Raw genomic sequence first — 110692 nt, 5'->3', positions numbered from 1 at the left:
GGCGGCCGGGGCCGGGGGGGGCCTTGTTGCCCACGGCAACGGCCCTGGGGGCCGGGGGCAGAGCGTGAGGGGCGGGCGGGGGGCAGCGTTGCGAAGCCAGGCGTGCGCTGAACAGGCGCAGCACCAGTACCCCCTCCTGGCCCTCCGGCCCCGGGCGCGGGGGCCCGGCGTTCGGGCGGGTTGGCAGGGCGCCCGGGCCCGGGCGGCCGGGGCCGGGGGGGGCCTTGTTGCCCACGGCAACGGCCCTGGGGGCCGGGGGCAGAGAGTGAGGGGCGGGCGGGGGGCAGCGTTGCGAAGCCAGGCGTGCGCTGAACAGGCGCAGCACCAGTACCCCCTCCTGGCCCTCCGGCCCCGGGCGCGGGGGCCCGGCGTTCGGGCGGGTTGGCAGGGCGCCCGGGCCCGGGCGGCCGGGGCCGGGGGGGGCCTTGTTGCCCACGGCAACGGCCCTGGGGGCCGGGGGCAGAGAGTGAGGGGCGGGCGGGGGGCAGCGTTGCGAAGCCAGGCGTGCGCTGAACAGGCGCAGCACCAGTACCCCCTCCTGGCCCTCCGGCCCCGGGCGCGGGGGCCCGGCGTTCGGGCGGGTTGGCAGGGCGCCCGGGCCCGGGCGGCCGGGGCCGGGGGGGGCCTTGTTGCCCACGGCAACGGCCCTGGGGGCCGGGGGCAGAGAGTGAGGGGCGGGCGGGGGGCAGCGTTGCGAAGCCAGGCGTGCGCTGAACAGGCGCAGCACCAGTACCCCCTCCTGGCCCTCCGGCCCCGGGCGCGGGGGCCCGGCGTTCGGGCGGGTTGGCAGGGCGCCCGGGCCCGGGCGGCCGGGGCCGGGGGGGGCCTTGTTGCCCACGGCAACGGCCCTGGGGGCCGGGGGCAGAGAGTGAGGGGCGGGCGGGGGGCAGCGTTGCGAAGCCAGGCGTGCGCTGAACAGGCGCAGCACCAGTACCCCCTCCTGGCCCTCCGGCCCCGGGCGCGGGGGCCCGGCGTTCGGGCGGGTTGGCAGGGCGCCCGGGCCCGGGCGGCCGGGGCCGGGGGGGGCCTTGTTGCCCACGGCAACGGCCCTGGGGGCCGGGGGCAGAGAGTGAGGGGCGGGCGGGGGGCAGCGTTGCGAAGCCAGGCGTGCGCTGAACAGGCGCAGCACCAGTACCCCCTCCTGGCCCTCCGGCCCCGGGCGCGGGGGCCCGGCGTTCGGGCGGGTTGGCAGGGCGCCCGGGCCCGGGCGGCCGGGGCCGGGGGGGGCCTTGTTGCCCACGGCAACGGCCCTGGGGGCCGGGGGCAGAGAGTGAGGGGCGGGCGGGGGGCAGCGTTGCGAAGCCAGGCGTGCGCTGAACAGGCGCAGCACCAGTACCCCCTCCTGGCCCTCCGGCCCCGGGCGCGGGGGCCCGGCGTTCGGGCGGGTTGGCAGGGCGCCCGGGCCCGGGCGGCCGGGGCCGGGGGGGGCCTTGTTGCCCACGGCAACGGCCCTGGGGGCCGGGGGCAGAGAGTGAGGGGCGGGCGGGGGGCAGCGTTGCGAAGCCAGGCGTGCGCTGAACAGGCGCAGCACCAGTACCCCCTCCTGGCCCTCCGGCCCCGGGCGCGGGGGCCCGGCGTTCGGGCGGGTTGGCAGGGCGCCCGGGCCCGGGCGGCCGGGGCCGGGGGGGGCCTTGTTGCCCACGGCAACGGCCCTGGGGGCCGGGGGCAGAGAGTGAGGGGCGGGCGGGGGGCAGCGTTGCGAAGCCAGGCGTGCGCTGAACAGGCGCAGCACCAGTACCCCCTCCTGGCCCTCCGGCCCCGGGCGCGGGGGCCCGGCGTTCGGGCGGGTTGGCAGGGCGCCCGGGCCCGGGCGGCCGGGGCCGGGGGGGGCCTTGTTGCCCACGGCAACGGCCCTGGGGGCCGGGGGCAGAGAGTGAGGGGCGGGCGGGGGGCAGCGTTGCGAAGCCAGGCGTGCGCTGAACAGGCGCAGCACCAGTACCCCCTCCTGGCCCTCCGGCCCCGGGCGCGGGGGCCCGGCGTTCGGGCGGGTTGGCAGGGCGCCCGGGCCCGGGCGGCCGGGGCCGGGGGGGGGCCTTGTTGCCCACGGCAACGGCCCTGGGGGCCGGGGGCAGAGAGTGAGGGGCGGGCGGGGGGCAGCGTTGCGAAGCCAGGCGTGCGCTGAACAGGCGCAGCACCAGTACCCCCTCCTGGCCCTCCGGCCCCGGGCGCGGGGGCCCGGCGTTCGGGCGGGTTGGCAGGGCGCCCGGGCCCGGGCGGCCGGGGCCGGGGGGGGCCTTGTTGCCCACGGCAACGGCCCTGGGGGCCGGGGGCAGAGAGTGAGGGGCGGGCGGGGGGCAGCGTTGCGAAGCCAGGCGTGCGCTGAACAGGCGCAGCACCAGTACCCCCTCCTGGCCCTCCGGCCCCGGGCGCGGGGGCCCGGCGTTCGGGCGGGTTGGCAGGGCGCCCGGGCCCGGGCGGCCGGGGCCGGGGGGGGCCTTGTTGCCCACGGCAACGGCCCTGGGGGCCGGGGGCAGAGAGTGAGGGGCGGGCGGGGGGCAGCGTTGCGAAGCCAGGCGTGCGCTGAACAGGCGCAGCACCAGTACCCCCTCCTGGCCCTCCGGCCCCGGGCGCGGGGGCCCGGCGTTCGGGCGGGTGGGCAGGGCGCCCGGGCCCGGGCGGCCGGGGCCGGGGGGGGCCTTGTTGCCCACGGCAACGGCCCTGGGGGCCGGGGGCAGAGAGTGAGGGGCGGGCGGGGGGCAGCGTTGCGAAGCCAGGCGTGCGCTGAACAGGCGCAGCACCAGTACCCCCTCCTGGCCCTCCGGCCCCGGGCGCGGGGGCCCGGCGTTCGGGCGGGTTGGCAGGGCGCCCGGGCCCGGGCGGCCGGGGCCGGGGGGGGCCTTGTTGCCCACGGCAACGGCCCTGGGGGCCGGGGGCAGAGAGTGAGGGGCGGGCGGGGGGCAGCGTTGCGAAGCCAGGCGTGCGCTGAACAGGCGCAGCACCAGTACCCCCTCCTGGCCCTCCGGCCCCGGGCGCGGGGGCCCGGCGTTCGGGCGGGTTGGCAGGGCGCCCGGGCCCGGGCGGCCGGGGCCGGGGGGGGCCTTGTTGCCCACGGCAACGGCCCTGGGGGCCGGGGGCAGAGAGTGAGGGGCGGGCGGGGGCAGCGTTGCGAAGCCAGGCGTGCGCTGAACAGGCGCAGCACCAGTACCCCCTCCTGGCCCTCCGGCCCCGGGCGCGGGGGCCCGGCGTTCGGGCGGGTTGGCAGGGCGCCCGGGCCCGGGCGGCCGGGGCCGGGGGGGGCCTTGTTGCCCACGGCAACGGCCCTGGGGCCGGGGGCAGAGAGTGAGGGGCGGGCGGGGGGCAGCGTTGCGAAGCCAGGCGTGCGCTGAACAGGCGCAGCACCAGTACCCCCTCCTGGCCCTCCGGCCCCGGGCGCGGGGGCCCGGCGTTCGGGCGGGTTGGCAGGGCGCCCGGGCCCGGGCGGCCGGGGCCGGGGGGGGCCTTGTTGCCCACGGCAACGGCCCTGGGGGCCGGGGGCAGAGAGTGAGGGGCGGGCGGGGGGCAGCGTTGCGAAGCCAGGCGTGCGCTGAACAGGCGCAGCACCAGTACCCCCTCCTGGCCCTCCGGCCCCGGGCGCGGGGGCCCGGCGTTCGGGCGGGTTGGCAGGGCGCCCGGGCCCGGGCGGCCGGGGCCGGGGGGGGCCTTGTTGCCCACGGCAACGGCCCTGGGGGCCGGGGGCAGAGAGTGAGGGGCGGGCGGGGGGCAGCGTTGCGAAGCCAGGCGTGCGCTGAACAGGCGCAGCACCAGTACCCCCTCCTGGCCCTCCGGCCCCGGGCGCGGGGGCCCGGCGTTCGGGCGGGTTGGCAGGGCGCCCGGGCCCGGGCGGCCGGGGCCGGGGGGGGCCTTGTTGCCCACGGCAACGGCCCTGGGGGCCGGGGGCAGAGAGTGAGGGGCGGGCGGGGGGCAGCGTTGCGAAGCCAGGCGTGCGCTGAACAGGCGCAGCACCAGTACCCCCTCCTGGCCCTCCGGCCCCGGGCGCGGGGGGGCCCGGCGTTCGGGCGGGTTGGCAGGGCGCCCGGGCCCGGGCGGCCGGGGCCGGGGGGGGCCTTGTTGCCCACGGCAACGGCCCTGGGGGCCGGGGGCAGAGAGTGAGGGGCGGGCGGGGGGCAGCGTTGCGAAGCCAGGCGTGCGCTGAACAGGCGCAGCACCAGTACCCCCTCCTGGCCCTCCGGCCCCGGGCGCGGGGGCCCGGCGTTCGGGCGGGTTGGCAGGGCGCCCGGGCCCGGGCGGCCGGGGCCGGGGGGGGCCTTGTTGCCCACGGCAACGGCCCTGGGGGCCGGGGGCAGAGAGTGAGGGGCGGGGCGGGGGGCAGCGTTGCGAAGCCAGGCGTGCGCTGAACAGGCGCAGCACCAGTACCCCCTCCTGGCCCTCCGGCCCCGGGCGCGGGGGCCCGGCGTTCGGGCGGGTTGGCAGGGCGCCCGGGCCCGGGCGGCCGGGGCCGGGGGGGGCCTTGTTGCCCACGGCAACGGCCCTGGGGGCCGGGGGCAGAGAGTGAGGGGCGGGCGGGGGGGAGCGTTGCGAAGCCAGGCGTGCGCTGAACAGGCGCAGCACCAGTACCCCCTCCTGGCCCTCCGGCCCCGGGCGCGGGGCCCGGCGTTCGGGCGGGTTGGCAGGGCGCCCGGGCCCGGGCGGCCGGGGCCGGGGGGGGCCTTGTTGCCCACGGCAACAGGCCCTGGGGGCCGGGGGCAGAGAGTGAGGGGCGGGCGGGGGGCAGCGTTGCGAAGCCAGGCGTGCGCTGAACAGGCGCAGCACCAGTACCCCCTCCTGGCCCTCCGGCCCCGGGCGCGGGGGCCCGGCGTTCGGGCGGGTTGGCAGGGCGCCCAGGCCCGGGCGGCCGGGGCCGGGGGGGGCCTTGTTGCCCACGGCAACGGCCCTGGGGGCCGGGGGCAGAGAGTGAGGGGCGGGCGGGGGGGCAGCGTTGCGAAGCCAGGCGTGCGCTGAACAGGCGCAGCACCAGTACCCCCTCCTGGCCCTCCGGCCCCGAGGCGCGGGGGCCCGGCGTTCGGGCGGGTTGGCAGGGCGCCCGGGCCCGGGCGCCGGGGCCGGGGGGGGCCTTGTTGCCCACGGCAACGGCCCTGGGGGCCGGGGGCAGAGAGTGAGGGGCGGGCGGGGGGCAGCGTTGCGAAGCCAGGCGTGCGCTGAACAGGCGCAGCACCAGTACCCCCTCCTGGCCCTCCGGCCCCGGGCGCGGGGGCCCGGCGTTCGGGCGGGTTGGCAGGGCGCCCGGGCCCGGGCGGCCGGGGCCGGGGGGGGCCTTGTTGCCCACGGCAACGGCCCTGGGGGCCGGGGGCAGAGAGTGAGGGGCGGGCGGGGGGCAGCGTTGCGAAGCCAGGCGTGCGCTGAACAGGCGCAGCACCAGTACCCCCTCCTGGCCCTCCGGCCCCGGGCGCGGGGGCCCGGCGTTCGGGCGGGTTGGCAGGGCGCCCGGGCCCGGGCGGCCGGGGCCGGGGGGGGCCTTGTTGCCCACGGCAACGGCCCTGGGGGCCGGGGGCAGAGAGTGAGGGGCGGGCGGGGGCAGCGTTGCGAAGCCAGGCGTGCGCTGAACAGGCGCAGCACCAGTACCCCCTCCTGGCCCTCCGGCCCCGGGCGCGGGGGCCCGGCGTTCGGGCGGGTTGGCAGGGCGCCCGGGCGCCCGGGTCCGGGGGGGGCCTTGTTGCCCACGGCAACGGCCCTGGGGGCCGGGGGCAGAGAGTGAGGGGCGGGCGGGGGGCAGCGTTGCGAAGCCAGGCGTGCGCTGAACAGGCGCAGCACCAGTACCCCCTCCTGGCCCTCCGGCCCCGGGCGCGGGGGCCCGGCGTTCGGGCGGGTTGGCAGGGCGCCCGGGCCCGGGCGGCCGGGGCCGGGGGGGGCCTTGTTGCCCACGGCAACGGCCCTGGGGGCCGGGGGCAGAGAGTGAGGGGCGGGCGGGGGGGCAGCGTTGCGAAGCCAGGCGTGCGCTGAACAGGCGCAGCACCAGTACCCCCTCCTGGCCCTCCGGCCCCGGGCGCGGGGGCCCGGCGTTCGGGCGGGTTGGCAGGGCGCCCGGGCCCGGGCGCCCGGGGCCGGGGGGGGCCTTGTTGCCCACGGCAACGGCCCTGGGGGCCGGGGGCAGAGAGTGAGGGGCGGGCGGGGGGCAGCGTTGCGAAGCCAGGCGTGCGCTGAACAGGCGCAGCACCAGTACCCCCTCCTGGCCCTCCGGCCCCGGGCGCGGGGGCCCGGCGTTCGGGCGGGTTGGCAGGGCGCCCGGGCCCGGGCGGCCGGGGCCGGGGGGGGGCCTTGTTGCCCACGGCAACGGCCCTGGGGGCCGGGGGCAGAGAGTGAGGGGCGGGCGGGGGGCAGCGTTGCGAAGCCAGGCGTGCGCTGAACAGGCGCAGCACCAGTACCCCCTCCTGGCCCTCCGGCCCCGGGCGCGGGGGCCCGGCGTTCGGGCGGGTTGGCAGGGCGCCCGGGCCCGGGCGGCCGGGGCCGGGGGGGGCCTTGTTGCCCACGGCAACGGCCCTGGGGGCCGAGGGGCAGAGAGTGAGGGGCGGGCGGGGGGCAGCGTTGCGAAGCCAGGCGTGCGCTGAACAGGCAGCAGCACCAGTACCCCCTCCTGGCCCTCCGGCCCCGGGCGCGGGGGCCCGGCGTTCGGGCGGGTTGGCAGGGCGCCCGGGCCCGGGCGGCCCGGGGCCGGGGGGGGCCTTGTTGCCCACGGCAACGGCCCTGGGGGCCGGGGGCAGAGAGTGAGGGGCGGGCGGGGGGCAGCGTTGCGAAGCCAGGCGTGCGCTGAACAGGCGCAGCACCAGTACCCCCTCCTGGCCCTCCGGCCCCGGGCGCGGGGGGCCCGGCGTTCGGGCGGGTTGGCAGGGCGCCCGGGCCCGGGCGGCCGGGGCCGGGGGGGGCCTTGTTGCCCACGGCAACGGCCCTGGGGGCCGGGGGCAGAGAGTGAGGGGCGGGCGGGGGGCAGCGTTGCGAAGCCAGGCGTGCGCTGAACAGGCGCAGCACCAGTACCCCCTCCTGGCCCTCCGGCCCCGGGCGCGGGGGCCCGGCGTTCGGGCGGGTTGGCAGGGCGCCCGGGCCCGGGCGGCCGGGGCCGGGGGGGGCCTTGTTGCCCACGGCAACGGCCCTGGGGGCCGGGGGCAGAGAGTGAGGGGCGGGCGGGGGGCAGCGTTGCGAAGCCAGGCGTGCGCTGAACAGGCGCAGCACCAGTACCCCCTCCTGGCCCTCCGGCCCCGGGGGCCCGGCGTTCGGGCGGGTTGGCAGGGCGCCCGGGCCCGGGCGGCCGGGGCCGGGGGGGGCCTTGTTGCCCACGGCAACGGCCCGGGGGGCCGGGGGCAGAGAGTGAGGGGCGGGCGGGGGGCAGCGTTGCGAAGCCAGGCGTGCGCTGAACAGGCGCAGCACCAGTACCCCCTCCTGGCCCTCCGGCCCCGGGCGCGGGGGCCCGGCGTTCGGGCGGGTTGGCAGGGCGCCCGGGCCCGGGCGGCCGGGGCCGGGGGGGGCCTTGTTGCCCACGGCAACGGCCCTGGGGCCGGGGGCAGAGAGTGAGGGGCGGGCGGGGGGCAGCGTTGCGAAGCCAGGCGTGCGCTGAACAGGCGCAGCACCAGTACCCCCTCCTGGCCCTCCGGCCCCGGGCGCGGGGGCCCGGCGTTCGGGCGGGTTGGCTGGGCGCCCGGGCCCGGGCGGCCGGGGCCGGGGGGGGCCTTGTTGCCCACGGCAACGGCCCTGGGGGCCGGGGGCAGAGAGTGAGGGGCGGGCGGGGGGCAGCGTTGCGAAGCCAGGCGTGCGCTGAACAGGCGCAGCACCAGTACCCCCTCCTGGCCCTCCGGCCCCGGGCGCGGGGGCCCGGCGTTCGGGCGGGTTGGCAGGGCGCCCGGGCCCGGGCGGCCGGGGCCGGGGGGGGCCTTGTTGCCCACGGCAACGGCCCTGGGGGCCGGGGGCAGAGAGTGAGGGGCGGGCGGGGGGCAGCGTTGCGAAGCCAGGCGTGCGCTGAACAGGCGCAGCACCAGTACCCCCTCCTGGCCCTCCGGCCCCGGGCGCGGGGGCCCGGCGTTCGGGCGGGTTGGCAGGGCGCCCGGGCCCGGGCGGCCGGGGCCGGGGGGGGGCCTTGTTGCCCACGGCAACGGCCCTGGGGGCCGGGGGCAGAGAGTGAGGGGCGGGCGGGGGGCAGCGTTGCGAAGCCAGGCGTGCGCTGAACAGGCGCAGCACCAGTACCCCCTCCTGGCCCTCCGGCCCCGGGCGCGGGGGCCCGGCGTTCGGGCGGGTTGGCAGGGCGCCCGGGCCAGGGCGGCCGGGGCCGGGGGGGGCCTTGTTGCCCACGGCAACGGCCCTGGGGGCCGGGGGCAGAGAGTGAGGGGCGGGCGGGGGGCAGCGTTGCGAAGCCAGGCGTGCGCTGAACAGGCGCAGCACCAGTACCCCCTCCTGGCCCTCCGGCCCCGGGCGCGGGGGCCCGGCGTTCGGGCGGGTTGGCAGGGCGCCCGGGCCCGGGCGGCCGGGGCCGGGGGGGGCCTTGTTGCCCACGGCAACGGCCCTGGGGGCCGGGGGCAGAGAGTGAGGGGCGGGCGGGGGGCAGCGTTGCGAAGCCAGGCGTGCGCTGAACAGGCGCAGCACCAGTACCCCCTCCTGGCCCTCCGGCCCCGGGCGCGGGGGCCCGGCGTTCGGGCGGGTTGGCAGGGCGCCCGGGCCCGGGCGGCCGGGGCCGGGGGGGGCCTTGTTGCCCACGGCAACGGCCCTGGGGGCCGGGGGCAGAGAGTGAGGGGCGGGCGGGGGGCAGCGTTGCGAAGCCAGGCGTGCGCTGAACAGGCGCAGCACCAGTACCCCCTCCTGGCCCTCCGGCCCCGGGCGCGGGGGCCCGGCGTTCGGGCGGGTTGGCAGGGCGCCCGGGCCCGGGCCGCCGGGGCCGGGGGGGGCCTTGTTGCCCACGGCAACGGCCCTGGGGGCCGGGGGCAGAGAGTGAGGGGCGGGCGGGGGGCAGCGTTGCGAAGCCAGGCGTGCGCTGAACAGGCGCAGCACCAGTACCCCCTCCTGGCCCTCCGGCCCCGGGCGCGGGGGCCCGGCGTTCGGGCGGGTTGGCAGGGCGCCCGGGCCCGGGCGGCCGGGGCCGGGGGGGGGCCTTGTTGCCCACGGCAACGGCCCTGGGGGCCGGGGGGCAGAGAGTGAGGGGGGGGCGGGGGGCAGCGTTGCGAAGCCAGGCGTGCGCTGAACAGGGGCAGCACCAGTACCCCCTCCTGGCCCTCCGGCCCCGGGCGCGGGGGCCCGGCGTTCGGGCGGGTTGGCAGGGCGCCCGGGCCCGGGCGGCCGGGGCCGGGGGGGGCCTTGTTGCCCACGGCAACGGCCCTGGGGGCCGGGGGCAGAGAGTGAGGGGCGGGCGGGGGGCAGCGTTGCGAAGCCAGGCGTGCGCTGAACAGGCGCAGCACCAGTACCCCCTCCTGGCCCTCCGGCCCCGGGCGCGGGGGCCCGGCGTTCGGGCGGGTTGGCAGGGCGCCCGGGCCCGGGCGGCCGGGGCCGGGGGGGGCCTTGTTGCCCACGGCAACGGCCCTGGGGGCCGGGGCAGAGAGTGAGGGGCGGGCGGGGGGCAGCGTTGCGAAGCCAGGCGTGCGCTGAACAGGCGCAGCACCAGTACCCCCTCCTGGCCCTCCGGCCCCGGGCGCGGGGGCCCGGCGTTCGGGCGGGTTGGCAGGGCGCCCGGGCCCGGGCGGCCGGGGCCGGGGGGGGCCTTGTTGCCCACGGCAACGGCCCTGGGGGCCGGGGGCAGAGAGTGAGGGGCGGGCGGGGGGCAGCGTTGCGAAGCCAGGCGTGCGCTGAACAGGCGCAGCACCAGTACCCCCTCCTGGCCCTCCGGCCCCGGGCGCGGGGGCCCGGCGTTCGGGCGGGTTGGCAGGGCGCCCGGGCCCGGGCGGCCGGGGCCGGGGGGGGCCTTGTTGCCCACGGCAACGGCCCTGGGGGCCGGGGGCAGAGAGTGAGGGGCGGGCGGGGGGCAGCGTTGCGAAGCCAGGCGTGCGCTGAACAGGCGCAGCACCAGTACCCCCTCCTGGCCCTCCGGCCCCGGGCGCGGGGGCCCGGCGTTCGGGCGGGTTGGCAGGGCGCCCGGGCCCGGGTGGCCGGGGCCGGGGGGGGCCTTGTTGCCCACGGCAACGGCCCTGGGGGCCGGGGGCAGAGAGTGAGGGGCGGGCGGGGGGCAGCCTTGCGAAGCCAGGCGTGCGCTGAACAGGCGCAGCACCAGTACCCCCTCCTGGCCCTCCGGCCCCGGGCGCGGGGGCCCGGCGTTCGGGCGGGTTGGCAGGGCGCCCGGGCCCGGGCCGCCGGGGCCGGGGGGGGCCTTGTTGCCCACGGCAACGGCCCTGGGGGCCGGGGGCAGAGAGTGAGGGGCGGGCAGGGGGGCAGCGTTGCGAAGCCAGGCAGTGCGCTGAACAGGCGCAGCACCAGTACCCCCTCCTGGCCCTCCGGCCCCGGGCGCGGGGGCCCGGCGTTCGGGCGGGTTGGCAGGGCGCCCGGGCCCGGGCGGCCGGGGCCGGGGGGGGCCTTGTTGCCCACGGCAACGGCCCTGGGGGCCAGGGGGCAGAGAGTGAGGGGCGGGCGGGGGGCAGCGTTGCGAAGCCAGGCGTGCGCTGAACAGGCGCAGCACCAGTACCCCCTCCTGGCCCTCCGGCCCCGGGCGCGGGGGCCCGGCGTTCGGGCGGGTTGGCAGGGCGCCCGGGCCCGGGCGGCCCGGGGCCGGGGGGGGCCTTGTTGCCCACGGCAACGGCCCTGGGGGCCGGGGGCAGAGAGTGAGGGGCGGGCGGGGGGCAGCGTTGCGAAGCCAGGCGTGCGCTGAACAGGCGCAGCACCAGTACCCCCTCCTGGCCCTCCGGCCCCGGGCGCGGGGGCCCGGCGTTCGGGCGGGTTGGCAGGGCGCCCGGGCCCGGGCGGCCGGGGCCGGGGGGGGCCTTGTTGCCCACGGCAACGGCCCTGGGGGCCGGGGGCAGAGAGTGAGGGGCGGGCGGGGGGCAGCGTTGCGAAGCCAGGCGTGCGCTGAACAGGCGCAGCACCAGTACCCCCTCCTGGCCCTCCGGCCCCGGGCGCGGGGGCCCGGCGTTCGGGCGGGTTGGCAGGGCGCCCGGGCCCGGGCGGCCGAGGACGGGGGGGGGCCTTGTTGCCCACGGCAACGGCCCTGGGGGCCGGGGGCAGAGAGTGAGGGGCGGGCGGGGGGCAGCCTTGCGAAGCCAGGCGTGCGCTGAACAGGCGCAGCACCAGTACCCCCTCCTGGCCCTCCGGCCCCGGGCGCGGGGGCCCGGCGTTCGGGCGGGTTGGCCCGGCTCCCGGGCCCGGGCGGCCGGGGCCGGGGGGGGCCTTGTTGTCCACGGCAACGGCCCTGGGGGCCGGGGGCAGAGAGTGAGGGGCGGGCGGGGGGCAGCGTTGCGAAGCCAGGCGTGCGCTAAACAGGCGCAGCACCAGTACCCCCTCCTGGCCCTCCGGCCCCAGGCGCGGGGGCCCGGCGTTCGGGCGGGTTGGCAGGGCGCCCGGGCCCGGGCGGCCGGGGCCGGGGGGGGCCTTGTTGCCCACGGCAACGGCCCTGGGGGCCGGGGGCAGAGAGTGAGGGGCGGGCGGGGGGCAGCGTTGCGAAGCCAGGCGTGCGCTGAACAGGCGCAGCACCAGTACCCCCTCCTGGCCCTCCGGCCCCGGGCGCGGGGGCCCGGCGTTCGGGCGGGTTGGCAGGGCGCCCGGGCCCGGGCGGCCGGGGCCGGGGGGGGCCTTGTTGCCCACGGCAACGGCCCTGGGGGCCGGGGGCAGAGAGTGAGGGGCGGGCGGGGGGCAGCGTTGCGAAGCCAGGCGTGCGCTGAACAGGCGCAGCACCAGTACCCCCTCCTGGCCCTCCGGCCCCGGGCGCGGGGGCCCGGCGTTCGGACGGGTTGGCAGGGCGCCCGGGCCCGGGCGGCCGGGGCCGGGGGGGGCCTTGTTGCCCACGGCAACGGCCCTGGGGGCCGGGGGCAGAGAGTGAGGGGCGGGCGGGGGGCAGCGTTGCGAAGCCAGGCGTGCGCTGAACAGGCGCAGCACCAGTACCCCCTCCTGGCCCTCCGGCCCCGGGCGCGGGGGCCCGGCGTTCGGGCGGGTTGGCCGGCGCCCGGGCCCGGAAGGCCGGGACCGGGGGGGGCCTTGTTGCCCACGGCAACGGCCCTGGGGGCCGGTAGCAGAGAGTGAGGGGCGGGCGGGGGGCAGCGTTGCGAAGCCAGGCGTGCGCTGAACAGGCGCAGCACCAGTACCCCCTCCTGGCCCTCCGGCCCCGGGCGCGGGGGCCCGGCGTTCGGGCGGGTTGGCAGGGCGCCCGGGCCCGGGCGGCCGGGGCCGGGGGGGGCCTTTTTGCCCACGGCAACGGCCCTGGGGGCCGGGGGCAGAGAGTGAGGGGCGGGCGGGGTGCAGCGTTGCGAAGCCAGGCGTGCGCTGAACAGGCGCAGCACCAGTACCCCCTCCTGGCCCTCCGGCCCCGGGTGCGGGGGCCCGGCGTTCGGGCGGGTTGGCAGGGCGCCCGGGCCCGGGCGGCCGGGGCCGGGGGGGGCCTTGTTGCCCACGGCAACGGCCCTGGGGGCCGGGGGCAGAGAGTGAGGGGCGGGCGGGGGGCAGCGTTGCGAAGCCAGGCGTGCGCTGAACAGGCGCAGCACCAGTACCCCCTCCTGGCCCTCCGGCCCCGGGCGCGGGGGCCCGGCGTTCGGGCGGGTTGGCAGGGCGCCCGGGCCCGGGCGGCCGGGGCCGGGGGGGGGCTTGTTGCCCACGGCAACGGCCCTGGGGGCCGGGGGCAGGAGAGTGAGGGGCGGGCGGGGGGCAGCGTTGCGAAGCCAGGCATGCGCTGAACAGGCGCAGCACGAGTACCCCCTCCTGGCCCTCCGGCCCCGGGCGCGGGGGCCCGGCGTTCGGGCGGGTTGGCAGGGCGCCCGGGCCCGGGCGGCCGGGGCCGGGGGGGGCCTTGTTGCCCACGGCAACGGCCCTGGGGGCCGGGGGCAGAGAGTGAGGTGCGGGCGGGGGGCAGCGTTGCGAAGCCAGGCGTGCGCTGAACAGGCGCAGCACCAGTACCCCCTCCTGGCCCTCCGGCCCCGGGCGCGGGGGCCCGGCGTTCGGGCGGGTTGGCAGGGCGCCCGGGCCCGGGCGGCAGGGGCCGGGGGGGGCCTTGTTGCTCTTCTCAAGATTAAATAGGAAGGGGGAGGCAAGTTCAGAGGTTGCATGGCTCATTGCACTATTGCAGAAAGTGCCCCTGCAGTTCTTGTACACTAATGAAAGCGGAATAGGAAAATTTTGCTAAGTAGCTACTATGAGAACAGAGACAAATTGCAGTAAAACCACAATATGAGTGCTTTGAGTCCTTACATGCACCTCAAAAAGCCACAGAGTTTACATTAGATCAAGGATTTTGCTTGCATCCTGCTAAACAATAAAATCATGAGAGCCACTGCACTTTATCACCAGATCTGCAAGTGTCACACTGAGGGATTCGGTGCCTGTCTTCTGCTGCACCAAGAGGGAAGCAGAGCTGCTGAATAAATCAATTCAGACATGCGAGGGGAGGTAATTCAAGCACACAAGTCCCATCTGAGGCTCTACTGGATGGGCAGTTAGATTTGCATCTGGGCAGTGATGGTGATTACTTCCAAATTTGGAGCATCTCTGCTATGGAGACAGGCTGAGAGAGCTGGGGTTGTTCAGCCTGGAGAAGAGAAGGCTCTGGGGAGACATTAGGGCACTTTCCAGTGATTAAAGGGACCTACAAGAAATCTGGAGAGGAGCTTTTTACAGGGGCAGGTAGGACTAGGATGAGGGGGAATAGTTTTAAACTGGCAGAGGGGAGATTTAGGTTAAATATTTGGAAGAAGTTCTTCCCTGTGAGGGTGCTGAGGCACTGGCACAGGTTGCCCAGAGAAGCTGTGGCTGCCCCATCCCTGGCAGTGTTCAAGGCCAGGCTGGACTGGGCTTGGAGCAACCTGGTCTAGTGGAAAGCATCCCTGCCCATGGCAGAGGTTGGAACTGGATGAGCTTTAAGGTCCCTTCTGACCCAAACCATTTTGTGATTCTATAAAATTTCACAGCATTCAAGTGCCAGGAGACCAAAGGGAGCTCAGTGAGACCAGCTCACCCCCTTCTTATGTATATTACCCAGGTCACAAGAGACTAATGAGCACCACACTGCAACCACTCTTTGCTCTGGGCTGATGTACAGCACAGCAGGGGGGTGGAAGAAACAGCCCATGGCCAGGCAAGAAGAGATGTGACCCCACGTGAGACCTGAGGGTCCAAGTAGCCCTCTCACCTCTCTCTCATGAGCCCTTAGTGACATGGTTTAGACAAGATGAGCATCTTGCCCTGTGGCAGGTGAGCCTGCATCCCAGGAAGTCATAGCTGCAGCACCCTCACCCACCAGGCAGGGCATCAAGGACACCTGAGGTTTTATCTTACCTGTGCATGAGGATATCAGTGTGATCCACAAGGGTGCCTGCATGTCATCCCTTAGGGCTGAGAGAAAAAAGGCCACACAGTAAAATAAAGGCAGGTGTGTCATGGCAGCGTTTATATGCTCCATTGCCTGCCAAACTGAAAAGCAGCAATATTCCCAGTGTAGCAAAGCTCAGCTTTCAATGCTCTCTTCCAAGTTAAAATCTTTAAGGAAGCAAATTCTGTAATGTTGAGGACATCTGTGATGCTAAACCCACACCAAAATGTAAATAAAAAGTAGCAAAAGCCAGATTTGCCTTGTTATCTGTCCTTCCTAAAGCACTGCTTATTAGTGCCATAACTAGCTGGCTGGAGCATCCTTAGAATTGAACAAAAACCTGGAGGAAAAGGAGCGGATTATGTTATGTCATACAAGAAATACTTATTCTTTGCAGCTAAGATAACACAAACACGGAGGCTAATACGGCCAACAAAAACTGCCCATAGCATGTACTCTCATTTCTCTGTAGCCCAGTCACCCTGTCAGCTTAATTAAAGCGCAAATTAAAACACTCCACAACCCAGAAAGATTGGGTTTTTAAAGGGAAACTCCAAAAACTAGATGAAAACTTTTCCTTCCTTGCAGTGCGGATGCAATGTGGGCTCTTTCTCATTCACTATTGGGTTTGGTTTGTGCCTCAGAGAAAGAAGGTTAAAGCATGTTCAGTCCTACCACCTGCACTTTGCAATGGCAAGGACAGACTAGGGCCAGATGGCCATCAGCTCCCCATGCCTGGCTAGGAAAGGGTTCTCAGGGACTTCATTTTCCTCAGCAGCACTGAATGTCTCTCGCAAACTGTAGGGGGATGAAGAAGAGGAAAACCTTCATTTGAGCATAATTGAAAATACTGTTTTTAGTCGCTTACACGCCCTCTCCAAATAGCTTGCCTTTTTTCCCCTCCGCCCCGCTTAATGTAATCACCCGTTCTGTCGGCTTCAGAAATTCCCTGTACAGACAGTGACATCTAGTGAAGGAAAACCGAACTTGTGCAGAGACAGGGCTGCACCTGTGAGAGCCGAGACCGGGATCTGGAAACGCTGGAAGGGAGATCACCAAGGGTCACTTGCAAACAAGGCTGAATTACAGCCCAGCCGAAACTCATTTATTCACCTAGCAACAAAACTTGCGTGCTTGCATTTCACTTGCCTGGGAAAAATACTGTAATTGAAAGCAAGGCTGAGTTCACAGGACATTTCTGATTGCTGGAAGGGCTGCCAAGTGCTGGCTGGAGCCCACTAATGCATGGAAGGAGGCGATGAGAGATCCCATCCTTATAATTATACCTGCAACAGGTACCTCTGCAGCTGCTGCGGTGCCAGAACACTTGGTGGCAACTCTGGCCTTTGCACCCTGGACAATGTAATGAAACCCTGTAATTGCAATTACTGGAGCTATTTTTGCAGGGGAAGAAGCCTGAGTAACTTGATCAGCTGTTGTGGAGTGACAAGAACCTGAGTGCTCCTCATTGCTGCTATTAAAAAGCGCTGTCCCTCTCCACCCTGCAGCCACACCGGTCTTCCTGAGCACTCACCTTGAGCCCTGGCGTGCAAAGAGCTCTTAATGAGCTCCATGTCTCTTCTCACATTGGAAGAAGTATTTCTCCAGCAGCAGAGGTGCATACATTCAGGACTAAGCAGAGCAGTTCAACTGTGAGCTGAGTAACAGGCAACACTGCTCAGAGGGACTTGGAGCAGCAGTTCAAGTGCTCAGCACTATAACTAGCCTGAACATTGTGAATGGCTCTGCCCTACCTCCTCCGTGAGGATGTCTCCCCTGAGCCTGACAACCTAGTGATGGAAGCAAGAAACAGATCCTATCTCCACCGCAGTTCCCCTCTACAGCAGTAAAGATCCAGGGGAGGAGACAGCAGGCTCCCAAAGCTGGAGGGAAGGCTGGGGTGCGGATAGCATGCTGACTGCCTGCCTCCGAGCCCACTGCCTTCAAACCGCGGCCAAGGTGGCAACCACGGAAAGGGAAATAGAAAACAGTTGGAAAATTCCTCTGTTCAAATGCCAGGTTTGTCAGGAACACAAGGAGGTGCTCTTACACATCCTATAATCTCGTAACATTCGGGAATGAAAGGCACTGAATTTGCAGCCATGGAAGAAAGACACTGGATGTGTGAGGGGTGACTGCAAGAGGACTCAACTCTGAAAAGGAGACAGGTCAAAGGAGAAAGAAAACAGCTCAGGGGCAGGAATGGCAGCGCTCTTGTGGCAGTGCCAAATAAAGCAGAAGATAGCACATCGATCATGAGAGGAATCAATGAGACGTGCCTTGCTATCTCTGATGTCTGTGCAAACAGTCCAGTGAGCACCACTGAGGGTCACCGGTGCCGAGAGGTGCTGCTGGCACCTCTCTGATTTGAGAAGAAGCCCATCCACTTTCCAAGGTGAGCCTGGGATTCCTACACCAGTTGAAGGCAGCCCCAAGCACACTCAGGAGGGGCTGATCTGGGGGCAGCCCTGTGCTTGTCTCAGAGCAACGCAGCAGCAGAACAGTCATTGGAAAATGCATCAAATAGACTACAGCAAACCCTATTGGAAAAACAAATACCCCAGGGTCCCAGCACCCTCCTCCCCACCACCCAGACCCCCAGGGTCCCAGTACCCTCCTCCCCACCGCCCAGACCCCCAGGGTCCCAGCACCCTCCACCCAAGCTAAGGCAATGTCATCTCTCCCTGCAAGCAGCCTCAGCAGAGCACTACCACATCATCAGAGCAAAGACATGCAGCACACAGCACTAATGCTGCCGACACTGATTTAGTGATATTACAAAAAAGAAGTGCTATTTCCAAAAATCATCATCTCATTTGTGATTAACATATAGTGCTGGGGGGATGTTATTAAAAATAAGCTGCTTTAGAGTTCACCATTTATCTCAGCGGAAGGCACTGAATGGCTTGGACACAACATGCTGGAAAAGGTACAGTGCTTATTAATCAAACTGTTTTGGAAGGGCCCCTGTTCTACCATACACCTGCATGTGCAGCTATGGAATCAGCCCAGCTGTGCTGAGCTCCCCAAGCCGGCTCAGACCCCAACACCACACAATTAAAACAACACAGAGCTCATGTCACATGCCAAAAGCTACAAAGCCTCATCCCCATGACCTGAAGCCACCAGACACATGAGCTTGTTTTCCACCCTTTAAAACAGCCTCAGGCTATGTTTATTTTTCAGTGAAACCTCCATGTTTTCCAGGCAAGGAAATGTGTGCAGAGCCTGACCAAGTTTCCGCAAGCAGGGCGAGCTCTGCCCTTTGCCCAACACCTCATCTAGAGATGCAGTGGCATTTCATTTATGCTGCTTATCTCAGAAACCAGAAACAGAGCTGGCCTTCATGTTCACTCCCAGCCATTTAAATTCAGATGATAGCAGAGGTGGTAAGGTTTCCTTCAAGAGGAGAGAGGCCATTGCAGCTTAGAGTGGTACAGCCGTGCTGTTCCATGAGCACAGTCAAATGGTAATTTCCTACTTTTACCATAAAAGTCAGTGCTGCAATTGCAGGAGGTTTGGGGACAATGTGAAATCAGCTGTGCCTACCACCAGCAGCCAGGTAGGGGTTTGGTCAGCAGCAGCGAAGTGGGCGTTTTGTCCTTGGTATGTCTGCCCTGTACTGTACAAAGAATAAGTGCTGCCAGGAGCGCTAAGCCTTGACCTCAGGCCAGGATGATGCCCTCCAACAGTGCCCCAGAACCCCTGAGCTGGAAAGATCAGTCCTTCGTATCGTTAGACTTTGGATCTTGAATGGCACTGCAGGAGGGATGCTCAGTGTGGTCACGGATGGCAGGACAGGCAGCCTACCCCCTCCAGAATACGTGTTCAAGCCCCACTGGAGTCACTAATGATCAACCACCATGGCTTCGCTGCACTCACAAGTGCCTTTTTCCATGCACAGATTTGCTCTGTGCTGCCTCACTGCAGCACTAGGTCACCCTCCACTCCTCCCTCCCAGGAGCTTCAGTGCCCAGGGCTTGCTGTCCATCCCAAGGCGGACTTGCTGCTGTCTGGGACATGGCTCAGTGGAGGGGAAATAGATTTAGCCTCAAACAAGGTTCTGTTTTCTCGAGATGAAGGAGTTTTCACAGGGCAGCCTCTGCTCCCACACAAAGGACAAGTTGTTCAAAACTGCCTCTTGCCTGTCCAACAGGCAGAAATCCTGAAATCAACCCAAAGCCTCAGGGGATTTTGGTTTGTGGGTTTTTTTCAATACCACATTCTTGGATCTATTTCATGCTCTCACCTTGTCAGATGCTGAGTGCATCATCATGTCACATTGAGAAGCCAAGGATGCAGTGTCACACAAACACACAGAATCACAGAATCCCAAGGGTTGGAAGGGACCTCGAAAGATCATCTAGTCCAACCCCCCTGCAAGAGCAGGGTAACCTAGAGTACATCACACAGGAACTTGTCCAGGCGGGCCTTGAATATCTCCAATGTAGGAGACTCCACAACCCCCTGGGCAACCTGTTCCAGTGCTCTGTCACTCTTACAGTAAAGTTCTTCCTGATGTTAACGTGGAACCTCCTATGCTCCAGGTCATGGGCAACTCACCAACACTTCCATCGAGTGAGCAGTCAAGAGATAATGAGCCCAATATCATTTCAGACTCCATTTGCCACCTCCAAGCACTTCTGTGGCTTCAGCCAGCTCCATAAGCCACACACTGCCCACTCTGGGCTTCACCCCAGGAGCAATAAGGCAGTACTTCTGGGAAAAGCAAGGCCCATAGTAACTCTCAGGAAAAAGATGTCTCTGCTGCCATCTTTTTCATTTCCTTATCATAAGTAGGTGATCTGTCTCAACTAGTGACTGCTCGAGCTTCAAGTTACAGCTGTGCTACCCACTCTAAACCTCCTTCCTCTCACCCCACAGCCTGCAGAAGAGAAGGCTCCAGGGAGACCTCAGAGCAGCTTCCTGTGCCTAAAGGGGTACAAGAAATCTGTAGGGACAGGACAAGGGGAATGGCTTTAAACCGACAGGGGGGAAATTTAGATTCGCTATTAGGAAGTTCTTCCCTGTGAGGGTGGTGAGGCCCTGGCACAGGTTGCCCAGAGAAGCTGTGGATGCCCCATCCCTGGCAGTGTTCAAGGCCAGGTTGGACAGGGCTTTGGGCAACCTGGTCTAGTGGAAGGTGTCTCTTCCCATGGCAGGGGTTGGAACTGGATGAGCTTTAAGGTCCCTTCCAATCCAAACCATTCTCTGATTCTATGATGAACTCTGAAAGCCCAACTATTCTCTGAGGAAAACAGCAGTCTCACCCAAACTCCAACATGTGCCTGCAGAAAGCACAGTACCTTTCTACACCTCATGAGGCTGCCATGCAGGGACAAAACCTATTCATCATTAAATCTATGTCTGCTGCATTACCAGCAGACAATTCACAGAGAGATTTTATTGAGTATGTTCAACATTTCTGCAGGGGTGAAAAATCAGTGCTAGGCACAGCCCAGACACACTTGCCATGACTTGCTCACACTGCCTGGGCAGAGCATCCCTTCCGGCACACAGCTGCTGAGAGGAGACAGCCCAGCTGGCTGCTTGGGAAGCCACCAGCCACCAATGCATCCCTGCCTTCACAGCTGGGGATCAGCAAAACCTCCAGGTTTGCCAATGCACCTCCCCAGACCAGGGCAGCAGGGCCAGGGGCTGCTCAGCCACATGCAAAGCAGTGCTAGGGTGACTGCAGAGAGTGCGCAAAGAACAAAACTCTGCCTGATGCCCAACAGGGAGCCCCTGCTCTGGTGTGTCCAGCAGTGCCAAGGGCTTCCGTGACTGGACTTCAGGCTTCCCTGCTCCAGCAAAGCCCCTGGATGAGGAGACCCTGGGTGCCTGCAGGGCAATGGGCAAAGCGCTGGGTTACGAAAGCCATCCGGGGTCATGCCAGTACACAGGGTCTTGCACAACCAGCAGGGCCGGTGACAGAAGGCAGGGCTGGACACCAGCCAGGGCTGAATGGGTGCCAGCAGTGGGAGCTGCCTCCAGCCCTGTCTCCAGGGCAGCCCAACCACCACAACCTAGGGGAAAGTCCACCCTGGGCTTAGCTGCTGGCTCCACTGCTCCAGCCCCTCTTCCATTACAAATTGATTGGCTAGAAAGTGAGTGGCAAATTTACTTACTGAGAAACCAAGGTACCATGAAACCAGGGCAGTCAAGCGTGACAAACAGAGAAACAGTCGTATTTGTTTCCCAAGATGAATGTTAACGCAGATGTACCTGAGGAGTGCAGTGCCCAGACAAGGATCCTCAGCATCTCCATGTCAAAGACAACAGTTCTCTATCAGTACCCATCACTTGCTTTTCAAGAGGAGCCCAGACAACATCAATGTAACTTCCAAAACACCATCACTCAGATATGAACACTCTGGTACTTTGATTTATAACTGTTTAGGGCAGGCAGAGAGCAGTATTGCACCCTTATCACTGGAAAACAGCCGAGGCTGCTCAAATGAAGCTCAGGGGCTTAGACAGCCAGGGGTTGAGATGGTGAGGACCCAGGTGGTCTCCATTACACTTCATTTCTCAGTCTCAAGCCTGCTAATGAGCAACACAATCTGTGCAAACAACACACATACTGAGATACCCAGTACCTAGGCTAGTTTCAGAACATGCTGCAGTCAGGAAGTAGAGATGCTCACCTGTAAAGCCAGGCAGATATTCTCCACCCCAGACCACAGCTGCCCAGTGCACAGAGCAAGAGCACAGGAAGCTTCTTTACCACCCCTTAGCAATGCCAGGATGAGGTTCCGTAACAGAACAATTCAAAGCTAAAAGGAGCAGAGCTAAAGCTCTCCGGAATGGCCCTTCTCACTTTGCCCCTCTCCTCCCAGCTCAAGCCCGTCACCCCCACAGGACAGAATTTCAGCCCCTATTTGGAGATTGTTTTCTTGGTGCAGAAATCAAGAACATCATTTTGCAATCACTGAAAGGGGGAAGAAAAGTGGATCCCAGCCAGACCTCCCTGAAACAGGGAATAGGAGGAGAGAGTAGGAAGAGAGTCTTCTGTACAGCCTCTTCCCAAAAAGTGTGCTTCCTCCAACACAATGAAAGTCACTAAACCAATCTGAGGACATGCTCCTCCCAAGAGATCCATTTGCACCTTGAAGGGGAAGGAAAAATGATACTCACACAAAGAAGATTCTCTTCATCTCAGCCTAAAACACCCTCATCCCCAAGGCATTCCCTGTGAAGGAAGCTGAATCTTCCACCCCTTAGAGCACATAGCAAAGAGCAGAATTTGCAGAACACCTTTGAATGGGCAGTAGGGAGAAACACAGCACCAGCTGCAATCAGTGCTAATGGGCAGCCCCTGTTCCACTCCTCCTGCCCCTAAGTAGCAGCATGCCAGGAAGTAAATCAGCATAAGGAGCTCCACTGATCTGGGCTCTCGAAAAGCATCAATCAGTGCTATGCAAGCCCCAAGCTCTACTATGGTGCTCATTCTACATACCTCCCATTTGCTTTATGCTCTCAGTAGAGGCACATGAACCATTCCTGCCCACTAAGGGCTCCAGTACCTGCCGGCAGGTCAGGGGGACCCAGCAGCCCTGCCAGCCCTCGCAGAGCCTGGCCTTTCTAGAGCCCTCTGGAAATCATGGCACTATCTGGCAGCTTGTTCAGAGGCTACCACCAAAATGCTGGTGGTCACATGAACATCATAAATGGACAATGTGCCCATTTCTGTCAGAAGACACACTAATGGTTGCATGGAAGCATTTTCCCTCATGTGCCAAGTGGAAATGAACTATCCTCCTCTTCCTCAGATGCAGGCAAGCATGGCAACAAAAGTGTCTGCAGTGGCTATAAGGGGAGATATTCACACAGCAGCTCCCTTCAACATCATCAGCATTATAAAAGGAAATTAAAATGGCTATGCCCTGAGAAGCTGTGCAGCAGGTCTTCAGAACATAAATAAGTATTCCAGAAGTTATGAAGTGTCAGAAGTAGATTCAGAGAGTTACTGAGCAATTCCAGTCAAAGGCTGGCTGACATGGGTAGAAGTCCTGGAAAATATGATTCAACAGGCAGAAACCTCTTAAGCAAATGCCTGCTTCTAAATACAAAGTACTCTATTTAATCACCCACGCTGTAGCGTGTATCTGAGATGAAGTGACATGCGTGCTTATTTAACGAGATGCCAGAAGTGTCAATATCATTCCCTCTCTCCTCCTTAGCTGTGTGGAAGACTTCACCATCTGCTGCTCAAACTTATTGCTACTCATTTCTCAGTGCGACAGATACTAGGTTAAAGTGGCAAAGCTCCACTTTCTGAGCCACTTTATGCACTGAAACACTTGAGAAATCAGAGCTGATTGCTTTGGAAAGCTATCTCAGCTATCTATGGCAATGCTGCCTACTTTAAACATCCATCCTATGCACTGCTGTCACCTCAGATGAACTTGTTTCAGGGCAGCTTCCCTCAAACCCACAGAGATCCTCACATAAGCCAGCATCCTGGCTCCCAGCTTTTTCCTAGGTGCCCCAAACCAAGGTGAGGCACAGATGGGAGAGCCGCTGAGCACTTCCAGCCCTGCTGCTTGGGGACAGCCAATGCTGCAGAGCAGGGTGATGGTAGGGAGACAAAGGGATCCTGGAGATGTGTCAAGGCAAAGGGGCATCCCAAGATTGCAATACATCCCATACGAAAGCAGCCAGCAGCCACCACCCCAGGCAATGGCTTTGCTTATGGCAGGAATAAGAAGGTGCTGGAATGCATGTGCACTGTGCAGTTATAAACCTCTGTGCTGCACAGAGGCAAACTGCCAGGTTTTTTCCTATTAATCCACTACAGTATACCAGTGATTACAGTCCATCCCCCCTGGATCACAGACTTCTTTCAGATGATGCTTTTTCAAACTGAAAATGCTGGCAGTGTGAAGGCGGCAGTTTCAAAGACAACAAAAGCGCTTTCCCGACATAGGGATGACTGGTCAGAAGGAGCTGAATGAACAACGAGGTGGAAGGATCATTATTCTCAGCTCATTGTTAACTCCAAGGAAGTTGTGTTTGTGAGATCACCGGGTTTACTCCATGCTACAAGAATATTAGTCATATGTGTACTTTTTAATTAGTAACTTAGTTCCGCTGGGCTTGGGATTTCCACAGCACTGGAAGAGGACTAAGAGTCTGTCCATTAATCAGGATGTTTGAAACATCAGCATCTCCAGGGTAAGAACAGGTCAGAAAGTTAACAAAAAGGTACTTCTCTCAGTCTGTGCAGACTCCAGCCTGAACCCATTCTCTCCCTTTGATGCTGTTCTCAGCTAACTGGAAACAGCCAGATGTGCACGGGATGACTGAGATTGCTTTACAAAGAAACTTCTCTCTTCTGAGTCACTTGTAGCTAAAATTAACTGCATCTTATGTTTATTTTCAGAAGGATTTTAATTCCATGGCAGGCTATAAGGACTTTTGAATCATCCTGAGAGAGGCCAAGTAAGCACTGATTCATACCTCGGACCGAAACTACCATTCTTCCCAAATCCCAGGGACAAAGTGTTAGGTGTGGAAAACAGCTTCATGCAGCATCAGTACGTCCTGTTTCTGTCAAAAACACCTTCATTACTGTCACGCTGGCTTGGTCACACACAGTTTAGGAAAGCCAACACCCAAAACAGCAGCGAAAAGCATGTTCAGAACAGTAGGCGAGCAGGAAACCTCTCCTTCCTCCTCCTTCCCAAAGGTCACATGAGGAGGCAGCTTGGCCTAAACCCAGCTACTCATCAGAGTAATAAACTGAATAATACACATATCATACCTCCCAGTCATTAGGTACTTAACAACCGCTGAGCTCTCTGGGCAGCGAGCAGCCTCCTGAAACTCCTGTTAGCGCAGGAGGTTTGGGGCAAACAGTTCTCCTGTGGGGCAGGAGAAGCAGCATGAAGAGCCATCAGGCTAAGATGTACCTGAATGTCAGCAGTCACCTGAAAGGAGCTGAGGACATGGAGCTCAGAGACAGGCCCAGCTGCCTCATCTCCTTAGCAGGACCACAAAGTCAACCAGCAGCTTCACCATCACCAAGTGTGTCATCTGTCAGCCGTGTTGTGTCAGACAATACACCAAAAACTGGATTACCTATCCCTAACGCCTGCTAGAAATGGCAGGGCTATTAGGCTAGCTCATGGATTACCTGGATCACCAACCATTCCCTCCTTCCAGAAGCTTCTGGTCTTCTAAAAAGGGGTTTGAAAAGAAGCTGATTACAGATGACTACACGTAACAGGCATGGAAATAAACTCTCAAGTCATGAGTCTGCCCTTCTGCTAAGGGTGCCCAGACTTGAGAGCAGACAAGCCCAGTCAGGCACCAAGTCTGGTCAGCAAGGAACCAGGGCCCACAGCTCTGCATGGCAATCAAGCCTCTGTCTCTACCGTGCAGCTTTAACGCTGACTCAACATTGTCAAAGTCACGTTTCCGTGGGAGCTCTCGCCGAAGGAGCCACAATACAACTGTGGGTCTGGGGGAGCATCCTTCCTTCTCCCATTCCCCCTCCCCTCTTCCCTCCCTCCTTCACTCCTTTCCCTCTCTCTTCCCTTTCCTTTCCTCCCTCTCCCCTCGTGGTTCCGCACGTGCGGACTTGCGCTGCGGGCGAGGCCGCCCGGCGCCGCTCCCGCGTGACGCACGGCCGCACGTCACTGCTCTCCCCGCGCTCCCACACGTGCGGAGCCCCTCGCTCCTGGGCCCAGGGCCGAGCCAGCCCCAACACCCCCGACGGGGGGGACGGGACAGGAGGAAGGAGCGGGAAGGGGAGAGCCCACGGGACACCGACCCCCGCGCCGTGACGTCCGTGGGAACCGCACGCTCCCCTCTCTGACGTCACAGCGGAAAACCGCCGCTGGGCGATACCACTCCAAGCCGAGGGCGGGGGTGCGAGTAGGGAGTGCATACACTGTGCTCGGCCCTCCCGGCGCAGGGCTCCACGCCCGCGGCAGCGGAAGGCGCGGAGCGGCCGCAGGACATGCCACCTCGCAGTCCCAGCAGGGGGAGCTCTGTGCGGGCGGCGGCGGAACCTGTGCTGTGTCCATCCTCCATCCCCCCCTATGCGGATGGTAGGTGCCGGATGTACCGGGGGCGCGGGGCGCCACCACTGCCGCCTCTATAAGCGCCGCCGCGGGGCGGGCGCGGAGCTGCTGTTCGACTCGTCCCGTCCGGTCCCGCTCCGCTCCGCCCGCCCCCCCCCCGTCGGGAGCATGTACCAGGGCCCTGCGCGCTGCCTGTGCTCGGCGCTGCCCGCCCTCTCCTGCGCACCCGTCGCGGCTGCCTCTGCCGCTCTGCTGCCGCCGCGGCCCCGCGCCCCCCCGCCGCCCCTCGGCCCCGCCGCCCCGCGGGCAGCAGCGGCAGTAGCAGCGGCGGGAGGCCCGTCCGCTCCGGGGGCGCCTCCCCGCACAGGTGGGTACCAGGGGAGGGGCAGCTCCGGGACGTGGCTGCGGGAATCGAGGGGGGGTTCCAGTGGGAGCGCTCTCCGGTAACCAGCCTCGGAACCCGGGCTGCTGTGGCCGGGACGGTAACGCCTGGGTTACATTGCTGTGCATGCGATACCCTGAACCCTCAACCGGGCCTGCAGTGCTAAGGCAGCAGCCGTGGTTTGCGCTCATACGCAGGAGTGAGTGCCATCGGTGATAAGCTGACAGGCGCTGCTGCGCAGCCCAGAAACGAGGGGTTCAGCAAGGGCTAGGTGCCTAAATGCAGCTGTCTGCGTGGGGTGAACCCAGGTACGCGCTGGGGGACTCGCTTGGTGTCCCAATGCCTTTAACCTGCTGTCAGAGGTGTGTTGTTGACTGAGCTGCTCCCTCCTCTTCCAGTGTTGCACTTTGTGTAGGATATACTTATAGTGGGGTTATTTTCTACTAGAGACAGTAGGAAAAGCCTCAGGCAGGCAAAGGCAGTGATGCTAAATCATCAGGCTCCTGCTTGCCTGTACCGTTAAATGATTACGTCCCGTTTTTCATTCCCAAAATGAGCCCTGGAAAGTGTTCAAAGTCCCATGTGTCCTTGGGTGCATGCTCTGCGTGGAGTCCATGTGAGGACAGCACCTTGGCACGGACTGCGCTCCCTCCCTCTGCCCCTCCTCTGTGCCCGCTGACCTGTGCTGAGGCTTGGAGCAAGCGGTGACGCACCCGCCGGGCTTCTGCTGCTCACATTCAGCCTGAAGCCGCGTCTCTTGATGAGCAGCTTGCTTCTGACCATGGCTGAAAGCACCCGGAGCAGAGGCTCCCAGTGGAAGATGGGGCAGTGACCAGCTTTGCTCCGTCTGCTGCTTTCCAGTAGGAGAGGGGAGATGTCCCTGTGCCAAGGACTGATTCTGTGTATTACTCAGGGCAGAATTTGAGGCTCCCTCCTTCTATTTCTGGTGTTGCCTTGTTGAGTAAGCAGCACCTCCCTTGCTGTGGTGAGCTCTCTGAATCCTTGTATGAGGGTTCACACTCCACTGTGCGTAAGACTGGCGTAGGTGCCAAAATCAGGACTTGAACTCTTAGCAGCAGCAATTTCAGCTTTGAATGTGGGTGGCCCAGGGCTGCAATTCCATGGCTGTCCCAAACAAGGCTGTATATGTAGCATGATACCCTGTAGCATACGATGTGTCACATGGGGACAGCATCTGCCAAGTTTCTCCTTGGAACTGAGGTTCCAGTGAGGGCATCTCTGGCTGCCTCAGTGGTGGAGGCTGATGTAACCGCAGACCAGGCTGCAGGTGTGGAGGAGCCATTCAATGGGCAGTGAAATGCCTGTGGTGAACAAGGTGGGGGCTCTTGGCCAGCAGAGGTGCTGGGAGGTAGGAGATGAAAGGAAGGGATACCAGAGTGCTGTTCACCTTACCAAACAAGTAAGGGTCCTGGCTGTCATACCCCTCTGCGAGTGTTTGGTCTACCTGTGCACTGCAGTCCTCATCTTTGAGGCAAAGCACTGAAGTCCATGATCCTAGAGGCTCATCTCATCTGTGCTATTATTGCTGGATGAACAAACCTTGTTCTTCTGAAGCTTAATGAATGGTTTAGATTCTTTCTCTGCCCTTGCTGTGATGTGGTACCACCCTTGCTGAGAGGCAAGCCTTTTTATTTTAAGCACCTTGAATAGTAATTGCTGAGCTGGTGCTCCCCATTACAACACTGAACCAAGAGAACTGTCTCCATGCTCACCACCTACTACTAAAGTGCAAGCTCAGGAGTCCACTTGTTCCTCTGCGTACACCAGCACAATGGTGTCACAGCGCTGGCAGCACTGTACCAGCAAGTTACAGGTCATTTAACTGGAGCTGTAAGGATCTCAATGGTGACCTTGTACTTGCCTCACTGCTGTGGACATGGTAAGCATTACAAAAACAGCAAATGGATTTTGTGTTTGGAGTTTCAATGTTCAGGTTGCTGCTCTGGCCCCTGTTCTGCAAAACAGTTCAGCCAGTGCTGTGGTGGCTCCAGCACTCTGGGAACAAAGGATTTGAGCAGTTCATCAGTTGTCCTAAGCTGGCATCTTCTCACATGAGTCCCCCTTCAGCCAAGGACTTCCAAGCCACCTACAACTGGCCTGAAAGTGTTCCATTTACAGACCAGGGCCTCTTTCACCCACCCTTCCCTGGGCTCTCAAAAGAAGACAGAAGATCCTTTTCCTTCCAGAGACATGACTGACTTTAAAAGCTGTTGGATCTGTGCTGCAGCTGGGCCATAGCACATCCCATGCAGATTAGGTTATTCCTGACTCTCCCCAAAGAGCTGGATACCAGAGGGATGATGAGATTTAGACAGTACTTTGTTTGCAGCGTAGCAAGTGCATGACTGAACTTAGACTTCATCCTGCTGTAAGAGATGTAGGCTGCTCAGAGCTTTAGGGCAGACTTTGGGCTCAGGTACATTACTCCTAGATTTCCCTTTCAAGATCCTCCCTCTAATTCAGGCTAAGCAGTGAGCTGCCAAATCTCTTGCTAATGGCTTTTTGCAGCAGAATAAGTCCCTGTTATTCCTTTGGAGAGCTCTGCATGAGCCGTATTCATCAGTGGCATGGCAGGGGCTGTGCAGAAGCTACTGCCTTCATGTGGGTTTCCCTCTTGGCACAGTGCTAGCCAGGCACTGGGAAGAAAGGCAGGGGTGTGTATTTGTGGGTAGAGCGGCACATGGTGTAAGGTTTCTGGCTGTACTGAGCTGCTGAGGGCATCCCTGAGCTGTAGCAGAAAGCACCATGTACAGCTTTCCAGTAGTACACACCAGTACAGCTTTCCAGCTGCAGCACTTCGCTATGGGTTGTGCCTACCCCAAAAATAGGCGAGAAGCTCCCTTTGGAGCTTTCATTAAAAGCTCCATTGATTTCTTTGGGTTTCTGCATGGCTGCCTGGCAGCTCTGGTAGCGTGTGATCTGGACCCTTCTGTAGCCAGCACAGAGCATGCTTTTGTTCCTGCTCCCTATCCCCTCATGGCCTATCAGCGCCCTGCTTAGGGATTTCATGTTTGGGCCTCATTCCCTCACTATTAAATGGCATTTCTTCTACTTCAGCAGTACTTGGCTTCTTGACAAGAATTGTAAACTGAGAAAGGCTGCAGAAACTGAAATGCTTTCAGCACAGTTCCCCAAGAAGGACATTCATGTTTGTCAGCCCAAGCTCACATCTCAGTGTGAGGAGCTTCCTGTACTGTAAAAGGATGGAGATGGGGAGATACGTCCTACATGCAGTTTAAATTCCCAATTTACAACTTTTCTTAGACCTGTTCAGAGGCACTGTTCCACTGGCTTACACATACAAAACTTGTATTAAAACAAGTATTTTTAGTGTCTTTAAAAGTACCCATTTTCCTAAAGACAAGGACACGAGGCTTCTGCTGGGGTCTTTCTTTTCTCTTTTGTTCTTAAGTGTGTTTAATGAACTGTCAAGGCTTCCATCTTCCTGCCTTCCCTCTAGCCAGGTCTGTCATTATCATATGTCTGTCACCAGCTCTTATGATTGCTAATGCTGCAGTTCACACTAGCAAAGGTTGAGCATGCAAGTGTGTTGGGTAGCACTTCACATCTGCCATGAGATGACAAGCCTTTTCTGCTTCTAGATAACTGAAAGGTACAAATAAGCTTGCTTAAACACTGCTGTGGGGCAACAGCCGTGCAACACCGAACTTCTTTTGCTCAAGATTACTTTTGCAAAGTACATGCACAGTAAATAAGTCGAGACAACGATGAAGCTCTGCCACTGGTGCCTCTTGTGCAAGTGCTGCTCTTCCTGCCTGTGTTTGAAGGGAAACCAAGTGTCCAGCAGGTTACTTGGGCAAGAGCACCGGGAATGGAAAAGAGCAGACAGCCTCCTTCCAAGTGCTCTCCATGTGCTGTGGTAGGAGTGGCACTTCAGAGCAAAGCCCTCCTCCTGAGGAAGGGTTGGAAGAGATCTTGGAGTGTGCTTGGCCATGCCAAGGACTTGAGGCAGGGATGTGTAAGAATGTCATGGACTCTGAATTGCTCCACAGCTACCCTGTGCTCTTGACACCAATAGTCTCCTGCATGCTTGCAGGAAGCAAGCCTCAGGGCATTTACTGCTGCACTGTGCTGCTTGTGCTCTTGTGAACTGGGAAAAGGAGGTCTTTTATAGCACAGTAGTCATGAGGGCTGCTGTCTCTGCTGCTGAGCCCTCCTAAGAGAAGAGGGCTGCAGCCACCTTCTGTGCATAAAGCAAAGGGCAAAACAGAGTGGGACACAGCCTCTGTGGCATTTGTGACCCAGTGTGGGATAGGGGGTCTCCCTGCAGGAGACATGGGCTCAGAAGCTAGGTGCATTAACAGGGATTGCTGGGGACAGCTGCTTACTTGCAGTGCAAAGATGAGTACTGAAGATGGCCAAAGGAGACATAGGGAGGGCTGCAGGACTGCAGGGTGTGCTGGAAGCTGCTGAGCTGGGGCACAATGTGAAGGACTAAGGAGCTGAAGGGAGAAAGGAGGGTGAGGTTGTAGGGCAGCAAAGGGGAGCTGGAGCAAGCCCCTTCATTCCACATCCAAAGGTCTAAGCCAGCAGAAGCATCTGGCTCATTGAAATGTTTGTTGCTGCTTTTGGGGCAAGTGAAGCTGTGTTCAGAGGTTCCTGTTAAATACTAACCTGAGGGAATGAGTCACTGTGCTTGCTGCTCCTCAGGAAGGAAGCCAAGAAGCATCCCAAATAGGCACAGGATCCTGGGGTGTGTCTCCATTAGAGACATGCTGCACATGAAACAAGGAGCAAGCAGTATTTGTCTACCTGCTGGGCTCTCTCCTCTGGGGGGAGGAAAAAAGTACACTCTATTCTGCTGCCTACAACACACGCAGAAGTGAATCTTAGCCCTGCTGTTCTGGATTAAAGACTCCTTCCCTTAGAAGACACCTGCACGATGTCTTAAATCAGATCATTTGCAGGCTGCAGAAGTTAGGAGCCCCTCGTAATAAGCAAAATCCAGTGAAACTCTGGACAGAATCTTATCTCTGCATCCTTCTTATTTTATGTCAGATTCAGGCTCTTGCAAAAGCCACACATTGTTAACAAGATTACCTACAGGGTACCTAAGTGGTGAGGAGAATCACAGTGGACATCTGTAACACCATTTTTCCCCTTCTAGTGTGTTCCATGGGAAACAGCACCAGCCAGCTCTACAGCGCACTCACCAAGACGTTGAGCAGCAGCGCCGTGTCCCAGCACCAGGACTGCCTGGAGCAGCCGGACTCTGCACGCCTGGATCCTATAGACCCCAAGGACCTGCTGCAGGAATGTCAGATGGTTCTGCAGAAACGGCCACCCCGCTTTCAGAGGAACTTTGTGGACCTGAAGAACACTGTCAGTAACCACCGTCCCATTCGGGTCATGCAGTGGAACATCCTTGCCCAAGGTAGGAGATGCCTCTAAGCTCAAGCTGTGACCTTGAAACCAAATGCAGCAATGAAAGCCTTTAAATGCAGATGTGTCTGTGTGGTTAGGCATGACTGGGACTGGCAAAGCAAAGGGTGAGGTGAGCAATGTGAGGCTGAGGGCTGGAGAGGCATTTTCAGCACTTGGAATAGTGGCTTGCCTTCCATTCTATAGGAAAGGAGAAAAGGTCTCTCCTTGCAAATGTGATGCCAAAGGTAGCCCTGGATGCCTGTCTAAACCTAACACAGTACAGTCAAAAAGCTATGACCCATCACTCTTAGTTGGTAATCTCTAGAAAAGACTCATCCTTCCCTGAGTTTTATTATGTGTAAAGCATCTCTGTAGTGTTCTAATTGATTTATTGGTAAACTATTCAGGGATTCAGATCTGTTACAGGAATTCTTAATTCTTCAAAATAATTTTAACTGATTTTTTTTCCCTCAGACCCCTGAAATCCAAACTGTAAATTGACTTATACAACAGCCTCATCTTAAAATGTTTTGGGGTGGGAGATCCCCCATCTAGAGCTTGCCTTAATATTCTGCTGTTAAGTCAGTCCTATCCCACTGCCTTTTGTCCTTAGTTTAAGGTGTGGCAGCCATATGTGGAAGCACTTACCACAGAGTAGTGACTGTTGGGAAGGCAGGGAAGGAGTCTTTAACTTGTATCTGTAAAGGGAACTTAGCTTTCTTTTGGAGAGACTTCAGTGTTTTGTGAAGGGGTTCTCAAACCCACTGGCATCCTTAAAGTCAGCAGCTCCTCCTGAGAAACCCATCACCCGCATATAGAGGGATGTACACATGTTTTACAGAGAAAGCAAAGCCTTGTGCCACTTCCCTTTATAACCTCTTACACCATGACAGACTGACTGGTCTTGTACAGGGCTGCAAGCGGCTACTGCCTGCTGCAGGATGGGAGCTGGCTCCTGAGAGCAGAGCCTTACCTCTGCAAAACCTGGAGTAACACAGCCCATTTTAGCTATTGGTAACTGTTTATTTTTCTCTTGCTTTCCCTGCTAATTCCAGCTCTTGGTGAAGGCAAAGACAACTTTGTTCAGTGCCCCATGGAAGCTCTGAAATGGGAAGAGAGGAAGTGCCTCATCCTGGAGGAAATCCTTGCATACAAGCCAGACATCTTGTGCCTGCAAGAAGTTGACCACTACTTTGACACCTTTGAGCCGCTCCTCAGCCGACTGGGCTACCAGTGTACTTTCTTCCCCAAGCCGTGGTCCCCGTGCCTGGATGTGGAGCAGAACAACGGGCCGGATGGCTGTGCCTTGTTCTTCGTCAAAGACCGCTTTGAGCTCATCAACAGTGTTAACATCCGGCTAACCGCCATGAAGCTGAAAACCAACCAAGTGGCCATAGCTCAGACGCTGAAGTGCAACGAAACTGGAAGACTGTTCTGCATTGCCGTCACTCACCTCAAAGCTCGTACGGGTTGGGAGAGGTTTCGATCTGCGCAGGGCTGCGATCTTCTCCAGAACCTGAAGAGCATCACCCAAGGTGCAAAGATCCCTCTGATCATCTGTGGAGACTTCAATGCAGAGCCAACTGAGGAGGTCTACAAAGAGTTTTCCAACTCCAGCCTCAACCTAAACAGTGCGTACAAGCTGCTGAGCCCCGATGGGCAGTCAGAGCCCCCTTACACCACCTGGAAGATCCGGCCATCAGGGGAGTGCCGGCACACACTGGATTATATCTGGTATTCCCAGCATGCCTTGATTGTGAACTCGGCCCTGGGCTTGCTGACTGAAGAGCAAATAGGGCCCAATAGGCTGCCATCATTCAATTACCCTTCTGATCACCTATCTCTGGTGTGTGACTTTAGTTTTAATCAAGACCCCGACAGACTGCTGTAATGTGTTGGAATGCCACCTGGTATTGCAGTGTCTTAACTCACCACTGTTTTATTTTAGAGAAGACTTCTGAAGCTGGAAGCTATTGAAGGATGATGAAATACTGTTGACAAAACATTATTTCAGGCACTTGTTTGGAGTCACATCTGCCTTTCAGTGCTTGTGAATCTGGATCCTCCAAGGGAGGAAGAAAGGAGTCTGTGTTCTCTTTGTGTTCTTGCCATGTCAGGGTTTGAAAACTAGAAGGCAAATGAGCTTTACCCTTTCACTAACCCTGTGTTTAAGGATTTAATCCTCTAATGAATGTGGAGGCCTTAGTATTTAAATCAAAACACTTGTGTTTGTAAAACAACTTGCCCTGGCAGCATGCAGATTTTATTTATTTCATGTTTAGCTTGTGCAAGTACCAAAGGGAACGAGGCTTCACTACTCAGTGAGATTCTCTTAAATCTTTTTCTGGTCCAATTAATGCAGTTTACACATGAACAAATTTAAGCTCACACTAGTGTTGTCCTCATTTTTACATGACTTGAGATGACGATTTCATTACAAGTGAATGGATAATAGCACAGTGTGAGGAAAGCCCCCTCCAGAAAGAGCAGGCGAAGAAATAAGCAGCTAAGTATGTCACGTAGTAGTATCCTATGAATGTGCATGTGTCCATTGCACACATCCAGCCTTGTAGGTATGTATACACAGTGACCCTGACCTCTGTCCCTTCTGTGCCTCCTTCCAGAGGATGCATCTAACCAGGAGTATTTCCTCCTCTGCTTCAAATCCAACTTTTCTAAGTGGTTCAATCTTACTGTTTCAGTGAAGGGCCAATCTTTGTGTTGACTTTCTTTTATTTATCTTCAGAATCTAAAGCTACACTGGAACCTGTCAGAAGATAAAGTTTATTTATTGAGAAGTGTGTGATCCTGCATCTGACTTGAAATCATACAACAACAGTGCTCAGGAGCCTCTTTCCGTGGCCCAGGGGAGCTCTAGCCAAGCACCTAGGCTACAGTAGAGCTGTGTTAGTATAATAACTCTTGTGCATGGAGTGGTGCTCATTAGCATGACATTGGTATTGCACATATGGGTTGTAAATATGCCACTATGCTGGAAAATGAGGTAGGGAGAGAGGATGAGAAAGAGACAACTGTTGGAGTTGACTGACATGTAGATAGTTGAGAAACATGAGGCAGAACAAATAAAGCTGTATTTCCATGTCAAGTAAGGCCCATAGTAACTCTTAAATGTTCCAGGTGTTTATTAATAAAAGCCTTTGGCAAAAATCATGCCTCTGCTGCTGTATTTTTCATTTCCCTGTCATAAGCAGGTGACTGCTCAAGCTTCAGGTGAGTGGCCATGCTACCCATGGTCCTTTTCCCCTGACCCTGCAGTCCTAATCTTACAAGTTGGCACAGCTGCTTTGTTTCCATGGTAAGTGCTCTTTCTCAGACTTGAAATGCCCAGGTTCCACAGCGCACTTGTAGGAAGGGAGTTACCTTTAGCCATGCTAAGCTGCTCTCTATTCTAGCTAAAGATGAAGCCTAGATTCTGTTACTGTAAACACTACTCTTTCCAACAGCTGTGTGGAGCTACAAGCTGGCCAGTACTGCAGAGCAGGGTACAGGTATTCCTTCCTGAGGGCTGATAAGCATGCCTAGCAGAGCTGGCTCTTTCCAACAGGCTGCTGCATTTATCATTTTCTTCTAAAACATCATTTGAAGAGCAAGAAATGCCACAGGTATGTGCTTTACACAGCCTGTGAACTGCTGGGCCAGTGTTGCTGGTTAAGTTAAATAGAGGGTCTGGCAACAGGAAGTCCCAAATTCCCATATAAATGCCCCCCCTTTCAGGCAAATGAAGTGCTGTGTTGCACAGCCATAACACTGCATGTGTTCCTGACTCTTGCAGGATGGTGGCTATATGTTTCTAAGCAGAGGATCTGAGGCCTCTCTTACCAGCCTGGAATGCAGGACTCCTCAAGTAAGTGTGGGTTTGAAATTCCCTGGACAAAAAGGATTTTACACCTAAGGAGCCTGTTTTGCCTGGTCAATGCTTCTATCAGGCAGAAGGGGTGACTCCTTTGGGGGAGATTCTGAACCAGAGATGGAACACTCCTAATGCAGATTTTTAAGTATCCCTGCCATAGACATTCCATACCGGTTAGACTGAGACGGCTTCCTTCTCACAGTGCTGGCTGCCCTCAGTTGCAATCTGAGTGGGTGAGATGCAGTGCTGCTTCTCCTTTGCAGTTATCTTCTTGTAGGATCTTCCCTCAAATGGTCTTGCAAGGAGGAGAAAAAGTACAATTGCCTGTTAACAGAGGTATCTAGCTGGCGGTAGCCAAACTCATCTAAAAACCAGCACCCCAATGTGGACCTATAAGATGATACATTTTACAAGTCAAATCCTTGCTCATCCACCACAGTCACACCAGAAGCTGGAGTTTCCATTCACATCCTTTTGGCAGTTTCTAGAAGCAGCTACATGTGAGGTAGAAAGCTGTGACTTGAGAGCAAGGGTGATACTGTGCTCAGATCTGTATGTGGGGGGAAAAAGCCCAACAACCAAACACCACAGCCCAAAGCCAAACAAACCCACCAACCAAAGAACTCCCACACCACCAAAAAGCCCAGAATCTCCCTTTTACTTTTGCAGGAGCAGCTCTGTTTTCCAAGGCCTGCCAAGGGTGTCCATCAGTGTGCCACCGTTCCCCTCCTGCCAGGGCACAGAGCTGCAGCACCGATTACAGCAGGCTTTGTTTAACAGCAGGAGCTAAACTCCCACAGCTACCAAACTGCCACCATCACTCTCACAGGGGGATGGTGTTTGGTATCTAGTTGGTTCTTAAGCCATTTTACTCAGCCCCTTGCTTTCAGTGCTAACTCTCTTAGCAAAGAAACCAAGCTTTGGAGAAACAGCATGATCTGTGTGATATTGCCATCACTGCAGAGCTCTCCTGAAGTGCAAAAGGCTGGGATTCTTGTTTCACCCTGCACACGTGACAGTAGATGTTCACTGCTGCATGTCCTTAAAGGGTAATTTTGAAGGCAAGGGGAGGGTGGAATAACTGTGAAAAAGCTGGGGGCTCTCCCCTTCACAAGGTATCATACTGATCCCTGCTATAGCCCAACGGTGAACCCTTTCTGCTGCATTTTAATAAGAGGTAGACAAGACACAGAAATTAGCTGGTAACTGCCCAGTCAGCTTCACCCTTTTATTCCAGTCCTTGCTGTAAAATACATTTTGGTGACAGCCTGTACTGGAAAACTGAAGTGAAATACTGCTCCTGCTGTGTTTTATGCAGGAAGAGGCTGGCTTACAGCACTAATGCTTTTTGCCTGCTATAATTATCAGTACACTAAATATTCTTAATAGGAAGCAGGAAAGTTTCTAATTCTTTTCCTATGTGGCAGCATGACTCTTACAGTAAAAATGTCCTCGGAGCTCTTCTTGTGGCTGTCTGCCTTATAAGCACACCAAGGCTAAAAAAGTCTCAACAGATCCCTTGCTTAATCTTGAATAAAAGCTGCATGAGCTTTAGCAGTGACAGTTTTCCCTTACCCTCAGTTAGCTGAAGGAAGAAATGACCCACTTACTTGCTGAAAGGCAGAAGCTGTCGCCAGCTTATTAAAGCTCCATCTCTCCTGGAGAACAATTAGATGAGAAGCAGATAGCATCACTTGGATCTTCTTCACTTAATAAGCTTAACACCTGCTATTTGAACAGTGTCTACGAGGCAGAAACTGAGTTTAGCTTGTTCTGGCTGTGACAGCCATCATGCATAACAGACCCCTGCTGTAGGTGTCACAGTGAGCTAGAACTGAGGCTTCAGGCACCTGTCCATTTTCCCATCAGCTCCTGCCTGCCCCTGGCTTACTGATCCTTGATCTGCTCAGATGTAATTCCCAGAAGTACTAGAGTTGAGAAAATCAATTAGCAAAAGATCCCAGGAGCTCAGCCTTGTCAGCAACACACTTTACGCAGACCACCTGAGCTGTGTCAAGGCACAGAACCCTTTGCTAAGCAAGACAGACTTTGGTCCAAGAGAGAGTAACAAAACCAGTAGTCTCCAGGATGGGATTCCCCTTTCAACTTTTCATGCCACAACCCAGAAATGTTTATATTCAGGTCTATCCTGAGTTGCAACTCGCAGTTAAGATTTTTTTGTGGATTACAGTGTTACCCTATCCTATAACTTACAATAGTAGCTATTTGAAACATAAAAATGTTTGTATCTGTAAAATCAGTGATACTATGTCTGAATGCCTTCTGCCTTAAGTGTGCTCACTTCTCAACAGTTACATTGCACCTGCACATCTAGAAAAGTTACTACTTGCCAGGGATGAATTAAGTCTGCGCTTTTCTAAATGAGCCACCAGCTTCAGGTGTAAAAGCCAGTCCCACTTTCACACATGCACAAAATAACAGGTTTTTCAACAGGCTTGCATGAGTCTAGGAGTATAGCTAGGTACTAGCTTAAAATGTTTAGTGTGCCTTTGTCTATTTCAGATTTCAAACCTGACCAAAGTTCCCTTTTCCCAAGGTCACATCCTTCAACACCACAAGCAAAACCATTTTTTGTCCACATCATAATTAATTATGTCAGCATAGAGCAGCATGTTGAACAGCAAGCTTGCACAGACCCTGATAAAGATCAAAGACTCAAGTTACACGTGGGAATCTTGCCCCTCAGCCACTTAGCTGCCCAGGAAGAGGCTGCCTCCTGTAAGAAGCACGGCTTGATACCTTGATCACATACCACCTCCAAAGAACAACTGGATCTCAGGACAACTCAGAGGAACCACATGCACACAAAGCAATGCTGAAGAGCCGTGCTTAAGTAGATACACTGAAATCACTGACACTACCAGCTAAATTAAAAAGGTGGAGAGAACAAAGACATACATGGAAAGGCTAACAAAAAGTGTCTTCACTGTTCGAAGCCTTGTTAAGTACCTTCTCCATTTGAGTTACAGCACATCCTTATGCAGATTGAGATCCTCACAGCACTTAACAAACTTCTGACAAATGTTCCTAGCAGTTGGTAGCATGCATGCCACTCACCGGGTGGCCAGGGGAGAGAGCCACAGGACCATCACCAGCCCAGTGGCAAGATGCAGCACCACGGCTGCAAGCTGCTTATTGCACCAGTAGCAGAGACATGCGCCTTCATTCCTTCTCATTTTTGCCATTACACGATGAAGTCTTGGCTTTAACTTCAGAGGACATCAGCTGGAGATCATCTATTTCCAGGAAGACAGTTTGTCCTCATTTGACTTCCAGTGTATCTAAATTGGGTGTCAGCAAGGACTCAACTACAAATACTTCAGATAGACATTTCATGCTCTGAGATACAGCACCTCTCTTTCATGTAGATCAAATAACAGCCATTTAGAAAAGGGTTTCTTACAGAAGACTTAAAAATGTAGGTTTAAAAATGCTATTACTTCTCTGATTTTTCCCACCTGTGTTTCTTCACGCTGCTCCATTTCCCTTTGCCCAGAACATTAGAGCCTCTCAGAGTACCAAATTAGTCAACCCACTTCCCTTTCTGTCCTCTTTCATGGCAACATAAATCCTCTTCCTTCTTCTACATTACCTCCTGTGAGGCCTTTGTCCTCTATCCCAGGCCAAGAACACAGCTTACCTGTAAGAACCTCCGCTTCTTTGTGTTAACTGCTGGTGGACAGTTTGCTGCCTTCTACACCACACTTTGTTACCTGCTTCAGTTTGTTCATTCATTCTCAAGCTCTGCTTCCCTGCTTAAAGTACGAAAAAGGACTTTCGAAGTTCCCCACATGCTGGCCTGGCTGTACAGTGCTATTTCCACATTTCATACCAGTTGAAGGGAAGAATGGGGCTTACTGCTAGAACTGTAGAGGTAACTCATTTTTCAGTATTAGAAGCTAAAGGGAAAAAAATAAACTCCAATATAAGTACCTAATTATAAGTAATTATATTTACTCCAATAATACTCCAATATAAGTAATTAATTAATCTGGTCCCCTTTATCATCACTGAAGACTTCCATTCCAGATTGCTGTTGAAATTGCTCCTCCAGGCAGGAATTACATAGGTGGTCAAATTTCATTACCCAAGATTCTGCTCGTAACACTTTCCAGGGCATCTCACTAGGAGCTGAGAGTGCCACAGAGCACCTGGCTATCCACAAACGCATGTGCTGCTTTCTCTGGTAACTGTTGTAATGCCAGTGAGGTCCCCATGAAAATAGGGCAAACTACCCTACATCTATTTTAAGCCAAACTCTTGTACATGGACTGCAACTACAGAGCAATTTGTGTACTGTGTGCTCTCACCTGAGGTTTACCCTGCAGTAATGTATCGTGACACCTGTGACAACAGCACAACTATAAATGGAAAACCTATTTAGATAGTTACTTCATTCAGAGAAAAAAAAATCTACCTAGTCATGTATTTGTGCTGAAGCCAAAAGTTGGAAATGTCAATGGCAACATAGAAAGGACTACCAGTAAAACTCAGTATTTCTCTTTTCTCACAGTTTCTACCTACCAGTACTTCCAGCTTGCCTCTATAAGATGATGACAAAGATTAGTACACTAATTAGTACTAATTAGTAGCCTAGTCCTCTTATTTCTACCTGTTCTTTGCAATGCAGCCTTAGGAAATCAAGGTGTGGATGGAGGAACAGGTAGTTCACAGAGCTCCAGAATTTACTGATTTGAGTCTCCGAGTCACTTAAGCAAACCATCTTCTTTGCAATAAAACAATTTGGGAGCACACACAAAGTTGAGTTTTAATGCAAAGTTGTTAGCTGGAGGGCAGTAACTTCTTAAGCTACTCAAGTTATTCCACAAGCACTCGTATGATTAGCCACAATGTAAGAACACCATGTATGCCTACAATCCTGAATAGGCATTAGAGAACTAGACCCCTGTCAGAAGTTACCTCACCAACTGCTGCAAGCTTCACAGGTATTTCAAGGAAAAATACTTCAGTGTACTGTGTGAGTTGGTCAGCCATTCGCAGTACAGGAGTAGTGAGGAGCTCCAAACTTCCACACTACATCAGCTATCTTATGCTGAATGCCTGGAAGATTCCAAATAAGCAGAGAAGGTGTTTAATAGTTTGAAAGGAAAGAGTAAAAAACAAAAAGCAGACCAAACACCATTAAATTTCATTTCTATATTTCAGTAAAACCTACTTGAATACACTTTGAAACAAGAGTACAACAAAATAGAATATACTTCAAATGTTGAATATACAAACTATTATAGTTCATTCTGAACACTGGTACTTCCCTCTTAACTTCAACTAAAAAAAATTTACAGGTTGAGAACTACCTGACAAAAGCTCATGCTGGGCGTGACCTTTCAAGTGACAGGGTAGAGCTGAAACTGAAATGTATGCACGGATGTCAAGGCTAAGTGAGAGACACACAGGTATGTTCCAGCAGAAGGCGGAAAGCCTGCTGCCATTTTGTCCACAATTAAGAAATTTAGACAGACTTTTAACTACCATACAAAATATGTTACATGTAATTCTATAACAATACTGTGCTAGGTACAAGATTTTTCAAAAATTTGTTTTAATAAAAAAGCTTTACACAAACAAGCCATTAGCTTATTTCAAGAAAGATAACTGAAAATCAGTCTAAGGCTTTCATTTTGAATCTGCTTAAGCTGTATGATACAAAAACAAAAATCCCTCTAGGTCTCCGTCTTCATTTAGAAGCTCTTTAATCTTCTCCTTTATTTCACATTCTACAATACCTAGGAGCAGAGTTTTTCACATAGCACCAGTTGAGTACTGCGGGCACACAGTAGTAATTGCTGGTATGCATAGAACATGCATCAAATTTTGCAACAATGAGACTTTCCTCTCCCCCTGAAAACTAAAAGCCAAGGCAAACCTCTCACACAGCTCTCTTTTTAGTGTTCCAGGTCTTAGTGTAACTTGGTAACGAGTAACGTAGTGAACTGTTTGGTCCCTTTTCAGTTCCTCTCTCTTTCCTTCTCTGCAGGTTCAGCTGTTTCCCAACTGGAAGAGGCAGTTTTTGTCAGCATTAAAAATGTGGTTTTATTCCCACTGAAACACGGGAAAATAATTTTTTTTTGCAGTAAGTCTTCAACATATGCATGTTTATTAACATTTCAAAACTCTCCTTTTCAACTTCGTGATTGTATCACTTCCCCCCCCTCCCCAGTTATGTCAGTATATTCAAAACCGTAACAGTCTACAAGTCCATGCTGGAAGCAGCCAATTCTTCATTTCTCGCACGTCATGATTCCTTCTCTTTTCATTGTTACGGGAAGAGCAATAGCTGAGGGCGTGCTAACTACTACTACATGGGTTACAGTCTTGCTTCCATCTGCCGGCTTCTCTTCTTTTACCAGCTGCAGTGTTTTCACTTCACGATCCTGTTTTAAAGCCGCTGTGTCTGATTTGACTTCTGGACTTTTTATAACTGCACTTATCACCCTGGGAGGAGTCTGGCCAGATGCCTGCTGAGCAGGCACCGATAGTCTCATTACTGGTGTCCCATGAGCTATAGACACCGGGGTTAGTGCTCTAACAGCCAACGGGGTTCCCAAGATGTTAATACTTCCTGACCCAGAGAGGCCCGTTTTTGTTTGTAACTGACACTGCGTCAGTTGCGTGGCAGGGATCGTAATGATTTTGGCAGGCTGCATTGTGATTTTGTCTCCGTTCTCAGCAGAGGTTGGCATCACAGTAGGGATTGTCTGGATTACTACCTTTGGAGTTGTTGCTGTTGTTGGACTTGTGTTGGTTATTAACGGTGACCCTGCATTTACCGGCTGCACTGCCACGGTGGAGATTTTCTGTCCCAGAGAGGTCATTACAACAGGCACTTGCATTGCCACACGTACAGTCCTGCAAAATAAAGACAGATGGTTGTTTTTAGGCTGAAACATGGCGCACTTTCAGAGATGACAACAGGGACAGACAAATCTGGGACTTATGGATTTTTAATGGTAAAAGCGAACGAACAAGAAACACCCAAACCTTTTGCACATCTAACAACAGGACTCTGGAAATTCAGCAGCATTCATCTCTCCCTCCCTCTGTATATATAATATTAAAATGTGTAAGGGTAAGCATATTAAGAGTTGGCTCTGATCACATAAACCAAACTTTCATAGTATTCTATCATGCTACACTGCTACTTACAAATCAGAAATTATTTCCAACATTCAAAACATAGAACAAAAAACCTACAAGACAGCTTTCTAGCCAAAAAAATGCTTGTCCTTACCAAATGACAAGCCCAAGCCACATTAATACAAACCTTGGAGCTGTCGTTGCTGGGACAGTAGTAGTGGTGGTTGAGGGACGAGATGATGATGTATCATGCGTTGGTGAGGCAATATTCACAACTCTGGTGACTGCTTTTTCTGTTCTGGTACAGCTTAATGGAGAGGAATTTTTTCCTCCACGTGCAGAGGTTGCTGCTTTTAGAAGGTTTTCTGCAGATAAAGACACTCTTTCCAATGACTTTTCATCTGTAGGCATTGGTAAATCCTCATTGCAGGACTCACTTTTGTCATCATCTATGACAACTATATTTTTTGGCATCTCCTTAAACTGATATACAAGCCTCTGACCCTCAACTTTCGCAAGGATTCCTCTTTGATAGTAGTATCTGGAAGAAAAGTATAATAAAGTAGTAACAAACATAGTGACAGATGTTGAAGAAAACGCCATTCTGTGCTCAGAGGAAAATCTGAAGTAGCCACAGCAAAATGTACAAAGTGAGAAAATACAGAGAGAAGGTGGCAAGAGCATCTGAAGCATCTAGCTGAAAATCAAGTAAAATCTGACCTTTTATATATATACTTCAGGAACTAAACTGAACATTAACTGATAACATAAAGAGCAATAGGAACTGCAAGACACTGAGGCTTTTTAAACAGCCAAGTCAGCAAGAGGCCAAAGCTTTTGAAATCTTGAAACTATCTGCCTACATTTCTATAGGCAAAATTAAGAATCAGATTTAAAATTACAGTAGGAAACATAAAGCTTAAGAGTTTTTACCTCAGAGCTCTTCCCATAGTCTCATAGTTCATGTCAGGTTTGTTTTTGTGTTTTCCCCACAGCTTGGAAACAGCTTTTGAGTCCACAAGTTTAAAGATTCCCTTCTCCCGCTGAGTCCATTTAATGTATCGAGGACAAGTATTTTTGTCCTGAAGAAGGTCCAGAAGAAACTCCCATAAGTACGTTGTATTTCCTATAACCAGAAAGCATTTAAATATTAGAAACCCACTTTTTAAGATAACAAAGTCCTCCATATGTAGGTAACTCTGAATGACCTGCATTACAAGCAAACGTTACAGAGAGGATCTTATGTAACGCAACCTGCACACACTCCTTCATCCTGTTTCATAAAGCTTCCATAAATATTTACATTCTGAAAGGAGCCAATCCAAGTGATCTACTACACAGTGCAGGAGCCTGTTAATCCTGCACCCCTCCTCAGGTCTTGAAAAGAAGTGTGGGACAGTGTTCCAAGTCGCTACAAGCTTCATCTGTAAGAAGAGTTCAGGATGTTATATCCTCCTGTACTTCAGTATCAGAAAATGCACTGATATTTCCATTCCCTCTTAAAGCAAAAATAAGAAGAAAATCATAGCATCACAGCTGTGTGGCAAACACAAAATTGTGTGGCAGCCACAACTTCTCTGAGCAACCTGTGTCTCTCCAGTGCCTCACCACCCTCATAGTGAAAGGCTTCCTTTTATCTTATCTAAATCTACCTTGTTTCAGTTTAAAGCCATTCCCCTTTGTCCTGTCACTACACGCCCCTGTAAAAAGCCCCTCTACAGATTCCCTGTAGGTCCCTTTAGGCACTGGAAGCTGCTCTAAGGTCTCCCTGAAACTTTCTCTTCTCCAGGCTAAACAAGCCCAACTCTCTCAACCTATCTTTGTAAGACAGGTTATTACTACCTATCTTAGTACAGAGTAGGTTTTGCACAATGAAAGGAATTTCTTGTGGCCAGACAGTTATTACAGCCACCAGCTACTTGAGAATGTTAGCTGCCATCTCAAAATAGAAGGATCAATGGCCAGAAACTACAGGAATGGTACGAGGTGCTGTGTCTATCAACAAACTGTCACATTGGTACCAGCATCCATGTGGAGAAGCTCAAAGGCAGTTTTGCTCCTCCCAACTGCATACACTTTCTACAAGAGTATTTGTGCAAAAGAAATACTATGTACAGAGAAACCATGCCTGAACTGCCAATCCACTATGTGAGGACAAAAAATACTATCTGTCTTTAAGACAAAATACTAAGAAATGTCCAGTTCCTCCTGTATAATAAATTGAAGGCACAATTAAATCATATTTACATCTGCCTCACTTTACACCAAAAAAGATACCAAGTCTGCCAACATTAAGAAAAAACATGTATTTTATGCCATGTGTAGTGTAAAATATGGAATTAAATACCCTGTGAAAACAATAGACAAAAGTAGATCACTATGAGGAACCACAGAAATAAAAAAACAACACAAAGCAGGACCATCTCCCACTTAATAAGACAAACAGCTATAGAATGAAATCAGTACAGACAAAAACTAGAAGACATAGAAAGATGGGCCTCCTTTCTCCAAGTTATTTGTGCAGTAAACTAAGAACCGGGACATAGTACTATTCAGATAATGGAAATCCATAATAGTAAAATTAAAATTAAAAAAGCTAAGAAAGCTTTTAGAACACCAAAAAAAAAACCAAACAAAACCTCAAAACAAAAAAATCCCATCCAAGATGTATTTTTCAGTAAAGCAGATGCAGTATCTGCAATCTCCCTTGAGGTTGACTGCTACACCCAAATCCAAAGACAGCAATCACGGCCACTGAAGGGATGTTTAATTACTGTTGTGCTGGTTTTCATTGGCTAACATCTGCACAATGTCAGCCTCTTTCTTTCTTGCCCTACTGACAAATGTGACAGCTCAGGAGCTGTATCCCAGATAAGCAATTACGTAAACAGCAGAGATCTTGCTTTCAAACAAAACCGAAAGTAATAGTGGAGCTGACCATTGCACACTCAGCTAGAATGCTGCCACTGAAAGTCACTGAACTTTCCTTCTTCTACTTAGAGCAACATCCCCAAATGACTTTCAGTGAGGCAACTGTTACAGAGATCCACATTTTTCACCTATAACCAGGGGAAGAGTGATACACTGTATGCCACTTCAAAGGTAACCTGTGAGCAAATGCTCTAGTCCATCTCCCTGCTAGGTGAATAGCAGGGCTTGAAGTCCAAGAAAGTACAGTTTTTGTCAGGAGAAACATTAGCCAAATATGACTCTCCTGCATAAATTCCTCACTCTATCAGTGAAGTAGCATATCACCATTTGTTCTTCCCTTTAAGCCAAACCAAATTGTTTAGTCAAGCCACATATTCCCACTGAAGTTTGTGAACTAAGAAAACTTACTTTCAACCACCACCATTACAAATGCCCATAAGCTACTTCTTCTACTTGAGAACAAGCCTTTCAGCAGTAGCTTAACAAATTATGTGTCTAGCAGTGAGTTAACACAAAAGACAGCAACGTCAATAAACAAGAAGCAAAGCAAATGAAAAATCAAAGTGTATCACAGGGTACTTCTAGAGCAGTTCCACACATCCTTGTGTGAGACCCTGACCAATCTGAAGACATCAAATAAAATTAAAACTCTAATGAAGTCAGTATAAAGTCATCCACCAAAATTTTAAAGATCTGTGTATTATTTCCTGGGACAGATATAATACATATACACTGCATAATCTTAAAGACTCAGTAAATGGAAAGACATACCTTTGCCTTCTCGAGGTTTCTTCTTTATACCGAGATCTGGAGACCCATCAGGTATTTGTTGGGTCTTCGGTTTACGGCCAGCTGCACATAAACATGGGAGGGAAAAAAAGTATTAATCATCCATAGAATAAAAGTATTTTACAGTTTGTCTTTGCTGAAAGAATAGCTTGTGCATTTTTTTCCACTGCCATTTCCTTGCTACAGGTATGGATAAACTTAAAATTCTTCGATTATTACAACTACTGCTCATCCAGTTTAGCTCATCATTTCATTGCTTGTTTCAGAAGCAGATTGAGCTCAATTTCAGACAAGTTAATGGCAGGTGAGGCAAGCACCACATGCATGAAGTAAAACTTTGTAGTGTCTGGTTTTCCCTGAAATGTCTTATTTCTTCTTCTGCTGTGTTTTCTGCATCCTAGCATGGGTGTTGACCAAAGCATCGGTCTTCCTAACAAATTTTACTATTTAGACAGTAAGCATTCATTTCCACCTTGCACCTGTCCATTAAAAGCTATAGACAAAAGCTTTCACTCAACACAAGTGGTGCTGCACACGACTTGCATATGGCAGGCAGGGCATTAAGACACCTCCAACCAGCACCCACAGCCTCAGGATGCAGGACAGCTCAAGGCGCTGCTGGCAGCCTACCTGTGCCGCAACCTCAGCTGCCCACTGTGAGCTGGCAGGGCTCCCACACATCTCCTCCTACTCTCTGCCTGTGCCTCCAAGGAGGCTCCAGAGAGAAGGACTCTGTTAGCAGCAGGCTTAGAGCTGCCTACCTGCCCCTGCCATAGAAATCCTCTCCCAGCAAGACCTGTGGCTTCCTCATCATTTCACACTTCTGCTGACCTTTTCACTCAAGGTAAACAGGCAGGGAAGAGGATCTTGCCCCACGGCGGCAGCAGGCTGTAAACATTCCATGCTTCTACCTTCACTTGAAGGCAAGCAGAAACAATTAAAGCTCCTGCCTCAGGCACAACAGCATTAATTTTTCTGATGAACAACACTCTTTATTAAATCCTGAATTTCAACAGGCATTCATTATGCAGACCAAAATTATGGCTCTGTAACTAGGGCTGAATAACCTCAGTCAGTTAAGAGCAGGGATTTGTAATAGGAAAAAATATTTACAAAATAACCTTCATAAAATTTCCAAAGCTCCTGAGCACAGCCCTGTAACACAATGTACCCAGGAACACCCATTCAAACAGGCAGTTGAAAATACATAGTTTAAATCCAGTGTATGACTACAGATTAAATCCACAGAAAAGCTTTAATCATCATTTTCTGGCTTATGTAATTTACCGTAGAGTTACAGTTATGCATGTTTTTAGTAGATCTAAAATTCATAGATCTTGTATTTATATCACTTTATCACTACACTGCATTTTCCTCTAAATTATAAGTAAATATTTCATCTTAGCATGCCTGAAAGCTCTAATACAACAACATTTCTTCAGTTATATGAATTGTACTGATGCCTGTAAGAAAACTGCTAGACCAGAGAGAAACCTCACCAGGTACCAACCTCTCACTGGTAACTGTGAACTCCAACACTGTTCTCAATAGTTTCTCCTTCAAGACATGCCAATCAGACAAAGAAAATACTTCTCTCTCACAAGGAAGATCTTGTACTGATTTTGTAAACTAATTTATGGTTTTGTAGCTTAGCATTTCCCCTGCTGTTTCACTGCAAGAATCCTGAGTCTACCCACTCCCCAGATATTTCTGTATTTCAGACACCAATGGTTACCCACACAAATCCTCTTTGAATCCTTCTTTACTCTTCCTCCACTTTGTAAACTGTGCTTAAAGAAGACAACAAGGAAATCATATTTTCCTTTATGGCTTGGCTCTTGCCTTTTTTTTTGTTGTTGGAGACTCGTTTTCTAAGAACCCACATTTCAGCCTCTAGTCAGTCTGATACTATGAGCAGAGAAATCAGATCATCTAACCCATCTCCACCAGTATCAATCACACCGTCTGCAGCAGTGCACATGATAAATGAATTCTGAGATTGCTCCTACAAAGAGCTGTGCATACCTTTTTTCTTTTTCATCGGTTCATGGATATCAGGAGAAGTTGGAACAGAAGATGCATCCATCGGTTCAGATTCCTCCGCCGGTACCTCCACTACTGCTTCTGCGATCACATCAGGTCTCATGGCTGCATGGATGAATTCTGGGTTTGACATACAAAGAGACACAAAAGTTTTCACTATGAGCAAAGGAAGGAAGGGCAGGGGGGGAAGTATCTGATGAAGTTTCTACCTGATTAATTTAGTGTATCTTCCATGAATTATTTTAATCAAAGAATATGCAGTAGTATAGCAAAACTCTGCTCCAACAACTTGTCACCTAGAAAATCAACCCAATTCCCTAAAATATGCATGCTTGCCAGTATTGTTAGGCATAGAACAAGTATCACACCAATATTTCAGAACTCAACTTTAAATGAAACAAATTAAAGCTTAACCTTTGATCCTTACTCTGATCTCCATTTCTTATTTTGCAGCTTTTAGGTTTCAGTTTAACCACTGCTTCATCCAACATATACTAAGTTGCCTCAGAAGGAACATCAAGTTAAAGTAATCATCAAATTAAGTTTTGTGGGTTCTAACTGGTAATACCTTGCAGCACAGTGTATTCAGATATTCTTTGTAAAACAGAAACACAGATAAAAATATCTTTCCCTTAATATAACTGTTTATTTTAGCAATTTAAAGTGTCAAATTCACAGAAGAACAGAATGATAAGGTTAGAAGTGACCTCTGAAGGGCACCTGGTCCAGCCCCTGCTTAACGAGAGCCACATAGAAGTGACTGTGCAGGACAGTGTCCAGATGGCTTTTGAGTATCTCCAAGGATGAAGACTCCACAACTGCTCTGGGAGGCCTGTGCCAGGGCTTGGTCACCTGCACAGTGAAAAAGTATCTCCTGATGTTCAGATGGAAAAGTTCATTTTAAATGTGTAACTACTCTTAGATCCTTACCCAACCTTTCTCAGATAAATAATTTCATCTGTAAGTATGCTTGTTACAGGTAGAGAAATCCTGTAAAAACTCAAACAAATCAGTAGTTTTGCAATAAGAAAAGTATATAAAAGAAAAATAAGAGAAAAGTGTTTTAAGCAGCAATCCTCCACAGAAGCAGCTTTCCCAATTTGCTTGTTCTCCTAATTAGTGGAGGAAGAAAAGGCTCACAGAGCAGAAACTGAGGCTCACATACCAGGACTCCTGGAATCTCTCAGGCAGGTAGGAGACTCCATATGAAGCAAGGCCTCTGCAGCTTCAATTGTCTTATCCCTGCAATGCACATTACTTCCATGAACCGATGCCTCCACTACAGAAGAATAAAAATTGAGAACAATTAGTTACAAAAATTGCTTAGTGCTGTACAACTGCAATATTCAGCCTTAAGCATGACAATCCCAAAACTGTCAGGTGTCTTCGCACCTTTTGTATCTTCCTGTCAACAGAAATGTGTAGGGAAGACACAAGACAAGCAGAACCAACACTGTTACTTGTCACAAATAGATTTCTGGTTCACAGCCATGCTCCTCCACTCTACAAGGTGATCACGAGCTTACAGAAGCAGACTTCTAGGATCTGTCTTCTGCCTTTAAGCTAACCACAACAAACCAGACAGTAGTGAGGATGGTTACAAACTGACACAGCAGAGCAGGGAACTAGTACCATCTCCAACTATTATCCCATTAAAATCTAAAGGTCACCTCTCTTCCTATTTTCTATTTGGATAAATACATATATATATAAAAAAATACAAGATTATATAAACATTATATATACATAGATAAAAATACAAGATTGGTTTGCAAAACATACATCCAGTTTCATTTTCTGACATTTAAATTCTATGAGAGTTGGGTTTAGCAGGCTTGCTTACTAAAAAACAAAACACAAAGCATAAACAGTATGCAGGGGCTGAGGTTTTTGTAAGCAATAAGGAGGAAGGTGAAATGATCTCTTTTTTCCAAGTTCAGAAAGTCTACAAAAGCTGCACATTAAAGTAACTTGAAGAGATTGCATTTTAAAGTTTGATACAGCACAGACTGCAGCAGCAACACTAGGAAACCCCCCACTTATGAATTAAACCCAGGGTCCTGCTCACGGCCCAGTCCATGTTGCTCACCCTCGCAAAGGTTTTTAGAGGCGGTGGTGGTGGTGGTGGCAGCACCTGTTGCCCATGACCCTCTCTCTCGCAGAGGTACGCCAGCACTCTCCCCGTGCCCTTTCCATGTATGGCAATCTGCTCAAAGCCCAACTGCTCCGGCAGCACAGGAAATCTATCTTTAGCACAGGCAGGGTCACCTATCTCCAGCGTCAGAGAGCTAAAGAGGATTTGGTAATCATGCTCGACAAGAACTTCAGGGCACCTATCCTGTTACTGAGGATGTCTAAGGAGCAACTTGATGTTTATTTAGATAAAGCAAGGAAAACGCTACTAGTATTGCTTCTGACTTAAGAAACAGATTAATGCCGGCACACATGGGGGAAAGCCTTCCAGCATACCTAAACACAAGGATCACGCACTAAACATATAAACCAGAAGCTGCAAGTGAATGAAATCTGGAAGTATCACAAATGGAAAATTCTGGAGGACTGAAACATCTGGCTGACCCAGGCCGGATGCCCACCCACTAGCTGGCTGCGGGGATTCCCACTGCAGCTCTCTGCAGCAATGGTATTTAGGGGGCTTTATCTTTTGGAACATAAGATGCCTGATAAAGCTGACATTCCACCACCACTTGCTTCACCCCAGGCTGGGAAAAACAAAAACTAAGCATATAGGAAGCTCAGGCTAAAGGAAAGGGTCTGTATGCACACTCTGTCCCTTGGATAACCAGTGACAATCAACAGTTTTGCACTTTGCATCCTTGCCCCAGCTGCAGGTCCTGGGTGCTCCCCATGCCTGGGGAAGCTGCTGTTTCTTTTCCAAGCAGTTTGGAGGTGTCCCAAGTCAGAGGCTGAATGCCTGCACTGAAACTGAGTGGCCCTGCAGGAAGCTCTCCACCTAAACATTCTTCTTTCTGCAGAAAAGCTTCAGTTCCTCAGAAATTGATGACTTAAAAGTTTCCCTGCATCTACTAGATAAAACCTTCCCTGATCATTAGAATACAGGAACAATATTCAGAGAGTCACTATAAAGTACAGAATCATAGAATGGTTTGGGTTGGAAGAGACCTTAAGGATCACCTAGTTTCAACCCCCCCTCCCATGGGCAGGGACACCTCCCACTAGGACCAGGCAGCTCAAAACCCCATCCAACCTGGCCTTCAACTCTTCCAGAGGTAAGGAACGCTGCCAGGCATGGGGAATCTATCAATTCTACACCAATACTGAAAATTGAAACCGGAAAGTCCAAATCAACATTTAATATATTATTTTAGAGAAAAAGATTTAAAGCAGGTCAGCAAAGCCTTCCCACCAACTCCCCTGCAGCAAAGAGCTGTACCATTTTCACTTCTGTTTCTGCTGGTTAACAGTTTTGGGGACAACTAGCTAGCTAGGTTCTGTGCAGGTATCAGGTTCAGTTTATAAAGCAATTCTATAACGAAACTCAAACAATTGCCAAATTTCAGTTGCAAGAAAGTACTGAAGTAGAATATTGAAGTTGTCATCCCCTAAATGCTTAAAAGCATTCAAAGTTTATGTGTGTATCCAAAGTATTTCCTATAGGGAACAGTTTAGATGCTGCACCACATGTAAGAAGTACTGAACAAAGAGCAGGAACAACACAAAAATGATAGCCAAGAGCCATGTTTATACTTTTACAGTACTCTGGCATTCTGCTGAGGGGCTAGAGTGCAGGGAAAGGAGATTAATCCCCCCAGCCCCAGCATTAGGGACTAAGGCTGCAAAACGCTATCAGCAAAGCAGAGGGACAAAGGAGCTATCCAACCTCCGCCCTAAGCAACCCTTCCATTTCCAATAAAACTAGCATCATCTACTCTTCAAAAGCCTCTGGCATTTGGAAATACACACTTCACAAACATCTTTCCAACATGACTTACCTAGAACTCCACTAAAATAGTCATATAAAAAGCTTAAGGCAAAAAATAGTAACACTTCTGGCTTCGACTGCAACAAAACATATGCTGTCTGTCTATCACGACAGTTAACAAACTAACCTAACATTGCCAAAAAGACATCTATTAAAATACTTACTAAAATAAGCACTATTACCAAGCTTGACGTCTTATCAGCTAGCTCCATTCTCCACGGTTTTAGCCTGAGAAGTATTCTTCTACCAAGTGTGCATTAGTTTTCAGTTGTGCTTGGGCAACGTTACTGCACCAATACATGTGGGAAAGTGTAAATCTGCATCTCAGCACTAATTTGTACTTAAAATGTCTTTCTGAAAGGCTAAACAATGCCTAATGGAAGACATGTCTTCTGTTAGACTATAAAAGCGTCATAGTGCTCAGGCAGGAGAGGTGATACTGATGAAAAATACAGCTAGACAAGATACCCCAAAAGATGACGTGGGGGAACAGGTTCCCTCAGAGAAGGGATACGACAAAGGAAAACCAGGCAACTGTTCTTGCAGGTAGCTATATCCAATGTCACCAACTAAACACCACTTGTATCACAGTTGGTACCACTTCTCACAATAAAGAGGAGGGGAAAGCAAACCAAAGACTAGGAGTCTGCAGTAAAAAAAATGCCAATTTCAGTTGGAAGCCATCACAACAGAAAATCACTGGCGGTTATTTACTACGCAGAACCTTCCAGGCTCCTATAGCTTGTGCCATGCACACACACCTCATCACAGCAACCCTAATCTTCTCTCAGTACATTCAAGCTTGTGACGCACAAGAGTGGTATGGCAGCGGGAGAAAAATCTCTAACCAAAGAATGATGTGTATCACCCATTTCTTTAAAAATGCCCTATTCATAGATTTTCCACTGTATTCATACTATTAACTAAGGTACCACTATGCACATATACAAGACTCCCAAAGCTACAATAGCCTGCATTGCTTGAGTAACCAACTTAAGACATAGCTCTGTCACCTTATATACTCATTTCAAGAGGAATGTCACTTGCCCAAATGAAGCAAAATACACAGATGGAAGTAAATTTTCCAGACTTTAGTAACTGAGTAACATGAGAAGTGACGTTTACCAAACCAGAATGCATTATAGCTACCACTACAAATTTCTCTTTCATTCTTTTAAATCAAATCTCATCCTACTGCTTTTATGAAGAAATCTAACTCCTCGGCACTTTATTTTAAAATAATTCCTTAAAAAAGTTTCTGGTCTGTTTTCTGAGGGAAAAAAAAAAAGTCCTCTTAGAAGAGAAAGTTATTTTGATTTTTAAAACATAAACAGTTAACTAGGCTATTTGATATCTATCTTCACTGTTGACCTAATGTCTTCTAGCTCCACTCTCTAAACAACTAGCATGTACAGTAGATGATTCAAGGCTCTCAACAGCTGTTACAAAATACCAAACTTGGTAATTAAGTCTGACAGGGCTGTACTTTTAGCTTTACAGAAGAGAATACTGGCAACATACCCATTTTGTAACAAAGCCCCCAGTTTTAACGTAAAACAAGAGCAACAAAGTGAATTAAAGCAAGTGATGAGAGGGAAAATAATGGACTGAAATTTTTAAAACTGTACTTTCTGAAACTGTGATACAGCTCTTTATCTGAAAATCTATCAATGTCTGCAGTTACAAGGTCAACACTTAACTGCAGCACCTGATTTACAATAGCTTATCCTTTAATACTATCAGGCAACTAGAGGAACACTTTAATGGAGAATTCAGAATTCCAAGCATGGAACTCAGTCAAGAGAGACTACACACATACTCTAACAGACCTCATTAAAGTTTATTGGTGTTCACATGCTTGTTTTATCTCAGCATTTAAAAGACCACAGTAAATAGCAGTGTAAGGCAGTAACAGCACCTAAGCCACCTTTTAATTAAAAACAGTTGAATTGCCTGTACAGGTAACACCCAGAAATCTTTCTGTATGCAACACGTGACTGGAAAAGAAAGCGTTTTCAGTTTACTGCTTGTTTTATGGCAGGCATTTGTTCAGAAACTGAAGAACAACTCCTTAGGTTTTCCGGCATTTCCTTAAAGCTCTGTTCCTTTAGAAGGCTTCCAGCTGCTCACAATTTAAGGATGATAAGGATGATGTGATCCACTGCACACTGGCAAGCAATAATGAAGACAAGGGCGAGCATCTCAAAACACTTGTTTTGCTGTGAACCGTGTGATACCAGCCCAAAATTAAGAGAAATATTAGCTACAAAGCCAAAACACACCTTTACAAAGTCATTTCGGAGCTGCTCTTTCAACCAGCAATTAAGATAACCTTAAGCAGTAATAATTTTGGTCCAGCTTTCTTCCCACAGTTAACAAATGCTCTGAAGTTTTGTCAACACCAAGGCCAGCAGCCACAGAAAAAGGCAAGGCATAATTACTACAATCCCTTAGGATACAGGATTCCTCTCTTAAATCCACGTGATACCATCTACATACATACATAAGTAAACAGACACGGTATCCTGACAGTATGACAACGGGAATGCTAGATGTGCGTAGGTATCTGTATCCCCCACTGCAATGCAAATATAAAGGAAAAAAAAAGGATAATTAAGTTGGCTGGGCTAAGGACAGCAGAAAGAGCAATACAAAGGTCACTGGTTATTTACCTAAGGGTTGGCTTACAAGCAATGTATTTACTGTGACTTAAGAAGCTGTTGGCACAATAACCAACTACTTAAACATTCTTTATTAATCAAAAGCAAGAGAGAAATAAGTGGAATCTCCTGAAGCAGCAAGCCCTGTAGGAATCGGAGCTCTGTTCTGCTGGCAAGGAGAAGCTATCTCTTTTGCCACACACTTGCAGCATGGCTCCGCTGTTTCTGCTTTGCATCAAAACAGTCCTCTACTGCTTTGTCATGGGAGTCTTTTGGGCAATTCTGGGGTTTGTTCTTCCCCTCCCATCGAGCCCTGTTTTTTTTCCATTTTGAAGATCAGGTAACTTGCCCTGCTTTTTTAAAAGGGTACCTTAGCAGATAAGTAAATGGCAGAGCCTAATGACCTTTAGCACATGTTTATGCTTGTACTGTGATATCAGCGGCAAGCCAGTATGAAGGTACACTCCTGACCAGCTTGTGCCTAGGCACTAACTGCACAACTCATTACCTGTACTACTATTCTCTGTACTGCAGTGCACAAACTTCCAATGACTACTTTAAAAAGTGAAGCTCCATGATGTAAAGACAATAATATCAGAGCTGGTCTGACTTCCATGGAGAACTGAAGATCTGACATTGTATTTGCGTTTCTGAGCAGTGCAACCTCCCTCATATTTTCTCCAGGGCTGCACCACACTTAATGACAAACCCCAGCACCCCCTTAGTATGCTACCATCAGAAGCGGTTGATGCAACAGAACCAAAGTGCCTGGTTCTCAAAGTGTGTGTGTCCGACAAGGTACAGAACTCAGGTATCTCTTGTCAGGACGCAGGCAGGGGTATTCCCGATCTGACCGTGCACCCCACAACACCGGGCCCGGCGGCAGCAAGCCTCGCAGCTCCTCCCGCAGGGGGACTCCGGCAGGGTCTCCTTACCCGTCATCGGGGAGAGCCGGAGCAGGTAAAGGGGGGTCCGGCCACGTGCTCGCGGCGCCCCCACTTCCGTGTTTACACTCCGCTTCCCTCCAATTCCGTGCGCGCCCCGTCAGCGCCGCGGGGAGCCGCCACTCCGCCGCGCGCCGCGCTCCCATTGGCTGCCGCCGCGCCCCGCCCCGCCCCACCGCCCTCCGGCCGCCAACGGCGGCGGCCCCCATTGGACAGCGGCGCAGGCCACGCCCCTCGCGCTTAGGGGGCCCCGGGGGAACGCGCAGCTTCCGCTACGCAGCGCGCGTGGGGGAGGGGGACCACCCCCCCCCCCCCCCCGCCCAGCTCAACCGCCCGTCGTGTCCCCTGTGTGTGTGTGCGCGCCGCTTCCGCACCGCACACGTGGGCCGCGCCTCCGCCCGCCCCGCCGCCACCGCAAAGTTTAAAAGGACACCGGCGGAGGGGGGTGGGGAGCACACGCACGGGCCGCAGCTCTGCGGGGCTGCGCCTGCCTGCTCAGACAGCGTGGCGGCGGAGCGGAGGGCCGGGCCGGGGCAGGCGGCAGGACAACAAGCTCGCACACTTCCTGGTTCTCGCCCCGGTCGCGCAAACCCCGCAAAACTCCCCCGCCCGCCCGGCCACAACTTCCGCCGCGGTGGCGGCTGTACCGGCGGTACCGGGGGTACCGGGGCCGCCGCGTCGCGGGCAGGTGCCGCGGGCCGCCGCTGCCGGCGGCCGCACGCCGGGCCGGCCGCTACCAAGGTGATCACTTCCTGATTGCCCTCCATTGCTTCCCCGCCCGCCGCCGGAGCGCGGCGTGCGCCGCCGCTTTCTCCCTCCTGCTCCCCCGCTTCCACCGCCGCTCCCGCCACCGCAGGCACGGTGCAGCTTACCGGCCCGGATGAGGAGGTCGAGCTGGTTCGTGGGCCCCTCATGCAGGGACGTCGCCATGTTTACGCTGCCGGAGCGGCTTCACATTGACCGGCGCGCGGGCGCGCGCCGGGCACGCGCGGGGGCGCCGGCGGCAGGAGCGGGGGGGGAGGCGCGCTCCCGCGGCACGGCGCGGCGGGAGGAGCGGGGCGGCGCGGGCACAGCCACAGCGCGGCGGCGGCGGCGGCGCTTCCTGCGGGGCGGCGCACGCGATCCTTCCGCCGCCGGCTCAGACAGGAAGTGCCGCGCCGGCACTCGCCGCCGCCGCCGCAGCAGAGCGGGGCCGCCCGCGGGAGGGGGAAACGGGGCCCCGCGGCGCAGGTGGGTCGGGGAGCGGCGGGCAGCGCCTCCCCGCCCCGCGGCACGGACACTGGCGAGGACTGGCACAGAGGCGAACGCAGCCCTGGCCCGCAACCGGTCCCTCCGGCTGCCCGCTGGCCCCTGCCGCTTGCACACACGACACTCCCTGACGGCTGCCCCCGCGACAGCCCGTTCATAACCAAACCTCCTTGGGGCAGCGTTTCCCTCGGGACACATATGGTTGCCCTCATCGAGGCAACCCCTATCACTTATTAGCAAATCTCGGCAAACTCATAAGCTACCTACTCTAGCAATGCTGCTCCAGGAAACCTCAGTCTTTCCAGACTGCAATCCACCTGCTCTCCCTGACAGCAGTAAGGCTGACTCCAGAGAACTTTAGATGCTTTTGGCCTCTGAGCAGATTGGGGTAGGGAGGGGTGAGAATACATTTCTTTCTTAATTAGAAAAAAACCACCCCCACCACTTTTGAGGACTGTGCCCTATGCCGTATGAGGAACAACCTGCCTCAGTAACACCACAGACTTCCCTGCCAGGCTCCTGGCACACAGCAACAGCCACAAGATGTTCTCCCAGGTTCCTGGCTGAGCCTCTGTGCTGCTTACTCCGAGGGTAAAACTTGAGAAGGGCATGCAAGGAGCAGCTACGCCAAGGAAAGCAATGTATGTCCTACAGGGAGCTACACAAGGAGATCCCGCATAGGAACTCCCTCATTAATGCCACACACACTTGAGGAGGCCCTTATCATTAAGGCCTTATTGAAAGGATCAAGCAACCACTTACTGCACAGAGACTTCCCTGTACATTACAGCTTCAGCGCTCCATTAAAAACAGGACAAGGGCACCAGATGCATCCCAGCTGACAATAAAGAATCTGTCTTCCCCTCTCAAGTTGTTGTACTCCTGGGATCTAGTCCACAAGGATTTAGCAGCATTTTCCCCTGGCACCAAAATCACAAAATAGTATCCAACGTAAGTCACCTCCACCTAGTAAATCCAGTACCTCAAACTTCTGACAGCTCATACTCCTACTACGACTCTCAAGGCTTTTTAGGGATGATTTAATGAACATATTTATATACACAAATGAAAATACATGCATTTTGTACACCTCAGTTATTTACTCCTGGCTATAAGGAATAAAATGTATTCATCACCTTGTCATATAACAAACAAGACCTGCAAAAGCAAGCTCATTCATTCTCACGTTCAAGCCACAATACCTAAGGGTAGGTCCATGCTCAAGTTTTGCCAGCTGAGCTCTAACCAGGCAGGAGCATGGACAAAAAAGGCAACTCTCCAGCCCGCTGTGACGGCAAAAAGCTCCTATGCAGATACAGCTTTGCCAACTGCAGAGCGCTCCTGTCGGCTTGTTATTCAGAGAAGTGGAACAGCAGTGTTAACAAGAATTCCTTCCATCAGCGTATTCCCACTAGGGGACTCTGCTGTATTCTCCAGCAGAAAATGTTTCTAGCAGAGATGAGCCCAAGGACAAGTAAAGGCATTTAAAGTAGGCACACGCTTAAATGCGCAATGAAACGTCATTAAAATATTCTCAAATTGAAGTGGAAGCCTCATGCTGTGTTGTTTAGCAACACCACGGATTCAGCTTACATACCGAGCGCTGAAATAACTGTATACTCCAGTCACTTTGTTCCACATACCTACTATTGTTAAAAACCATAATTTACCCACACTTCAAGCTGTTACCTCCACAGCACTAAAATACAGTTAAAAATCTGCTTGCCAGTTTAGATCCAAATCAAAACTGAGACACTAAATACCTCTGAAGATCCAGACCTGTGTCAACAGGAGCTCACACATATGTTAGAAAAGATGCCTTTGTGGTTTGTTGCCTTACTGTTCACTACATAGTTCAGTGAGGATTGTTCACTAATTGCAACTTCCAGCCACAAACTGAAGTGTCTGACTCACAGCCAAGTTGTTCCCTCTATCCCTTAAGGGCAGAAGGAAGTTTTGCCTAAGATATGTGTGCCCCTTGAGTAAGTGCATTCAAGTAATCTGCATGTGTAATTTTTCACACGCACCATGTGTCAGAAATTAATTTCTTTTAAAACAAAGAGTATAAACATCAAGCTCTTGGTCTAAAACCTGTGTTCTAAGCAGCATTTATTTACTACTTAACCACAGACTTAGCACAGTGTGTGCCAATTCACATGAAACGGACTTGAGCAGCTGCACACATTATTCTGATCCTTTGCTCTCCCTGATGGTACACAGGCTGCCCAGGGGATTCTAGTCAACTGAAAAAACTCCAAGCCCATGCACTGTCAAGATTATATTGTAAGCAACTACAATAAATCTATGCAGTGACCATTTTGACTTGTGTCCAACTTATTTGTATAAGCATAGTATTAAAGCATAACACCCATCTTAAAGGAGGAATGTGATTTTCCTTGAAAATCCTGCAGTTCCATCTGTTTAAATTGTATGACTTCCAGTATTTTATGCTGAACACTAATTGATTTGCCATGCTAATAAAATCTTACTGTTTCAGGGGGGAAAAAAAACAGTCAATAGGGAAAAAAGAAAACATGCACGTAACTTTTTAATCTATTCTAAGGCCTCCTTTCATAGAATCATAGAATGATTTGGGTTGGAAGGGACCCTTAAAGTTCATTTAGTTCCAACCCACTTGCCATGGGCAAGGACACCTTCCACTAAACCAGGTTGTTCAAAGCCCTGTACAGCCTGCCTTTTTAGGCAGAAGGCCAACAAAGAGGGCTACAAACTCTACTCAAAGAGTGGTGGGTGGCCCAATGAGGCAAGAAATATTTACTGTCGTGTAACACGACCATATGAAATTACAGATTGTTTTTCTGGCAGGAAAAAAAGCAAAATACATAGAAGGAAATCCCCAGCCTGCATCAGTCTTTGTCAGACAAATAGATTTATCAGCTACATTATTTTTCCTTTCTGTTAAGAATATACAAAGACTAAGCTTTACTCTAATTTTTTAAGCGACGAACTCAGCTGTCAACATAGCCAGGCAGACTACATGCTTCCTTGTATAATATAGCTACCAACTGCCAGGAAAAATAAAAAGGTCAACATGGTCTAATCTGCAAGAAAGCTGCCATTCAAAACTATACTTATGTCATACAAGAGTGCAGTAAATGTAAACCTTAAGTAATCTCAAGACAACAAAGTATTTGCATTTCTAGCTGACAGCACCTCCATCCCTGTGTACTTCAGAGTCTATAGACACAGGATGGAACACATATCAACTCCTGCTTTCTTGTTAATGGATACAGACAACTTTGTTCACATTAAAGGAAGTAAGAGTCACCTCTTTGCAATATACACCAGTTAAACTTCATTCTGGTTATTCTAAAAAAGTGAAAGACAACTCAAGAGAAGAAGCTGGGTGTGATTAATTGCGTGCAAGACAGCAGATGTACGAAAAACCAGAAGGTTTCAGCAGATCTGCAGAACTGGATGGGTGTGTGATCATCAGTTATCTTGAGCATTCCTTTAACAGTCCTCCAAGCTAATACTGCATTCAACAGCTACAGAGGAACTGCCAGTCTCCTCTCCCACAGTCTCCTGCGCAAAGCTGCCTTTCCCACAGTTCTGACAGCTATGTTGAAAACATTCTCCAGTAATAGACTGTAGTTTCACTTGGAAAACTGTTTCGCAGGCTTCATAACTTGAAACACTAAAAGCACAACCTGCTAATGGCACCTTCACTGACAGCAAATGATGAACCAGAAAGAAAAATCCTATGTATTTAACTTGCAGTGTACATGAGAAATTGCAAATGATAAGAGAGGAAAAATAGTGAAATGCCAACCAAGCTAAAAAGTTTCTCATAACTTCAGGAGTCCAGGCATGTTCTGACACAAGTGCTGAAACCACCTATGAATTCTGAATAGTTACAGAAAGGTCAGCTCTACCCAGGATCCTGAAGAAATCACATATAATTAGATTAGACAGAACTAGTTGCTGTCCTCAACAGCAGGCTGTCAAACTACTCATAATTATCACAGCACTGCAAGGGTAACGACACAGAAAAACATTTTTAACAGCTTCCAGAAACAGGCAGAAAGATGTAGCAATCTCCATCAGCTCATCAGCTCAATCATTACCATATACTGTGGATTCCACGGTAAAAAACTGCAAAAGTAATTGCAAAATAACCACAAAGTGTCCCCAGAGGAACCAGGGAAAGATTGAGGAAAACAGGTCAGTGACTGTACCACGCTCATCTGCTTGACTACACCATATGAGATGTCATCATACCAAAGCCAAGAGTCTGTCACAACCCGCACCTTGAAGTGGACTCAGGATCCTGGTGTCACCCCTATAGCAATTAGAGATCCCTCACAGAAAAGCAAATGTATTCTCAGGGTTTGATACCACCTTTGACAAACAGAAAAGGAGTTAACTCCAAACAGCAAGTGGCTACATTCCAGCATTATTACTTGTACCTGCAGGGTAAGAAAAACTTAGCTGTCTCAAAAAAAATAACTGAAATTATATATGCATTTAACTTCCTTATAACTTTAATTCTTTAATTTCAGGCCAGTCTAGCAGACAATTATGGACAATAGCACATTACATGAATTTACAAAATTGACAGTATTTGAGATAGCCTGGCATATGAACTATGCCACTGTTGAGCAATTTCTCTATTCAAGACCTAGCATTTGCAATTCCTAAAGACTTCTCTGGTAACAACAAATGTCTGTTCTATAAGCCCACTGAATATTTATAAAGACTGAACGTCCTGCTCAAACACATATGCCTTTGCTATGTGATCCTAGAATTTGTTGTCAAACACAATCTCCCTTTTATTATGGAGATCATCTTTAAAAATTACTTTCAAGTATGTTACTCTATTTTTGGTGAATAAAGACCACTAACTTATGCACTCCTACCACAATAAGCATACCACATTGCACTCTAATTTCAAGATACAAACCACAGAATTTCTCTGCTTACATTAGGAGAATGCTGTGGCTGAGCCTTCATCCTACAATGTCTCACCCCCAGCTGCAACTGAAGTTGGGTGCTGAGAGCGCATCCATACACGTGAAGTTCAATCTGCAACACCCCACACTACCAAGCCATTCAATTAGCCTCACATCAGCCTCAGAAAATAAAAATTATACCTGAAATGTGTTGTTAAATTAGACTTTACTACAAAACACTTAGTCTTGCAGTGTTCTTTCAGTATGAATGAAGCACTGAGCAGCAAGGCAGAAACCTGAAATCTACAAAGAGCTGGACACCACAGCCAGGCCTGGTGTCATCATCCACAGAGCAGCTGCACAGCTCCTTTCATTGATTTCTCAGAAAAAGAAACATCAGCAAGGTTGACATAGAATTTAATTACAGTTGAATTTTGTTTCTGAATGGAGAATGTTACTGAGAACAGAGGTATATGCCGCCTTTGGTCTAAGTGCTCCAAGCGCTATAAAACAGTACATACGGTGGGAGGGGGATCATTTCGTTGCACTGTCATCAACATTTAAGTAACAAAAATGCAATCAGTTTCTTGGCACAGTGAGAACCAATGTGGCAGCAGCATGGTGTCAGAAATAACATTAGGTCACATTCAAAGAATAAATTCTTAATTCATGAATGTGTTGGAGACATCCAATTCTTGCAGTAGAACAAGTACTGCATGCAGTTTTATCTCGCTTTTATTCTTTTATCTAGCTAATGGGCTTCATTTTAGCTCTTTGATGAAAGTAGCACCAACTTAAGCACAGTTTAATCAGGCGGTTAGAATGTCCCAACTCATTTGCTTTCAGTACTCTGAAGCAAACTGCTCCCCACTTTCAAAATTCTCATCCAAGCTGTCAGTGTAAGAAAATTAAATTCAATCAACAGGATGTGTCAGCACTACCAAAACATACACCAGATGTTTGCGTTGTCTCAGGTTTAGTAAGAGGCAGTTTAATCAAATAATGTCTGGACAGAATGCACAAAAATGTTGGTTTGCTTATCCCTTCAGTGCACATACCACAATCAAAGGTAAGATTCCACCCAGATCTAATACTGAGTTCTTTGTATACGGTATTTAACAAATGATGGAAACTTATCTCAGATAAACACAAGAGTTCACAGGCTCGAATTCACATAAAAGAAGTCAGAAGGAAGCAGTTTAAATCATAATGAAAGACAACATATAGAGGCAGGAAGAAGAACAGGTAGTAACTACAGACTTTTACATAGATACACAAAGCTGGCTCTTCACAGTGGTATCAGTCTAAGTAGTAACCTGGCATTTCCTCTGTAAAAGAAGATTTTGCCTTAAAGTATGCACTCTATTCATGCATTTGTTTAAATTATGGGAGGAGTTAAGCCTAAACTCACTGTTTATTCAACCCCCTCCCTCCTTAAGGACGTCCATCAATTTACATGATAGTTTCAACTTCCCGGTGGGAAAAAGTAATTTAAGATATATAGACAAACATACCATTGTTGTCTTTGTAGCTCAGTATTTTTCCACCAGATCGTAATCCTGGAGGGGCTCATTTTCAGATCCCCATTTTTTCATGCAGATCTTCTACCCCCCTGTGGCAATAACATTTTCAGAGTTAAAACCGACTTTCAACTCGCACCACAGGGAGGATTTCTGATGGAACATCAAATTGAATAATGTGGTGATAGTTCACACATCAAATGATTATTCAGCTTCTCCAAAGCACTTATTTTGTTTCCTCTTTAAAGCTGTATAAAAAAAGAATCTCAAACCTGTACTTGCTGCTTTGATGATAACTAAAAAATAAGAGGAAAAACACTACTGATATGAGAAGTCAGATTAATTGAATTGATTAAATCAGGGTCTATATTGGCAATGTGATTTTGGTATACCTCTCACAGGGATCAAGCTTTGCTGTACTTATAACATTTGTTTAATAGCTGCCTACTGTTCAATACAACTTGTAAACAACAACCACCAATGGTTTTTCAAATTCATCATTAGATAATACAGAAGAAAAGTAATACTGGTGCAGGCATAAAATCAGTACAAAGGGACTTCAGACAGTACTAATCAATTTTAAAGTCAATGTTGCAGATAACTTGGCATTTTTAAAACAGCATTATCATACTTAAGTATTCATTTAATGCCTTATTTGGCTAAAAGGCTACACAACTTCCATGTACAAGATTTGCAGCTCATGACTATGGTACCCTTCAGTGTTGCACATATGGAAAGCTCAAAGATTAGATCACCCCACTACAACACCTACACACCCACGTTATGGGTCGTGACAAACAGAACTGTAGCAACTGGCAATTTCTGACTGACTGCTTCTTTGATGACAGCAGCTTCTGCTGTTATGTAAACTACAAAGGTTTTGCTGAATAAAGCCTAAAACTGAAGGGCTAATTACTTTAAGGACAGATAATTACTCAGAAAATGGAAACCAACAAAATTTGTACATAATTAAAAATTTTTATGAAGAATGCATTGTTTATGATATGAACACTTCCACTGTTGCAGTAAACTAGATTTTAAGAATGCATCTCAGTCCACTGTAGCCTAGAGGTATTGCTCCTAAGTATGATAGCATACGCATAGGAAAAGAAATTTAAACACTCTATCAACCTGAAGCTTACGCTTTCCCTTTCAGATGTTCCAGAAGGCACTTAATACTCCCACTAGAAAGTCATAATGTCACTTGAAAAGATTAAAATTCCTACATTTTATTTTTCCTGGAAAACTCCTTTGTCAACTTTTTTTTCTATTACAACCAGATAGCCTTTTTCTCTGGAATCGGACAAAAAAAACTAACTTGAACCATTAAGTCTTTCTTGTTTGTTAAAACACTCATGGGTTTTACCTTTATAGTTAATGGATTTATTTTATAGTTAAGGGATTGATTAATTAATCATCCTTGATTAAAGAAACAAAATACATCAGTGGGAAAGATGCTGAAAGGAGTCCGACAAGCAAAGAAACCCTGTACTCCACTAGAATTAACTAAAAATTCATCAGTGTTTAGAGAGATAGCTATTTATGATTATATACCATATTTTATTTGAATTGTGGTTTCAAAAAAGAGTATTTTAATACAAACCAACATTACGAGTCCCAGTTCTGCCCTTGGATCAGCACTGACAGTTCTTACACAGTCCACACAGCCTCAAATCCAATCACAGAATAGCAAACCACAAATAGATCTATTCAGTACACAGCACAGATTACCTCTTCAGTGTCATAAATAAATTTTACCACATCAGCTACCAGACTACCTTTACCACAATGGCATTGATCCCTATCTCTGAAGGCTACAATAACGCTACATTTTACTAAATTATGCAGCTTTAGATTAACTGCAAAGTAGCTCAAGGCTCTTGAAATACGTTATATTGTAACATTATAAAGCATGTATATCCGCAGTCATTGGAATTGCCAATGGAATGTCACAAGAAGGGAAAAGAAAACAAACAACTCTGGTCCATGGCCAACAGTAGAGATGCTGACAACAGGGAGTGTATTAGGTTATGTGGACATGTATTACTCCAGATACTGCAAAGACTTCTTTAAGATGGAATTTTAGCATTTACAATGCTGTCTGCAGAATCTAGATCCACAAAAGGTATTAAGTCTATTCATTCTTGGTGCTACAACTATTCATTTCTCAAATGATGTGAAATTTTTTGTAGCAATCAATTGACATTTATAATTTAGCAACAACTGATTTTTCTTCTAAGACACACAGAATTCAAACTGTTGCACCTATCTAAATCAGGATAATTAGCATAATCAAGGTATGTACTTGAGAAAAACATCTTAAAAATGCTCTTTAGATAAACATTATTATACCTTGTTCACTGGTTCCTGCCTTAGCCTGCTTTCTCATTACCATTTACTATGGCACCTTTTACCATCTCTCCAACACCAAACTGCTTCCTACCAGCAGCCCAGTATATCTTCCGTTGCCCATTTTACCTCTCTATATTAGCAGTTAATTCAGCAAGACTCTTGGGTGTACCAAAACATCAGTCAAAACACATGCCCCACAAGACTGCCTCCCTCAGAACAGTCTAAACCAAACACTTCTTTCATCAACATTAGATACAAGCTCTGTGCAAGAACCATTACTCACTGTCATATATAATAACACCATGAAAACTGCGCTGGATTAATGGTTTATATACTATACAAGTCACAATGAAAAGTCAGAGTATGGGAAGAGGTGCACAAGGGGAGATTACCTCTTCCTAAAGACCTTTTGGAATTGCAAGTGATACTATTCATTAACAGTTCATAAAAAATTGAAGATTTTAAAATAGAAGTTTAATTCTTAAGACTCAGCTTCTTGGGAAAAATCACCCTCACTTCTCACCTTAAGCTTAACAAGTTTTATTACCATAGTCAAATAATAATATTTTTTTAAAATCTCCTAGTTTATCTTTACTTGAATTTGTTGAACTTGTAATTAGCGTATTTGATTGAAAACACCTTTGAGTAAACTAAGTATTCTCCAAAAACCTGAACCATCTATTCACACACATCTTATGAAGTTGATGCATGTGACTTTCTGATGCAGTGCTGCATGAGATGAACATCCAGATTCAGAAAGATGTATGAACAACTGCATCCACTGTTTACAGAGAAATCTGCACTGAAACCTACCTAATCTGATGGGAATGCACATATATTTACTGGGCTGCCAAGAGTCTCTCAGCTTTGTCGTACTTGCCTAATAGCATGAATTTAAATTCCAACTCTAAATTAAGCAGCCCAAGGATAGAAACATATGCTATCCATTTTCTAGTCAAGTAGTCTCATCAGTTCAGTACAGAGTGCTCAAGAAGACCTGCTCTCCCTTTGGTTGCAGTTGTATGCATTCCCTACCCCAGCACTCATCAAGCCCTTGGCTGAGCCATGTCAACATGCTCATCCAGCAAAAAGGTAATTGAGCAAAAATACACAACAGTTGAGGGTTTCCTTACTATTTTTTCTTGCAAAAGCAACATACTGAAATGGCTAAAAAACGTCCAATGAGTATGAGAAGCAGCACAAGAAAGCAAAGGGGAGGGACAACAGGGATTGAAGCACAGCAGCAGCATGGCAGTCAGATATAATTATGCTCTCATAGGAGCACAACTTCTGTTTCTTCACACAGTTTAAACAGACTTTGGTCACCCTCAAAGTTCAAAGCTCCTGAACATGCTCTTTGAACAGAGGTGTACAGAAAGAGATATGCTTATCACCACACAGGTCAGCTGCTTTAATGCCAAAGCTCTCCTCCTTTCTCCATTCGTAATTTGTTATTTTACAATATCGATGGGTTAATATTCAATCTATTAGGCTTTTTGCCCATAAAAGGACAGTCCAACTCCATCCTCCCCAGCCATGTACTCCTGCCACTAAACAAGCAGTAAAGTCACTCTCGGACCAAAAGGGCACGACAGCAAAGGACAGAGGACAGTCTGTGGGAAGGAGAAGAGCTGGAAGATAGGGTAGAACCACACAATCCCTAATGTCGACTTCCTGCAGCTATTCGGCTCGGATGCATTGTAAAACTTTAACCAGCTTCAGGGCTTAGCTGGCTTTTTTATAAATCTCAAGGTTTAGTTGTCTAGTTAGCTCCCTGCCTAAGTAAGTAACAAAGAAAAAAAACTGCCCATAAGGGTACATGGTATTCCAATGTCACCTGAACTTAAGGTGACATTTTTACCTGCCAAGCCCCAATCCAGTCATCACGGATGCTACAACGAAACTAAGCTTAGAGGGAAGAGATGTGAACCCAGGTCAGGATCTCATCCTGTGGGTAAACACAGAGTCACATTCCTCAGGAACTTCTAAAAGTACAAAAATTTCATAGGTAAAAAAATTAGAATAAATCTACCTGTTTCCACAGTTTCACTCTCAACTTCTTGTTCCTCTGCTACATCTTGCATCAGGTAAGTCTCGTCATCATAAACCAGGACCTGTGCAGCATATCCCTGTTCTAGTCTGGCACTAGGAACTGGCTCCACAATCACTGCTGGGAATTCAGAGACTGGCTCATTTTCCTATAGAAAGAGGGGAAAAATAAAATTAAATTAAAATAAAATTAAAAAAAAAACCAAACCCAAGCTAAAAACCCCATGCTCTAAATACTGAACTGCTGAGTTGAACTCTACATCAATATTTTCCTCTCATGCTCTTACATATTTCATGGAATACTGATAATAAAGATTTTTAAAGGAAATAGTCTTCTACAGCAAGACACTTCAAAAAAACAAACAAAACCAAACAAACACAAAAAAAGACAGCTTATCGTCCTCCAAAGGGACCTTCGTCAATCTCAAAGACATTTTCCTAACTTAACACATTTAAAATTTAAAGCATCAGACGGCTTCAAGGTATGGAAAAAAAAAACCCAAAAAAACCAAGTTTTCTATTTAAGACATTCAGCTGTGGCAGTGTTTCTTGTCCCTCAGCTCCATAAATGTAATCAAGCCTTTGCATATGTTCTGCAACATACCTACATCTGACCGGTACCTTAGGAACACTCATGTCTTGGATTAAGTATGTAAGTTATCGAAAAAGAACTGTCTACTTCAAAGCCCATATGCCTATATTGACTTATTTAAGGACCAAAACATCTGTAACAGCATATTTAATCTGTTAAAGTGTTGCAGAATTGGAGCCCTGTCAGATTCAATTTACTACAAGCTACAGGAGAGCAGAACATATTTATTATAAGAATGCAAAATATGAGAAAATACATCACACTGGCTAACTCTGAAAAAGGTTCTTCTGGTCTGCTCCTCCTGTTCTACACCTCAAGACACATTCAAGATCTGTACTTTTAAAAGATGCTTAGTAGAGAATATAAGTTTGTTAACCTATTCTACAGGTGTATTGTAGACTTTAAAACTTACTACTCCCACCTCTCTGTGATAATAAAAGATATATGAAATATGGGCTGCTCTCTTCCTCCTCATACAACAATCTCTAATCCATTTCACTTGTTTGCACGGTAAGTTTATGGTGAATTTTTCTTTCACATTAATATCAAGGTTGTAAAGTTTGCTAGTAAATAAATAATATTTGTTTTCCTAACCTCTTGATTTTTTATTTCATTGCTGTCAAACTCCAGACCCGGGTCTCCCGTGTCAATCACTGCTGATGTCATGGTGCATCCCCTGAAGATGCTTTGAGAGTTGTTATCTATCTCAAAGACAGTAATGGTGACAGCCCGCAGTTATCAAAGACTTAAATTCACAATCCACTTCAGTTGAAGAGCGAGGCAGAGGTGTCTGAAACACAAAAGGATTTGAAGTTAGTAGCACAGGTTATATTGAAAAGTCTTCCAGCATTTATGAAACCTATTGCATGCTACATCTCAACATCAGAAGAGGGCATCACTGAATACAACAGATGCGACAATGTGCTGAGTGAATACTGCCATACAACACAAGTTTCACACTAACTTTTATTACTAAGATAAGACAATTTCAGTTTGGTTCTTTGCCATTTGCTAAATCGCATGCAATTTTAAAAACAAGTCATAGATATGATTTTAGCCCTCCATGGGCCAAAATCATTAATTTCTCACTGAGGTCAAATATCAACTAATTTTTTGAGACATACATACATTTTGAGTTAGTGCAGCTTTTCTAAAATTACTGGTTTCCTATTAAATTCAGAGATGGAATTTCCTTCTTTGTTTTACTAGCTTCATAGTCATTTCATAAAGCTATAGTTTCCCAAGTTTCATAACTAGTTTTATGCAACTTTCAAATGTACTGCCTTTTTAAAGTAATGCATACATAATACACAACTCACAAACACATGCCTGATTTCTAATCTAGAGTTTTATTTGAAATAAGAAGTATTGTAGCAGTTCCTCTTTTATTTTTTTCCCTGCAGAAGAAATTCTTATGAACCCAAAAGGAGTTGTTCCATATCATAATGCTTCAATTTGGGTATGCCATGGAAACACTGAATTTACAAAGATATATAACCTCCATCTTTGTGAAATTCTTTTAAACTAGCTTAACAGCAGTGCTTTGTTTCTAAACAACTGCTATTTATTTATTCTGAGTAAGTATTATTACTCATATCCTGTCTTTGGAAGAGACAAATAATGTGTCTTCATAAACCTTGGGCCATGAGGGGTGGTTTACTACTTCAAGATGCAAACTAAGAAGTTTGGCTTCTTAGAACAGAAAACACATATTCCACGTGAAACATAAAAACCCAGTCTGTTATCAATTACCCTTGTGAGTAACTCCACTGAGATCAATGCTGTGTAACAGAAGCCAGAATTTAGCCCAGCACTTTTAATAAAGCTCATCCATTTCTAAAGCTAGCACAAGCACCAAGGTCTGCAAGAAAACAGGATCTTCCAACATATACTGAAGAAAGAAACATATAATTAATACTCCAATGGCTAAACTCAATAAGCCTGCTTCCAGCAGCACACAGCCAGCTTCAAGTAAATTCCCCTTGCGCATACAGGGAAAAGCTAGCTCAGATTCATGCACAGTAAGTGGGATTCCTACGGGCAAGGAAATCTTTCCAGGCACAACAGTTTAGGTGTACTGGTAGAAGTGATAATTACTGATCTCCCCAACTGGATGACAACTAAGCAAGAAAGTCGAAAAAAAAATAAATCAAAAACACAACTATGCAAAAACTGTTTAAAAACTTTAATTTATCAAAGGTATTGAAGATTCTCCAGCCCACCATAAAAATATGCTCAGAAAGGCACCAATTCTGTTGCCATATCAACTTAGCACAAAAAGTCAGTAGCCGTCTGGCTACTGTGGATGGCAGGTTACTACAAAAATAAACGAATCAAAACAGCAGCTGTCATAGTAGCAGCAGAATAATCACAAGATGTATTTTATCATTCCTCTTGGAATATACGCCATTTAGGAAGGAAAATTAAAAAAAGGCATTTTTTGCTTATATAGGCAGTCAACTTGACATGAGAAAGTATGATTCATACCTAAAAATACCTTATTTGTAACAGCACACACACAGAAAAGCCCCCACAACACCACCAACGTAATACTTTATCTTCCATTGTTTCATTTGTAAAGCCAGCACAACTTTTTTGATTATCAGTATTTTCCTTGATGAAAAAGAAAGCAAACTCCTCCTCCGCTCCCCACACAAGTCTCAAGCTGGAAAGCCTTTAGCAAGCATTCCCGGAGCCTCATACACGTGTCCCTCTCCAGGTTTTTAGCTCAAAAAATCCACTCCTTACCTGCCTTTCAATTACCACATTATTTCATAAGATTTTACATTCACAACTATGCAAAGTAGAAAACCAGCTGTTTATGGAAACACTAATCCATCAGGAATAAAAAAAAACCACCAAAAAACTAAACCACTTTTACTGTAAAAAGGCTTTTTTTCCTTTTCGACAGTTTTCTATCTACATCCACACTAGAAATCCTACCAAGCAATCATAACCTATAAAAGAGAAGTCCAAAGAACAGAAATTACATTTTAATTTGGAAGTATAGCCTCCAAGCATTTTCAAACATCAGCACTATTCCTGCAATTCAGACTTGTATCTATGTATAAAGAAAACACAGCACTTCATGTAGTACCTTTGCATAGCTTAAGCATGTCACAAAGCTAGTTCTCACACACTATATTAATGCAAATAATCATAACCAAGACCACATTTATTGTATATTCATATTTTATCTACTATAATCCCACACAGGTGGCTAAACAGCTGCCAAATTGTAGCAACAGAAAACACTTAATACCATGTACTAGATCAGGTCATGTCAAAAACCTGCTATTTCTGTCTCCTAGGTTACAAGAGGTTTAGATGACCCTTGCACTGATTTCTCTCTACATAAATTGTCAATTACCTATAGAAGTGATGATAGAACAATGCAGGAACATAAATTATAATCCACATTTACCAGTTCCAGCAGAAATTCATAGTAAGAACCTCACAGGGGGGAATATACAGAAGAATCAGAGAGATGTTAAACCTTAGCACTCATTAAAAGAACAATGTCTTTAGACTGAATGCACAGGACAAGGCAATTACAGGCCCAGAGTTGTTATACAACAGGATTTGAACTTCATACTAACAGTCTTGCTATTCAGCAACCTCTTCGAAAACCTGACAGGATGGGGAAAAAGGCAAGCCCCCTGACCAGCACATGGGATGTTAAAAGGGTTTCAGTCAGGTCTGGTTTACAAGTTCTAAGTTAAAGGAAACACCCAAACACACCCCCCATACCTAAATGCACATCAGATTCCTGCAGACATACTCCTTTTTGAATGAACCAGCTAAGCATTTGCTCTCTTTCCTTTTCCTAAGCAGTATGGCCTTGTGGAATCTTTTCACTTCTCCCTGAAGTTCCAGTAGAATACTGAATCCTCTCCACACCCTCTGCCCAACAACTCATGACTAACTCAACTTCTGTAAAAAGAAAAGACTACCCAGCCACTTGCAAAAATCAGTTCCAAAATTCACATTTCCCAAGGCTGACTGAGGCAAAACCACCAAACATAATTAGACTCAGATGCTTAAAGAAAGAGATGATTCAGATTTGTAAGAGGACCAGGTTATTCCCAGTGATACAATTAGCCAGCAGAAAAGTTGGTTCCAAGTATGACTACTTCTGAATTACAAAACAGCATGCAGAAAGATTTTAAAACAAAAAACTCCACACACACCACAAATTGAATTCCTGGACAGGTGCTCGCAACAAAGCAAAATATGGGATGACATCAGAGAGGAAGAAGAATAAATCTGACGTTTCCAAAAGACATGACCAAACCATTTTGTTACAGAACTGACATCCATTCACGGAAAAGCAGAGAGAAACTAATTCTGAAACTTTTGGAACACCCCTTACAACAGGGACGTCAGCTTTGTTGCATCATCCTTTATTTTTATACATACGTCATAGGAAAAATAAATAAGTGCAGGTGCTCCCACCCTCAAAAAAAAAAGAGCAAAGCCAAAGATGTGAGTCTTGAAGCCACATTCTTCACCTCAACAGCAAGAGGTTTCTGTTTACCACTACAAAAGACATAACAAAGACCAACAATTTTAATCATTTTCCCTGATCAAGACCATCGATTACAGCATGTACATGTTCAGAGGCCACAGAGCTCTTGTCATAAAGACTGCAAAATACCAGTTTACTCACATATTCAATAGCGCATTTGCACAGCCTACATTACGTATCTGAGTGTCTGCCTACAAGAGATCCACGCTATTCTCATGTTTTCAGCAGCTACCAGAGAAGCTTAAAACACTGCTAATCACAACTGTGACAAATTAGTAGTAGTCCCACAAAAACCAGAATCTTAAGTCAATCCCCCAGTGCACAGCCACGTGTCGAGTTAACAGAAAGGCAAACATGCAACTCAACAGAATTAAAAATAATAATAATTGAAAAAACAGCATGGAAAGGATGGCAGAATGTCAATTCTACTGGGCCAGGCTCAGAGTGAAGCTATTCAAGACCGGCTTTGAAACAAAACTCTAAATAGAAATCTGCAAACAGTTTTAGTATGCTTTTATTTAAATTAGAAAACAAGCAAACAAAAAGAAAATAAACCAATGCTTGAAGAAAAAAGATGCACACAACTGGTACACGCAGAGGAAAACAAGACAAACATGCAGAAGCCTGGGCAGCAGTGACTAGAGGCAGCTGTTCCCGCAGCACTCAGAAGGAACATAAGAGTACTTGGAACAATGTCCCCCTTTTATTCCTCTGGCATCCCAAATCCTGAGAAGAGATTTATGCGGATACCTACACAGAGGCAACCGCAAGGGCAGGATTGCAGCCAGCAGCAGCATCTCACACAATTTTTCTTCCATAAAGGCCTTCCTTTAAAAAAAAAAGTTAAAGAAGTCAGCTGGAAAATGAAATTAGTTATACAAAAATATGGGATCCTGCTAGCTGTGACAAGGCTTCCTATGGGTACAAAGGTGGTCTTTCCTAGGCAGCACCTCAAATACACAAGTAAATGTCACTATCACTCTGATACACATAAACCATGGCGCACACTGTGAAAAACTGTGTCAAAGGTCTTTTTTATGTATTTTCCTAGATATTTTTATGTCTTCAGCTAATTTTTTCACACAGGCATGTGCAGAAGAAATGGTGAATTAACTTTTTTTTTTTGAAACTCAGAAAAGTCTAAAACCTGGGGGAAAAATAGTTACCAAATAGCCAACAGAGTAAAAAAAAAATAATAAAAAAACCCAACAACTTGTAAATAGCTAAAGCACTGGGGGTTATACTCAAAAGGATGATACAAAGCACATCTTTGCATTCACAAGGTCATGGAAACAATCCATACAATTTACAGCACTTTATACATTACATAAATCTCTAGAAGTTACAGCAAAGGAGATGAAAATGAATCATCAAAGCAAGTAGTTCTGAGCACATCATACTTCAGAACTTCCCATACAACAAGGCAATAGCTTTATTGCTGAACACACATAAATTATTACATTGGATCAAATGAATGATGTACCAAATCCAGTAAGAACCTTGAGGAACTCATTCCTTACATATTTAATTTGATAATCTGCCCATCCAATTTGCTTGGAAACCTCAACAGCTAAAGCTGATGAGCCCCAAAACATAAGCTTATAATCACTTAAAAACTATTAACGTTCTGCACAAAGCTTTGTGGCTCCAGCAGACTTCTCCTGGACCTTCCTGTATTTCATCCTATTAGCAGGCTCTCTTCCCACTGCTCTCTATTTAAAGATACTTCAAACCTTCTCTTCCTTCTGACAGGACTCACACACTTTGTACCCTCACTCTATGCCAGCATTTCTTTCCATCGGCTTGGTTGTTGGTCCTTAACATCCATTTCCACTCCCCCACAAACCAGAGTCGGGAGCAATTATTCATCGTTTTACATAATAAAAGAGCAGAGAGGACGAAATTAAATGGTGAGGACGCATGTTTAAATAAAAAACAAAACCAAAAAATCACAGCACACACATGCAGATAAAAGGAAGCAGCACACAGACGCTATGTAATTAATTTTCATAGGATATTCTAGATGGCAAAAGAGTAAGTTTTAAGGTAGATAGCTTTATGGAAGCAAAGCCCCTGAAGGACTTACACAGCTATTAAGCACAAAGATGCACATAGAATCTGAAGCTTAGGGACCTTCTGAACCAGGTATTACTGAAATCTGAAAGCTGAAAAGAGTATGTCACTGAAGGGACTACAAAAAATAACCATCCTGCTCCTGAAACCCTTGCTAGAGCAGCTGATCCTGTCCACTGCCAGAGACTGCATGAGGGGAAAGGGAGGAAGAGGATCCTAGATCACACCCATTACATACCATTTTGTAGACTTACATGTAATTTCTTTAATATCCTTGAAATAAAGTTCAGTTCTGTGGTAGCAGTCACTGACCCAGATCTCCCCTGCAGTACTCAGTACAATAGATGGCTTCATGACATCGCCTCTCAAACAATGACATAGGCTTTTCAACATACCCTTTTTAACAGACATTTCTCTATGCTCTTTCAGCTTTCCCCAAATCAATGTCCACGCTTCTGCATAATTTCAAAGTTATAGCACAAAACACACAAACATGCTATTTCCATGGCTTTTAGGCCACAGAAATACCTGAACTGCTTTGTAATTTTATTGTTAGAGCACTCTTTTTACAGTCTCAAGAATTCTCTAATGCTTATACCCCTATATCCCTGCACTCCACGCTACGTGTCCTGACTAACTAGCAAGCTCTCAAAGTTCGATGCATGCATGCACTAATCAGAAAGTGACAAAAAGCTTTATGATTAAGTTGTAAAAGAAGTGATAATTATCAGCACTCAGAAGACAGACAACCTCATAGCACGACAAGAGGTCGTGCACAGCGGATGGAGAACCCTCCTCACAAACTAACTGGTTTTAAGCTGGCAGCCGGGAAGGTTCAGCCGCCTTTGCTGGAGAAGTTAAGTGGTTCAAAAGGACCATGACAGTGACTAGCCATAAGGGGAACACGCAGAACGAGGAACTGAATTATTTAAGTGAGAAAAAAATCCAACCCTGCGAGAGAACACATCCCAAAAGGCAACAGATAAGCACGAACAGCAGCGCTGACCGGTCCCACGTTTTACAGCCGCGGCGAGGTGCAGTCAGGAATACACCAGACTTGAGCTCTTTGGTCAAGACGCAGCCGGAGCAGCGGCCGCGGGGTGTGTGGTGGCCGGGAGGGAGGCGGCAGGCCCGGCTGGGCTCCCCCGCCGCCAGCACGCATGACAGCGGCCGGCCAGCACGCCCGCGCTGCCATGTTCTCCCGACGCCCTGTGTAAACAAGGCGCTGCCCCCGCCGCGCTGCCCCGGCCGCCGCCCCGCTCCCTCTCTCGCCACGGCCGGGGCAGCGTGGCCCGGCGCGGCAGGCCGCAGCCGCCTCAGGGCTCTGTTTACACTGACAGCCGCCGGGAACCCCCCGCCGCCCCCAGCGCCCCTTCAGCCGGCGGGGCAGGGCGCGGACACCCGCGGGCCGGCCGGGGGACAGGGGATGAGGGGCGGCCGCGGCCCCACGGCCGTTCCGCCGCGCCCCACGCGAAACCGAAAGTGCAGCTGGGGCAGGGGAGGAGGGGAGGTGCCGCCGGAGCAAGCCCCGACCCCGCCACCCCGAGCCCGTCCGACGCCCCTCGGCGGCAGCCCTCGAAACGGGACAAGCCGATGCCACGGCCCCCTCCCGGGCCGGCCGGCCGCTCGCCCCCTCTTTGCCTCCCTTCCTCGCTCGCTCGCTCTCTCCCTCCCAGGGCCGCCTGTCAGCGCCCGTCCCGCCCGCCGCGGAGGCAGGAGCCGGTGCCGCACCCTTACCGTGCCCGTGCGCCCGGAGGCCGCGTTCGTCGCCGGTCCGGTCCGGGAGCAGGCGGCGGTGGGCGCCGCCGAGCAGGGGCAGAGCCGGAGCCGGGGCCGGGGCCACCCCGCTGCTGGAGGGGCGGGCGCAGCGGCGCAACCTGCCCGGCCCCAGCCCCCCCCCCCGCGCGGAGCCCAGCCGAGCCGAGCCGCCGCCTCTGCACATGCTCGCGCCGCTCGGCGCGCGGGGGCGCTGCGGGCATGCGCGGCCTCTGCGCGCCTGCGCAGGGGCCCGCGGGGGCGCTGCGCTGTTGAGGGCGCGAGGCTCGCCTGAGGGAGCGGCCGTTGGGGTGGCCGCGGTGTTTACCTCACGGCCGCATGGCGCCAGCGGTGGGTCGGCCCTTCGGGTTCGGAGGTGACGGGAGACACAGTCGATAGGGTTGGAAGAGACCTCTGGAGAGCATCCAGGTAGGGCCACCTAAAGCAGGTTGCACAGGCACACATCTCGGCACGTTATGAATGTCTCCAGAAAAGGAGATTCCACTACCCCCCTGGGCAGCCTCTTCCAGTGCTCTGCCACCCTCAGCTTAAGGAAGTTTTTCCTTATGTTGAGATGAAACTTCTTGTGTTTTAGTTGATGGTTGTTGCACCTCATCCTATTGCTGGGCACCACTGAAGAGAGTTTCTGCACCATCCTCCTGACACCCACCTTTGAGACGTTTACGTGTTAATGAGATCCTTTCTCAGCCTGCTCTTCTCTATAGGCTAAACAGGCCCAGCTCCTGCAGCCTCTCTACATAAGATCCCTGATCATCCCTGTGGCCCTCTGCTGGACCCTTTCCAGTATCTCCTTCTTGTACTGAGTACACAGCATTCCAGATGCAGCCTCACCAGGGTTGAGCAGGAGGGGATCACCTCTGTCAACCTTTTGGCCACACTCCTGCTGTTGCACTCCAGGATACTCTTTTCCCTCCTGACACTGATGGCTCATAATCAATTTATTATCCACCAGTATGCCTAGGTCCTTCTCAGCTGAGCCGCTCTCTTGTAGGTCAGCCCCAGCCTGTGCTAGTACTTGGGGTTCTTCCTCCCCAGGTACAGGACCCTAGACTTACATTTGTTGAACCTCATGAGGTTTCTCTCTGCCCAGTTCTCCAGCCTATCAAGGTCTGTCTGAATGGCCATAATGTGTATCAGTAATTTCCCCCAGCTTTGTGTGACCAGCATGCTTGCTGAGGGTACACGCCAGCCCTTCTTCCAGGTCATTGATAAACAAGTTGATGTACAGGATGTAAAAAGCAAAGACGGGAGGGAAATCCCACAGCAGACAGGGTCTTGGTAACCCTCGGCTCAGCTTTGGAAAGGGGCAAACAGGTGTCTGCTTTCAAAAATCCCTCCCAATGACTATAGCCAGCCCTAGAGGTGTAATTAGTTCCTAGCACTTGATTTTGGTAGGTAGGAGAATGAGCTGTTGGTGCATTTGAGCAGCTGTAGAGCCCCAGGCATACAAGACTGAGTCAGCCAGTGACTTGTAGGAGCAGCACTGGAGCATCAGTGTCAAGTTTTCTTGAATCATCCATCTCTGCTGGAGCACATCAGTTTTGAAATTAGCCAAATTCGTAATACAGCATCCGTTACTTCCTTGTCAATATGGAGTACACTGTCAGAGTCCGATCAAAAACTGAGCACATACTGAGGCTATCTTGATCTTACCCAATCTGAGAGGTTTAGGTCAGAATTGATCTTTACAAATGCTGGGATTTAACCATTATACCCTTCTTTGCCTTTCACAGAAATATACAGAAGAGCCTTAGCTGAATAGGAGGCATTTCATGTTAATTATAGACAAAGAAAAACAACCCCACACCAGATTGCCAAGGAGACTTTCAACATTGCAAATCCACTTGCTCGGAAGGAAGTCTTAAGACTGAAGGTTTTCTGTCCAAACTGATTTGGGCCCCCTTGTGCCTGTACACTCTGAAAGTCTGACATTCTTTTTAGCAGGAGCCCTCGGCACTGAGCAGCAGGTACAGTCACACACAAACACACTTCACCTTCATCAGTGTGCAAAAGCACATCTCTGCTACATTTCACTTTCCACCTGAATAGTTTCTGAAGTTATAAATGATGCAGCTATTGAAAAATGAAGATAATAGCAGCCCTTTTCACCTGATCACAGTGTAGACCTGCAGTCAATTCAAAACTGCTGTTGTTGGGATACTGCTGTGTGATCGCATGGGGTCAGCAGTTCAACAGATGCTTCCCTGCTCCTTTTGCATATAGAAAGCTGTGGTCCACATTGCTTTTTAAACGTTGGTCCCCAGAAGATTGTAGCCTATCTAATTCTATATGCAGAGCTTACTACCTTTGGTTATTCAGATGAAAAGGGAGAGTTACATGGACTCAAAGCCAGAAGTATGACCCAGAAGAAATGCCCAAGAGATGACCTAGAAGAAATAACATGACCCTTCTGTCAGTCAGACCATTCTGTAAATCATTATTAATGAAGTAGCAGTAACTCCACAGGTGTAATTAGTGTTTTTTTTCCTTCCTAGGATAGACTTGCAGAACATACGGACTACTCTGTGAAAAATATAGTGATAGAACAATAGTAAAAGCTCTTGGCAATTTCTAAACAAAAATGTCTTTTTTTCTTTTTTACATGAAATTTTAAAAGACTTTATTTTGTGCTTATAGAATCATAGAGGAGCATCCCATTTTTGGTGTGCAGTGTTTCAACATCACCAAATTAAGCTATATTTTACCCTAAGTAAACAAGCTTTATTGAGACCTAGCTACCTGTGTGTCCATCCATCTCTGCAAATTCTTTCTCTTCAACATTATTTGCCAATTACAGCTCAATTTTATTAAAAGGTACAGATCTCAAAGTCCCTACAAGTTTCAAGAATACAAGTATCAGAGCAGACGAGACCAACACCAATATGTGTCCCCACTACAAAACAGTTATTTTTTATTCTGACCCACAGCAGGCAGTTGACGTATTGATAGGCATATAGCTGTGTACCAGCTAGGATTCTAGGATATTCATTGTCAGCCTGCTACAAGGGACATTACTGGCTGCTGCTTTACATACTACTGAAGCCATCTCGGCAAGAAGGAAGGAAATTCCCAGTGGACTGTTTGGGCTGGATATATTCTTGTATGTCTTTGTCCCAGAAGCAATCACTTCACTAGCAGAACTCAAACATTTGAATGTTCTTGCTTTTATAGAAGATGATGTCTGTGACTACCACACACTCATAGGAAAAGAAAGTATTTAAAGCACCAGTATTTTAAATCCATGTCACTGCAAGGTGCTGATCAAACTACCAATCGATCCTAGTAAGCAAATCGGTACTCACACTTTGCAGGGGCAAGCATTCCATCTCCCGAAGCCATTCCTGCCTGCGGGGCAGGGAGGAGCACACCTCACCCAGACTGGTGATCAGGTTAACTTGGCATGTACAAGCATGGCTCACCAGCCTTTGGAGTTATTTTTGCAGGGATATGAGACCTAATTTGAGGTCTATAGATCTGAGGATTTGCATGTTTCTATTGCCAAGGATAAATACCAGATAAATAAAGGTTCCATCTGTGAAGAATTCCAGATCTAACTGCTTTAAGGCAAGACTTCAAACTCCTCATCGCCCACAAAAGCAAATTTTCTGTGCTGTGAAAACACATGGCTAGTGTCAGCTTAACTCAAGCTTAAACTTCCTATATACCCCTTGATTTTCTGCATGCTTTAAGCTACTAAAACAGCTTATGTTATACAGCGAAGTCCTTTAAATTGCACGTCTAATCCTGATCTCTGAGTTCATTCTGTCTCCTTTATAGTTCCCCATTAATGTCCTGAAACTTAGAATAAAATATAATAAAACCTCCACTGAAAAACACCAAACACACTCCCTCCCTTCCTTAAAACTACAACACTGCTTTGCTTGTAAAGTAGGGAAGCACGAGAAGCTTCTGATCCTCAGCATTTCAGGGGCTGTAAGGCTGCTAATTACGTGGGAGTTGTGCAATTAAAGCAGGGGAGCGGTGCAGTGCTGAAACAAGCCCATTTCAGGCAGGATTTTACCCTTGAATAAATATGTGTTGCTTTTAAGAAAGGAGGAATTGCATAGATATAAAGGAGGAAAGTCTGTAGCACTTTGTTGCTGTATGCTAGATATACTTTAAGATAGAGCAATTGCAGTATTTTAGAAGAAAGAATCAAAGTTAGGGTTAAGTGTGAAAGAGGACTTTACCTCATTTTCACTCAAAAAAAAAATAGATGGTATATACATGACATGTTGATTTTCTTAATTTAGACACAGCAGAAAACAGAATGCTCACAGGGGACCCTTCTGATACAGGAAAACCCTTTAGAAACTCATGGTTTGTGAGAAGAAATTTCTTACAGAGACCATCTAGTTTCATTTTAACTGTTTTGCTTTAAAGAAAAATTGAAAAAATTGCCTCAAAGGTAGATTTATCTTTGATAGCAAAATATTTCAGCATTGGAAGCTACTTTTCCCTTAGCAGCATCCGAGCTCTGCCATCAGTAAATGTTCTCATATGGACAGTGCCCAAGTGACAATCTCAGAACTGGCATAGAAGACAAGATTCTGCAAAGAGACGTGCTGAAAACAAACGGACAGGGCGTGGAAATCAAACCACTAAGGTTTATCTCATAAAGTAACAACTTCAAACACTTCAAAGTCCTTCTCTCTTTGTTCATACCCAGGACTGAATACTTTTGTGTCACTTCCTTTTGTGTCACACTTTTAATGTATCACATTAAAAATGTGATATTTTTAATAAGTTAAAAGGGTCAAGGCTCAGTGATTTTGATTTTATAGAACTTCATTAATCAATTAAATGAAAACAAAGACATCCACATCCAGCCTTATTATGTTTTCATTTGCAAGAGCCATCAAGCCTTGCACAGTTACTGAAGGTTTGGCTCCTCTCATATTATAATAGCCTCAGCACCAAATACTTTGCATTGGAAATTAGTCACTTACTACAACAGTGGAATTAAAAGGATCTGTATGATTTGGACTTTCTCCAAACCACAATTAAACTTTAAAAAAAAAGAAAAAAATAAAAAATCAAGCCAATTTTATCCACTGAAAAAGCATACATTATTCATTTCTTCCTGTATTGTTCAGCTGCAGGTTTTGAGGACAGGGGATCCTTCCTCTGTTCTGGGTTTTTGTAATCGGGCTGCTTTTGATTTAGTGCCCTCTTCTGCTTGATAATGTGAGTGCATGTTGCCCAATGGTTAATTAGTCTCTATTATCCCTCCCTGGAAAATAACATCTCCCAGTAACTACTGAGAAAGAAAATAGCCTTACGCAGGAAGAAACAAGCTGGGGAGTGAAAATAAAATCACATTATGGGAAGGCAATCCATGAGTCTCCACACACATCAGTAGTTTAATTTAATTACAGAGAGAGAAAGAGGAAATATGATCTTGATACATATTGCTGTCTCTCCTCTTCCACTTATTCTCTATTTTCCCCTTTAACTTAATTAGCTTGCGTACTGCAGTCAATGCTGAACTAAGACAGAGCACAGGCAGCAAAACTTCCTGAGATGATGCATGGCAACTATAGCAATGTACATTTTCGTAGGGCACAAGCAGAGCTCACGTGTGTATCTTTTGAAAGATCACTATGTCATGAAGGTTTAAAATAAGGAAAGTTATTTATCACTAAACACAAGATATTTAGGTAGTCAAGAAGCACTGGCTCTCCATGTGAAGCTGGTACAAATAATTAACAGACCACATGAAGAAGATACTTCTATTTCACAGAAGCTTCCCATTTGTTGTCAGGAGCATCAGGAACATCAGTCACAAACAGCCTTTTAGAGCTTACTAAAGCCATCACTGGAGTTTGGTAAAATGCGCAGATGAAGTGAAGAGCATTTGTAGATAGCTAAACCACTAAGCAAATCATGCTGTTTCAACAACCTGTAATTCAAGCAAATGGCAGCAAAAACTCCAGCACAGAAACTTCCAGTTTTAGCCTGCTTCCCATTCTAGCGAAGCTGATCTTCTCCCATGGCATCCCACAGGAGCAAAGACCAGAATACAGGAGAATCAAATTACTCACAATGATGTCCAATGCCTGTCGCTTTAGGGTGAACTTTATTTATATCATCCTGCACATCTTCCAACTTGTGCAGCAGATAAACAGAGCAAGAGCAAAGCATACAGTGAAGAAACACCTTTCTGAAGAGCAGAACTGTCTGTGTGTAATGGGGACAGCACTCTGCAGAAACTAGCTAATCCATGGACAGCAGATCAAACAACAATAGCTTTTGTGTCCTTTAACACAAAACATTTTCTGTCCCTCCTTATCTTCCCCTGTCCCATACACACCTTGTGCTCTCTAAGCTCTCGTCTTGCAATGCTGCTGGCTCAGTTTTTCACCCCCTAACTTGGCAGCAGCTGATTATGGACACCAGAGTGCTACTCAGCTGCACCATGCATGTGACAGGACAAGGGGGAATGGCTTTAAACTGAAAGAGGGTAGGTTAGATTAGATATCAGGAAGACATTCTTCCCTGTGAGGGTGGTGAGGCACTGGCACAGGTTGCCCAGAGAAGCTGTGGCTGCCCCATCCCTGGCAGTGTTCGAGGCCAGCTTGGACAAGGCTTGGAGCAACCTTGTCTAGTGGAAGGTGTCCCTGCCCATGGAAGGGGGGTTGGAACTGGATGAGCTTTAAGGTCCCTTCCAACCCAAACCATTCTCTGATTCTATATATGTGCACTTGCTCATTTGCTGGCAAACAACTAAATAAGCCACTGATCTCCTCAGTCATCACTCAGCTGGTAGGAACTTTGGACCCTTCACATCTCTCTCTTAAAAGATAAGTTGAAGTTGGCTAGTTGGGTCAAAATCTTTGAGGGAGAGAGAGGAAAAGAGAAAGACCAACAGGTAGGAAAACAGCACTGCCTCAGTTCTTGGGCTTGGTTTGGGTTCATTGGAATTGTGTGGGATTCTGTGGTTTTTTTATTCCTCAGAAATACATATTAAAAATAGCATTTTATCACATCATCAAAGCTTGCTGCACAGGGACAAGAAATCTTGGTTAAGTATTTAAATTCTATAATAACATCAACAGGGAAAAGCGTAAAACTGAAACTGCTAGATGGACTTCATCTGTCTTCAGCATTTCAGCAAAGTGAACTGCTAGCAGCTGCAGGCTGATATCCTTCACATGAACTAGCACCAGAGGGAGGTGAAACACTTCGCTAATGGGTCTCATAGATATTTGCTGACCACAAAGGAGCAGTTTCCAGTTTGTACAAATTCAGGAGTCTCAAGTTTTACTCTGAGCTTTGATGTGATACAGGGGGGATTTAGCCAATGTACAGGGGAGTAGTACAGGAAGGGGGTCCAATTAATGCACAAGGGGCTTGATATAAGAAAAGGTAGTGCCCAAAAAACATAGAGTTATGTTGTGAGACTGTGGAAGTTGGTGGCCCCACTAAACATGAGTTAATTGTTTCACACTAATCTTTGAAAGTATCTTTAGCTTTAAAGAACAATGTCTGTATTGTAAGTCTGTGTTGAGATAACAGGATTTAGTGACTCTAATAAACATGAATTGCTTCACACCATCCTTCAACTTATCAGTTAGTTTATTAGTTTAGAAACAGAGCCTCCCAAACATCTGCTAGCTTGGGATACTCCTTGTTTGCCAGTCCCCAATAAATTTTGCAGGAAGGTCACACTGTCTTAAATCTTCACTAGTTAATCAAAAGAACTACAGATATAGCTGGTTTCAGCTAATTGTGTGATTACTGGGGCGTCCAACTGTGCTAAAGGTGAAAAGTACACCGTGAGGAAGACTGCTTACTTCATCTTGAAGCCCCTGCGCACAAGAGGAAGACTCATTTACTTCCTCCTGAGACCCTCGCCCATGGCCGGGGGGGGGGGGCACTGCACAGGAGCAAAGGACCTTCTAGCTCATTATAATACGAAGTGGGGATAGATAATAAATATGTACAGGCATATCAAGTAACCTAATGCATATGTATACCTTAAGAGAGTAAATGTAAAGGGAGAACAACCCTGAGGTGTGCATGCTTTGGAGGAGCTATCCCCATGCACCTCAGTGCTGAATAAAAGCATACCTACTTTACAGCTTTAATGAGCTGTGGAGTCTATCTGCACATCATAAGTGTATTGTCAAGAACAAACCTCTTGCCCTATCTCCCATAGTTTTGCATTAGGTCTGCTCTCTGCTGTGGTTGTGTTCTCCTTAGTGAGCCAAATCACCATTTTCTACAGCTCATCACAGGCTTTGTGTAGCAAGTCAAAAATTCACTTTTCTGGAGGTGCGGCACAGAAAAAATATTACTCTGTGTGATAATTAGAGTCCATACCAGCATAACTGCTGAAAGTGATCAAGGACCACCTAAACCAGTAAGACAAAGACTTTCTGGTGAAGCAACAAGGCATCCTGCATGCGGTTAGTGGCTATTTTTCAGAGCAGCCCTCTGCAAATTGCAAAAGCTCTCTGTTGTTAATCTAGGATTTACATTTGTGAACTTGGAAGGGTGAAAAGCTTTGGAAAGCACACCATAGGTTGTGTTTCAGTTCTTCAAACACCTCTCTTCCAAGGGCTGATGCATTTTGCCACATACCAGAGCAGTTCCAGAGATAAAGTGACATTCAGCAAAGCCAACAATTTCAGAAATCCTAGTGCCGGCTGCAGAAATTAGAAACAGCTTATTTCCCTAGGAATTAGTGAAAATGAAGAAATAGAACATTTAAGAGTATGCATTCATCACAGGATCCTTAATCTACAAGATAAATAAAGATAGACTCTCATCCAACAAAGTATCAGTCCAAGACCTTTATTCCAGTAGCTTTGACAAAGATTGCTTTTAATCACAGTGGCTTTATCCTTTAAGCAGAAGGCTGTGGAATGGCTTCTTGAAGCTCAGGAGCCTGATTTTGCTTCTGCATTATTCCAGTTATTCCTAAGCAGATACAGTGGCAACAGGCTGTATTTTTGTTGGAACTTTATTATAATTTGCTTCATGATGGCAGGAGCAGGTGTTGCTTTGTGCCATGGGCGGGAATGTCAAAATGCTGTAATTTCCCTTTCAACATCTTTCCAAAGTTCTGCTTGAAGAGAAAGCAGTCAGATACCCCTTGTAATTCACACTTTCTATGGAAAGTGTGTCTAATGTACTTTATTTGATCCCAGTTTAGAATGGAATGGGTCTCAGTAAAGATTTTGTAGTAGATGCACACTCATGCACATGCACAAAGCACAATGGAGGTTGTTGAGGAGAACAGTGTCATACAAACCCATAATTTGTTATAGAATTTTGCATTATTAACATAATACTAACAAGATTATCTATCTATTCTGTTTGTTCTTAGTCCCTAAGAGTCCTTGTCCATTTGAACACATGTGACATCACCTTCCACAGGGATTTTGCTGGCCATCTGCCAACACTCAGAGAGGAGCTTTACCATAGCCTGAATTGCTTGTGATTTGTACAAGTGTTCTCTCAAAAGCTCCATGTTGTTATGCCACTGCTAAGATGTAACAACACAGAAAGACTACAGCAAGGTTTGGTAGGAGCAAGGCCCAGCTAGCCCAAGGTTGGAGCCACCACTTCAACCAAGGACAGTAACTTCAAACATGGCTATTTTGAATTTTCGTGCTATAAAGTACCTGTTGCTACTACCTGTAAACAGGTTTTGTTCTGAAAGCAGGAGCCTTAAAAATGTTTACTCCTGGATACTGTTGTACAAGGAAGGGTAGTATCTAAAATGTTTACACAGGGGGAAATCAGATCTTATACAGCCAAATGTCCTGTGCTTACAATTGCAAATCCAAACTTGGGAGAAAACAAGGTTATTATTTTCCCCATAACCCAATTTAAAAAAAAACAAATAGGTATTTTTTATAAGCTTTTAAATTAGTTAAAACCTTTTACTTACATTTTAGCATGGAATGTTAAAATGGTAAAACTAGGCACCACAGTTTGGACCAAAAGTAAGACATTAATGTACATAATGTACATAACAAGACAACACAGATCTAGAACGAGTTCACCTGACACGGTTTCAGTTAATTCTACTGCTTCTCTTAGCACGTATGTTTGTTACATGCTGGGTGGTGCTTTGGAAGTTATTACTGGATGCTACTTTAAAGCAGAGATGTTAATCACAGAAGCATCTCTCTACTTAAATTGTATTAGGTTGTCTGTTGCAGCACAGAATACTGGTCCTAATGAGCAGCACATGGTATGAAAAACTGCACAAATTCTTTTGTCTCCAAGGAAGAGTATGGGATTTCACAGAGGAATCAGCTGGCTGATTGCACAAATATTTCCATTAAATCTTTTCAAAGGCTTCAGCACTGGGAAAAGGAAGAAAGAATCTGATTTAGAGGAAGCAACAATAACCAATGTTTAGCAACAGACTTGATTCATCAGGTCCTTTTCTTTGCAAATATTTGAAGACATTGTGAATTTGGCTGCAGGTTATCAGTAAATTACAGCATATAAACACCACTGCTGTGTAAATCATGTTTATCTGATGGCTTGTGAAAACTTGCTCTGCTACCACCAGCAAAGCCCAATTTCAACAAGTCCCTCATCTTCAGCCATGTTGCTCAGGTATAACTGAATTCCTCTGCATGCTGGATATATTCCACTAAACCTTCTACAAATAGCTGCTTGCTTAACTTGCAGCACAAGATAAACCAATTGTGTTTGCTGAGACTACTGATATAAGTAGCTTCATAGCAGTGTGAATCTGGGGCCAAGAGCCATACACTGTAGAACTGCTGTACTCAGAAAAGGAAGTGGAATAATAGTATGTTCCTACACAGCATCAATCGAAGGCTTTATGTGAAGATTTTATCCATTACTACTATTCTATCCTTTTACATACACAAAATAAATGAATAAATATGCTTTTACTGATTGGGAATGCATTGTAGTTCTTAACCTACTAATTGGAAAAAGTCAGCCTACTTCTAGCCCTAAGTAGTAAACTGTTTTATATACCTTTTTTTCTCCTAACAAGATCAAAGCGGACCTCGGAACAAAATTCTTTTTGTAACCTTGTGATGCTGCAGTCCTAAAAAGTAAATTTTTTTAATCAAAAAGAGCCCAGGCAGTTTAAGCAGCATTCAATGGATCTGTATTCTGGTAGCAGATTCATCTATTTTTTAACTATTTTCAATTTGTTCCATAAGAATTGCTTCCTACAGCTTCCCTTCCCTCCCACTCCTGCCTCTTTCAGTTACCGTCTCTGCTTTCATTAATCAAATTGGCTATATTGGGTATTTGTTGTCTAAATCAAATTCTGGAATAACAATGCAACAATTCATAGGGTTGCAAGATGTCTATAGGGGAAAAAAGATTCCTAACTCTATTGCTTTCCCTGTGTCACTGCATCTATGTGTCCCAGAGTGGGCAGAATTTCTTGGTATTTTGCTGATGCAATATCATCAGGTACCCTTAGCTTTCACTTTCAGCAAAAACAACTGCTTTGAGACACCCACACTTGCAACTTTTCTGCCCATCTCACCTACATTTATTAAATATCTGTTCCCCTTCATGCTTTCAGGGTTTTTTTCTTAGTTTTAAATGCTAAAACAACATGGAAAAAGACTATGAAGTTTAAGAGTATTTACCTTTTATCACAAGCAGATAAAAGGCTTTCCCTTGTTTTATATTGCAGTGGATGATGGAATAAGCAAACACGCATTTGCAAAGGACTCAGAACATAACGATAAGTTTCCATAAGTGTATTTAGAAGATACATTTAAGACTGAAGTGAAAAATCACTTTCTTTGCTGTTCCCTTCTTCTCCTGCACTGTACTCCAAGAATTACTGCATGACTTGCTAACCAGCAGCACAACTGATTTTGAGAATTCCTGGCCTGGGAGGTCTATTTGCTCAGCTTTCAGTTGTTTCTATTCTAGTTAATATCTTTTTTACCAAGATTCCTGTTCATATTTCAGCCAAACTTTTTATTCCCTCAGGTTCCTATCACCATCATAGAGTCCACTTTTGGAAACAGGAGTCACAGGGAATAGCAACATAGTAAGAATACTGGGCGGAAAGTATCTTATTCTATAAACTAATAAGGCAACTGAGCAAGATACTAGTAAACTAGTAAGAATATTATAGTCAATATTTTTCATTAGCACAAACTAAAAGTGCCAAGAGACTAATTGTGAAAAACTGTTTTTAAAGAAGTGAGTCTGGAAGGTTACAACTTCACCATGTTTACACTGAGGATAGCAAGAGTTCACTTGTACAGGGCAATTACCCAGAAGTCCAGTATGTCTATAATTTAAACTCATGTCCAAAGACTACTTTTTGCTTGGAAGAAAGGTACAACTCTTGAGTCTTTATCAAGTTTGCAAGGGCCTAAGATGAAGCCATAAATAAACAGCCAGCGTGACAATTGATGGAGAGAAGTTTTGCTCCCTGACCTCTGAGATGCCAGCAATGGTCCCCAGGCAATAAGAAATACTTCAGTTCTTTTTTGCAGTGTACTTGTTGGGGACAGAAATACAAATTCACCATCAGAGTGCATGTGCAGACTTACCACATGCTGCAATCACCACTATCTGAGAAAAAAACACAGGTGAGGAGCAGGAAACCACATGCTGCAATTGTACTCTGTACCTTTAGGGTTCCTTAGCAGCTTCTTCAGGTGTCTTCTCCTCCACAGAAACTGAAAATAGAGACAAAACACCAATGAGAAACATTGGGATCAACTTATTTGATGACAAATAGTCAAGTAAGTTGTTCCCCTGCAATCTAAATTATCCTTTGGCCTAAAAAGATAAAATTTACAAAGCCATACTAGCTATACAGATATTTCTCCTTTTAGCTTTTAAATTCGAATTGTAAAAGAGTTTAGAGGCCAAATTTCTAAACTCCTTTGAAAATCTTCCCAGTGAGGACTTTAATACACATTTTCTTTTGCATTGAATTACATTGTTCAATGTCAACAGCAATACAGGAGTGTTTACAGCTGCATTGAAATACTGCGATGTTTATAAATATCGCATGCTCTATATTTTTCTTTACAGCAAATTCAAGAAAGTTCCATCTTTTTAATTAAGTCAGACATTAAGTCAAAAAAGTATGTTACATCCTGTCCAGCACGAGGGAGAATTTCTTGTTCTTGAGCTTTACATCTAGCCACTTAGCAGGACACTGAGCTCAAAACACTGCAGCAATACACATACACAATACATACTTCTACTGCATGGCATATAATGTCAAAATTCAGCTTTCTGCTATGACTACAATGCTAAGCACAGTCACCACAAGCAGCCACTCGTGAGCTACACATGTGCTTGCAGCTAGTTCAGTGCAAACAGCCATTAGTGCTTTCCAGAGACAAAACATTTCAGACCCGGCTGTACGCTTGCACCTTCTGAAGTTTGCCCCGACTCCTCAGCATCAGCGTCCTGGCTCCTTGAGGATGTGTCAGAAATCTCTTGAGCTGCTGACGCTATGCCTTCCTTGACACTGTCTAAGTTTTCCTCATGGGCAGAAGAAGCTGAAACATCCAAGACTTCACTCACAGTTTCTATGAATCAAATTAGAGAGATAATTGTGTTCTCTTTCCATTCACCGGCATAAATGAGGACGAGCATTCAAGGCTCACAAAATGCGAAGTACCTGCGTAACATGCAGTTTGAAATAACTGAAGGCAACAAAATCTATCAGATGATTAAATTTCATCATGCAAGTAAAAGTTTGCAAGTGGAATTCCAGGGAAAATCTGACTCCCCAACCCTGGGGCAGAAAACTATAAACATTAACTGTTTTCATGTCTTTAGACAAAGGGAAATATTTTCTAAAACCACAGAATGGTTTAGTTTGGAAGGGACCTTAAAGTTCATCCAGTTCCAACCCCCTGCCACAGGCAGGGACACCTTCCACTAGACCAGGTTGCTCCAAGCCCCGTCCAAGCTGGCCTTGAACACTGCCAGGGATGGGGCAGCCACAGCTTCTCTGGGCATCCTGTGCTAGTGCTTCAGCACCCTCACAGGGAAGAACTTCTTCCTAATATTTAATCTAAATCTCCCCTCTTTCAGCTTAAAGCCATGTACACTCTCCTGCACACATCCTCATAGAATCATAGAATAGTTAGGATTGGAAAGGACTTTAAGATCATCTAGTTCCAACCCCCCTCATTCTATTTCCCAATTTCTGCCTAACTCTTAATGACACGCAAGATATTAACGGTAATGTTTCCATGGAAATTATCCTGGTCTGATCCACACCATAGGGACAAACACACACAAACACTCCACATCACCTTGCAGAGGGTAGTTTTAGTGTAGAAATATCCTAACATCAGCCTGAAAGTTCAGGCTGTGATTCCAGTGTAGCATGATTGCCAAGTAGCCATTTTCCAATACTCCTTACAGATAAAGCAATCTATGTATAAAAAGTGTGTAACAGTTAATATGTCTGTATACAGATACACTACAGGGAGACTGAACACATCATCCAGAGGTTACATGTCAAATTTTACTTGAGTAAATTCTCTCTTACCAAGTTCTCTGTTCCTCTACCAAAGAACTCTGTAATTACACACTGTCCCCTGTGCTAAGCTGTGTGTAAGGGACATGTATGTGAAATACAGTCAGCGGAATAGTCCATTAGAAGTTCAATAAATGCGATAAATAGGAGTTTTGTAGAGCTAGCATCCCAAGCCTTTTTCCAAGTATCAGCTCGCAGCTATTTAATACAGCTAGTTCTGAACATCAACTATTTCACTTCATTTTGTAGAATATGGACTGAATTTTAAAGAAGCAACAGAAAAAAATCAGGAATTTCTACCTTTGTCTTTATAGGGAGGAGCTATGCAATGAAGATAGCACATGTGAAATTCAGGATGTTAGTGATTTCATAGCTAGCATCACTTGATGTAATGAAATATATCTGCTACAGTAACAACTTGCTGGTTTAGAGTTTGTAACATCACTCAGTTGATATTACCAAAAACTTGCTCTCTGGATTATATTATTTCATCTTCCTAATTTTTATTTCTTGTGATGTTTCCGTGTTTTAATTTCTTTTGCATTAGTAAGAGTAAATTGGTAAAGCAACTAGAGGAAACAACATGGACTTTCCTGCTTTTTAATAAAACCTCATTTCCTTTGAATAGCAATTGTGTTTATCACCACCTACAGGAATACTTGCTTTGAAACAAAATATTAACACCTACATCACTTGTACTGGATGATTTTTGTCTGGTCTTAAGTATTATTTCATGGCTATCAGAAAGGCAGTCTACTGCAACAAGAGATGGATGCCTCTTAATGTGTCCATTCAGTTCTCCGCAGAGCAGCTAATACAAAGGGCCTTGTTGCAACAGACATTGCATTCTTTAAAACTTCTACCTGTACATGTGAGTAACTGTCCTTGGTCACTGCAGAAAACCCCAGCTGGTGATTGTACTCACATGGCTTTCACATCCTTTACTGGAGCACAGGTGGCTACAGTTTCCTGGGAGCCACCTTCCTGGTGCCTCAGCTGAAGGCTTCTTTCCAAGAAGAGAAAGCCAGCACTAGCTGGCAGTCCAAGCACACTTGCACACAGCAGCACCAGACATGGCAGCTTCCACTGGGTCATTATCCACACCTTAAGGTGTTATTTCCAGCAAAGACTCAGACTGGCTCACCAAAATCATTTTGGCACAGTTTCTTTGGCCTACTGCAAGGACAGAAAGCTATTTAAGTGGGTTTTGGTGCTTTGAGCACCGTGAAAATAAGAATCATACCATATATTTTGAGCATGAATCTGATGCACCAAACCAAATCTCACTGTATTTTGTGGTGGTTTGTACACAGCTCAGTCTTGGACCAAATGCTCTGTATCCCACTCAGGTCAACATGTTTTAGTCTTAGGGAATGGCTGTGATCCCAGGGCAACAGCAGGTGATGAATGATGACCTGCAAGCTGAGAACAAGTCCGTCACCCCCTTCCAGAACTGGGTCTGTCACACAGCTCCTTCTCTGTGAGGAACATTAGACACATTGCCCTAGTCTCTCACATCCTCAGCTGGTAGCACAAAGCATTACAAAGTTTAGGAACTTCCCGGTTTGTTTCTCTGGATGTTAAATTTAATCTTGGTGCTATTTTCTCCCATGCATTTGGTTTTTGGGTTGTTTGTTTCGGTTGGGTGGGTGGGGTTTTTTCCACTTAATCTACATGCATTTAATATTTTTTTAAATAGCAGTGCATCTTAATCTTTCAGAGTTGTTCCATGTACAGTTCTGCAGTAACACCCTTTTACGTAAAGAGATTTTAATCTATGCCTGGTACAATGATGACTCATTTTACATAATCCTTGGAAGGAGGATTTTACTTCTCTGTCTATTGAATTATGGCAAAGTTGTTCCTAAGCCTGTTGTAAAACTCTACAGCAGTTAATGGATGTAACTGAAATAACTTCTAACTTTTGGCAGGTCAAATACTAAATAATTTAAGCTTTTTCATTTTTCACAGAAGAGAGTTGTAGAGGAGTTACACAGTTCCGTGTTGTTTTCTGAATGATGACCAGTCTGAAGTCCCTGTACTTCCTTGCGCAGCGATGACTGTGACCCATGTTGTCTATTTATGCCAGCTTTCTTACAGCTTCTACAGGCTTTAACTGAGCAAAACAATATGCATTGTGCAACTGCTTCTCCGCAGTGAAGACACGCAGTATTCAAGTGCTGTTTGTATTGTTTTCCACTGAATGCCCAGCTGCTGTGTTATCACTACCACACAGTGCTGCTGCAGCTCCCTAGCATCTTTAACACAACACCCACCTGCATCATTACAGTCAAACTGATCTCTGTCAAATGATGATTCACCCAGACCCATACAATTCAAAATCTGCCAGAAATGGGAATGTTCTTCATTTTTTTTAGTTTCTTCTTATAGCCACAAAACCAGAGTTGGTTGGGGTTTTTCTTAGTTCTGTAAGGGAGGAACCAGCCCTACCCCTCATTCATCCATAGCATTGGATCTAAATGGTTTCCCACTGTTTCACTGGTGCATTGTGTCCTGCCTCTTCTTAGTAGGATGTATTTCTCTACAGAAGCCATGCACTTCATAGTTTCATACAAGGCATTATACTGGTAGCAAAATCTCAGTCTTTTTGTATAATATTAGCTATTTTTTCTGAAGGAAAACAAAAAAGTCTTTTATCCTTCTTCACCAGACATCTGTAATTTTTAAGTTTTCCCCTGAGATAAGCGGATACATCCCAGTATCGGTGGCTACAGGTTTCTTCAATTTTGCTAGGTATTTGTATATACCACTGAGCTTATCGATCTGCATTAGGAGCTTAACTTTCGTAGTTTCAACAAAAGATCATATAAAAGAACTTCAAGCCTCAGAGAAATCAAACTAATCACATGTACTAACTGCAGGCAAGTGGTTATGCTTTGCATATGCATGCACAGCTGTTCTGAAAGCATTCAAAGGGATCTTAACATACCAAAGATTCTGAGGACAAGCATCCTGAGGCTAGGTAGACACAACCATCGCTACAGAAATCAACATCTTTGTAATATCCAATCCTTACATGTAACACTGAACCCTAACAAAAATATTACTTGCTCTATCTCATGGTAGTGATATCCACTCCCAAGTGGTCTTTGTCTCCTCTGCTTTATGAGATAACCAATCTGAGATGAAGTATGTCCTTCCACATTGCACATGCAAGAACAGAACATGACGGGGCGAGGACCAGCAGCACATTACGTGTGCACCAAATACAATAACAAACCATTTATGTTATGAAAACACATCTGGTTTGAGTTGAGTAAATACAGAAAAGGAAATTGATTTTACAGACAAAAGGAAATTAGGGTTTCTGTTTAGAACTTTGTTGGGTTTGGGGTTTGGTTTTGTTTTTTCCAGTAAGACAGCAGCATTAGGCAGCTTCAGTAGCTTATCAGCACAATATACAACATCTAGTTCCACCTAGAAATGTAATTTTTAGGAACCTATCCCTATTATTTCAGGGGAAAAAAAACAACAACCAAACCAAACAAAAAAACCCCAACAAAGCTGCTTCCTGTGTAAAGTCGCTACACAGTAAAGTCACTAAAGACACATTTTTACACTCACGGGTGCTACAGTTGCAGCACTGAGAGCGCAGGACGCTGCATTGCTGTGCGTTCACAGTATAACAGAAAACAGCCCAAACCCAGGCTGATTCTGCGTCCTCACGGTGGTCAACTGACCGAACAGCAGCGACCTCAGCATGCCCGCAGCAGCGCAGAGGCACAGTAAGCAGGGACCTGCATGCCCCGTGTCACTGACGCATCTTTGCTCCAGTTAACAATAAAAATACCTCCCCCCCAAACACAGACTGACTTTCTCCTGCCAGCCAATAAAAATCCCCAAAGGACACAAACCCCATGCTCATGGACTGACTTTCAGTACCCAGAGCTTAATGCTTTAGAGCAGCCCTTCAAAACACTCAACCATGTTAACACAAGGGTTGGTCTGCACACTGCCACTGAAGCAGCAGCTCATTAGCAACTAGTTGTTAGGAAAACAAAGAAACAAACAAACCCCCTTACATTGCCTATAGAAATACATTATTCCGAAGAGGAAAGAACTGCTTTTCTCAGGCAGGTGGGGCACTTCCCCTTGTGAAGGAAATACCTCTTCTTGTCAACAGGTAAATATCTATGGATACCAGGTTGTAGATGACTGATACAAGTAGCCTGTAAGCATAAACTAACTTGTACATTGTATTTTTAAATCTTTCTGGATTTAAGCCTGTGGTTGTAAGTGGCTTTGTAAGTTCATTTTCCTTATTTACAATACATATTCAATCTTTTCCTTGCTCAGGGAGAGGTGGGGATCCCCCCCTCCCCAGGAGGAAGTTCCCTAACAAGATCATGCAGTACAGCCTATATTTTTTTCCTCCAGTTTTGCATTTCCCTTCTAGTATATATAAAACTATAACATTTGGATCCTAATCCTTTGATTCATTTTATAAGTGATATTTCCAGTTAGAAAAACCAACCAAATCTGAACAGGCACTGGTAAAGAGATATTTAAAAATACATTTTTATGAGTGAAGCATTTCACTTAAAGCGGCATCCTTCATGTCACAAATTAGTTTTTTAAGCAGTCAGGATGAAGTTTGTATCTGAAATGCAGAACATTGGGTTGAATTACTTTAAAAATATTCTTTGCAGAAGAATTTGACTTTATAAATCCAAAATAATACAACTTAGCCAGCACAATACAAATGGAATCTGCCTGGAGCGCACAAACCAAAGCTGGAGTACAAAACAAGGCTTTGATATGTCAAGCTGCCCATAACATAACCAATGCCGCACACTAATTCCAAAGGGAAAAAAAAGAGTAAAATTTGTGAGAACAGACACAATATTCAATATTTCATTTACAGCCTTTCAGAGAACCATTCATGTGATTATGTAATGCTTTGGTTTACCTAAAACCTCTCCTCAGTAAGGTCCTCTGAGGGTCTTGAGATGCCCCCCAAAATTTAGGATAGGCAAAGCGAAACATTCTCCATTTCTTTTCGTAGTTTAAAGACCTGATAATGGAAAACTGAGATTGGAGTAGAATTCATTTTAAAAAAGTCGAATTCTGCCATTTGTTGAAAGGTAATTCAGGAATGTATTTGAGAGAGACAGCAAAATAGAGCAGAAGAGGTGGGGGTACCTGGTTCCCTCAGATGTAATCCAGGGGAGAACACAGCAGTACCAGCAGCAAGAAACTGTGATTCTCTTTAAGACCACCTTAACATCTTTTGGTTCCATCATCAGCTTTAAAGAAAATGGAAAAGAGGTTTGCTCAGCAACGGCTTCTGTTCTAAACCCTGAGGTGGTGGTGACAGCTAAGGCCCCATACCTTCCTTCCTCCCTTTCTTCCATCAGAAGCCACCTGCCACTCCAGGTACAGGTGACTCGGGTTCAGCACCTCCTCGCTCTGCCTACAGGGCTCAAACTACCAACAGCCACATTAGCAGTAAGAATCACCGAGGCAGTTCGGGACAAAACTGTGCATATGTCACTCGGATCAACCTGAAATGCTCTCTCTCTGCTCACTGGCATTTTATTCAGTGGCCATTTAAAATTATAACCAGCTACAGTAAGTTATCCATCACTTCAGAAAGGAAAAAAACCACACAACCCCAAACACTTAACAGTTAAACACTGGGCTTAAAAAGGAAAATATCTACAGATGGTTAACCACAGACCAATGCCTCCCTCTGACACTGTGAATTCAGCACTTGAGCTGCAGACAGGGAAAAATAAACCTTTCAGCTCCATGCAGTAAACTGAATCAGGGAACTAACAACTATTTAGAAAAGTCCTAACTATTTTGCCAGGCTGATCAGTTCCTTGAATGCACACAACAGGAACTAGTGGCTGGGAACTGCCAAAGCCCACATTGCTCTCAACAGATTGTTTGCAGAACTGCCCTGGCCTAACAACCCTGTTGTTTGGATCTGGCATGAAGGCAGCCTCAGCATTCCCTACCAGCAATACCTTACTAGAGATCACTGGCATCTCTCCTTTTGGCATTTCAGGTATGCCATAAATTAAACCTGAACTAGAGGCTCAGAGGCCAAGGTCTCTGAAAAACTGATGAACAAAGGAAGGCTGGAATTTCTAATAATCCTGCCACTATAAAAATATGTCACCTCTTTCTTTTTGCATGCCTTCCAGAAACAATCCAGTTACACATCCATGAGATCCAGCTGAGAGCCTAACCCATGGTGCTGTGAAGCACATTTTTAAGAGCAACAAAAAAATCCAAACCAAAAATGTTCTCCACTCCATACAGCAAGAAAAGAAACAACTTCATTCAACCAAACATTTCACAGGTTGTTTGTGTCTAATGCAGGTCACTAGCTCCTATGAAAAGCCTCATTAGTTCATACTAATGACCAGAAGAGTCACTTCAAGAGAGCTTATTCTACAATGGATTACTACAAAAAAAAAGATTCAGAGATGCCTGAATGGTCAGAATAAAAGCGTAGCAATGCATACGACATTAATCCAGAATATCTTATAATACCTCATATAATTTCAAGTATATAATTTTATGTTCTGTAACAAGGATTTGTAGCAATGAGAGGCAATTCGCATTGTGGTTGGTTGTTTTAAACCTCTAGCCACTGACTGAAATGGAGCATGAGGAAAACTAATGCAAGTTAACATAAACAGCATATATGAAAATGCACTAATAATTTGATGTATGAAATCCTTCAGAAGTTCTAAAAAGAACCCCATTTAAAGTTAGGTATTTTCTTTAACACTCTTTATACAAAGCTTTACCCATTTACATTGTTTTCAAGGGAGCTACTGAAGTTCAGCATGTTGGTTTTTTGAAAAGGCTGTTCTCTTTAATAAGAAACTGCCCCAAAACCTATATGAAAATCCCTGCTGTTACCATTCTGGTTTGAGCCATTCTCAACCACTGGAGAACAGAAAGGAGTCCCCATTGACATTTTCTCTAAAGTAGGGCACCAACAGTATTCCTCTACATGCTGTATTTACAGAAAATGTTCAAATAGCACAGGTACTACTACTTAAGGTCAAGTAAATGCTAACAGTTTTCACTGAACAAAGCCAGTTCTGGCTTTCCAGTTTAAAGAAATAAAATTATTTTAGGATTCTTTTTAAGTCTTGACTACTAGCTGCAAGTATTTTATTAGTGAAAAGCAGTAAAAGTCCATTTTCTCCTTAACAGTAACAATCATTTAGGCATTATTCACTTTATGTCCTTTAACTAGTTTTAACCTGTTTTTGAGAAGCTACTTGTCTCCTTGTGCTACAGCAGATGAATAAGAAGACAGTCATCTTACACAGTTCTCCCGCACTTATTTGTTTGCACTGTTAGCTGTGAAGTTCTAGGGTTTTCTCCATTTTATTGGAGTCTTCTTCCCCAATCCAGTGCATGCTGTAGAATTCTCTTTTCATCTATGCTGATCTAAACCAAACAGCCTCTCCATTTACCAACCTGCGTATTCAGATGCTCACAACTTTTACAGAAGTCTTTTCTAAACATTGTTCACATTCTTTCTACAGAGATTCTCCATTTGTGCTGTGACAACTCATCTACAAGCTCAGTTTTATGAAGGGAAAAGAGAAAAAGAGGATAGTGGCCAGTTTGTGGTAATCAGAGAGACACAAGATAAATGCAGCAGCCCATGGGCCAGATAAAGAGATAAATGTGAAGCAGAGATACCAAACCAAAGTTCCACATGGATACCTCCCCAGTAGGATATTATTCACATAATTCAACTTTCTAGAGCCTAAATTGGCTAGCTTAGTCTACCACAGTCACCGTGCCATGACATTATATATATGAAAATGGCCACTAACAGACCTGTTATGAGATGCTTATGATCTATACAAGCAAGTCTGAGAAGAAGTGTAATTATCTTCACGAGGTATGTGAACAAGATGAGTACAACAGTAAAGGATAAGGTTTGTCCAGGCTGCATCTTATCCCAGTACCTAAGGCTGTAAACAACTGCAGGTTGCACAGCTTTTCCTCCTTTCTCCATCTCACACAACAAAACATCTAGAAGGATGTGTTTGTTCTACCATGCAACATCATTCTGAAAGCTTCTGAGTAAGTATGAGCATTTGCAAATTACTTTGAGGACTTTTCAGCTATCTTCAAAATACTCCCAGTGTCAGAGCATTTGAATACACACCCAGGGTTTGGGAACTTCCCAACCAAAAACAATGTACACTGATCACGTTGGACATTTTTATCTGCCTGGCACCGTTGTGTTGTGGGGTCAGCAGAAGTTCTCTCCAGAAAGCAGTAACTCCCATCCAATGTGGCCTATATTTGTTTCTCTAGGCAGCAGGCAACTGGCACTGTAATGCCATTCAAAGCATAACATGGAAAATACTGGCACATTCACACACTAATCCTCCCCAAGCCCAGTTTACTCACTCCAGTGGCATTTGAAATAGCAGAGATGAGACCATGTCCTTCAATATTGGCAAAATCAGAATCTATGCTACTAAAGTCAGAAGTCCAAGAAATCATGTTTGGGGGCTGACAGATTTTGCTATGCCAGTTGATAATGCCAAAATGTTAAGCCTCAATACTAGAGTTGGAGAAAAGTTTACAGCAGCAATATAAAAATTAAAAATCACAGATGGAACAACTCTGCCTAATCCAAATAGCAGCCTAGCAGCTTGCCAAACTGTGCATTTTATAGCACTTGTTCTATCTGGAGAAAATATTATCTTATTTCATGGTCCCCACACACAGAAGGAGAACAGCAGGAAACTTACCAGCATCAGGCAGAAACCAAGAGTGACAGCCCAACTGCTCAAGTAGTAGAAAGGTACCAAAAACTAGAATTTAGAGGAAGCTAAGACTTTGGGAACAGAGTAACATGGCATAGGACTTCACAGAATTCCAGATACTTTAAAAAAAGTAAGGTTTTAAATTGTTTAAACTGAGGCAAAGAGAAAATTCCAGCCAAGTACAATTGTAATCATCTGTCTAAAACTGAAATTACCCTGATTAAGTACCTACCTCCAAGACTGGTTTTTGTTTGTTTGGTCTGGGCTTTTTTGGTACAACTATGCATAATCATACATTCATGTTATCTATATGCATACATATGTATGTGTTCTAGTGCAGGAGATAAATGTTCACTAGTACCTTGCACTTCCAAATATATTACAGAAAGCCTTAGAGATTAAAACAGCTGCATTAGAAAAAGCAGGAGTTTACTGGGAATGACAAAAATACTTGCACCTTCACTGGCAGAAGGAACACCAAGCTACCAACAAAACTAATAAAAGTTATTTAAAGAAGTATTCTTTTTCAAAGTGCAAAGTCTTCACATTTTGCAAAAATGCAAAACCTGCATTTTCTTGGGCAGTTCTGAAAGAAAAATCCTTCTCTACCTCAGGAAAAATTAAGATACTTTTTTTTTTCCCTAAATGGAGATGACACAAATGATTAAGATAGTTTAATACAAAACTGAAAGGTATTTCATAGAACCATGGAATGGTTTGGGTTGGAAGGGAACTTAAAGATCATCTAGTTCCAACTCCCAGTATTTCCAGACTGATTTTAATGATAAGAATGTTCTGTTTTTTTTAACAGAAATAGCCGATGACTGCAAGTAACCACTGAACAAAGTGGTACATAGAGAGCAGAGACTTTTTGAATCAATACACCTTCTTCTTCTATTTTAAGTGTTATGCCAATAGCAACTACCTTATACATAGCTTGAAGGAAAGGGATACCAGCTTAAGCCTGTGCATGTAAGACCATATGTTGCTTGTTAAGCCCTTCACACAGTCAGGAGCCAGAGGCCTCTGTCAACTCCCAGGAAATCCGAGGGAAGAAGTGCTTCACCGGTCACACTGTCCTCCTGTAGACATGGTCAGAAGGAGAGGAGCAGAAGAACACTGAGGTGACCTGACTGGAGCCTCTGCAGCCTCCCAGGCCAGGACTCAGGTTACACTGCAAGACTTTTAAAAACATTCTTTAACAGCTCTACTTCACTAACCTTAACATATATTAGACTACTTCTTCTATAAATGAAATGGTCTAAATAGTCCATAGAAATGGAAATTATTTTAGTAGATTGGTCTGAGTATTGTTTTAAAATGTTTATAGTTTTATATATAGGCTGGTTTTATTTATAGGCTGGTGTATTTATAGGCTAGTTTTGCAGACAAGCATAGGAGCTGTTCACACACAAATTAAACCCCATTCATACCTAGACCCTTCACAAGAGCCAGCTATTTAACATGCTGCACCATTTCTCAAGTTCATTTGTTAAAAAGGCAGTTGAGATGCATCCATTTCTTGCTAGAGTTACCAAGGAAAAAGCCAAAATCAGTTCCAGAATCTGGCAATAACTCTCAAGGTACTATGATATCATCCCACAGACTAGCAGTTAGAATACTTTTCATCTCAGTTTGGCTTCTTTTAGATATTCCCTTTCAAGTAGATGCTTGTTTTCCTCACTCAGTCAAAGGTGGGTGTGCAGTCAAGATTCCATGCTTAAGTCAAGCTGAAAGCCATGTCAGCTTTTTATACTTGCTACAGCCATACTGAAGTCTTCCCTTCCAAAGCAAGAAGTAGAGCAAAGTTTCTCTCCCATAATAGGCTGGCAAAATTTTGGTTGGTTTGGTTTTGAACTGAAGACACCAGATGCAAATGACTGCTGCTTTCCCATAGACTGAGAAATTGCAATTCTTTTATGCATGTCCCTTCCAACTTTAGCTGAACAGATCAAAAGGTACGCTGTCCTTAGAGGTTAGGAGTATAAAATAAAACTAAATTAAAAAAAAATTGCTAAAAACTCAAGCTACACTATAATCCTGTATTCTGTGCAACTTACGGATAGGTTTGCTTTTGTATTGTGATTTTTTTTAAAAGCCCAGTAAGCCAGAACATTCCAAATGCCCTGACAGTTCAAAATACTAGCTATGTAGCCACATATCAACATGAGTGTTTAATACCAATTTGATGTCTTATTGAATTTTGACATTTTTAGCCTACTATAACCTTAAAATCGAGATCATGACAATATTTTGGTTGCTATGAAGGATTCTGTTGAAGTTGCATTAACAGCACAACTATTATTATTTAGTGTGAATGTCTTGGGAATGGCCAGTGAAATAAGGCATTCGGATCCCTAAACAAACCCTTAAGAATCAGGTCACCGAAACAACTCCTTAGCTGATCATATTACATGCTCACCTTCTTAAAGAAGAGAAATAGAATGGGGGTAGTAAAATAAATTTTTCATTCCACTAGTTTCAGACAGTGACTGTGGTGCCAGAGGCAGCATGCTTTGAGAGACACTGATTTAATTACTAACTTAATTACCTTAAGCACATCATATGTCAAATTAACTCCTCAATTACTGCAGGACAAACTCCATTAGGAACACTGACGTTTGTTCTTAATGTTCTGTAGTAAGAGGCTGAGTTTTAGGACTCACAACACACACGCACAAAGATTCTGTTCTTAAGTTAACCTTGCACTGCAGCAGCTTCTGAATTAGCAGCAGCTTCCAAGTCAGCAGCAGCTTCCTGCTGTGCTTTCTCCACAGCTGGGGATGGTTCTGGAGCTGGTAGGTCATTCTCCCCTCCAGTTTCTGGGGATACCCCAGCATTCGCATCCTGTGCTGCAGGTCCAGCAGCAGCTACTGCATCAGCCTCTTCTGTGGCTGTCTCTGCTTCAGTGACTTCAGCCGTCTCTTCTTCATCACCTTTTAAGGATTTATTTAATACAATAAAGAGAGTAAAGTGCATGCATGCAACAAATTCACCCACTGCTTTTTACCACCATCCTCCTTTAAATTAAAAATGGGAAGCTAAGCTTTGGGATCAGCATTTACAAAGTCAATAAATCAATAATTAATTCCCCCATGTTGTCTAATGTGGCACTGAAAAAGATGTTTACAAGATGAGGAAACCATATTCTTAATTACTGAGTTTCGTAATTGCTTCAGTGTAGTAAGAAAAGAAATTGTGACTTAAAGCAAGTGTCTGAATGAGGTGGAAGTGCAGGGAAGGAGAAAAAAGAACCTCTCCAAGTGTTGCTCCAGCACCCTGTACTGAAAGGGCCAGTGATAATGCACTCCTGAGTGTCAGGGGGAGCAGGATTCTTGCCCTGTTTGCACCCAGCAGCGGAATTACCGCACTACGAGCAAGACATTTGCTACCATAGTTAGAAGCTGTTACAGAGCTCATTATCCATCAGGCTCAGAACCACTGCAAGCTGAGATGTGCCTTCAGTCTGCACAGGGCTATTTTTATGGTGGCTAACTTGGCTGGCAATAGCTACAATAATGCTGAGGCCAACAGCCATCAGTTTTCAGACGAATTTTGTGACATCTCTTAGCCCTGTGCTGCCACAAGTACTCTGCTAACCTTATTTGCCCTGCTTTCTTTAGATTGAAGGCAGTGTAACCCCTGCAAGAGCCATAGCACTCAAACAAGAAAGGTCAGGTCTGTTGGGCAGAATAAAACACGGAACCTTTACTGAAACTAGGTGCGTATCAGTAAGAAAATACCTCCCTAATTTGAAGTGGTCAGCATTCACTTTACTGGAGATATGACCATTTATGACTATAATTTTCTTTTACAACTTCCAGCAGTCTTTAAAGACTTGACTACACTTCTGTGGGTCAAAACTGCTAGAGTCTCAAGAACCCAGTGTTTCCTAGTCATGCATTACTTCAAACTCAACTGAGACAAGTCATTAGAAACTAATGGCACAAGGCAACAAAGATGCACAACCACCATGCAAACATGCACTAAGATCAAGTTAACAAAAGAAAAGCTATATACCAAGTATTGACTGCAAGTTTACCACTAGAACCAACTCACCACGTGAAAACACAGAACTGGAAATAAAGTTTGTAATACAGTGTAAACTAAGTGAGAATAGACAGGAAAGTGCTTAAAGAGACATAGTCAGAATTTATTTTATTCTTTTCTATCTGTTTAAAAACTAAACAGATCAATTTTAATTCTGGTTTTCTTAGGCTAGTGCAAGCCTATCTTTTTGTGTTCAGGTTTAAACACAAGGCTATTAGTTGCTCAGCAAAGAAATCAAAGCTTTGTATTATACAACCTGATCATGTCCCTTTAAGAGAATGCTATATTCCAAAAAAAACCTAAATCAATTACACAAAGAACAGACTAACAGCCAAGCTCAGCATTCAGTACACTTTATTGGACAGTCAAGTATAGAGTGCATTCATTCAAAACAGCCAGCTTCTCAATCTCTGAACTGCCTTCTGCAAAGCAGATTCAGTAATAAGCTCAATATGGTTTGGCCTTGCAAACATAGGTAGTTCTTTTAGTCTCACAAGTACGGAGTTTTACAATAGAAGGTATAAAGTCATCCCAAGGTAGGCTGCAAGGTACGCAATGGTGAACGACTGTCCTTTGTGTGTATTTAACTTCCTCAGGTTTGGAAAGAGATTTCCCTTGTATTTTAGTCTGGAAAGTGTAAAAGCAGAGTATAGATTAGAAAGATTGAATCAGCTTGCATTAAGTTAAAAAGAAGTCATTGCTAAAAAAGAAGGAAATCAGGATCAAGTTTCAAGGAGACACATGCACATGGAAGAGAAAACTCAGTTATTTGCTAAATAAGCAAGTAGAATGTTCTGCAAGGAAAACATCATTTTAAAGTTCAAATGATGTCCCAGATTGCCTACTGCTACTTGGAGTAAGGCTTCTGCCAGGGGCTTTTTTAAACCCTCTCTAAATCTGTGAGCAGCTTCCAGTTAAGAACAGCTCTAGAAAGTTGGCTAATATTTTTTAATGTCTGATATCCTTAATTAAATTACCATTAAATATAATTTCAACCCTCTAATAAACAAACAAACCTAGAATAGCATCTGATTGTTTCTCTTATAGTGATAGCCTTATTCGCTACATGCATTACTACATTCTTTAGAATAAACATTTTGGGTTTGGCGACAAGTGGAGAATTTTCCTCAGCATGAGAAAACACGAAAATCATTCATATCAGGAGAGTCTCTTTCTGATCAGCTGCTCCCTAGTATCAAGTTCTTTCAGCTAGAAAGCTCTTCTCTTATGATAGGACTTGCAGCAAATATTCCATGAACGTGCTGTTTGGCACGCTGCTTTTCTATCCACCACTTCACACTGTTACCAGCACTGTTTTATGGCTTATTTTAATAATAGAATCATAGAATCATAGAAGCTTGATTCTACATGACCCTAAGAACATTTGATTGCTTTGAGAACAGAATTTTTAATTGCTCTTATCAGCAATGCTCACTGTGAAAAAGTGTAAGGACTAACTGAGTCTAAAGAGTGGGGAAAGAAGCTGCAGGGGCACTTCGGGAAAAGCAATACTACGGTAACAATCTGTGTCACAATACACACAAAAATATGACTGTGCAGGGAACAGGAGGAAAAGGGAAGGGAGAGAGACTATTTCCTTTGAGAAAACACACAGAGGATTCCATAGGAAAGGTAACAAAATAAACCTCTTTTGGGAGGATAGAGTTGGGAATGAAGAAGGATTTTTATAAGAGCTGATTCAACAGTAGCTTTGTATTGTGAATTGGAATTAGCCACTCAAAAATCCAATTAAAAATTCTTAGTTGAGTGTTTATTCAGAAGTCCAATATGAAAAATTAGACAGGAAACAAGTTTCAACTGTGTTCACTGTATGGTCTTAGAAATGCTTTGGACTTCTTATTGGCAATACTACCGATAATAAGGGAGGCAGCAACCATCTGCCATCGCTAAGCAGCACAAGGCATCAAATTATGGGATGTCTGGAGAGTACCCAAAGTCAGAATTAAGTTGCAGAGCTGTGAGTACTCCTGCGCTAGTCTTGGGCTACACAGGTATAGCCTTCAGTGGGTCACATGCACCACCGACCTCCAGTATCCCACCTAAATCTTTTGGAAGACTAGGGTTATAACTCAGTACCTTGCAGAAGTGAACCTTAAGAGAAAAGAGGGAACATAATGGCATCATTTGGAATGCCCTGGAAGGTTTGTTTAATGCTCTCACATCTACGATGTCCATCTGAGTACATTAGTCAGAATATAAGTGTAACCCTCATTTCTTCGCTCAACAGCAGATGACTAAATCACTATGAGGAAATACCTACTACTTTGGTCCTGGCTAGATTTTCTAATTTTAGGGACAAGGAAGGATTGCATTAAAATTGTGGCCAAATTCCCAGCATTTAAAGAATTAAGTTTAAAAACTGTAGTGCTTCCAGCTGCTTAAGAGAAAATAAGGTGTTTTGCCATTTTAAATCTTAAAATCCGTAATTGTAAAATCCCAGAACTAAAGGATGTGTTGTGGAACTTCAAGACTAACAACTTCAAAAGAAATTATTTTAGAGGCAGAGAATTTAGAGCATGTTCTCACATTGGAAGCAAAATTTAACCTCAGCATACTCTATGCAAATCTATTCTTTGTGTGCATGCAGATATATTGTATCAATTCTCTAGATGGCAGCATCAGAAAAATAAGGAAGAAAGTGATACAGCATTAATTTATTTTAAACATTAAAATATAAAGATGCTGAAGAAGCCATTTTTTTCTACTTGTTTTTCCTAGCAAGGCCATGCTTGCCAAAGCTCTACCCTTTATATTAATGCTGCCATAACACTAATTGATGTAGACAGAGACAACATTCCATTACAAGTGTTTGAACTAACATGGTCTAATTATTTAAGCATGAAGAGCTAAGTTACAATTTGCCATTCACTTAGGTGGTATCTACTTTTCATTTAATCCTGAATTTAAAAGGACAAAATGCAAACTGTGGGACAAGAATAGGGTCCAACTTACAGTGGACCTTATTTTTTTTCCCTTTGAACTGTATTCCCTGATGGCACGTGGCCTGGAGCCAAACTGTTGGCTGAGGAACAGATATTATCCCCTTCCCCCTCAGCAAACAAAAAGAATAAAAGTGATTTTGACAGCATTATGCATTTAGTCAGGTTTCATTAAGCTTTCAGTAAATCCAGTGCAAATACCCAATGTACAATTAATGGTTCACACTTCAACTTCTTCCCTCCAAAGGTACTTCCAAAAGTTGATCACAGGCCAGATTCACTGCCTAAACATTAAGGCTATTCCCAAAGTTTGTGCAGAACTAGCTTTGTAACAGATCACTGCACAACCACCTATGTCTTTACTCCCACGCCGAGAGCTCAGACAAGCACTTGGACAGGGTTAAGGCCTGACTAGACAATCTAGAAATCTGTTCCAAATCCTCACATACCCAGGGAACAAGAGAGAAGAGTTCAACTCACGTTTGTCTTTCTGCCTCTGAGATCTCTCATGAAGAATATTCACATGTTCAATGTAGTTGCTGCGGGATGAACTGACTACTCTGTAGGCCTGAAAGGAAATTATACTTAAACTTATTGCTACATCCCTGCAAAATTGCCAAGCAAAAAGAGGGGAGAGGAAGAAAAGGGTTTTGAAGCAAGTGCTACTGCCCATCTCAGAAGACATATCAACTTATGCTAAGCAAGGTTAGGAAAATAAATTAAAATTCTATTTTACTGTACTAACATATTTGTATATTTCATATCTCTCTGTTGTTAGAAAGCAAACACAGTATACCATGCAGCTTTCAAAGTCCTGCAGCGTTTCAGCAATTGAACACAGTATTTTAAAAGACAATTACAACTGGATTATTTATTTAACATAAAAACCCCAACTATGTTAAAAAGGTGACAGTAAGAGAATTCACTATTCCTCCCGATATGCAATCACACAAGTTTTATATTTCAAACAAGTAGAAGCTACTTACCATTCAAGAGGATTGTTTTGTGGGACAGGGAAACATGCACCTCTCTGGGTGCTAGTCACTACCTCACTATCTCAAATCTTGGGGGTGGTGGGGCAGGAAGCTATGAAATGGAGGCTTTAGGGATGTGAAGCACAGAGTCTGATGTATTTAGTTGCAGGGAAGACCATGATTATTGAAAAGTCTGACAAAAGTAGTTGTTCACAAAACTTGAACATGCTTTTTCTAAGTAACTAATATTCTTATCTTCCTTTGTGCCCCAATTAACAAGGTTCATAATCTTTCCCCTGTGGCTTCAGACAACTGATTTCACATCCTTCTTGCCCACTTTGAGATACTCTTAATGTTTGTGGCTGACAACAAGAAGCAAGGGGTTACAGGCAGGTGCCTTACTACATCTTTGGGTACATTTCACATAGCTTTTCTGCTAAGAATGACAACAACACTAGATATCAATGGTAACAGTAAACCAGGCAAGCAGTAGGCATTCAGTTTCACCAGTTCTCCTGAGCTTGTCTTAGATTGCCTTGAATTATATGCTGTGACATCCACACTCTATTGATGGTTTGATGATAATTTTTAAGCCAGAACACACCTTATTCCATGCCAACTCAGAAAGCACAACAGTTCCATTCCCAAACACTTACATAAAATAAACCACCAAAAGCAGCAACACCAGTTAGAAGATAGTAAAACATGGACTCTCCAGAAGAGCCAGGAACGCTCCCAGATGACATCTGGCGAAGAGGTGCTATAAGAAAACATCACTGAAATCAGTGTAAACATGCAGCTAAAATACAACCCCAAAACAGAACGACAGGATCTGAATTCCATATGGGAAAGGATGATTTAAAAATGATGTAACAAAACAAAGAGGTACAGCTTTGTGTGGAGTACAACTGAGTAATGCAGAGTGTGGTGCCTAACTGAACAAGATACTGGGCTGAGCTCTTCCTAAGATTTTACATGAACTACATTGTCTATCAGCTTCCAAGTACTAGATGCAATCTATAGAGGCTAAGGAAGGACCTGAGAAATGTAAAAACATTTCTGCCTAAGGTACATAAAAGAAGTAAACTGTCCTTATTCAGCCTTGCTGCAGTGATGAAACCCTCTTCGTTTCAGTAAAAGAGCATTTTAAGAAAAGGCCTTTTCCTTTGAATGCTCATTCCCTCACCCTCAGACTGCAGACATTTAGAGACATGCCCATACCCCATAACCTCAAATATTGGCCAACAGGTCTGAAAGGCAGCATTACACAATTTTACCCTTAGTTGAGTACATATTCACTGTAACAGCAGCGTTAGCTGTTTATTTGCATTCACCAGTGCTGCAGCTTTGATGCTTGCTCTAGCCTCGAGTTCTTCTGTACATCTAAAAAAGAGACCTAGGAAAAACACATAATTCTGTTTGTCAACAACGCTTTCAGCTGAATTTTGTGACCATCCCAGAGGAGAAACACCTCATTGAACAGGCACTTGTTAAACATAAAACAGCTCTGAGCACTGCAATCAGTAGCTGCAAAAATAGTCTCCATCTCAAACCACTGCCATCGTGTGCCAGATTATGTTTAGCGTCATCCGTCTCATGACACACTTTTCAGACTCCTTTTGGATAGTCAGGCAGCCTAATGGATCTTCTTACATTTATGTACGATCTGTAGCAGTGTCTTGGCAATACCATCTTCTCAAAGGCTGCACTATAGGTAGGAGAGTGCTCAGCGACCCTGCAATCACCCAGCATAGCAGAACGATTCATGTTTTTATATGCTGGTTACACAACCCCTGATGCGCCACGGCTGCAACCCCGCAGGCTGACTCCCGTACCCCTGGCTGCCTGCAGAGCGCTGAGGGAACCACCGCTTTGGACATACACCTGAGGGGGTTCTGCGGAGGATGGAATGAGGACAATGGCGTCCGCCCCGCTGAGGGAGGGGGATTACACCTGCCCGACACCGCGCCTGCTTCATGGATGTCGGGGGAAGCGGGTGGGGGGAAGGCCTGCCCGGCTCTCCCAAGGGCGAGGAGCGCGGTGCCGCCCAGCCGAAACGCGGCGGAGGTGCCAAGGCAGCCGGCTCCCCGCAGAGCGATAACGGAGCAGCCGCACCCGGCTCCCCCCTCCCGCCCGTCCCCTCACACGGCAGCGATAGCTTGCGGCCACCCGCGACCTTGCGCGTCCCCACACCGCGGACAGGCGGCAGCCCGTCCCGACCCGCGCGTCCACCACCCCCCGCTGTCCCGTTGACCTCTACCGGGCCCCGGTCGGGCTCCGAGGCAGCCCCCCGCGTACCACGCTGCTTGAGGCGGCTCGCAGCAGAGGGAGCCCGGCTCAGGCGAGAGGCCAGCGCCTGCGAGGCGGCCCTGCAGAGATACATGGCGGCGGCAGCGGGGACCGGAGCGGGGACCGGAGCGGGCACCGGGAGCCGGCTGACAGGACAGCGCTGCTGCCGCGGCAGAAGACACCGATCCGCCTGCCCCTCCAGCACTGCGGGGCGGGGCCAGCGGGGGTAGGCGGGGCCAGCGGGAGCCCCGCCCCGAGCCGCGCTCCGCCGCACCTGGGCACCGCTCCCGGGCTGCTGAGGGAGCGGAGCCGGTGCCGCAGCGTCCGGACGGTCCGTGCCGTGCAGGCACCAGCAGCGGGCTGCGGATCACCGAGAGCTGCACGGGCCCGGAGAGGGCGGGAGGATGGAACGGGGCAGGTTGTGAGGAGCGGAGGGCTGGAACAGAGAGCTCTGCAAGAGCGTCCCTCAGCTAGCAGTGTCTGAAGAACTCAAACTAAACTGGGAGCAAAAGGCACCCGGGGACAGGGTGTCAGGACAAGGAGCTCAAGGTCGCTAGGAA

The 110692-nt window shown here is 48.0% G+C and overlaps 3 protein-coding genes across 7 annotated transcripts; 1 reads left to right on the top strand and 2 right to left on the bottom strand.

Moving 5' to 3' along the window:
* Positions 1 to 25504: 25504 nt before the first annotated feature.
* Positions 25505 to 34390, top strand: NOCT (nocturnin). The gene is made up of 3 exons (XM_034065058.1): positions 25505 to 25801; positions 30966 to 31232; positions 32278 to 34390. Exons 1-3 carry the CDS (start codon positions 25603 to 25605, stop codon positions 33111 to 33113), a joined length of 1302 nt encoding a protein of 433 aa, XP_033920949.1. The 5' UTR covers positions 25505 to 25602; the 3' UTR covers positions 33114 to 34390.
* A 5866-nt stretch (positions 34391 to 40256) lies between these two features.
* On the bottom strand, positions 40257 to 76689 carry ELF2 (E74 like ETS transcription factor 2). Of its 4 annotated transcripts, none has more exons than XM_034064966.1 (9): positions 76550 to 76689; positions 68806 to 69001; positions 67603 to 67768; positions 49138 to 49251; positions 47955 to 48092; positions 45912 to 45992; positions 43143 to 43335; positions 42397 to 42750; positions 40257 to 41981 (listed from the first exon to the last, which is right to left on the bottom strand). In XM_034064966.1, exons 2-9 carry the CDS (start codon positions 68875 to 68877, stop codon positions 41354 to 41356), a joined length of 1746 nt encoding a protein of 581 aa, XP_033920857.1. In that variant the 5' UTR covers positions 68878 to 69001; positions 76550 to 76689; the 3' UTR covers positions 40257 to 41353. The 4 variants fall into 4 exon arrangements, with proteins under 4 accessions (XP_033920857.1, XP_005142429.2, XP_030898953.2 ...); XM_005142372.4 differs by lacking the exon at positions 76550 to 76689 and adding an exon at positions 73494 to 73510; XM_031043093.2 differs by lacking the exons at positions 67603 to 67768; positions 68806 to 69001; positions 76550 to 76689 and adding an exon at positions 63213 to 63306.
* Positions 76690 to 85371: 8682 nt separating this feature from the next.
* On the bottom strand, positions 85372 to 110299 carry MGARP (mitochondria localized glutamic acid rich protein). Of its 2 annotated transcripts, none has more exons than XM_031043090.2 (7): positions 110142 to 110299; positions 108500 to 108603; positions 107350 to 107437; positions 102562 to 102795; positions 89938 to 90114; positions 89199 to 89247; positions 85372 to 86910 (listed from the first exon to the last, which is right to left on the bottom strand). In XM_031043090.2, exons 1-6 carry the CDS (start codon positions 110224 to 110226, stop codon positions 89201 to 89203), a joined length of 735 nt encoding a protein of 244 aa, XP_030898950.2. In that variant the 5' UTR covers positions 110227 to 110299; the 3' UTR covers positions 85372 to 86910; positions 89199 to 89200. The 2 variants fall into 2 exon arrangements, with proteins under 2 accessions (XP_030898950.2, XP_030898951.2); XM_031043091.2 differs by having other exon boundaries at positions 89956 to 90114.
* Between the last annotated feature and the right edge of the window lie 393 nt (positions 110300 to 110692).

The sequence above is a fragment of the Melopsittacus undulatus genome, chromosome 7, assembly GCF_012275295.1.
Source record: "Melopsittacus undulatus isolate bMelUnd1 chromosome 7, bMelUnd1.mat.Z, whole genome shotgun sequence".
Lineage (NCBI taxonomy): Eukaryota > Metazoa > Chordata > Aves > Psittaciformes > Psittaculidae > Melopsittacus > Melopsittacus undulatus.
Note: the sequence above shows the minus strand (reverse complement) of the source record. Positions and strands in the feature narration are given on the sequence as shown.

Bases quoted from the DNA above. Each gene is read 5' to 3' on its own strand.
- ELF2 (XM_034064966.1), bottom strand. From the start codon at position 68,877: ATGACATCAGCAGTGATTGACACGGGAGACCCGGGTCTGGAGTTTGAC. The intron at 45,993-47,954 runs GTATGCACAGCT...GTTTATGTGCAG, and splicing joins ACCGATGAAAAAGAAAAAAG to CTGGCCGTAAACCGAAGACC. The intron at 43,336-45,911 runs GTATGTCTTTCC...TTCTGGTTATAG, and splicing joins GAAACCTCGAGAAGGCAAAG to GAAATACAACGTACTTATGG.
- MGARP (XM_031043090.2), bottom strand. From the start codon at position 110,226: ATGTATCTCTGCAGGGCCGCCTCGCAGGCGCTGGCCTCTCGCCTGAGC. The intron at 90,115-102,561 runs GTTAACTTAAGA...TTTGATTCATAG, and splicing joins AGAAGCTGCTGCAGTGCAAG to AAACTGTGAGTGAAGTCTTG. The intron at 89,248-89,937 runs GTCTGAAATGTT...CTCTATTTTCAG, and splicing joins AGGTGCAAGCGTACAGCCGG to TTTCTGTGGAGGAGAAGACA.
- NOCT (XM_034065058.1), top strand. From the start codon at position 25,603: ATGTACCAGGGCCCTGCGCGCTGCCTGTGCTCGGCGCTGCCCGCCCTC. The intron at 25,802-30,965 runs GTGGGTACCAGG...TTCCCCTTCTAG, and splicing joins GGGGGCGCCTCCCCGCACAG to TGTGTTCCATGGGAAACAGC. The intron at 31,233-32,277 runs GTAGGAGATGCC...TGCTAATTCCAG, and splicing joins GTGGAACATCCTTGCCCAAG to CTCTTGGTGAAGGCAAAGAC.